Source organism: Cibotium barometz, chromosome 25, assembly GCF_041138505.1.
Source record: "Cibotium barometz isolate CiBa-2024 chromosome 25, ASM4113850v1, whole genome shotgun sequence".
Classification (NCBI taxonomy): domain Eukaryota; kingdom Viridiplantae; phylum Streptophyta; class Polypodiopsida; order Cyatheales; family Cibotiaceae; genus Cibotium; species Cibotium barometz.
The window spans coordinates 5,068,969-5,213,147 of NC_141070.1; the positions used below are offsets into that span (position 1 = coordinate 5,068,969).

A 144,179-nucleotide genomic window follows, 5' to 3' on the forward strand; every position below is an offset into this window, starting at 1 on the left:
CACAGTCTTGAACTTTTCCTAGGTCCTAGGAGCTGTGAGTTTCGACTTGAGATCTTACCACCAAGAGAAGGCTTATAGACATTTCTATTGCTTATTTTATGCTCCCTTAGGCAACGAAATGTGTCTCCCAATGACTCACCCAAGCTTTGACAAAGTTTGGATGATGTCTTTCTTCTCCCCAGAAAACATGGAGTAAAAGGAGGAGACGTCCCAAAAATATCAAATGGCCTAGCCTGTGGGGCGGTCCATCATTGTTCTATCACATGTTGTGCCACTAGAGTTTGTAAATCGTGAACTTGCTGTAATAAATTTAGAAGCTCATTTGGATCAATAAGGACCATTAGTGGTTATAGCTTGGGGAGTACCCCTCGCACCCACCATAGCCTAAGAAACTGTTGGGGGAGAGGACCACTAGTGTGTCATGTCCCATTGTATGACTCAATTGGTCATAAGGAAAAGCTTCCATGGTTTTTGCCAAACATTTTCAAAAGTTTAACTTTGGTTTATGTGTAAATCATCTTCCTTTAACCCAGAAAACCAAACAAAGCTTTAGTTTTCTTCACTAGTTTTTCAAAATTTTATGCATGAAATTCTTGGGAAATTTTTGACATAACTTTCCTGCATGACCAAACCCATGTGCTTCTCATGGCACAAACATATAAGAATTCAAAATATTGACAACACATTTATGCATATGCAAATGCATAACTTCTTCTCCCATATACTAAGGGTGTTTACAAACTGCCTAAGGGTGTCACAATACTGCCCAACATGTGGGCAGCCAAAAAGTGCCTTGTGCACTCTTGAATGGGCGTACCCCATTACACACCAACTGCCCATGCCTGTGTTTATTAAAAAAGTGAGTGCCCATGCATGGGCGCCCCCTTTAGACACCGCCCTTTACACAACGTGCATGTCCACGTACCCAACAACCCCAACAGCCTATTGACCTACGTATACATGCATCTCCACCAGCCCTAGCAGCCTGTTAACCTGCGTATACATGCATCTCCACCAGCCTATTAACCTACGTATACATGCAACATGTAAAGAGCCTGAGTCAGTGCATGCCTAGTCCCAATTTGGTGCTCAACACATACGATACGAGTCCTTGCATGATAAATGATTGTAAATACAAGTGCAAGTGCAAGTGCTCCTAGTGTCTTACTATACTATGGAAAAATGAATTGGTAATCAATGATCACTTTACCGAAAATGATAATATCCGAAACCATGCTTGACCCCCCATCTGAATTCACCCACATACTTACATGCTTCACCCCGTAACTTACAAGATGCTCCCAAACTTCATCAATACCTTGTAAAAGCAATTTCCATCCATACAAATAGAGAGTTGGGGACTTGAACCCCATCACCGCAGTTATTGTGGCTACACCCTGCTCTCTTCGAGAGGAGGGGAGTGGATGAACTAGATTTATCTTACCCCCTCCCCTCCTCCCATCTCTACAAAAAAGAATGAGAATATGTAGGCATATGAGATTTAAAAACCAAGTAAACATCCTAATAAAATAATCCACATAATGTTTGGGAGATATTTTATAAAGCCTACAAAATATGATGTCTTAGAGATAAACAAAATACCAACATTGTGTCCAAAGTCATAACATCCAAGCACTATTTTATCTCCTACACTCACTATTGTCACTCTCATGAGCCGAGTCATGATCACCAAATACAATTCTCACATTTGTCCTCTCTCTCCCTCTCTCTTTAAACATAACTCTAGCAAGATTGTCTCTCCTTTGTGTGCCCCCAACTTGGGATGAATCAAGCGGTGCTATTTCTAATGATTGTGCCCTTTGCACAGCTGGTGAGGTCTCGGTCTACACCAAAGCTGTAACCTCAGCAAGACCCACTTGCAGCCCATTCTGAATGATTGGATCCAAAGCCAATGCATCATTGTTTGCTCTCTCCACCTCCGCTTGTGCCTCTCGAACCCAACCCTCATCAAATGAATCTCCATGCACAATGCACATGTTATGAAGGACCAAACAAGTGCTAACCATCTTCGGCACATTCTTCACATCTCTTCAATAAAATATGAAAGCAGGCTTTTAGCATTCCAAAAGCCCACTCCACAGGCATTCGTGAACTAGATTGAATGTAGTTCCAAAAGTACCACTCAGGGGATAATCCATCTTTACTTCCTTTAAGTGGAGGGAGCATCCAAAACCTTGCAGGGTAAGCACAATCACCAAGTAAACAATAATTGCCTAAGCTCTTTGATTCACACCTCTATCCTAGATCACTTCTTTGGAATACATTCCAATCATGCATAGAACCTACCCAACCAATGTCATAATACCAAACCAAGCAGTTAGAAGCAATGATCATCTGTAAAATTATAAAATGAAACCCCTTCCGATTAAAGTAGACCTCATGGTGCACATGAGGGGCAATAATTGGAACATGGCTACCATCCACTACACCAATGACAAATGGAATGCCATGTATTGCCTGAAATCCTTCAGCCATGATACGCATCCTATTTGAAGAAGGCCATTTAATGTTATAGTTCATGAAGACCTGATGTGGAGATTGCATCACAGAACTCCAGAATGATCTTTTGGCATGAAGATGTGGAAACCCCATACAAATCTGCTATTACTTGTAAGTTTGATCCGGTAGCTAGACGGTGCAAAGCCACACATCCACGCTTCTCCACACTAATTGCCTTTCGATAGTTAGTGTTAGACCGTTTGCAAGCGAGGAGCAAGCCGTATAGTCAAGAAGTGAAATGTTTCCTTGCTTCGGCGGAGCCTACTCTTGAACATTCTGTTTGAGTAGTTTGAAGCAAACCACGCTCCATAAAAGTTTGGGGTCTAGGATAAGCCCAAGATGACCGCCGCTTATGTCTCCTTCTAGCAATCTGAGCTTGCCATGCAAGCCAACAAACTTGAGCCATGCATTTACTAAATATGGATACATGTTGTATGCATAAATCGTCCTCATCATAATATGAATCCATCATCTCAATCATTGCAATCAAAGAAACGATGATTGCAATGAGGCAAAGTACAAGAATTAACTCATCTTCCATCCCCTGTAATACATGGAAGAAGGGCTAAATTCCTACGATTACATAACATTAGTGTATTTACATGTAAAAACTTGAAATTAGCTAAAAAATTGAAGTGTTTCATTACATGATGATTGATTTCAATTACAGTAAACTTGTTAAAACACCATAATTTACAGAGATAACAAAGTGAAATCACTCCTTTTTAAAACTTTTCACTACATCCAAAAGGCCTAGTCACAGCTAAAGTAAGCTGGCCAAGCATTTGCAACTTTTGGGCTTCTTCTGCCTTGCGATCCACAAGAGAGTCCTTGTGTTGATTTGCCATGACTTTGGCCGTGCTGGCCATGTTAACAAGGGAATCCTCAAGCTTTTGATCTTTTCGTGGTCGTAGATTGGGGACATTGCTCTCTCGCGCTTCTGTTTTGATAGAGGATTGTGTACCCTTTGATGATTAACAATAATCAAAGAAGATGCGTACAGATTAAAACACCTGGTATCTACTAGATGCTAATCAAAGAAGATGGTAATCAAAGAAGATGCGTACAGATTAAAACTCACATAATGGAAATGCAAACACAAAAGATAGACAACATGCCACACCCTTATCATTCAACCATAACACTGTAGCGCAGCCAACTCTCAACCATCCCAAGACGCTTATTAGTAGATTTTAACAAGTCATCTACAACTTTGTTGTTGTGATGGTACCGTGGTAGCAAGGAATACTTCACATGCATAAAATACAGAACATGCAGATGATAAACGCCTCCTGGTTGAGGGTGCTCCTTAGCCAGCATCTATATCCTACACATGTCTACAAGAAAATGTATACCGGAGATGGCCTGCTTGTCACTACCTATGCATGGGGCCAGGCACCAAGAGCATAGCATCTCTCAAGAGCTACTCTTCCCATTTGAAGCAATCCCACCCAGTCTAGGGTGTCACTAGGGAGACATAGCAAGAGGGCATGACTAAGCAAGGAGAGACTCCAATCCTTAATAATTAATTTATGCACCACACCCTATGGTCATTTTTTGATTATAAATTATCAGGGTATGCTTTAAGTTGAGAAGCACTAAAGACTCTTACGTGAAACTTGGAAAAGTTTACAAGCTGTCTTCAAGATTTTGAGGTCCATACCAAATCACAAAGAAGAATAACGATGATGCTAAAAAATTGCGATCACCTGGTGAAGTTTGTTTATGTTTGGTCTTTTATGTCGATAGATGTGAAATGTACTTCGGGATTATAAAATAACCTTGTATCTAAGGAGAAAATTGAGTTCAAAATCTTTCCTCTCAGTTGCCTGTAGAACCTGAGGCGACAGTCAACAGTAGCCAACCTAGACTATGGAATACTATCATTTGCAGATGATAAATGCTAATACAGAAGATGCAGAAGATACATAATACTTCACATGCAGAAAATTTAGAACATGCAGATGATAAACACTAATAGAGAAGATGCAAAAGATACGGAATACTTCACATGTAGAAAATACAGAACATGCAGATGATAAAAGCTAATACAGAAGATGCAGGAGATACGGAATACTGAACATGTAGAAAATACAAAACATGCAAATGATAAATGCTAATAGAGAAGATGTAGAAGATACGGAATATAGAACATGCAAAAAATATAAAACATACGGAGAGAGAGGAGCAAGACCAAAGAAAAACAACAACGCTAGGCTTACCTAGAGATCGGTCTGCAAATCGGAAGGTGCTGGAAATTGGTCTACAGCCCCCAAGCAACAACACCGATCTTATCATTGCGTTATGGCGGGAAGGAATGCAGCACGGTCCACCAAAAACAACGATGAGAGATTGGTTGGAGATCGGTACGCCCAAGATTGGGCAGCCAAGCTCGATTGCCCACAAAGAGGCGAAACAGGGGCAGGAGGTGGGAGGCCAATGTGGAAATTGAGGAAGGTTGCATGTAGGCGGTGTGTAAAGCGGCCATCATTGAGGAAGGTTGCATGTAGGCGGTGTGTAAAGCGGCCATCATGGGCGATGTATGCGATTGGCCCAGTGCGACACTTTTGGTAGGGCGCGAGGCGGTGTGTAAAGGGCCTAAAATAAAAATATTAAATAAAAATATAAGTAAATCACTTGCCTCTATTACACAATTCATCGAGAGAAATATGTAACCAAAAATACACATTTTCACCCTTGTAGGAAAAGAATGAAATATGCATTTTCATATGTTGAAAATTTATGAATAATGTGGTTTATTATTGGATTTCAAAGTAAAAATTTAGAAATTTTAAGAGAAAGCAAAATAATTAAAAAAACTTCTCTTACTTGAAATTCGAAAGCTTCGTCTTCAGGTTTAAAGGAAGACAAGAGGTTGTTATAGTTTCACACACAGAAGAGTGAGAATTCAATCAGTTTGTTTTTTAAAATTCGAGAGAAAAGGAGTTTTATACAATCGAAGAGGAAAAACTCTGTTAGTTGCTTTTTGCCGACTGAAAAGATGGAGAAAAAGTTAAATATAAAACAAAATTTTCAAAGGCGACCAAAATAAAGGGATACATGTCTGTCTTAATATTTAACACGTGTATAGAGTGGTTATGCAAGGGTTGATTTCTGGCAGCATTAGTAAGCTAACACGTGGCTAGAAAAACTTGCTTATTAGGAAGCAAGCTAGCACCCCGACGGCAACGAATAACACCCTATAGCTTTAATAATATAAACCCATGGATGCTTATTTTAACCAACCAAAGGAAAAAACTCCGGTTGCCACTAAAAAACTTTAAGTCTCTTTGAATCATCAAAACTAATCTAGACCGATAAATCCTCTCTATCCCCAAAATCGGTCCCATAATTATGCTGCTCGTCTTCTTCCCCTTCGATTCTTTCTTTTATGGCTTTATTGAGACATAGGGCTTGCTTTACCGAGGTATATATATATGTGATAATGTGGAACATGGCATCCACAACCAAAGGTGCTATCCCAAACTCTACCAAGAAACTCTCATGTGGTACTATCCTTATCATGCATTGGAGCATCATGACTCGCATTCTTTCCTAGAGTCCTCTATCCCCAAAATTAGTCCTCCCCCAAAATGCAGAACCAGCCATACATCTTAGTAGGTTGTACTGAAGTGTCAAAGAGAATGTTTGGCATCGGGCTCCTGAAAGTGAGCCTAGAAGCAATGCCTCTCCAAGTGCGGGCTAGGGATGCGGAAGGTAGGTATGGTATGGGTAACTGAATGTATGGTGTAAAAATTAGGCGAGTGAAGGTAACCCTAACATATACATATGATCTGATAGGCCTAACCTCATTCCCTTTGAATGTGAAGGATTGTCTATTTGTGACATGATAGGAGGTATTGACGAGCATGATCAAGATTATTTGTGAGGTCCCTCTCATCACAAAGGCCTATAAAGCATTCAGATGTCTTTGTAATCCCGTGTTGAATCTAAGATGAGGACTATGCCATTAACATATAAGGCAATAGGTACCATTTCTCTATGCCAATTGTTGAGCCTATGACTCCAAATATATAAATGAATTTGAGATCTTATCAATGTACAACCCAAATAATAAGGGAGAGAGTGGGCAACCCTATTTGACCTCGATGATACTACTAAGCTCTAAGCTCACCTAAAAGGCCATCACACCCCACATCATCTTTGTTGGAAAATAAAGATCATGTAAGCGGTCTAAGAGTTGTGATCTCAAGATTGAATTGAAGGCCTTTCGGAAGTCCACAACGTAGTAATACACCATTGTTTGCATGCCCCTTGTCTCCTCACCAATGGCCTTGAGAGGGAAGATGTAGTCCAGTGTCAAATAGTTTCCCTCTTGACATGTGACTCTTTGCCTCTCTCTCTTTGCCAAGGTGGCCAATCTCAACATCTAGTACTGCTCCATAAAGATTGACCACAATCATGATGGTCAGATAGTATCCTAGGGTCCATAGAGTCTCCTTGAGTATGGATCAGGACAACGGTGTTACTAGTCCAAGAGGGGGGAAACCTTCACACAGCCCTATGCATGGATGGGGTGGGGTGTGGTGTGGTGTGGTGTCCATTTGCGAAATGCTCCAAGTGTCGGATGATAGGTTGTAAGACAATCTACGTGCCATTGGAGCAGAACACAAAATTGGCTTCTAATACAAGTCATCTTTTGAAGTACCTTACTATGTACATGCACATTGTTGGGAGTTTGTTTTACATGACTATCATTAAACCATATTTGGCTATGTATGTTGTTGATGTTGTTGGATTGGTGAGTGAGTTTATTTATGCAAGCCTTAGGATCCTTTGGCGTTGCTTATAGCTGATGGTTGCACGTCTTATAGAGGGTGTGCAGCGTAAGATTCCCGTGTGCACTGTGGGTGGCTTTTCTCCTCAAGGAGCCGCCAGGCCCCTAAACTGTCGGCACTAAAAATAAGATGTTTGCATTTCGCATGCCCTACTGTAGAGGAGGTGCAATAAGCTGTGAAGTGATGGCAGTGAGAGATGATCAGAGAGTATATTTTTTAGTACGCTATGTGCAACAGCAACCCGCGTTTGCGGGGTAATGCAAGACTATCTGTAGCAGTAGCGAGCTGGTGACATGGCGTGCACATCGATCGCCTTCTCCGGGATCAGGGTTGGGGAGTTCGTGCAGAGCCAGCTCAAGACTGGCCATGGCAGCGTGCAGAAATTAAAGACTGGTCATGCGAGCAGGGGCAATTTCTTGAAGATGGCCGCCATCTCCAACAACAACGACATCGCCCGTGATGAGCCACCCGTGAGGGTGATGTTCGCAGCCGGGGGCACAGGCGGCCACGTCTTCCCGGCCATCGCCATTGCGGACTCCCTCACAGCATCCCAGCGTTCCGTTACTGTCCAATTCGTCGGCACCAAGCACCGCATAGAATCGTCTGCTGTCCCGCGCGCAGGTTACCCTTTCCGGTACATTCCAGCAGCGGCCCTGCGTCGCCCCATATTCCTCTCCATTCAAAATGTGCTGCTTCCATTCCATTTGATTGTATCAGTATACATAGCCCTACGCTTGCTTCTGGATTTCCGTCCCCACATTGTTGTCGGAACTGGGGGTTATGTCTCAGCGCCTATCTGCATAGCTGCTGCGCTTTGCGGCCTCCCCTTTGTCATCCAAGAGCAAAATGCATATCCTGGTATGGCTAACAAGATACTTGCAAGATTTGCCACCACTGTGTTTGTTGCATTTGCAGCTGCCCTAGCCTATTTCCCGCCGCAGAAATGCGTAGTTTGCGGTAATCCCGTCCGGTCCACCTTACAAAAGCTTGTTCCTAAGACAGCAGCATTGTGCCACTTCTTCCCAAACTGGAGATCGATTTTCGCAGATAATGAAAGTGCAAAAAATGACCCACAATGCGAGGTGATTTTGATTCAAGGAGGATCTCTGGGTGCAAAAAGCATTAATCAATCCGTGAGTGGGTTTATAACACAGATGCTAAATAAGTGCCCTCAGAGATTTGTCATATGGCAGACTGGCTCAAAGCACTTCAAGGAGGTGGTGGAAAAGGTTGGCTATCATGAGCGTCTGTTTATCTCAGAGTAAGCCTTTAACCACACTTTGAAAAAGAATAGCCTAATTAGAGCTCAATGGGAAAGATTAACCTCTCAAGTCAAGGCATAACTTACTAAGAGCAGGTTTCCATTGTTAGGATCATATTTTAGTTGCAGTTGTTATTGATTCTGATGTTCCCTTTTTCATGCTTTCCAAACCCCTCCCCCAAACAATAACAAACCACCCCCCCTCCTCCCCCGGACTGAAAATTCCTTGGCCTGTGGTGTTAGAAAGAACATGGAGAAGACCAGTCCATCTCTCTAATTGTTTGTTTGGCCGATGTCTTAGTTCTCTATTTATGGATTCTCTGTATCATTTAGTCCACAAGATTCTAGCTTTCTTTTCACATGCATGAGTATGCGTGCAGAAGCGTGGTTGAAAAGCTGGAGTTTGGACCTTACTTACCGTATATTGCCAAAACATGAATATATTCATTGGTGGACTTTGATCTAGACTGAGATGTAATGCTAGTGCTAAGCTACATGTATGAACAAAAGGTTATTGCCATCCCAAAACTTGTGCATGGCTGACAGATGCATATTGGAGTTGCTTCTGTTGACCCAATACTTGCCTCTTGTTGCTCTTGGCTTGGACTTTGGCATTTCAGATGTCTTCCTGTGTCCCTTGGCGGGCTGGTTGGCTGATGTACAGTTGGTTATCTTGCTGGTTGGCCCGCATACAGTCCCATAAAGGTCTGTTCATACTTGGGATGTACAGATAGCTCTTGGGCCTTTTAATTGTTGCCTATCCTAATTTGCCCTTAAGCTGGCAAACCATGTCCACGTAGCGTCCCTCTAAGTGATGCACATGACTTCCCCTCCTTCTGAACTTGGAGCATAGGTGAACATGATTCACCTTTGCTCCACTTTCAGTCTGGTCCATTTTTAGGCTAAACTTGCTCTCTTCTGGCTCTTCTTCCACTGCCCATTCAACTGGAATTGATGCCTTGAGGATCCCTGCAGAACTTTCCTTAATCCCTACTAAAGTGAACTTTGAGAATGAATTCCGATGAAAGTGGACTATTGGTGTTGCCACTAACTATGGGGTTTGTTGAATCTTGGAATTTGGTTCCTGAACTTGCATTTTCTGTGCCAAAAAACTGATGACAGCACATGTTCTTGGTCTTCCACCGCCTAAAGCTCGCCAACTTGTAAGAAAACCCCTTCTTGGACAATCCCAAGTCTGAGCGCTAGGGAAACTTTCTCCTGGAGTGTTTCAATCACTAGTGTACTTACCATTGCTGTGCTTTGTGAACTATGCTTGCTTTTGTGTTGCCGTGATTTGGTCTCTGAAGAGCTGCTAGCAAGTTCTCCCATTCATTCAAGCATCTACCTCTACGTTCTCGGTCTTACCGTGTATCTTCATGTTCTTCAAATTTCTGAAGGCGTTTCTCCCATGCAGCCTCGCTTGCTTCCCGTGCTTGATGGTCTTTTGCTTCTTGGGCTTGTGCTTCTTGGTCTCATCCCTAATATTCTACTAGGGACTTTACGAAGAGCGAACACTGATTGGCATACCTAAACCTAGAATCTAACTACATGCAACGCTCCTACATTCAAGACCTAACACATGAATCTGCTGCAAACTCTTATGCTAATGCAAACTTATGCAGATAACTCTACTGCATGCAACAACTCTTAACACAAACACAACCTAGGCTGCTTACAAACTTATGCATATCTGGCCATGGGCCGCCACCCTAGGCAACCTAGCGCTCTGATAACAATGGAAGCGTGCTTGATTAATGCTCATTAGAATGCAGTTTAAGAGCTAATTATTGCTAATCACTCTATGCTGCAAATACAAGAAGTCCAGAGAAGCCTTACTTTGGTACGATGTTAGGTATTTTTAAAATATAGTCAAAATATATGCATAAATAGCAGTAACTATACTGAAAACCGAGAGAAATCGTACCCACAACAGACATGGCCAGCCAAACTAAATCCCCCCTCCCCCCCTTCCCCTGGTCTCTATGGTAGTGATTGTCATGGCTGGCTCAAACCTATCCAAAGTGGCTGCCAGCTGGTCCACATTGTTACCCTGCTTGGTTTGCCCATTGTCAGCTGTCCAAAAATTGTTCCTTTAGTTTCCGGCCTGTGATTTTGGATTTGAAAACCATGAAAGGCATGCACCTAATTCCACCATGTGCTTCCATAAACCTCACTGACCCTCAAGGCCATGAATTAGTGCTCACTATGGTGAACACTCCACGAAATCCTTGTGAGATTTTGTGAGATTTATAGTAGTGACCATCAGACCATGTGAAGTAGAGACACCGGGGCACTTTTATCTTCACATTGAAGGGTTTTTTCCCGTGCGTGAACACACTCTTTCAGAGTGTGTAAAGTGACGTATTAAGTCACTCATTTTTGTACTTGCACTCTTATCTCATTATTGTGTGCATTGTGTTGTTTCACTCTCTCCTTCTGCAAATTGACTGGCCTTTGAAGTTTGTGTGCTTCATTGCTAACCCTAAACCGAACACTGGTTGCCACCCTTGGGCACTTGCCTTTGCCCACCATTCTGCCATTTTAGGGTTTTTGCACATATTCAGCATATTAGGGTTTTGATACAGGAGGAAACTAGGACAGTTTTGAGAGCTCTTCTGGGGATGATTTTGTCAAAATACGCAGCGGAAATGATAACCAAACTTGAGACCACAAGAGCAAGTAGAGTGCAGAAAATAGACAGCACAAGAGAAGGAGAGAGATAGGCATATAACTCTTCTCTATACACAAGATCCCGAGGAAAACTGAATGAATACAATGTGGGGGCAATGGGGCCTATTTATATGGCCCCATGAGTGCAGTCGGCCAGTAGATGGACAACTGACTGGACCTGAAATACCCACGACCTGAAAATACAGCAGTCGGCCAGCATATCAAAGTCGGCCATCACTCGTGTGCAGTCGGCCAGCAGCAGCAGGGAGCAACTGGGACTGCCTGTGACCAGTCGGTTAACATCTGGTACAGCCGACAGGTCCTACACTGCCTCCCACACCCTGGAAAAATAGGGAAAAATGGGGAAAAAATACGGGGAGCGAGGAAAAATGATAAAACACCTATACAGGGCGGGCACACCCACAACAGAGGCCCTGGTGTCTCATAAAGACAGGAGATGACTTCTAACACCCCCTCTCAGCTCCTGGCTGTGAAATCAACCCAAGGGAGCTGGAGTGCCGCCTGAGCGTAGCATGAGGTAGAGACTTCGTGAAGAGTTCGCCGCATTGTCCTCCGTCGAACAATAAAGTAGGAAGATGTCACCAGCCAAGATCTTCTCACGTACAAAGTGATACTGTATCTCTATGTGCTTGGTCCGGGCATGGAAGACCGGGTTCCGAGCAATAGCTATACAACTCTGGTTATCGCACTGGATGACTGTGGGCTCCTTCTGTGGAAACCCAATCTCGCCTGGCAGCCTCCGCAACCACAACCTCGCAAGCAGCACCACAAACAGCATGGTACTCTGCCTCTGTCGAAGATAGGGCAATAGTTGGCTGCCTCTTACTGCTCCAAGAAACTGCTCCTGAGCCGAGGGTAAAACTGTAACCTGAAGTAGATCTCCTCGTGTCTGGATCTCCTCCCCAATCTGAGTCACTCCAACCTTGGAGTCTGACTCCATCCCCTCCTGTGTAAAAGAGTCCTAGATCCTTTGTACTTTGCAGATACCGCAAGATCCGCAATCCTGCGTCCCAATGAGACTTCAATGGCGTCTGCATAAAAGAGCTCAACAGCCCCACGGAGAAGCTCAAGTCCAATCTGGTGTTCAGCAACCAGATTAATGAACCAACCAACTTCCGATACTGCGAGGCATCAACTGGCTCACAAGGATCATTAACGGTTAACTTTGTGTTTGGGTCCATTGGCGAAGTAATAGGCTTGCAGTTCTCAATCCCAAAGGCCTCAAGCAACTCATGAACATACCGCTGCTGAGAGACAAAAAAACCCCCTCTGGGTTTGCCAGATCTTCAATCCCAAAAAGAAGTGGAGTAAGCCTAAGTCGGTCATCTCAAACTCCTTTGACAAGGCAGCCTTCGTCACGTTAATGTGCTCCACATGATCGCCGGTGAGAATGAGATCATCCACATAAAGGATGATAATCGTAACCATGCCACGTTCCCGAAAGAGATACAGGTTAGGATCTGCAACTGATCTCTGAAATCCAGTCCGAACAAAGAAGGAATCAATCTTCTGATTCCAAGCCCTGGGAGCCTGCTTAAGACCATACAAGGCCTTACGTAACCTGTAAACCATCCCTTCTGATCCTGGAACAACAAAGCCAGGAGGCTGCTCAACATACACCTCCTCCTGCAGGTCACCATTAAGGAACACATATTTTACATCCATTTGATACACGGGCCACCTTTGAGAAGAAGCAAGGGCAAGAACGGTCCGAATCGTGGACATCTGTGCTGTCGGTGCAAAGGTATCCTCGTAGTCGATGCCTGGCGCATAACCTTTAGCCACAAGTCTAGCTTTGTGTGTTGTCCAGTGACCCATCTGACGCATATTTGGTCTTAAAGACCCATTTGACACCAATGACTGACCGTTTCGACGGCCTTGGTACCAACTCCCATGTGTTGTTCTTCTCGATGGCATCAAGTTCCACCTGCATGGCTTTCCTCCAAGTATCCTGTGAGAGGGCTTCCGTGACGGAAGTGGGCTCCTTGTCCCGCATAATACGAGACATCAGAGCATAGTTTACCTGAAGAAGCTCCGCTGTATTGCTTTTGTCTCGGACTCTGTGTGATCTTCGAGGGCCGTCCTCCGTGGTCCACTCGGAGGGTAACTCCGTGACACCTAACTCCCGAAGGGTGTCCAGACTCCAACAACCACCTAGGTACTCGAACAGATCGTGGAGCCTCCTGCTGTTGCGGGGGCTCTACTCCACTTGCGGGTTCAACCTCCTGTGTTGACTGAGGGTGATCAACTGGAGCAATGGTCTGGGAATCCTCATCAGACTCTTCTGGATCTCCAAGAAGTGGCGGCTCCTCGACAGTGGATACTGGAACATGCTCATCAAAGACCACATCCCGGCTGACAACAATCTCATTCCTGTCTGGATCATACAATCTGTATCCCTTGGAAAGAGAATTATACCCCACGAATATAAGCTTGCGGGACTTGGAGTCAAGCTTCCCCCTCTGCTTCTTCGGAATATGTACATACGCATTGATTCCAAAAACACGGAAGTGCGAGACATCAGGTTTCCTGCGAAAGTATGCCTCAAACGGAGTCATGTTAGGTACTGAAGTCGTTGGAGACCGGTTGAGGGTATGGACAGCCGTTGCCACAGCCTGTCCCCAAAGTGGACGAGGAAGATCACGATGCTCTAGCATGGTCCTCGCAACCTCCACCACAGTCCTCTTTTTGCGTTCTACAACTCCATTCTCTGAAGGCGATCTGGTATTGGCCAGTTCCCTCTTGATGCCATGGTTTGCAAAAAATCAACAAGCAGCATAAAATAGAGAGATCCTCCCAATGATGGTGTCTGCTGAGGTCCACACAAGTCAGTGTGAATCAACTCCAACGGTTTCGAAGCCTGCCTGGAAGCCTGCTTCGGAAAGGATTCCCTGTGCTGCTTACCACGTATGCAAGAACTGCAACGTCCTTGCCTACTGCCAACATCTGGCAAGCCAACCACCATCTGGTCTCGGAAAGCTCGCTGCAATGCGTCCACATTTAAGTGGCCAAAACGAAAGTGCCACAGATCTCCGACCTGAGAACCTGTCAACGAGCAGAGTGCAGAGAACTTGTAGATACCATTCTCCACACCGCCTTCCCAAACAACCTGGCCAGTCTCACGGTCTCGTAGAGCAACTGAATGCTTCTCAAATTCCACCCGAAAGCCAGTCTTGCATACTTCATGCACTGACAGAATATGAAAACACAGAGCAGGGAGGTAAAGAACACTGGAAGCATGCTTGCCTCCCTTGCCGTCGGGAATAATCTCCATCCGGCCCTCACTGTATATCGGAATAGTGGAGTTGTCGCCATTAAAAATGCGACCTGACTGCCGTTTCAGATCCAAAAAGAAGTCACGGGACGGAGTCATGTGCCTAGAAGCACCACTGTCAAGAGTCCATTCCCGGGTATCCTTCGCGGGCGGTGAAGCCAACTGCCTCCTCGCTCGAAGACGATGAAGCATCGGAGTCCATCATCTCTAAGTGCACAAATGCAGGAGTCTTTGCAGCTGAGGTTGAAGAATCAGCACTCTTCCCAGTCCGCTTAGGACACTTCCTCCAATAGTGGCCTTTCTGGCCACAATCATTGCAGGATCATTCGGCCTTCAGCTTCTCTCGTTCTGTGTCGGGCTTCTTCTTAGAAGACTTCTCTGGTGAAGCAATCCTTTTGCCCTTGTTGTTATTCCGGCCTTTCGACCGTTGGCCAGTTAAGGCCTCCGAACCTCCGCTATGAGGAGGGTTCGTGAAACGTTCCTCCTGGTCCAAGACCATGGGCACAAGCTCCTCCCAAGTAATGGTGCTGAGCCTGCCACTCGTAATCAAAGAAGAGTAGAAAGCAGAATACATAGCAGAAAGCTCCTCCCAAGTAATGGTGCTGAGCCTGCCACTCGTAATCAAAGAGGAGTAGAAAGCGGAATACTCGTAATCAAAGAGGAGTAGAAAGGGGAATACTGAGCAGGCAAGTGGGACAACAAAGTAATGGCCATGTCTTCAGATGATATCTCCTTCCCAGCCTGGAGGACTTCCTGCCGAAGAGCCTGCAGCTTGTTAATGTGCTCCCGCATCGTCGATGACTTTGCAGGGTTTATAACCCGCATCTGCACTTCCAAGGAGATCCTCTTCATGGGTGATACCCTGCTATAAGGAGAAGCCAAGTGCTGCCATGCGCCTCTGGCCAGCGTCATGTGCTTTACGTGATTGATTACTTGTGGTGTGCAATTGAGGAAAATAAATGACCGGACCCTGGCCACATCTGTGCCTGTGCCTCTCAGTCCTTCTTCATCGACAGTAACTCCCCTTTCTCTGCTTCCGGCCTTGGAACCCCGATAACGATGAAATCAACAAGGTCATACGACTCCAGCACAGACTCCATCATCACCTTCCAGATGCCGTAATTGTTCCCGTGCAACTGACGGTCTACTGGGAACGTGGGGAGAGTCGGGATCTTCACATGCTTCTCAGCCATCTCTAACAAATCTGCCATCGCGGGGATGTAACTGAAGGGTGGGTGGGTGGGAAAAAAAAACTCTAAACCTGCAAGTGGCTGTCCAGCACTTTAGCCCGCCTTCCTCTTGCAACTTCTCTTCCCGAACAGTCCAAACAGTCCACCAATAAGCAACGTAACTATCCCCCTCTTGCTCAGAGAACTCCCAAGATCTATCAAGAGCCTAGGGCTCTGATACCATGTCAAAATACGTAGCGGAAATGATAACCAAACTTGAGACCACAAGAGCAAGTAGAGTGCAGAAAATAGACAGCACAAGAGAAGGAGAGAGATAGGTGTATAACTCTTCTCTATACACAAGATCCCGAGGAAAACTGAATGAATACAATGTGGGGGCAATGGGGCCTATTTATATGGCCCCATGAGTGCAGTCGGCCAGTAGATGGACAGCCGATTGGACCTGAAATGCCCACGACCTGAAAATACAGCAGTCGGCCAGCATATCAAAGTCGGCCATCACTCGTGTGCAGTCGGCCAGCAGTAGGGAGCAACTGGGATTGCCTGTGACCAGTCGGCCAGCATCTGGTACAGCCGACAGGTCCTACACTGCCTCCCACACCCTGGAAAAATAGGGAAAAATGGGGAAAAAATATGGGGAGTGAGGAAAAATGATAAAACACCTATACAGGGCAGGCACACCCACAACAGAGGCCTTGGTGTTTGATAAAGACAGGAGACGACTTCTAACAGATTTGAGGCTCCGTTTTGGGGCTGTTTTGGCACGGAGTTTGGGGCTGTTTTTGGCTCCGTACCGGGTTGTTTTATGGACTGTTTATGAGCTGATTCATGGGATTGTCTTTAAGATAGTTTTCGGATGGCTTTTGGTGCTGTGTTTTATCTTGGCACTGGATAGATATCTGGGCAAGAGATTTGTTGGTGCTTTGTGGAAAATCTGATGCTGACGAAGTTCCTAGGGGGGGCTGGGTGTTCTGGCTCAGTGTGCTATTATTATATTGTTTATGGTTCTTCCATTGTGTTTTCATGCTCTATTTAGTATTTAAAGTGTTGGTCTATCGCTCCGGGTTCCCGATTTCGATGACAATATCACCGTGAGAACTTTGCTCAGAAGCTAGCCTTGGAGAATCAACTCTCCAATGTGAAGATTGCCAATACTGCCAACATCATGGATTCTGTTACGGAGTTCATAACCATTCACTCGAGACTTTCTCTGCTTTTTGTGATACTATATCACTTCTTACTTCTACTCCTGATCTACATACCATTGTTGGCATGCTTCAGGATAGGGCCATGAGAAAGAAGACCTACCAGGGTACTTCCGAGACCCTTCTTCAAGCTAAGGGAAAAAGCAAATGGCAGTCCAAGGTTTCCACGAGCAACAAAGGTGACCGCAAATCTGCCAACAATCCCTCTCATAAAGAGCTTACTTGTCATTATTGTGGTCTCAAAGGTCACATTCAGCTTGATTGTCGCAAGAAGAAGAGAGAAGGTGGTTCTGCTAAGAAAACCCCCAATCAAACCTCTTCATCCACCAACTAAACTAAAAAATCCTCTTCCACCAAGGAGACTGTCTTCGTCTGTATTGAGGAGCTTCCCCTAACTCTCTTGTTCCTTCCACCTCACATCTTATGGATTAGGTGGTTGATAGTGGGTGTACTACTCACATGACTCTTGACCGGACCATTCTTCATGACATTCGTCCCAGCTCTTCGACGGTGTCCATTGGTGATGCTTCCAACTTGGAGGCTGCTTTGGTTGGTAATGTGCGACTTAACTCTTCCCCAGGCGAGCCTTCTACCATTCGGGATGTGCTTCATGTTCCCAAGCTCTCCAGCAATCTCCTCTTAGCTTTTCGGATTGCGGAGAAAGGGTATGGTGTCTACTTCGACAATTCCATCCTTGGGATCATCGACACTAGCACCTGGCAGATTATTGCCATAGGTATCTGTCACATGCACTTTGCACTGTAGTGCATAGTGACAAGTTGGCTCATCATCATCATCTGTGCAACATTATACAATATTAGTACCTTTTAGGATGATATTTGTTGTACGTCGTGACCCCATTGTAATCCTCAGTCTAGGATAAGTCAGGCACGAGCTACATAGGTCATTCTCAGCCTTGGACAGTCAGTCAGTCAGTCCAAGTCCCTTAACCCGCTTGAAGAGACGCATTCATGCATGTAGAGTCAGTAGAAACCTTGAGGGTTTGCATTAGAAAGCACTCTGCATATTGCATATCATTCATCCATTGCATATAGTTCATTGCAGAAGCCTTGAAATAGCATCTGGCAGCCTTAGAATATTTATTAGGATTTATCTGGCATTTTTCCCATAATTTCCAGCATGTAGTATCATTTATTTAGCATGCATCAGTCGTGGAGAATAAAATAGCTACAGTCAGCCAGCCCTTCAGCCAACCGACTAGCACCTAGCACTCATATAAATAGGATTGCCTTTGCACCATTCATTCATATCATATCATATCAGAATTCAGCAATCAAGTCTCAAGCGTTGGAACCTTCAGCCTAAGGAGCATCAACGATTGAAGATTCAGCATCTAAAGCACTTCAGCCCTCAGCGTTTTCAGCCAGCATTTCATCCTTCAGCCACTAGGAGTATCAACGCATGTGCTTTCAGCATCCATCATCAAAACGCAACAGTTTTCAGCATTCAGCCATCAGTAAACCTTGCGTTTTCTGCATACATACAGTTTTCAACTCGTTGCTCGGGAGCACCAACGAGAGCTCGATCAAGAACGTATGTTACTTGAGCACCAACGGGAAAAGGAGGCCATGCATGTTAGATACCAGCACCTCTCTTCAGCTTCCCTAGCCTCAGGTGCCACCAGCCAGCAATCCGCAGCATCAACTATTGTCATTCGAAGTCAACCAAATTTTAGTAAGTATGATGGTAAGTGTGATCATTTAGCAGCTAATCAGTTTATTCATCAATTTACTGCTCATTTTCCATTAGGTAGGATCATAGATCCTTAGGATAGAGTCCATGTAGTGGCTCCCCACCTTACAGGTGAGGCAATCACTTGGTGGCAGCATTGGTCTAGTCTTCATACAGACCAGACCACAGGTGTCACAGCTTTTAGTTGGGATACATTTGTTCATGACCTAAAGACCATATTTCTCCCGCTCCAGTATATGACCAGTCTGGCAGATGAGTTCCTCAGACAGAACGGGTCTCCAGTGCTTCAGTTTTTCGAAAAGGTTATTACTTTAGTACAACAGTTAGGGCTATCTGTGCAGGCTAAGATGGAGCTCATTCGTGGATTGGATCCCAACATCCGGTTCACAGTTCACAACTTTGAACCCAGTACATATGACCGGGCTTTGACTCTCACTCAAAATGAGGAAATGAAGATGAACGGAGGCAAGCCCAAGCAGTCATCCTAGTCCAGTACCAAACCCCAGCAGCAGTAATCTGCTGCACAGTCAGGGAAAGATAATGCATCTTCTAAAGATGCTAAGAAGGACGGTAGTAATAGCTCTAGTTCAGGGGGTAAGAAGGATAAAGAATCTAAGCCTAAGAAAACCCCCGATGAAAAGGCTAAGGCAGGCATTAGTGGAGGTTATCTTCCTCCAGAGGAGCAAAAGAAATGCTAGTTAGAAAACAGATGTTTTTTCTGTCATATCATAGGGCATGGTAAGAGGGATTGCCACAAATGGCAAGCGGAACAAGCTACCAAAGCACCTTCTGCCACAGTTGCCACAGCATCTCGAGCTCCTTCAGTCCGGCCTACTACCACTAATGCGGTTCAGCTTTTACCTTCTATGCATCCTATGCCATCCGTGGTATTTGATGCTAGGCAAGAGGGTGAGAGCGATGCTGCACAGGAAAGCCTCATCCGAGCTTATGGCTCTACCAAGGGCCGACAGTTTGTAGTCCTATTCGACATGGGCAGTTTTGAAGACGCCATCTCTCCCCAGTTGGCTAACAAGATGAACTGCACATTAGTACCATATCATTTGGATGTGAACGGATTCACACTTGGTCTCCGCACCCACGGATCTCAGAAGGCACAACAGTTTGCCTTTGAAGTTCAGAAGGCCTCATTCCAATGAGATTTCATTGTCTCGCCTCTTTTGGGGTGTGACATGATCTTAGGAATCCAGTGGTTTCGCCAATATGAGCCTATTCTCGATTGGGGGCAGGACACTTTTACTATCTGTAAAGGTTTTCTTGAGTCCGTCATGATTCATGGGGATAGAAGTATTCTCGGCATCCCATTGATTTCGCACCTCCAGGCCTGACGAGCTATCCAATGAGGGAGCGGAAGGAGCACTCCTTTATGTTCGTACTCAGACAGCCTCTACCTCATCGGTAGCATCTATCTCATCTTCAGTCCCACAGTTAGCAGACCTCCTGTCTAGACATCAAAACATTATGCTTAGGGACGATCTTCCGCCGAGTCTCCCTCCATCCCGTCCTGAGGACCATCATATTGATTTGGTCCTTGGATCAGAACCTCCTAGCAGGTTTCCCTATCGTCTTTCCAAGACTTTAGAGGGCGAGCTAGAAAGACAGTTATCTGAGCTCCTCCGAGCCGGATTCGTTCGGCCTTCTTCCTCACCATTTGCTGCACCCATCCTATTTGTCCAAAAGAAGGACAAGTTTGCACGCCTTTGTGTAGACTACAGGGCATTGAATAAACTCACCATTAAGAATAAGTTTCCTATGCTAAGGATTGAGTACATTTTGGAGTGTTTAGATGGTGCAAAAATTTTCACTAAGATCAACCTCAAGAGTGGTTACCATCAGGTCCGCATTTTTGAAGCCGACATTCCAAAAACAGCTTTCTGGATAGAGCGTGGTAACTACGAGTTCGTAGTCATGCCTTTTGGGCTTACAAATGCACCCGCAACCTTCAATAAAATGATGTCCAGGATTTTCGCAGTTCTCACTGGTAAGCGTGTCTTCATCTTTCTTGATGACATACTTGTATTCTCAACCATTGTGGAGCAGCATGAGAAAGATGTGGAGAAAGTCTTGCAACTTTTGCGAGATAATGGGCTCTACATAAACGCCAAAAAGTCTATCTTCGCGTTAAGAAAGTTCAATACTTGGGCTATATCATCGGTTCCGATGGGATTAGACTGGACTCCTCTAAGGTTCAGGAAATCTTAGATTGGGACATCCCCTAGACCGCCCAAGTGATCCGTTCTTTTGTAGGTCTTTGTCAAGCCTACAGCACCCATGTTCATCATTTTTCCAACCTTGCAGCACCTCTCACTGACTTGCTCAAGGGGGTGAAGACTCGTAAATAAAAAGTCTCAATCACAGGCAAGGCGCTTGATGCATTCCGTGCACTCCAGAAAGTTGCCTAAGAAGCGCCTGTTTTGAAGTTAGCATCTTGGGATGAACCTTTTGAGGCCATTACCGATGCCAGCAATGTAGCCATAGGTGCAGTTCTCCAGCAGGACAATAGACCCGTGGCCTACTACAGTAGAAAGTTGGATGTCGCCGAAAAGAATTATTCGATTTATGACAAAGAGCTTTTGGCTGTGATCACAGCGCTCAAACATTGGAAGCCTTTTCTTTATGGATAGGTTTTCACAGTCAAAACAGACCACCAAGCACTTAAGTGGCTTCAAACCATGCCAAGTGCCTAGTGGAGTGATCGGCAAGCTAGGTGGTGTCAACTCTTCCAACAATTTGGAGGAATGATTGAGTACATCCTTGGTAAGCATAACCCAATAGCAGATGCTCTTAGTCGAAAGGGCAGCATCTAGGCAGTCCAGGAGTCTAGCATTCTCGAAATCACGAGGAAGGACTTAGATAGCATGAAAGACCAATATGTCGACTCCCTTGACTTTGGTACTCAGTATAATTTGGCCCTCACTTCTGAGCCTGGCCATTATTTAGTGCAGAATGGTTGGTTATTCTTCAAGAACCGTCTCTGTGTCATTTGAGAAAAGCAATCAGCTCTTCTCCATGACTCCTTAGTTGGAGGACATAGAGGTATCAACAGTACCCTTGAGAAATTAGAACGGTGCTTTTATTGGCCAAAAATGATGCGTGATGTATATTCACATGTTCAAGCATGTAAGATTTCTCAAAAAGTTAAGGTTCCACATACAAAGAAGGCTGGGTTACTTCAACCTTTGCCTATCCCCGACGGACCTTTCATCGACATATCTATGGAATTTGTAGGGCCTCTACTAGCATCCACCAGATCCCGTAACACTCAGTGTTTCACCATTGTGGACCGCTTTAGTAAATTCTGCATGCTCATCGCGTGCAAGCATACGGCCACAGCTGAGGACGTAGCCCGTCTTTTTCTCAAACTTTGGTACCCAATTTGTGGTTTGCCTAGCACCATCACATCAGACAGAGATTCCAAGTTTACCTCACATTTCTAGAGAGCATTATTCGAAAACTTTGGAACTAGTTGCATCCACTCAGCATCTTAGGGGCTCTCGCATTCGTATTTTGATCAGATTGATCCAGCTATTCCGCATGAGTGGCTTTCTGGGACCTTTCACGGAGACTATTATCCGAGTTGGCTGGGAGTTTTTTCGAGGATAGGCATACCTCTGCAGGTCATTGCTCTGCCAGGCCTGGAGGATACAGATTTCCTCATTTATTCTATCATGCCTGGTGGGAGATTGAGATGTAGTATGGAGGAGATCATACCAAACACTAGGCTTAGTCCAGTGAGGATTGTTGGTCGCTCGGGGAAGCACTGGTTCATTGACCCTTCTCCTCAGATACTGACTCATGGCTCTTGGTGTATGTGGCTATATGGTGGCAGTCCTATCAGATATCTTCAGTGGGATCCAGGAGAGTGGGAGTGGATTGATGCCTTCGATCCTTTGAAAAGCCTTCCTTTTTTCAGTTTCACTGTTCGGAATGCCAGGCTTCTTCTCACTCGAGAGATGCATAGGATCCCTACTCTCAGGCCTCATTGGGAGAGCTATGATATTTCTCCAGTGATATAGCGCAGATATTGGCAGACTTTGGCACTCATACAGAAGGAGCCAGATCTCTCGTTTCTTTTGGTTATTCTTACATGGTGGTCTCCCCACCAATCAGTGGAGATCAGTTTTCGGTGTAGCACCTTCCTGTCCTAGATGTGCGGCAGATTCTGAGTCCGTACAACATTGTCTATGGGAGTGCAACATTGCACAGCAGATTTGGGGTCCTGTAGCCCAACTTATGGGCAAATTGAGTGGCCGAGCCATGCATGTGACTTGGGGGGCAGTTGCTTGGCTCTCCCAGTCCGGTCCGCAACTTTTTTATGAGGGCAGTGGTACAGATTCTGTTTTTTTCATTTGTAGAGGTATTGCCCAGCATGGTTTATTGCGGGATGTTCCTCACTCTGATTATACACCCCCTAGACAGAGGATTGACACCAGTTGGGAGATTATTGCCAGTATTACAGCATGGCAGATCTGGAGAGCTAGATGCACGGAGGCTATTGAGGGTGTCCAAAATTTTGGGTCTTAGTGCATTAGTACTATATGGGGTGATATCATCCACACTCTTATGGCTACTTGGGCTCGCATTCAGGGGCCCTCTCGTTCTGTACAGGCGAAGCGTGTGATATTTATGCGGGAATGGGACCATGGCATCTTCTTTTCCTCTAGTACCACAGGTCTTACATGGCATCATGATGCTCCTCAGTGGTTGAAATCACCTTACATATTGGGGTGATTCTATTCTCTTTTGGCTTATAGCTGTGATTGTTGTATGTTTTTCTCATACTTAATAGAAGTCTCTTTTTGAAAAAAAAAAAACTTTGGAACTAAGTTATAGTTGTCTAGTGCATTTTATCCACAAACAGACGGCCAGACAGAAATTTATAACCGGTTTGCCTTTGATGTTCTCAAGTCATATTGTCATGACCAACAATCCAAATGGGAACATTATCTTCCATTGGTCCAAGACATCTTGAACGATACTCATTCGGACGGACTCCATATGAAGCAGCCTTTGGTTGCCATTTCTCTTCTCTTTTGACGAGATTGGTGTCTCCATCTCTAGAGGCTAATAAAACCACGGAAGCATTTTCCGAAATCATTGAGTCAGTCAAGGACGACTTGACCAAAGCACAGGAAGCCTATAGCAGACAGGCAAATAAGTCAAGACGAGATGTCCACTTCAAGGAAGGGGATTGGGTCTATCTGTGCATCATGAAACAAAGATTGAAACAAGTAGGCAAACGTTGTCCCAAGCTTTCATTCCGTAGTTTTGGACCTTTCTCAATAGTTAAAAAGATAAGATGTCTCCATGAAGTTAAAGTTGCCTAACAGTTGGACGATGCATGATGTTTTCCATGTTTCTTTGCTAAAACCATATGTTGGACCATAAATTTTTGATGTTTCAGATGTGAACAGTAGCCAGACGTGGTAGACGAAGCTGAAGTCATCGAGCCTGAGCAGATCCTTCTTCATCGTTGGAAGCATGGTTCCGGTCGACGGATACGTCAGTTCTATATGAAGTTTCGCGATCGAGGTACCCACGAAGCCGTTTGGCTCGACGAGGAGTTCTTTCAAGAGTACCCCCAGTTGTTGGCGGACTACTTGGAGGCCATGAACCTACCGCCAAGCTAAGTAGGAGGAATGTCACATGCACTCTGCACTGTAGTGCATGGTGACAAGCTGGCTTATCATCATCAGTGCAACATTGTACAGTATTAGTACCTTTTAGCATGATATTTGTCGTACGTTGTGACCCCATTGTAATCCTCAGTCCAGGATAAGTCAGGCACGAGCTACGTAGGTCTTTCTCAGCCTTGGACAGTCAGTCAGTCAGTCCAAGTCGCTTAACCCACTTGAAGAGACGCATTCATGCATGTAGAGTCGGTAGAAACCTTAGGGTTTGCATTAGAAAGCACTCTGCGTATTGCATATCATTCATCCATTGCATATAGTTCATTGCAGAAGCCTTGAAATAGCATCTGGCAGCCTTAGAATATTTAGGATTTATCTGGCATTTTTTCCACAATTTCCAACATGTAATATCATTTATTTAGCATGCAGCAATGGTGGAGAATAAAATAGCTACAGACAGCCAGCCCTTCAGCCAACCGACTAGCACCTAGCACTCATATAAATAGGATTGCCTTTGCACCATTCATTCATATCATATCATATCAGAATTCAGCAATCAAGTCTCAAGCGTTGGAGCCTTCAGCCTAAGGAGCATCAACGATTGAAGATTCAGCATCTAGAGCACTTCAGCCCTCAGCGTTTTCAGCCAGCGTTTCATCCTTCAGCCACTAGGAGCATCAATGCATGTGCTTTCAGCATCCATCATCAAAACGCAGTAGTTTTCAGCATTCAGCCATCAATAAACCTTGCGTTTTTTGCATACATACAATTTTCAACATTCATCTCTTCATCGTTTTGCTACAGCCAATTGGTGAAGGTAAAACTCAGCATTCATATTCATTTACAGCATTCATACATAGCCTAGAACAATGCCAAACAGCCCCTATCTCAGCCACAGATTTGCAGCCTTCCCTCATTCCATTGGGAAGAGTGCATAGGCTTGAGATTGGACATCATTGGGGCTTCTATAGCCATGTACAGTTTAGCCTGACTCTTGGTCCTCAGAGATCTTGCGTTTGGCTTATCATCAGTCCATCGTCAGTCTATCGTCAGTCTCTTCAAAGTAATAAAGCAAATACTATTCCGGTAACGGGATAGGGGGCCCTTTAGTGGGTAATTCAAGACCCCATACGGTGTACAGTTTCCATCTCTCTCTCTCAGATCTCTTAAAGTTTGAAGTCTTAAAGTGGATTGCTAAACTAGCGAAACTTAGGATACAAAAGACGGTGTGAGCATTTGTGTGACAGGATCCTCAATTACGAATACTTTCGCTGCATGTTACAGTATCCAAGAAGGTGGTCTTTATTGGTTGAAGGACTTTGGAGGCTCTTTGACAATTCCGTCCTTGAGATCATCGACACCAGCACCTTGCAGATTATTGCCATAGGTATCCAAGAAGGCGGTTTTAATCGGTTGAAGGACTGAGTCCCAATCTCATCTGTTGCAACTTCTTCACAACTATCATGCCTTGGTAGCTCATGTGGATACGGATTTGTGGCATGCTCACTACGGGCATGTGAATTATACTTCTCTGCAGTTGCTGTCTTCTCAACAGATGGTCGAGGGTCTTCCACCACTGAAACCCTCCCACTCCACTTGTGTGGCTTGTCTTCATGGCAAGCAACACCGAGATGCCTTTTCTCATGGGGCCACTCATATTTTGCAACTCATTCATATGGACTTGTGCGGCCCCATGCGGACTACTAGCCAAGGAGGAGCTAGGTACTTTATACTTATTATTGATGATTACTCACGCAAAGTTTGGCTTTATCTCTTGGCAGAAAAATCTCAAGCGTTCTCCCGCTTCCAAGAGCGGGTGACTTTGGTCGAGATTGCGACCACGCAAAAGGTTCGACAAGTCCGCTCTGACAATGGAGGAGAATTCATCTCCAAAGCCTTTCATAATTTTTGCTCACAGAAAGATATAAGCCGTCAATTTTCCACACCTCAGACGTGACACTTCTCAGCAAAGTGGTGTGGTTGAATGCAAGAATAGGACTGTTTAGGAGATGGCACGTACCATGCTTTCTTCTTCTGATTTTCCTCCTCCTTTTTGGGAAGAAGCTGTGAGCAGTGCTGTTTACATCATTAACTGTTCTCCTACAAAGGCAGTTTCTCATATGACTTTAGAGGAGGCTTTTACTGGACACAAACCTTTCATCTCTCATTTTAGGATTTTTGGTTGTGATTCCTATGTTCATATCCTTGATTCTGAAAGATCCAAATTTAATCCCAAGTCTAGGAAGTGCAAATTCCTTGGATACATCTCTCATTCCAAAGCTTACAGATTATGGGATTCGGAGTGATGATCCTTGGTGATTTCTCATGATGTTCACTCTGTTGAACCCTCATCATATGATTCTCGCTCTCATCCCGAGCTTACCATTGAGGTCCCTCCTCCTTCCTCGGCCATCCCAACTCCACTCCAGCTTCTCCACCATAAAATTGAATTTATGCATAGAAAGATGCATAAAGGAATTTATTTTTATTTCAAAAGAGTTATTCTCATTAATTTTGATTTCATCAACTTCTTTACCCCTTGCCTCTCCACCCCTTCCTTCCTCGGCTTCTCCTCCTCCTCCCACTCTTGTGCAAGGGAGGCTTGCCCCCAAGATTCCAAGATGGCTGGAAATCACTATTCATGATTCTCATCTCTATGATATGGAACTTCATCACCTTGCTGATTCTTTAGCACAATCTTTGACACGGGCACGGAGATTACAACAGTTTCGTCATTCTTGTAACCTCGCCATGATGAGTACAATGATACAGTCATATGAGTCTACTACAGCTAAAGAGGCTCTTGCTCTTCCTGAGTGGTGGGCAGCCATGGAGACCGGGATCGATTCCATTTAGAGAAATCGTACATGGGAGCTTGTGGACTGGCTTCAGCATCGAGAGGTTATTGGGGTCAAGTGGGTCTCTAAGACCACGTTTCATGCCGATGGATCTCTGGACAAACACAAAGCCGGATTGGTTGCCAAGTGTCGTCCAATTTCTTGTTCGATGGATTCTAACTGCAAGCTCTCCCATGATGATCCCTGTCCACTCTTCGAGGACAATACATAGTACTGGAGGCTTGTTGGTTCTCTTATTTATTTGACTTACACCAGGTCCAACATTTCTTACAATGTCAGTGTTCTCAGTCAGCTTTCTTCCGCTCCTCGACATTCTCATTGGCGGGTCGCTTTGAGGGTTCTCCGATACTTATCCGGTACCTTGGACTATGTTCTCTCTTTTAGAGGAGGCACTGAGCTTGTTGGATACTCTGATGCTGATTGGGCAGGTGATTAGGATACTCGACGATCCACTTCTGGTTATTACTTCACTCTTGGTTCCGGTCTTATTTCATGGAGATCCAAGAAGCAAAATACAGTTTCATTATCTTCTATTGAGGCTGAGTACTTTGCTTATCTGGATACCTACTGTGAATTGTTATGGTTGGTCTAGATGTTGAGCAATCTTGATGTACTCCCAGATTATCCTATCCGTATTCTTACAGACAGCCAGCATGCCTTTGCGTTGGCTCGAACTTTATCCTTCCATGGCAGGACCAAACATATTGAGGTCCACTTTCACTTTGTTTGTGAGCTGGTCGCCGACGGCATCATTACACTGGAGTAGTGTCCTTCTCAGGACAACGTTGCTGATCTCTTCACCAAACCTCCTCCTCGACATACTATTGATCAGCTCCTTACCCGTATGGGAGTCAAACCCTCGTGCTGGAGCTAAGAGGAGGTGTTGGACATGTCATCTCCAGCTCTCTTTTACTCCATTTTATCCAGATATTTATCTTGTATTTTTAGGGATTTTTCCTATATTTTTTAGGCTATTTAGGCATTTTTATTTGTTGTGGACATTTGTCCTCTAGTGCTACTGGCTGACTGCTCTACATGAGATGTATATAAGCATGGCCATTGTGTGCCTTCATATTTCATTCAATACATTCGATATTTTTAGTCTCTAGCTCAAGTGTTGAATCTCTCTTGGCTGTCTACTCTCTCTTCAAAGTGTCACGTGCACACCCATTAGGTGTACCAGTGACAGGGCATTCTTAGCATCCATAAACATTAATCAGATAGCATTCAGGATCATCAAGCATAAGCATGGCATTAATCCAGCATTTACAGCATATATCTCATCATGTGGAACATGTGTATGGGACTGTTACAGCCCCAACAGCAGCACATAAAGCATTGAAGGCAACTAGAGCATTTATTACCTCAGGTCGTGACTCATGAGCATTAATGGCAGCTGACAGCAGTATTCAGCAGCCGACAGCAGTATTTTGAGCATTTTATGCAGTCGTGAGCATTAATGGCTGGCTGACAGCAGTAGGTACAGCCCGACCAGCATCAGTATAGCATATATAAGCAAAGGGCATCATTCATTCAGATATATCTTGCATTGTCCTCAGCGTTTTCCTTCCTAGGGAGCCAAGGGAGTCAGTAGATCATCAGCAGCCTGCAGTACGGCGGGGCAGTTCATCATCCACAAAGCATTCAGCATTCAGCATATTCAGAATTCAGTCATCTCCTGCCTCCTGCATATAGGAAAGCCAACATTCCAAGGGTGGACCTCAGCATTGGAGACGGGAACAATCATTCATCATCAGCATTTAGCTTATCTCTCTTCCCGAGATAGATACTCATCTAGGGACAACATAGATCTATTTATAGATATTCATTGTAACTCATCCATTTAATATAGTTGCATTGCATTGCATTGCATTGACACCATTGTCTATCTCCTAAGTATCATTAAGTGAAGCTTTGTTTAGCCTAAGGTTGTTTTACTATGATCAATCCCTCGCATGTCACATTGGTATCAGAGCTTTACAGAGTAAGCGGCCTTAGTTCATGTTCATTCTCCAAGTCATTCAGTAAACCAACATGTTAGTTGCTTCCACTCAGTTAAATCCAGTTCTCAAGATCTTGCAGGCCATCCTTAGGGTTTTCCCCTTAGGCATGCATCAATAACCTATCCATCTGCATTCTTGCACAGCATATAGAGTTGCACAGGGCTTGCATTAGCATAGTAGTGATCCTAGCAGTCAGTCTAGCATCTTGCATCCACAAGGCATATAGGTTTTACCCATGAGTTTTCTGGGGAAGAATGACCTCCATCATCAAAGGAGTAAATGGAGTTTTGGGCTTCAACTGGCAGTAGGGGGTTCTCTTCCACATAAGAAGGCGGAAGTTTGCTCCAACATCGCCTCAGGAGGTTCAGAGGTTTAGGAATGACGGAGATGGTGTGTGAAAGGATTCCACAGGCAGGTTAGTGGTGACTCAGGTATTTCCAAGCAGATTTAGCAGCATTTGCCATTCAGTTCCCGCAGTGAAGAAGTCTTTGGCTCAAAGGATCCAACTCGTGCAGTCGACCTTAGTCCCGGCAAAAGAAGTCAGAAAGGGGTAGTGGTTTCAGTGGAGGATGATCAACAAAGGAGTCGAAAGGTTGTTGGTGTACCACCCAGCAACAGTTTAGCAAAGGGGAATGTCACGTGCACACCCATTAGGTGTACCGGTAACATGGCATTCTTAGCATCTATAAACATTAATCAGATAGCATTCAGGATCATCAAGCATTAAGCATGGCATTAATCGAGCATTTACAACATATATCTCATCATGTGGAACATGTGTATGGGACTGTTACAGCCCCAACAGCAGCACATAAAGCATTGAAGGCAACCAGAGCATTTATTACCTCTGGTCGTGAGCATTAATGGCAGCCGACAGCAGTATTCAGGAGCTGACAGCAGTATTTTGAGCATTTTATGCAGTCGTGAGCATTAATGGCTGGCTGACAGCAGTAGGTACAGCCCGACCAGCATCAGTATAGCATATATAAGCAAAGCGCATCATTCATTCAGATATATCTTGCATTCGCCTCAGCGTTTTCCTTCCAAGGGAGTCAGTAGATCATCACAGTACGGTGGGGCAGTTCATCATCCACAAAGCATTCAGCATTCAGCATATTCAGAATTCAGTCATCTCCTACCTCCTGCATGGAGGAAAGCAAGCATTCCAAGGGTGGACCCCAACATTGGAGACGGGAACAGTCATTCATCATCAGCATTCAGCTTCTCTCTCTCGTCCCGAGATAGATACTCATCTAGGGACAGCATAGATCTATTTATAGATATTCATTATAACTCATCCATTTAATATAGTTGCATTGCATTGCATTGACACCATTGTCTATCTCCTAAGTATCATTAAGTGAAGCTTTGCTTAGCCTAAGGTTGTTTTACTATGATCAATCCTCGCATGTCACTGAAAGAGTGCATAGAGTGGAAGCAAGATGAGCACTAGTGTGCTGATATGAGAAGTGCTTGCTCGCCAGAGGGGAAGGCAGCGAACAGGTGAAGGCAGCAAACATGCAGCGAACAGGCAGAGAGAGAGAGAGAGAGAGAGAAGGGAATAGGACGGCAATCACTACACTCCTGGGCGAAGAGGGGAAGGCAGCGAACAGGTGAAGACAGTTGCAGGCAGCGCACAGTTTGTGTAGCGAATAGGTGAAGGCAGTGTTGTTTGAAGGCGGATAGCATTCGTGCACAGGCAGTCGTGGGCAGCCGTGTGCAGATGGTTGAAAGGTTCAGCTGCGCTCAGCAGAGCAGAGTTCGTGAGAAGCATTGCACAGTAGGTTGTTTGGCCCTGGCAGCGCAGGTGTATTCTGTACAAGTGACAAATCAGGGTTTCTGTAAAGCAGGTTTGCAGGTGCTGAATTAGGGTTTTCAGGTGCTGATTTAGGATTTGAGAGAACTGGTTTTCTTTGCTTTTGTACATGGATTTGGATGACCCGACTGCTGCTGTTGGTGGCATGGCTGCCGATAGCCTTAACATGGATCTTATTGAGGAGATGATAGAGAAGGATGTGGGTTATGCTTCAGATGCCTCGGAGCAACAAAAACGTCAAAGGCTTGATGTTGATGCAAGCTACACTCCGGTGAATGTTGGAGAGAATGTAGAGGAAAGTTCTCAGGAACCTTCTCCGGAGTTTGCACGTTTGCTACAGATCACTGGTGAGCTTCTGCAAGAATATGTGAAGGCAAATAGCGTGCAAATGGCTGCAGTAGATAATGGTGGTGTGGCTGATGTATGCATGGAGACTCCTTTGTTGCTACAACAGCTAGCAGATTTTCATGATCGTGCTGCTATCTTCTTCTTTACTGGGCGTATTCCGTTGTTGCCTCGTCTTAGAGCATGGTTGGGCCGCTTGGTGTCGCCTGAGGCACTTGAGGAGAATTATGATGGTCCGAGAGGCTTTTATGAAATACTTTTTCGCACTTCGGAAGCCCGTAGGGCAGTTTTGGAGCAGGTGCCACTTTTTTTGGATGGGCAGTTGGTTCGTGTGGTTCCGTGGAAGCCTATGGTAGAGTACCAAGATATGTTGCGCCAGGCTTGCCCAGTTTGGGTTGAAGTGAAACAATTCCCACCAATGTTTTGGCGTGTTTTACCAGGTCTCATGCGAGGTATCGGTGATGTCTTGGTGGTGCCTCGAATGACATCTAGAAACCGAAATCGTCTATGCATGTTGTGGGATACTGGGAGACCTAGGCCGACACATTTGCGTGTCAATATGGCTGGGCTGCAACCTTTAATGTATGAATTGAGGTGGGATACATTTGCTGGCCACTATTTCAAATGTGGTGAGATGGGCCACTTTGTCTCCGAATGTCCTAAGAAAGAACAAGTTGTTGCTACCAAGGATATCGTTGATGGGCAGTTGCCCGTGGAAGATGAGCATGATGCTCCTTTACATGATGCCCAGCACATGGATGTACATGTGGATGTGCAAAATGAGGTTGAGCAGCCATGGGTGGAAGTACGTGGTAAAAAGACACGATTTGTTGCCCCGCGGGGGGATTTCTCAGATGCTGTTTGGCGGGGGCCTTGGCGTACTCATCAGGGGCCCTTACATACATATGCTCGTCGCCCTTTGGGTTCAGGTGCCCAGCAACAGACTAGGATTGAGAGGCCGGGAGGCCAACTTTCTCAGGGTACAGGGGCTCTTGGGGTGGATAGAGTGGAACGCTATCCTATTAGAAGTCGCCTAACAAAAGAAGCACAACAACAATTGCCTCTTGTGTTTGGTTCGAAGGGTGAGGTCATCTCGCCATGGGATGGTCATTACCCTGTGGCACGTGCTCGGGAACTCCAAGGGGAGTCTGAGATCACAAATACCATGTCTAAAAATGCAATGCTTCAAAAGGTTCGTGATTTGGCAGATTGTCCTGGGCCTAGTACACGGCCTTGTTGATTCCTTTTCTGGGAAGGCTTATGAAAATTGTACAATGGAATGTAAAGGGTATTTCTTCGCGCCAAAAGCAGTTCAGGCTTTGATGTACAACTTTTTGTCATGGTTGGGATGTTTTGTGTGCAGTTGAACATAAGCAGCATAAGTTGGCTGGCAAAGCCTATGTATATAAGGGGTTTCATGTTTTCTATAACGGACATCCTGCTTTGCAGTTAGGTGTTATGTTTGCTGTTCGTTCGCAGTTTCAGCCTTCTCTTGTGATTCAAGATGTTCATGGAAGATTTCTAGTGATACAGATTGTTTGGGTTGATACGCCTTTATGGTTGTTAGGGGTGTATGCTCCAAATAATGCTCGTGCACGCCATTTGCTGTGGAATGACTTATGTGCTCTCTCAATCTCTCATCCTGGCTTTGTGATGGGAGACTTTAATATGTGTGTCTCCAGGGAGCAAGCCACGTCGCCTCATTCTGTAATGGATGGCCCGGAGAGAATGGCGTGGGAAGCTTTTGCAGCAAGGTCGCTAAAACAAGACATGTGGTCTTGGTTGCATCCAGATGAAAGGGGTTACACTTATGCCTCACAATAGTTTCGGGGCACTTATGCTAGATTGGATAGGATGTATATTTTACATCAAGATCTCTTTTTGTCAGAGGTTCTTACTATGATGGTTGATCAGCAACAACAGGTTTTCTCGGATCATTGGCCGCTTGTGTTTGGAATGGTCTATCATCCTGTGGATGCATATAAAGGCTTGTTGGGACGCTTGCCTTTGCGCTTAAATCACACTTTTTTGGAGCATGAAGTTTTTGATGTTTATATGCGTCAGTTGATACGACATTTCTCCACAAGAGTGTCCATGGCTGATTATCATGCTTGGCCAGTGTTCCTTACCAACACTCATAAATTAGCGCGGCATTATGGTCTTGCTAATGCCTCTATACAAAAACAGCATGTGGCTCTTTTTGAGTCGCTTTTAAATGGCTTGCAGGCGTTCATGTTTAGTGACTCTATGCATGCTGAAGTTGTGGATGCCATAGAATGGCTGAAAAAGGAGCTATCTAGGGTGCAGGAAGCACAATATGTTCTACTTGCACGTTTTGATGCTTTGCGGGATGCTAACTGTCAATCTCATCGCTTCTATGATAAGTTGCATCAACTACATATGCGTGAGAATATTGTTAGGCTGATGGGTGCCCAAGGCAACCTTGTTACTCAACCTTCTGAGGTTATTCAGTATTGCATCAGGTTTTATGAAGATTTGCTTGCCCCTCGAGAGGATGTCTCGCCGGCTGCAAGAGAGTCATTGTTTGCTGAAGTACGATATCAAGTTGACCCTGATGTGGCCATTCAGCTTGATGCTCCTGTTACTCAAGGGGAAGTGGAAGCTGTTCTCTCCAAACTTCCCATGGGAAAGAGCCCTGGTTGGGATGGTTTGACAAATGAGTTTTTTCGAAAATATGCTGATCAGCTTGCAGAGCCTTTGATGCTTATTTGTCAAAGGGTTTGGGATGAGGGATATATGCCTACCGATTGGAAGTTGGGTATACTTCGTTTGTTGCCCAAAGTCCCTTCGCCTACTTCTTTGGCTCAATGGCGCCCGATCTCACTTATGGGTATTATGTATAAAATCTTTACAAAGATTTTTGCCAATCGCTTGCAGAAGGTGCTTCCTACTCTTATTCATCCATATCAATATGGATTTGTGCATGGCAGGAATATTTTGCATAATATTCTTAATGTTCAAATTGGAGTGGATTATGCCAAGGCAAAGAAGCAAGAGATTGTGATGGTGCAGGTGGATCTTGATAAAGCTTTTGATCATGTCAGCTGGTCTTTCCTTTCTCAGTTAATGACAACCATGGGCTTTGGTCCCAAAATGGCTAATTTGGTGCATTTACTTGGCTTTGGCTCTATCACGCGGATTATGCTCAATGGAGGACTTTCGGATGGTATTTCTCTCACCCGTTCTCTCCGGCAGGGCTGTCCTCTTAGCCCTCTTTTCTTTGCCATTGCCACTCATCCTATGCTATCTCGCCTAGATGCTATGGCATCGCATGGTGAAGTGGTTGGTTTGCATCTCCCTCATGGCAAGCAATTGGTTGCTCAAGCCCTTGCGGATGACACTTTTATGTTTCTCAGGGCCGAAAAAGCCAATATAGATCGAGCAATGGAAGCTTGGAATAATTTTGCATTGGCTTTTGTGCTGAAAATAAATTCAACAAAATCAGACCTCATTGTATGCACGGAATTTGATCTTGAGGCATTAGGGTGGCAAGGCCGTGTGGTGCATACAAGAGACATTGTTCGTCATCTTGGGTATCCGTTGGGTGTGGATGTGGACCCCCAAGCGCTTCTTGCTTGGATTTCTGCTCGGATCTCGGATAAATTTGTGTATTGGAAAGCTCAAGGGTGGCATATGCACGTGAGGGTTAAGGTAGCTCAGGTTATTATGCTTAGCATGATTTCCTATTTTTTGCCTTTGCTACCTTGGACGCACAAATCTCTTCTCCGTTTGGTTGCTTCCATTCGGTTTATGCTGTGGAAGAGGCAAGGAAATATTATGGCTCAAACATGGATAGCTTGGAATCACATTACGACGCCCAAAAGAATGGGTGGGGCTGCTTTACTGGATGTCCGCTTGCATATGGTGGCGCAGGTGGGCGCTTTTTCAGGATATGTGTTTGCAGCAGCAGCCTTGGGTATTTATGGCTCGTGACTTGATTGAGTTGGAGGGATTGTCACATGGACGGACACGTGTGCAGGCTTCATGGTGGGACATTGTGAATGCGGCTCATCCTGTCCGTATTCACTCATCTCACATTTTATCACATAATCTCCTTTCTTGGCATGAAGTTCTACTATTGGCTCGGTGGGATCCTGGTCATGAAAGACTACTTTTGAACTCTTTGCAGTTCGAAACATTTGTGGAGTCACGTGTCATTGTTTGGCCAGACAGAGATGCTTCACGCATACGACTCAACCGCATGGTCAGGTTAGGCTTGGTTAGAATCCGAGATGCTGTGATACCTGGTCGTGACAGTCCATATTCGTTTCGTCGTATTCGACAGCACTTTAGGGTTCCTCGGATATTTCAGCCACTACGGGTTGACATCATGCATGCAGTTGAGCCTTTTACTCCATTGCCTCGGCCATTTGCAGATCAGCCTTGGCTTGATTGGGCACTATGTAAATCTGGTGACTTGATATCACTTTCAGCTAACCAGGTCTATCATAAGCTCGTATCAGAGAAAGATTGGGTTTCAGCCAAGGCCAATAAGGTGTGGGGATTGCACAAGTCTAAATCATGGTGGCAGAAAACTCTTATGCGTGGTTGGCAGTCTAAACTCCCTTACCAAGGTAAGGTTTTCATTTGGAGGATGTTGGTGGGAGGGTTACCTACATGGGATCAGCTCAGCCGTCGTAAAATTACATTGGCCTCTTGCTTCTTCTGCACGACATGCACTGAAACAGTTATGCATCTGTTCATGAGTTGTCCAGTGGCCCGTCAGATTTGGTCTTTTCTCTCGCGCGTTTGGGAGGCAGTAGAGAGGTCTACCGTTTCGGCTCGTCAGTTGATATTTGGGATTTGTCCTCAAGTTATTACTTCGGACAGTCACCTTCTGATATTCCATTTCCTTAGATGGACAAGACTTTGGCATATTTGGACTACACGGAATGGGTTCATCTTTGATTCCTTGTCTGGAATACATGGGCACATTCTACGTATCCGCGGTTTACTGCTTTGGCAGTTTTCTTCTCTTCTCTCAGCTCAGCTACTGGATGCAGATGTTATTTCGTTATGGTCTACGGCGGCTCGGCTGGCTCATCTTTGATGCTTTTATCTGGGATGCTTATTTGGCTAGGAGGCTTTCTTATTAGTGTACAGGGTTGCATGGTCATGATCCTTTAGAGGATCTTTTGTGGGGTTTTTTTTTTTTGGGGCCATAGGTTCTGTGTGAGCCATGTGGCTGATGTACATTTTTACATATAATTAAAAAAGAAAAGAAAAGAGAGAGAGAGAGAGAGAGAGAGAGAGAGAGAGAGAGAGATGAAACTAGAAAGCAATCCCGAGCAAGAGACAGAATAGTCTCATAAGTGAAGGATACAAAAGGTGAGAGTGTGTCAACACATGAACGACAACTCAAGCAATGAATGAATAGGGGAGAGGCCAGCCCACCTATATATAGGTCATATGGGGCTGGCCGATTGGAGCAAGACAACCTTGCCGATTGGACAAGAAGAGCTGGCCGACTGGAAATGCATACCCGACTTGGGAAAAATACTAGGAAAATGGGAAAAATAAGGAGAAAATAAGGGTGGCCAGCCCACAACCAAGGGCCATAAAAGGGATCAAATATGGGCACAATACATGGGCAGAATATTGGGATGAATATGCTAACACTCCCTCTCAGCACTAGATGCTAAACAAAATTCAAGAAGGCGAAGAAGTCGTCCTCTGTCAAAGACAAAAGAATGTAGCAACAGGTACCAGGAAAGCTCCACAAGCAATCTCCTCAAGAACATAGCTACAAAAGCAAAAGAACAAGCTGCCAGGTACACCGCTCCTCTGGAAGAAAACAACCATGTAGGTTGCGTTGTGTTGCTCCAAATAATGGTGCCAAACCCAAATGTAAAGATAGTGCCACAGTCAAAGAAATCCCTAGAAGCTTGCAGCTCCAAGAAGAAAATACCCTCAAAAGAAATAGAGTCTATCTACTCCAACTTTGTACCAAGAGTAGCCCAATGCTGTACAATAGCACCCTCCTCGTAGGTTGGCATCGCCAGATGTAAGAACTCAACTGCCCCCTCTAAAAACCGATGTCGGGACTCCACAAGCCCAACGAAATCCAAATCCCAATCCTTCAAGCCTTGGAAGCACCACTGTGCCCTAGGCACGGTCACGGACACACGTGACCACAATCCAAAATCCCACCAACTTACCAAGTTTGTAAGCACCATCTCCTAACCAATCTAGCATCCTGCAACTTCGAAGAAGCAAATCTATGGAGCCGAGTGGTCTCATCAATAGCATCGCTCAGAGCTAAAGTAGACTCCTCACGTAGAGAAAGGGAAACATGTACATTCATTGTAGTGGTAACTGTAGTAGTAGCCTCCTCAATAGCATCACACAGCATAGAAGCAGGCTCTTCCATAGAAGGCAAAGGGTCCAACAACACATCTTGGTTACTGGTTGTCGAAGAAAAAATCGGAGGCGAAGCAACAGGAGATAAATCCCCCTCAGAAGCTGTGGGCAAAGCTAGCCCATTGTCCTCCACTGCAGGAACAACTCCAAAAGAAGTGTCCACAATATCACTGGTTGCAGAGCACCCAGAAGCAGAAACCATCTGTTGATCACTGGCATCACCATATAGGTCACAAAGCAACTGCCACACATAGAAAGCAGAAGCATCATTATGAGCACACATGAAGTGTCGAAGAACCGAATCCTAACAATTCAGGAGGAGAAAGCCATAGATCTGTCTGTCAATCTTCCTCCAGCGACACACATCCTCCATGGAGGCAAGGTCCGATAAGCACCGATTCTTGTACAAGAGAAACTTCATCAAACCATACTCCCTGAGAATAGAAGTAACGTGCAACTTCCATGATTGAAAGTTACCACCATTCAACTTGTCTTCCTCATCTAGGTAATAACAAGAAAGTGGTACGGGAGCCAAACAAGGTGGAAAAGTACGGTAAGGTACGCATTCAGGTACGGGTTGAGATTTTGAGGTACGTTAAATACGTAAGGTCCGTAAAAACATAAAAAATATGCTATATAGTTTACATATATATACAAAAAAATGAATGAAGAAACAATTCATTTTTGAACATTCAACTATGGGCGGTGAAAAATCGATAACTACTGGAGGATCTTGGGCCAAAGGTTAGTGGGGGGGGGGGGGGGGGGGGGGAACTTGCCACGTACAGATCCATACATTACGGTACTGTACACTAAAAAGTACCTTATAATAAGGTACGTCGTACTTATGCAACCTTGGTCAGCCAAATATAAAACTGTCATCGTTGATCCAACCAATAGGACCAACCCAACAAGCTCAAAATTGCCCAAATCAGAAAACGTTGATGTAGGTCCGTCCCTCCCATCAAAACACAGCCCTAAGAGGTTGGACAGCACCCGAAAATTCTCCTGCAGCAAAAACCATAGAAGTTTCTGTCGACTGTACCTGCAACCTTGAGGCCACGAGAAGAGGGAAGCAAAAAATGATGGTTTGATATAGAGAGAAAAAGCAGCCACACAAGGCCTGGGAATATGCTGTAAGAAGGTGCAAGAGGGAAAGGCATCAACAAGGACAGCCCTCACTATAACTTGGGCTCTCCTCAAGAAAAACGCACAATCTCAGAAGAAGAAAAGTGTACACCACAGGTACCAAGGTTGCCACCAAAGCCATAATCACCACAAGACCCCCTCTGAAATAGATAGTGTTCTCTGGAGAAGAAAACGCAGTCAAACAGGGTGATGCAGACACGCAGTCAAACAGGGTGATGCAAACCTGAAAATATAGGCCGACCAGTTCCACACTTTTGTAGGGAAATACGCTGATGAGAATATACCTGTAGGCTGTAAGTGATGAAGCCTAGAAGAAGGTAGAGCAACCAGCAGTAATCATTGAGAAAACATAGCAATCTAGAGGGCTATGATTCTGAAAAAATGCAGAGGTGAAGGGGATGTAGATAGGGCAAAAAACTGGGCCAGTAGAGAACTCTGAACCTAGAGTGATGATACCATGAAAGAGTGCACAGAGCGGAAGCAAGATGAGCACTAGAGTGTGCTGATCTGAGAAGTGCAAGAGAGAGAGGTATGAAGCTAATAAGCTGAATATATTGCAATGAAAGCAATCCCGAGCAAGAGACAAAATAGTCTCATAAGTGAAGGATACAAAAGGTGAGAGTGTGTCAACACATGAACCACAACTCAAGCAATGAATGAGTAGGGGAGAGGCGTGCCCACCTATATATAGGTCATATGGGGTTGGCGGATTGGAGTAAGACAAGCTGGCTGACTGGACATGAAGAGTTGGCGGACTGGAATTCATACCCGACCTTGGAAAAATACCAAGAAAATGGAGAAAAATAAGGGTGGCCAGCCCACAACCAAGGGCCATAAAAGGGATCAAATATGGGGCACAATATACGTGGGTAGAATATGGGGATGAATATGCTAACATCTCTTGTGTGATCTCTGTTTGTTTCCGCTTCATATTCTTACACCTTCCTTGAGTTTGCTCCTCAAGGAGGCATGGTCACATGTGCAAATAACTCCTCATATCTAGTGAAAGGAGTTGGAGAGGTTGTGCTCATTGCTACAAATGGTGTTTGGCATCAAAAAGAACTTTGTTTGGCATCAAATGGTGTTTCTGCCATTACTAGAGCAAGTCTAGTGGTCATATTTGTTGATTGACAGGTGTACAGTTCATGACTGGAGTGATGGAGACATCACTGTAGTACTCGGTACTCTAAGCTATGGGCTTCACAAGTTGGATAAGTACGAGAGATTGGCACATAATGCATGTTCAGTTTGTGCCACACGTGCTATGAGTGACGTGTAGCTATGGCATGCTCGCTTTGGTCACTTGAATTTTGGCAGTTTGTTGCACCTTAAAAGGCAAGAGATGGTATCTGAGTTTCCACAACTTGAGGTCCTTGTCAAACATGTATGGGAGGTGTGCATTTTGGGCAAGGTGCAACGGGCATCATTCCCGAAAGATGGATTAGTAAGGGCTGTCTAGAAATTATAGCTTATACATTGTGATATATGTGGTCCTATGAGAACACCATCGATTGGGGGATATCTCTACTGTGACTTTTGTCGATGACTACTCTAGGTACACTTGGGTTTATTAGTTCAAGGCAAAGCCATATTTTTATACATGCTTCACACACTTTGTTTCTATGGCTGAAAATGTGTGTGCATGTAAAGTTCGCAACCTTCGTACAGATCGAGAGGGGGGGGGGGAGGGGTATATGTCAAAGGAGTTTCATGCATATATGGCTGAAAGAGGTATAAAACATCAATGCACGGTGCCTTACACACCTCAGCAAAATGCTATGGCTGAGAGAAAGAGCAGATCTCGCTTGGAGATGGCACGTTGCATGGTTAAAGGCTAGGATTTGCCTCGTATTTTTTGGTTAGAGGCAGCCATGTGTGCCACTTATGTGCTTAAAAGATGCCCCACCAAGGCCTTGCAGATCATTATCCCTTATGGTAGGAAGCCCTTTGTGGCTCATTTGTGTGTTTTTAGTTGTCTTGCTTATGCTCTTATGCGTGAGCAACAATGCAATAAGCTGGATGATAAGATGGTAAAATGCATTTTTGTGGGATACATCTTAAACAAAGGGTATAGGCTCTACTATTCGGCCACAAGGAGGATTTTGGTGAGTAGATATGTTGCCTTTGTTGAGAACTTAGTTCAGTCCATGCTTTTATGTAAAAAACAGCAAAATGTGCTCACAGGACATCTTTGATACACTCCTATCTTTGTACAATGTCGGACAACTATATGTGGAGCAAATGAATGCTCAACAAGGTGTTGTAAATTAGCTCATACGGGCTGAAAATTAGCTTGAATTTTAGCCCAAAGATCAGCATTTTGATGAGGTAATTGTGGATGATGCAGCAGATGAGGAAAGGGCAGCTATATAGGAATCCACGCATATGTGAAAATGGCTTGTGCAGACATTGTGGGATAGCAAATTAGCTACTCCTTTGCCTTGTAGGACACGTGCATGTTCTCATTATGCATCTTTTTCTTTTGTGGATCATGCTCTCAGTGCTAGTATATGTAATGAAGAGGAATCTGTTCCTTTGAGGAAGCACAAGAAAATGATCATCGGATGTAAGCCATGCAGGATGAGTACCCTAAAAAATGACACTTTGTATTTGGTAGATTTACCTTATGGTAAAAAGGCCATTGGTACAAAGTGGGTTTATAAGCTTAAGCGTAAAGTTGATGGTCGTGTAGACCGCTACAAGAGAAGGCTTCTTGTAAAGGGTTATGCTGAGGAGAAGAGCATAGAGTACATCTTGTATGACTACAATTTGGTGTATTATTGCATTGGTAGCGCATAGTGGATGGAATGTATATCAGTTGGATATCAAGGCTATCTTCTTGAATGGTGATTTGCATGAGGAGGTTTATGTATCTCAGCCTTGCGGTTTTGTATAGAATGGGCAAGAGTCTAAAGTATGCAAGTTAAGAAAAAGCTTTATATGGCCTTAATGAGATAATAGATTTGGATTCGTTGCATTATTACTTGGGCATACAATTTATGCAATGATGGTATTGTGATGTTGTAGTAAAGTGTGTGAGGACAAAAGGACTGAAGGACCATATGTGCGAGAGATCAGAGCAAATCAACACATGTATAATGGTGAATGTAATCCAGTATAGGAGGCCCTTTAATGTGAGGTGACTTTGAGTAGTAGATCGGCGAAGAAGCAAAGACGAAGTTGAAGCAAGAGGCTTGGTCGAATGACGAAGGCTCGCGTTGGGGACATCGATGGCACTAGTGAAGTAGAGGTAGAAGGCTGCTAACGCAGGGCTGCAGTAGACGCAAGTGTGCTGCTGAAATGCTGCAAAGGTGTCCTGTTGAATATTGAGGGAGCAGAAATGCTGCAAAGGTGTCCTGTTGAATATTGAGGGAGCAGAAGCGTTGCAGAGGTGTCCTGTCGAATACTGAGGGAGCAGAAGCGTTGCAGAGGTGTGCTGTTGAATACTGAGGGAGCAGGAACGTTGCAGAGGTGTGTTGCACAGGGTGGTAGAGCGCCGATTGATGACGATGATGATCGATGTTGCTGCTGGATGATGATGCAGGTTGCCTTGTTGGATTATATCATCTCTAGATGGTCTACATCACCGTTTTCATGCTTGTATTGGCCATTTACGAGGGCATGCATTGGGATATCTTAGCAGATATTATTCAGCATTTTTCTACCATTTTAAGGTATTTTTCAGCATTTATATAGCATTTTATGCTATTGTGCTGTTGTCGGCCTGCTACAGTTGGCCAACTAGCATTCTGGGGGAGTATGTAAGGGCTGACCCCCTTTCCCTAGTTCATCTCATTTTTTAGCATTCACTTGAGGTCATTAGCAGTTGCTATTGCTTCTTACCATTGAACAGCACCTACGGGCTTCCCGCGTGCTCAATTTTCAGCAATAAACATGAGTTTCCAGCATTTACATGTCTTGTACCTGGGCCTACATCTGTGTTTTCTATTTGCTTCACTTTCTTCCATGGTATAAGAGCAAAACACTGACCTGTGAGGAGAAGAGAGCTGCGTTTTCTGTTTTGGAGCAGAGGCTTCTACAGTTTGCTGCGTTTTCTGCAGATTTCAGTGTAGAAGGTGTTGTGTTTTCTTCCGAGAGCAGATGCTTCCTCAAGGTTGTTACGTTTTCTTCATCTGACACTTCGGAGTGTTGTATTTCTGAATTTTCAGCAAAGATTGTTGATTTTTATGTTGATTGGATTGCTGAAGCCCTCTTCTAGGTGCTGAGGTCAGGGATCTACATCTTGGAGAGATCTTCCTTCTTTCTCTTCTCTCAGTTTCCCACCCTCGCGAGTCCCTCCCTTTCTTCTTGCTGTGCACAGCCTGAGAGGAGGACTTGTTGATTTTTTTTCAGCCCCTTTCTTCAGAGAAGGTTTCTTGTCAAAGGACATGGCTTCATGAGGTTTCTCTACTACTGCTCCTTCTCCTGTTGATTCTCCAGCACCATCACAGCCTTGATCCCTACTCCCGCCCACAGGTGGTTCCTATTCCCAATCTTTCCTCTCTAAATTCCTCTCATCCAGGTCTTGCTCCCACCCCTACCCACATACCATCCTACAATCCTCCCCAAGTCAGTGACTCCATGAAGCTTACAGCAACCAACTATCATACTTGGTCTTTCTACACTCAGTTGTTGCTGGAAGGAGCCGGTGTGTGGATGGCTATCTCCACATCTCACTTGGTGGACCCTGCTTTGAGAAGCATTTTGGATGCTCGGACTCGTCTTATCATCATCCATTGCATGATTCCATCTATACAGACACAGTTTGTCTCTACCACCCGAAGTAATGCTCATCAGACGTGGACAGAGATCTAGAGGAGGTATGGGAGAGTTTCATTAGTGAAGATTGCCTAATTGGAGTCGGATCTGGAGAAGCTTACAATCAATGAGTCAGATAACTTGATTGAGAATATTGGAGAGTTCACCTGTATCAAGCTGCAGCTTGAGGAGTACGGGAGCACCATCAACAATCCCATCCATAAACTTCTTGGTAAGTTACCTGCTTCCTTTGACTCTTTCTGGGATAATATTTATTTTCGTGATCCTCTCCTCCCTTTTGAGGAAGTTGCGAGTTGTCTCCACGACAAGTGTATGCTTTGCGGAAAAGGCAAGTCGGAGTCTGCCTTTGTTGCCTTGACAAGGGAAAAGGAAACTCCAAGAACAAGAAGAAGAACAACAACAACCAAAACAAAGGCAAAGGCAAGGGTAAACAGGATTCTAAGGAATCTAAGGACAAAAGCAATGAATGTGATTACTGTGGCAGGTCATGTCATACTGAGGGTCGTTGCTTTGCTCGTCGTGATGATTCTCGAGTAGCCAAAGCCAAGTATAAAGGCCAGGATGCTTCTAAAGCATCTGACAAGGACAACACCAAAGATAAAGGCAAAGTTTTAGAGGAGGGATGTGCCAAAGTTGCATACATGGCAGTTGCAGATTCATCCACTTCTTCATAGGATTCATTGCTCGTGATCAGAGATATGACTGCTCCTCAAGAGTTTAGTGACACACCTAAAGCGGCGGAATGGGTTGGTGATAGTGGTGCTTCTGCCCACATGACGAATCAGGCCCATATCTTGGAGGACTACCAGACTCTCTCTTCTTCAGTTCGTATCGGCGACAACTCTTCGCTTCCTGTCACCGGTGTTGGTAATGTTTCTTTGGATTCTTCTTCCACCTTACATGATGTTCTACATGTACCACAGATTTCCAAAAATCTGTTTTCAGTATACAAAGCTTCTCAGAAGGGACTTGGTATGTACTTTGATGATGGGGTCATCGAAGTAATTGACAGGAAGACTCTCTCAGTTGTTGCGAATGGAGTCCATGATGGGGTCTCTACAAGATCACCAATTTTTCTTCTCAGATCTCACACTGATTCCCATATTCATTAGCTTTTCTCCCCCTTGATGGCTTTGGTTTCTGAGGCAGATACTTCTCTGTGGCATTCTCGCTTCGGTCATGTACCCATTGCTGCCTTACAAAAGTTCCATTCTAAGCAGGTTGTCAACGGACTACCTCAGCTCTGGTCTCTCTCACACATCTGCTCAGCCTGCATGGGCAAGCATCATCGAGATGCATTTCCAGAGGAGGCCACTCATCGAGCAACCTGAAGACTGGAGCTTATACATGCAAATCTTGTAGTACCTATGGAGGTTGAGTCTCTTGGCGGGGCTCGATATTTTCTTCTTCTTGTGGATGATTTCACTCGCAAAGTCTGGGTATGTTTTCTGGCTCGCAAGTCAGATGCTTTTGCCAGTTTTAGGACTTGGATCGCGATGGTGGAAAATCAGTCTGGGGGTAGAGTTTCATTCCTCCGGACTGATAATGGTGGCGAGTTTGTACCATTTGATGACTTCCTTGCTTCGAAGGGCATTCACCGACAGACTACAGTTGCTTACACTCCTCAGCAGAATGGAGTTGTGGAACGGAACAACTGGACCGTCAAAGAGATGGCTCGTGCATTTTTGCATCATGCAGGTTTCCCTCTTGCTTTCTGGGGTGAAGCTGTGGCTACCTCAGTTTATCTCATTAACCGCTCTCTCACAAAAGCGGTTGAGGGGATGACTTCGGAGCAGGCTTTTATAGGCCACAAGCCTTTTGTTTCTCATCTTCGTGTTTTTGGTTGTGTTGCGTATGTGCATGTCCCAGATAAGAAAAGGACCACAGTTGCACCGAAGTCAAAGAGGACAGTCTGAGATCCAAAGGGTACCGTTTTTGGGATCTGGAGGTTGATGACATCATCATTTCCCGTGATGCTCGGTTTGATGAGAGCTTGTTTGGCATTGATTCCTGTCCACCTGATGCATCTTCTGACATTTTGGATGATCCATTCCCGACAGATGCTAGTGATCTTTTACCTCTTCCACGTCCAGCTCCTCCTCCTCCCCCTACTGCAGCCCCGGTGCCAGCTGCTCCTTCACAGTCACCCGATCCCATTGCATCAGCTTTTGCAACTCCCAGTCCCTCTACGAGTCCTGCTTTGACTTCGGGATTACCCTCACCAGTGCTTACCTCATTACCACTTCCAGCAGCATCGGATGAGTCCTGTACTGCAGCTGGATCTTCTTCTTTACACTTTGAGAGGAAGGCTGTCCTACCTCGGTGGGTTGAGAAACTCTTTAGAGATTTTGGTCTCACTGATGCACAACTCCATAACCAGATCTCTACCATCACCCTTAGACCTCGTCGTTCATCTCAGGCTTCCACATCTCATTACATAGTGAATTATGCTCTCATGAGTTCTCTCCAGGAGATCGGTGAGCGTGAGAGTCTAGAGGAGGCTCTTTCACAGCCGCAGTGGCGGCAAGCCATGGAAGCAGAGATGGCCTCTATTGAGAGGAATAACACTTGGTCTTTGGTGCCACGGCCTTTACATCGTTGTGTTATTAGTGTGAAATGGATTCTCAAAGTCAAGTTTCATGCAGATGGTACTTTGGACAAGTACAAAGCCCGCCTTGTTGCTGGAGGATATGCTCAGAAGGCAGGTGAAGACTTTGATGAGACATTTGCTCCTACAGCTAGGTATACCACCATCAGGATTGTTTTGCCTCTGGCTGCACGCTTCAGATGGCCCATGTTCTAGATGGATGTCAAATCCGCTTTTCTGAATGGAGATTTAGAGGAGGAAGTTTATGTTGAGTAGCCTCCTGGTTTGTGATTCAGGGACAGGACACCCATGTGTATCTTTTGTAGAAGGCTCTTTATGGTCTCAAACAGGCACCCTGTGCTTGGTATCAGAAGATTGATGCCTTCTTGTTATCTCTTAGAGGGCATATGTGACAGTAATCTCTATGTGGTTCTTTCTGATGGAGATATTTGTGTCATTGTTTTGTATCTTCATGACCTCATTCTTTGTGGCTCAGATACTGGGTTGGTTACACAGGTTCAATCCAAGCTTTCAAAGACATTTGAGATGACTGATCTTGGCCTTCTACATTATTTTCTTGGACTGGAGGTTTGGCAGAAAGATGACTGTATCTTCATTTCTCACCAGAAGTATGTGAAGAAGCTGCTCTCACTTTATGGGTTGTCAGATTGGACACCTCTCTCTTGTCCCATGGATCCCAATGCCAAGTTATCCAAGGAGGATGATACACCCTTGGTGGATTCTAGAGAGTACCGACAGATTGTTGGCTCGTTGCTTTACCTTGCCAACACCGTCTAGACATCTCCTATGCTATGAGTGTCCTAAGCCAGTTCTCATCAGCCGCTCGAAGGTCTCATTGGCAGGTAGCTTTGAGAGTTCTTCGTTATCTTTGAGGTACTTCAGATTATGGCATCACCTACTCTTGTGCTGCTGATTTGGTTGGCTTCACAGATTCTGATTGGGCAGGCTGTATTGATACTCGGAGGTCTACGTATTGATACTCGGAGGTCTACATCTGGATATTGCTTCATGCTTGGTGCTGGATTGGTTTCTTGGAAGTCTCAGAAGAAGAGGACTGTTTCTGCTTCTTCCACTGAGGCTAAGTATAAATGTTACCTTCTCTCCTCTACTGAGGCACTTTGGATTCATTAGATTCTGGAGCATTTGTGTTGTGTTGACACTTCCTCGGTTACTATTTTCTCGGATTCTTAAAGTGCTATTGCTCTAGCACAAAATCTTGTGATACGAGGACGATCCAAGCATATTGAAGTGCATTATCATTTTGTACGCGACTGGATCGAGTTGGGACTTCTTCGACTGGCCTACTGTTCTACCAAGGACAATGTGGCTGATCTCTTCACCAAACCACTTCCGAGAGCTACTATGGAGGTGTTACTTCAGCGTGTTGGTATTGGACCGCCCCTCTGGCGTTGAAGAGGCGGTGTTGGATCATATCATCTCCAGATGGTCTACATCACCATTTTCATGCTTGTATTTGCCAATTATGAGGCCGTGCATTGGCATATCTTAGCAGATAGCATTTTTCTACCATTTTTAAGGTATTTTTCAGCATTTCATAGCATTTTATGCTACTGTGCTGTTGTCGGCCTGCTACAGCTAGCTGACCAGCATTCTTGGGGAGTATATAAGGGCTGACCCCCTTTCCCCCAGTTCATCTCATTTTTTAGCATTCACTTGAGGTCATCAGTAGCTGCTACTGCTTCTTACCATTGTACAGCACCTACGGGCTTCCCTCGTGCTCAGATTTCAGCAATAAACATCAATTTCCAGCATTTACAGGTCTTGTACTTCGGCCTACACCTGTGTTTTCTATTTGCTTCACTTTCTTTCATGCCTTGCGTTGATAGCCTGGCTGCTTCAATAGTATGCTGAGCTGACGGCTGCCTGATGATGTTGGTTGGTGTAGATTGTGATGATCAACCGGGCTGCTGCAGAGATGTGCTGTGCAAGGAGTAGAGCCGGCTGTTGATATGCGAATGGTTGCTGGGCTGTTGCTGTTGTGCAGGGGGAGGAGGGCCGGCTTGATTGAGTGTGGATGGTTATGTTGGAGAGGAGGGGCACCGGCTTATATAGTGCTGCCCCCCACTAATACCAGGTCGGCTGGCCCTGGTCCGCCAGCCAACCCAACTTGATAAAAAGGCCTTTTGAAGGCCTTTGTAAGGCTTTTAATTGAGGCCTTTGGGATCCCTTTTTGGGCCAATTCTGGGCTGGTTGTCAAACCCCCCCTCTGAGGCCAAAAGGGGACCATGAGAGAAGATGAAGAAGATGGTAATTGGGTGAAGAGGAACATGATGAAGTATTTGGCTTTGAGTAGGGTTGGTTGTTGCAGGTGTAGATCATGTGTCTTCGTCTTTTGTAGAGTCTTTTGAGTTTGGGTTGTACTGGATCAATGCCACAAATTAGAGGTAGAAGGCTGCAAATGCAGGACTGCAGTAGATGTAGGTGTGCTACTGAATACTGAGGGAGCAGAAACACTGCAGAGGTGTGCTGCACAGGGTGGTAGAGCGCCGATTGATGATGATTCAATGATGAAGCAAGAGGTGAGAACGCTGCTGGTGGATGATGATGCAGGTTGCCTTGCGGTGATAGCATGGCTGCTGCAATAGTATGCTGAGCCGAAGTCTAGTTGATGACGTCAGTTGATGTGATTAGTTGGGCTGGTGCAGAGATGTGGTGCGTAGGGACGAGAGCTGACTGCTGATATGCGAATGGTTGTCGGGCTGCTGCTGTTGTGCAGGGGGAGGAGCGCTGGCTTGATCAAGTGTGGATGGTTATGTTGGAGAGGAGCGGCACAAGCTTATATAGTGCTGGCCCCCACTAATACCAGGTCACCTGGCCCTGGTCAGCCAGCCAACCCGACCTGGTTAAAAGGCCTTTTTTAGGCCTTTGGAAGGCTTTTAATTGAGGCCTTTGGGCGCCCTTTTTGGGCCAATTTTGGACTGGTTGTCACACATACATACAGAGACTACATATACGGTTTGGTCTTAAAGAATGTAAGCTTGCTGCTACACCAGTAGAGATAGGTGCTAGGCTTAGTCTCTAGGATGCACGTGAACCATTTGATGTATCACTTTATGAGTAGGTTGTTGGGTGCCTCGTCTATCTATGCAATACGAGGCCAAACATTCGGTTTGGGGTCTCCTAGGTAAGCAAGTTTATGCACAGTTCCGGATGTAAGCATTGGCAAGCTGCGCCAAGCGAGTATTTCGATACTTATAGGGCACTTAGTTCCATGGGCTATTCTATGCTAAGGGGGTTGATATTCATCTGCATGCTTTCATTGACTTTGGTTGGGCTGGATGTTATAACACGTTAGTGTCAACTAGTAGCTTTTGCTTTCATCTTGGTGATTCATGTATATCATGGCTCAACAAGAAGCAACCAACGATGGCCACTTCGAGCTGTGAAGTTGAGTACAAGATAGCTTTTATAGCGACTATGGAGTGTGTATGGCTAAGACGCCTTTTGACAGATCTTGGTGTTGGACAGCGGCCCCCCACCTCCATCTTCATTGACAGCTAGCGTGCATTGGCAATTGTGAGGAACCAAGTGTCTCATGCTTACATAAAGCACATTGAGGTTCATTATCATTATGTTAGGGAGATGCTCAGTGCGAGATTAGCTTGGCTTATATCTCTACACACGACAAAGTGGTAGATATTCACGAAGGCTTTCTCACAAGAGAAGTTAGCTTGCAAAGCTTTGGACTTATTGCCATATGTTGATTAGCCACATGATCCTCGTGCATGTTCACATCATCACTACAGAGGGGATTTGTAGCCATTTATATGGCAATGATGTGTGGATGTAGGCTAATAATGGGCCGGGGTACTTTTTTCCTCCGTAGGAGTTTTTCCCCTCGAGCATGTGTACACTCTTATGAGTGAGTGTGTAAGTGAGCTTATCATGGCACTTCACTCGAACTTCTTATTCTCATTAATCTACTTTGAGTTTTGTGTTCCTTTGAATCTCTGCTTGCTTGCTGCATGTGTGTGTGTTGCTACCTTTGTCTCCACTCCAATAGATGGCATTGTTATGTTGCAGTCCAAGCCCATAAAAGGGCTCTTGAAGAGGTTTAAACTTAAGGACTGTAAGCCCGTTTCCACTTTGATGAAACCAAATGCTAGGCTGAGCCTTCATGATGCTAGTAAATCATTTGATACCATGATTTACAGCCAGGCTGTTGGATGCTTGATTTACTTGTGCAATATGAGACCGTACATTCAGTATGGTGTGTCCGAGCTAAGTAGATTCATGCCTAGCCCAAGATCTAAGCATTGACAGGCTATGAAGAGTGTCTTCAGGTACTTATAGGGCACCTAGTCTCTTGGATTGTTCTATGCCAGGGGGGGTGATATTTGTCAAAGTCATGCAGCAGCACCACGCACACCACCCCAAGGCACTGAGCAACATCAGTGAGGCTGGGCTCCCATCTCCCAACCGTTGCTTCCCCCAAAAACTCGACCGGAGGAGATATCTATGCCAAGGTGCCAACACACCCTATATATGGCTCTTTAACTTCCCATGGTCTTGCATATGGGATAATCCACCACTTCCAGTCATGCGACAACCCAAGAGTAGCTACACAAATTGCCACCTCCAACACCCTCCTTCAATTTGAGCACCTCGATCAAACAGAGGTTAGGACTGCCTGGGACCACACATGCCAAGCTCTGATACCACGTCAAAGTCATGTAGCAACAACACGCACACCACCCCAAGGCACTGAGCAACGTCGGTGGTTGGGCTCCCATCTCCCAGTCATTGCTCCCCCCCAAAACCCGGCCGGAGGAGATATCTATGACAAGGTGCCACCACACCCTATATATGTCTCTTCGACTTCCCATGCTCTTGCATATGGGATAATCCACCTCTTCCGGTCATGCGACAACCCAAGGGTAGCTACACAAATTGCCACCTCCAACAATATTTACCTGCATGCTTTTAGCGATTTAGATTGGGTTGATTGTTTTGACACCCGAGTGTCCATTAGTGGTAACTGCTTTCTTTTCATGCATATCTTGGTCGAGCAAGAAGCAACCAACAATGGCCACTTCATCTTGTGAAGTTGAGTACAGAGGCAACATTTATAGCCAACAGTTGAGTGTGTATGGCTTAGAAGACTATTGGCATATTTTCTTGTGGGATCAGAATCAGCTACACCCATTCTCACTCATCGTCAGAGTGCTACCGCTGTGGCATGGAATTTAGTTTTCCATGCTCGTACTAAGCACATTGAGGTGCACTACCATAATGTTAGAGAGAGGCGATGCATGCAGGAGAGATCAGCCTTTTTTATGTCTCTACACATGACAACATTGTAGATCTGTTCACCAAGGCACTGCCAAAGGAGAAGTTTGAAGCTTTCTGAAAAGCTTTAGGCTTACTATCTTTTAGAGATTGATTTGCTAGATTTGTGTACACGTTCACATAAACACCATGGGGAGGATTTGTGAGATTTACAGTAGTGACCATGTGAACTAGGGACACCGGTGCACCTTTTACCTTCACACTGAAGGGTTTTTTTTCCCGCGTGTGAACACACTCTTTTAGAGTGTATGAAGTGACTTATTACGTCACTCACTTTTCAATCATAACATGGTTAGTTAGTACGAAAGGTACGATACGGTACGGTACGATAAAATACGGTACTAATTGGTACCTTAAAATTTTTTGAGGTACGGTACGATATTAGTACGTTTAAAAAAAAAATACTTCCTAAACTTAAAAATTGTAGACAAGAAGTTACAAAATAGTAGAACCATGAACATAATGTCATCATGCCATTAGAGTACAAAATTGCTACAAATGGATAGGCCAAAAACTCATGGCATGGGCGACTGCCAACATGCGTACATACATGATACTACATACTACAATACATCATCGATGGGCTAGAAGGAGATAGATGCCCAATGCCTAGAGAGCTGTAACATATCAAAAGTCTACATCATCACCAACATCTGCATGATCATCAACATGATCACTACTAGAGTGTCCATCAAGAGAGTTCTCTGAAAAGGACTCTTCGAAGGTGGACGAGACACTCTGGGGATCATTCTCGCTAAGTAGGTTGCCATCATCATCAAACCAGGGCTCTCTAGGCAGTGGGGTATCATCATGAGGGGGAAATGGAATATCATCATGAAGGCGGGGATTGGAGCTCGAGGATCCCCGCCTCACATATGTGCGAAGGCCACCCTTTGCCGATGTCAAAGGCGGAGGCCTATGAACTCCAACTACTCGGCCCCGTCCATGCTGACTCCTGGTGCTGCGGCACAAGCTCACTATAGAGCTCCATGAAGATTGCCTCCTCCTCATCAGGCAATATGATCGCTTGCCTAATATGGCAACGGCAAGTGCACACGCTCCTGACAAACAGCTCCCTATAGGCTGCAAAGGGCGATGAATGGCTCTCTAGAAGACTGAAATTGCTCCACGCCAAAAAAAAAACATTTCGCACGGTATCGTACGAATCCGTACGGTACCGTACCGTACGGCAAGTACGTACGGTTTCAGCCGTACGACGTACGAAATCAACTATGAATCATAATCTCATCTTACAAAGCTTTTCAATGGCAGGTTTCATTCGTCTTTCAAAAAAATAATAATTCTGGTTCATTCTGTAGTTCTGTGTTTTACCTTGGTGAAATTTCAAACGTAAAGTATTTTTGCTTCTACCCAAATTTGTTAACATTTATGAAAAACTATTTGTGATGCTAGGTTTCTAAATGATATGAAGCTGGCATACTCAGCTACAGACCTTGTGGTGACTAGCTCCGGAGCAATTACATGCAGTGAGTTGCTTATTTCGGGGAAGCCGTCGATACTGGTGTGTTCAAAGTTTTTTATTTTACTAAGCATGATTAAAGAGTTAAAGCTGAAAATAAGGAGTTATGACTGGAAGTCGAGTTGTGTTGCATGGATGCTCAAAGCCTCTATTAAATAGAGGGCGAAAGTTTTCAATTGAATAGTAATGCCTCTTGTGATTCATGAATGAATAGTTCTCTTTTCAGGTGACCCATTGCTTGGGTCATGACCTCTCAGAAAGTGTCCTTTCTTGAAATAAAATAATAATAATAAAAGAGCTCAAGTCACAATTATGACATTCCCTCCCAATTGCTTTTGCAAGTATGATTTTGTTGTCTTCTTGCGTGAAATGTTGAACCCATGTGGTAGCATATTTTCTCTTCAAGGGTGTGAAAATCCAGTCTTTTGTTGAACTTGGTATTGGATAGTTGCAAATATGTCTTTTGCTCGAGATTCTTCACAACTAGGCATGAAGCTAGCCTTTGGAATGTTATGTACTCACCCTGAAGATTCCACCTTAGGTCTGTTGGGATTCGGAGTCTCATGTGTGTGAACCCTTGTTTATGTGTGTGTGTGTGAACAGCCCCTAAAAGGGTTAAAGTGCTAGATGGTGTGAACACACTTTATAAGTGGATAAGATAAGTGTTCCATGTGGCATACACTTATTAGAGTTTGATATTTGTGTGGGTCAAAAGATAAGGCTGCAAGCCTACATAAGCATTGTCCTTGGTGAGTGAAAATCACTTCTATCAATCTAATCATATCATTAAGTCGTGCAATACTCTCACTCTTTGAGCATTGTCTCCCTCCCTCCCTCTCTCTCTTTTTTTTTTCCATAATGGTGTTGGGTGTTGGACTCACACACTCACACACACAAACCTGCACATTAGGGTTAGGTGCAGGGTAGAGAAGCTCACACACAGAAATGAGAGAGAGAGAGAGAGAGAGCCAAAAGTGTGGTATCCACAAAATGCAAGTCAACTCTTGCATGTGTGCCACATCCATATAATATAGAAGTACAAAATATTATATGTTAGAGTGTCCTTTCACACTTGATGTCCAAGGGGAAAAACCACATGGAAAAAGTGCCCTTGATTAAGCCCTGTTCACACATAGCACTACCATAAGTGAGCATATGCCTACAAATCCCCCTTGTAGTGGAAGTGTGAACCTGTACAAGGTAGCAGATCACTCTCTGTATGAGAGTAAGCCCAAAGCTTTGCGGAAAGCTTCAAACTTTTCTCGAGGTAAAGCCGTTGTGAATAGATCTGCAACATTATCCTGTGTAGGGCAATAAGATAAACTGATCTCCCCTGCATGTAGCCTCTCTCTGACATAGTGATAATGAATCTCTATGTGCTTGGTACGTGCATGAAATACTGGATTTCGTGCCACGGCCATAGCACTCTGGCTATCAGTGAGAATGGTGGTGGGTGTCTGCTGATACTCACGAAGATCAGCCAATAGTCTCCTCAACCATACACAATCTACTGTAGCTGTAAAGACTGCCCTGTACTCAGCCTCACAAGTAGATGTAGCAACAGTGGGTTGCTTTTTACTCAACCAAGATATGCATAAACTGCTAAGAAAAAAACAATTCCCGCTGGTGGATTGCCTAGTATCATAATCACCAGGCTAATCTGAATCACTGTATGCATAAAGCTGCAAGCTGCCCCCCCTGGGATAGAACAAACCAAGATCCAGGGTACCCTTAAGATAGCGAAAAATGCGTTTGACTGCTTGCCAATGCTCTGTGCCTGGGCTGTGCATGAATTTGCTCAACAAAGACATCCCAAAAGATATGTCTGGCCTCATGTTACACAAGTAAATGAGGCATCCCACTGCTTGGCTGTAAATGCCGGCCTCAAAAGGCTCTCCAATATCATGCATAGTAAGCCGTACACTCGGTTCTACCGGAGTAGAAATGGGCTTACATTCATCCATGTGAAACCTTTTTAGCAAACTTTTTATGTATTTAGTGTGCTGCATAATAATGCCATCATCTGTATGCATAAACTGTATGCCGAGATAGTAGTGTAAAGGCCCCAAATCTGACATATCAAATTCAGCTTTCAAATCAGCTTTGAAATCTGAAATTTGTGCTTTGCTTGTACCTGTAATGAGCATGTCATCTACATACAAGATGACTATGAGAATATCGGCATCGGTTTTCTTCACATACAATGTGCTTTCAGCTGGACTATTCTCATAACCTTGGCTGGTTAGATGAGCATGTATCTTATCATACCAAGCTCTTGGAGCTTGCTTTAACCCATACAATGCTTTGTGCAACCTGCATACTTTATGTTCCTCACCAGGAACTACAAAACCAATGGGCTGATTTACATATACTTCCTCTTGTAAATCCCCATTTAAGAATGCGGTTTTGATATCCAATTGATGCACTTTCCATCCTTTATGGGCAGCCAATGCAATCACTGATCTTATTGTGGTCATTCTCGAAGTAGGAGCAAAAGTCTCTTCATAATCTATTCCCTTTTTCTGGGAGTAGCCTTTAGCCACAAGTCTTGCTTTGTACCTGTCAATAGTACCATCAGACTTTCTTTTGACTTTGTACACCCACTTTGTTCCAATTACATGCTTGCCTTTAGGCAATTCCACAAGATCCCATGTATTGTTCTTCATGATAGAAGAAATTTCAGCTTGCATAGCTTGCAACCAATGCTCATTCTCATGTGCTTCTTCATAAGAAGAAGGCTCTTCTGAATCAAAGAGACCACCCATTGCGAATGCAGACTCCCCACGATGTACATTCAAAGCATGGCTGGAACTAGCCCTTGTTATACCTGTGAGTGGAGCTGCAAGTTTGCTTTCTTGCAAAGTTTTCAGCAACCATCTTGGCACTAACTTGGCTGTGTCTATGGCTGTTTGCTCTTCCCTGACAAGATCTTCCACTTCTTCCATATAAGGGGACTGAATGGCTGGCTGGTCCACATGTTCTACATGTGGATTTTCTTGTGTAGGGGCTGGCTGATCTGAATCCCCCCTAATTGCAATGGGTAAAAGTGCATCAAACATGTCCTGTATGCCTGTATCATTGCTTTTATACAAGCTGACCATGGGCTGTTCTGAATTTTCAGCAAATACCACATCTCTACTGACAAAAATCCTTCATGTAGCTGGATTATAAAGACGGTATCCTTTGCTCTCATTGCTGTAGCCCACAAAAATGCATTTAATTGCTTTGTCATCTAGCTTTGTTCGGAGTTGTTCTGGCACATGTGCATATGCCAAACACCCAAATGTACGCATATAATCCACTGTTGGCTTTCAGCTATACCAAGCCTCAAACGGTGTTATGGTTTTCAAAGCTTTTGTTGGACACCTGTTCAACACATGAGTTGCACACATTATAGCTTCCATCCAAAATTTGTGAGGCAATTTTTGTGCTTTCACCATGCATCTTGCCATCTCCATGAGAGATCTATTTTTCCTTTCAGCTACACCATTCTATTGCGGTGTATAAGGCATAGTACATTGGTGTTTGATGCCCTTTTGAAGCATATAATCATTGAATGCATTTGACATGTATTCTCCACCTCTATCTGAGCGGAGTGTTTGGACTTTACATCCACACACATTTTCAGCCATTGCTACAAAGTGTCGAAAGCATGTAAACACATCTACTTTCGCTTTCAAAGGGTAAGCCCAAGCAAACCTGGAGTAGTCATCAATGAATGTGACAAAGTAAAGATGCCCCCCTATGGATGGTGTCTGCATTGGACCACATACATCACTATGTATGAGCTGTAATTTACTTTCAGCTCTAATAGCTCCACCATCTTTGGGGAATGGTTTTCGTTGCATTTTTTCCAAAATACACCCCACATACATGTCTTGGTGGAGACTCAAGAGGCGGCATATTATCAACCATATGATGCTTCTGCAAAAGCATCAAACTCTGAAAATTTACATGCCCAAAACGAGCATGCCATAGCTCTGCATCATGCATAGCAGGAGTGTGGGGAGCCATTGTATTTGCATCATAAGTGCGCTTGTCATAGCTGTCCAGCTTATACAAGCCTTTGTATCGTGTTCCAGAAGTGATTATTTCATAACGCTTTGATGGGTCTTTTACCAAACACTTCCCATCTTCAAATTCAACTTTTAAACCTTGGTCGTTTATGGCTGAGACGGAGAGCAGATTTTTCTTTATCCCTGGAACATACAATACATTTTTCATACATATATTGGCACCATTGGCTGCAATAAGTATGACATGACCAATTCCCTTTACTGGATATGTGGTATGATCTGCACATGATACACTGCGGCCATTTGAAGCATAAACCAAGTGCTGAAATACATCTTTGCATGAAGTGATGTGGGAAGCACCACTATCAAAATACCATGATGCATGCTGTCTGTCAGATGCAATGCAAGACATATCAGTGTCTGAAGCACTTGGTGTGTCACTAGTGCATGTGACCAAAAAAGTGTACTCTTCCTGGATTACATTAGCTGATTGCTGTGCTTTGTCATCAGAAGAGTCTGCTACTGCATTGCCTGCTTCTTTCCTTTTCTCTTTTGCAATCCGCTTCCTACATTCACTGATGTAGTGTCCAGGCTTATGGTAGTATGGACATTTGCCCTTCTTTTTGGGCTTGTTTGCATCCCCTTTGTCAGACTTTTCACCACTAGAAGAGGGCTGTCCATGACCAGCCTTGCTAGACTGTTGTCCCCCATGCCTAAAGCTCTTTGCTTTACCCTTATCCTTGGCTGTAAATGCCTTTTCTCCACCACGGTTGCTCGATAAGTTTGCTCTTGTTTGCTCTTCCTGTAAGAGTAAACCCACGAGCTCTTCAAAAGTGACGGGATCACCACCTCCTCTTATTGAGAGGTTGAGAGAGAGGTGAAAGCCCAAGTAGGAAGGCGGTAAAGAATGAAGAGTGTTGGTGACCATCTGTCTGTCTGGGATAACCTCATCAATGTTGAGCAATTGTTCCTGCAAATCTTTCACTTTGGTGAGATGATCTGCCATGGAGTCACCCTCATCCATAGAAAGAAGATCCAATTGCCTCTTCAAGTAGGCAACTCTTGCCTCATTGCGTACCTGATACATTGCTTCCAATGTGTCCCATGCAAGCTTCGATGTCTTGCATGAACGAATGTGCGGAATAATAGTCCTTTTCACTGAAAGGGCTATCAATGACATGGCCTGTGCATCTCTAGAGTCCCATCTCTTTTGCTCTTGTGTGGGAGCAGGATCTACATCAGGAGCTCTTTGAGCACCTCCCCTTTGAGGCGTGGCTGGCTATATGGTAAGTGGGCGTGTGTCATCACCACACACGATGCCCCAAAGCCCTTTGGCTACCAGCAAATTACGGATCATGAAACTCTAGAGGGAGTAGTTAGATCCATCCAGCTTGTCCTCCTGGGTGAGCACACCAAATACATCTGTAGCATTCTGTGGGACACAGACCAGGCCACTGACAGAGATACACATGGCAGTATGGAACTGTAATGGTTCACTATGGGTGCAGCCTGGACGACTGGAGCATGTTATGGTGGGGAGAGACATCATACTTCTGACAGAGACACATCAGAGCCCAGAGAGAGGGGTACCTCGAGTAGAGGGATTCCAGTGGGAGTCAGCATACAGGAGGACCACACGCCAGGGTACATCGAGAGGGTCGGGGGGAGTAGCAGTCCTATTCAGACGGGAGCTAGAGGGGAGACTGAGAGTGGTAGCACACGATCCAGAGGCCAGATACATGTGGATCAGCTTACAGCTCTCACAGGACAGGGTTATATACATAGCTTTATGTTACTTTTCTCCATCAGGATCCTCCTATGTCATTACAGAGGACATGCCACAGGAGGAGGAGACAGGAGCCTCGCCATACACTTGTCTGTCAGAGGAGATTATGCATTATTCTACACTAGGGGAAGTATTTCTTACGGGCGACTTCAATGCCCACACACAGAGCAGACAGTGTGAGGTGTATGACTATGATGACATGGAGATCCTCCACCCTGTGGATCCAGAGGAGATAGGGGCTAGTCGGGCATCAGAGGACACTAGACCAGACAGAGGACATTATGGGGACCACTTACTAGAGTTGGGAGCCAGGCATCGTCTCGTTATTTATAACGGGATGCTACAGTGGCCGCGATCAGGAGGGCTGACATGCTTCCCACATGGGGGTCATACACGGACCGGAGGCACGGTGGTAGACTACATTATGGGGTCTTTGGAGGCATCACAGCTTGTCACCTCATTCTCCATTCCACCTCGTCCTATTGGGGCAGATCATACATACTTGGCATTTTCACTAGCCGGATCACCAGTATCACCAGTCCCCCACATACCGACGCCACACACTACCATCTACTTCACACATGACATGGCAGACATATACACTAGCAGAGTAGAGGATGGGCTCCTACTCATGGATCCCCTGGCACCTATGGATACCATTACAGCCCAGCTGGCATCACTCCTACACACGGCTGCATTACAGAGCTTCCCACATCGTGTACACTCAGGAGAGCCTGTGAGACTTGGGACTATGCCCCAGAACAGATGGTATGATGACGAGACTTACTCGCCGCAAAAGGCGGGCCTTCGCAGAGATACAGGAGCTAGAGATCTTTCATTTCTTCGTGAGTAGAGATAGCCCTGTCTCATGGCGGCACTTCAGAGAGCCCCGGACCCTGACACCTATTGCAGACCCACAGACATGGCACACATATGCAGAGGGCCTATACCATGTCCCACAGCAGCCACCTATACCTCAGCCACATGAGCCTCGACTCAGCTAGCTTCTTTACCCACTCGATGGTACAGGAAGCTATCCGCCGCCTACAGCATGGACGGGCCGCTGACCATATGGGCCTACAGGGTGAGCATCTCATATATGCAGTAGATTCTTTAGCTCCTTTTCTTGCACACCTGTTTAACAGGGCACTAGCAGAGGGTTTGCCTGCGGAGTGGACGATGCACACCATTGTGCCGATTCACAAAACAGGGGATATGCTCAATCCGAGCAACTACAGGACGGTTATGGTTGGCCACGTGCTAGCCAAACTCTATGGTGCAGTGCTGGAGCAAGAGCTTAGCTTATATGCTGAGCGAGCAGGTTTACGCTCATCAGGGCAGGCAGGCTTCAGGAGAGCTTTCTCTACCACTGACCATGTATTCACTTTGAGATGTATGATTGATCAGGCCAGAGTGAGGAAGAGAAAGCTCTATTGCTGCTTTGTGGATTTCCGCAAGGCATTTGACACAGTACCACGAGAGAGGCTCTTTCAGCGCCTGCAGTGTCTTGGCATACCAGCAGATATGACATGGGGCATCTATGCATTGTATGAGCAGGTTTTTGGGCGAGTCAGATGTCCAGGAGGTATGTCCGAGACTATTGCTAGCACCATTGGTGTGAAACAAGGATGCCCACTTTCCCCCACGCTATTTGGGTTATACATTGATGAGGTGGTTGACTTCATTACACGGGGAGGCGGAGATGGAGTTGATTTAGCAGGTACCTCAGTTCATATTATGCTCTATGCTGATGATATTGTATTAGTGTCTGAGTCTCCAGGTGGTCTGTAGCATCTACATGCACTCGATGATTTCTGCACACAGAGGGGTCTTACTGTGAACCTTGGGAAAACCAAGGTTATGGTCTTTCATACATCGAGATAGGGCAGGAGTCAGCTGACATTCACTCTCGCAGGATGCCAGGTGGAGGTGGTGACATCATACGTGTACCTAGGGGTTACCTTCTCTGCAGCAGCCACACGCTTCACCATGGGTTCAGCAGCCAGAGCTAGATTGACACGGGGATATGCAGCATTGGCTATGCTAGAGAGACAGTGCCACCAGGCGCATTTTCAGGAGCCCCGGACGAAGGGGTGGCTATTTGACACATTAGTCACACCGGCATTGGTGTATGGAGCAGTGGTATGGGCGCCAAGCCTTGCTACCCATTGGTGGACACAGATAGAGAGACCACAGGCCCTCATGATGGCACGCATGATACGCAGCAAACCGTCAGTACCTCATGACATTATCCGAGCAGAGTTTGTTGCGTCTCCTATGATGGTAGAGGCCATATTTCAGACTATATGCCTGCTAGATAGATTCAGAGAGATGCCACAGGACAGATTGTCATACAGAGCTTTTGAGGCATCTAGACAGCTGGCTGAGGTAGGAGACAGAGGATCATGGTATGCACAGGTCACACATTGGTTCTCACAGCATGGCCTAGACATGGATCATCTACCACCATTCCAGTATGACAGGGATGCACCACATATCCGTCTCTCTCATAGTGAGAGGAACAGAGTACTGATTCAGGATCTATGGCAGCTCTATACACGAGAGACATGGATATCGCCTACACAGCCTCTTCCACCGAAGATGCTATACTACAGAGATCACTTCATGAGTATCACTGATGATGGATTTATAGAGAGGCCTAGATACATGGAGGGCTTTTTACCACACGGCTCCCGAGTGGCTATTGGTCAGCTCAGAGTTTCATCACACCGATTGGAGATTGAGACTGGCAGAGCAGCACGGATCCCCCGAGAGGAGAGGGTATGTAGATTGTGCAGAGAGGAGGTGGAGAGTGAGGAGCATTATGTATGCAGATGCAGAGCATATACAGCCATCAAAGAGAGATATCCCATTTTATTCAGAGAGCCACATTCCCTACGCCAGATCTTTGAGGCAGCAGACCAGCGCATACTGGGGAGATTCATTCTAGACATACAGCGCCACAGAGAGACATTATTACATGCTCAGACAGCTCCAGAGGGGGGGCGACAGACACAGATTACTACATTTTTTCAGAGATCCATCCCCCTCCCAGCCCCTATACGGCAGGGAATTACTCTCCAGAGAGCAGAGACACTTAGAGCCCGCAGGAGACAGAGGACACCTGGCTTTCGGACACCACGCCTATACCAGAGAGAGATGACAGAGATCAGAGCTCAGTTTCACAGAGAGGGTGTGGAGCGACTGGCTCGCTTCAGAGCACACCCAGGCGTGTTCTTCAGGGAGCTGTGGACACCCCCTTCACTGATGTATACCATTTTATATCCCCAGTATGGTACAGGATGGAGCTAGCTAGGTTGCATATCATGATTGTATACTCCATGCATATAGCTTTGCATTCTCCTAGTAGTAGAGCTCCATCCCCTGCACACCCAGATTCAGCTTTTTTTTTTGTTCAGTACTTTTTCATTTTGTTGGGATGACAGAGGATACCCCATACAGGTACTCCGATTTGTCTCATAGGCCGAGTTCGGTCTTTTGGAAGACGTTAATAAAATCTATCTTTCTTTCTGTGCCATGTCAACAAAATATATTTGCAAGCAAACCAAGCACCAATGTGCACTGCCAGGCAACCAAATGTCCTGTGCAAATGTATGCCTGCAAATCAAAGCAAGTGTAAACGTGCACCAAATTGTCCAATTACACACAATGTGTATACATACGCGACAAATCGCAGCTGTAATGCCCAATTGCACGCTCCAATCTGAAAATCCCCAATTTTTATGCACTCCAATCGCTTCAATGTGCATCTAATTGGCCAATCTTCACAAAAGCCCCAAATTTCTGCAAGTGAAAGAGGTTCAATTTGCTGATTTTGACCTCAATTTCGAAAACCCCCAAATTGCAGGCAAAGCAAAATGCCCAATTTTTTTCAATTTGTCCTGAAATTGATAAATCCCTCAAATTGGACCTGCAATTTTTCTTTCAATCTGACTTGCACAGAAGTGCCTGCAAAATCTGCATATGACCTGCAGTGGAATGGTTGCAGAATCTGTATTTGTATTTGACCAAAAATTTGTACACTGAAATACCTTCAGGCAAGAGCAGCAGGCTTGGAGCAGACAATCGAATAGATTTGACGGTGGGAGCCGGTGGAGCTGTGCAGAGCTGCAGGTGTCGAGGAGGGCAGAGCTGCAGACGATTGCATGCACAGCAAGGCGGAGACGTGCAGAGGACGGATGCGGGCTCTGGGTGGTGGTGGACCAGTTGGTATGGGCCTGACCGCCCCAAGTTCCTGGGACCGTTCAGTGGCGAGACCCCGTCCTACCTCACGGGCGAGTATCCGGGCGACTACGGGTGGGACACAGCAGGCCTCTCTGCAGACCCAGAGACCTTCGCACGCAACCGAGAGCTGGAGGTGATCCACGCGCGCTGGGCGTTGCTGGGCACGCTGGTGTCGGGCGAGCCAGAGGCGGGCGCTGGAGTCGGAGTCGCTGGTGTCGGACCAGCCAGAGGCTAGCACTGGGCGCTGGAGCCGGAAGCTGCAGGCAAGTCGGAACTTGGGCACGAGGCGCAGCGGGAGCGAACGGACGGCCAGAACGGAACTTCGCAGGTGGGTGCAACAGAGCGGAGAGGCGACGCCAGACGTGGTCGGTCGGAACGGCGAGCGAGCGAGCCGGCGTCGGGCGACGATGGCTGTGACGGAGCAGGGGCGACGACGGAACTGACCGCTGTCGGACGTTGGAGTAGCGCCGCCGCGGCGACAGAGGCGGACCCGTCGTGAGGCTGGGCGGAGGTGGTTGGCTCCCCACGAGCGCCGCCCATCTTTGGCGGCCAGACGGTGGAGCAGCGACGGAACCCGATGGACGAACGACAACGGAAAAATAGAGCGTCGACGGAAAAACGTAGGCGACGGACGGAACGTCAGTTTTCGACGGAATTTCGCAGGATTTCTTCCAGCTGCAGATTTCCAGGGCCAGCTCCCAGCTCCCAGCTCTGATACCAAATGTTGGGTGTTGGACTCACACACACACACACACAAACCTGCACATTAGGGTTAGGTGCAGGGTAGAGAAGCTCACACACAGAAATGAGAGAGAGAGAGAGAGCCAAAAGTGTGGTATCCACAAAATGCAAGTCAACTCTTGCATGTGTGCCACATCCATGTAATATAGAAGTACAAAATATTATATGTTACAGAGTGTCGTTTCACACTTGATGTCCAAGGGGAAAAACCACATGGAAAAAAGTGCCCTTGGTTAAGCCCTGTTCACACATAGCACTACCATAAGTGAGCATATGCCTACAAATGGTTGGTTGATTAGATTACGAAAATGTAATACAAAGCAAAGGTCTGCTTCTCCTCTGTTGGAGACCTCCAGATTCTCGTCGAGATGAGAACTCCTTGCCTGCAGAGGTGTTGGTCACCTCTCGTGTGATTACTTGGCCAGAGAAGAATAATTGTAGACGGCAATTCAATCGTATGGCGAGATTGGGTGTTGTGAGGATGTCTGATACTTTGTTGCTTGGGTGGGTGCAAATGTTATCATTCTGCCGTGCTCGTCATAGAAATCGTGTGCCTCGAGGCTATAGGTGTATTTGGTTGCAGTTTCAGCAACAAGTGCAGTCTCTGGGACGCCTTCCTAGGATGGATTCTTCTCATGCATGGGATGATTGGGTGTTGGGTCGCAACACTAGGTTGTTGAAGGCTTTCGCTAATGTTGTATATCATCTTTTGGTACAAGAGAAGAGATGGCTTGTAGAAAAAGCTAAAAAAGTATGGAATGTTAAGAAAACGGCCTCTTGGTGGAAGTGCATCCTATTCTGTGGTTGGCATTCCAAGCTTCTTTTGCAGGGCAAAGTGTTTATTTGGCGAGTCATGGTTGGGGGCTTGTCTTTGGCCACTGCCCTTCGGCGTCGGAGACTTTCGAATGGCAATTGTTTTTTTTGCCAGACTTGTCCAGAATCTAGTTGGCATAGGTTTATTTCTTGCCCGGTGGCTTGCCGGATATGGGAGTTCATCTCTTCTGTGTGGCAAACGGTGACTGGACACACTTTGTCACCCAGGCAGTGGGTATTTGGACATGATCAGCGAGGGGGGAACAATCAGCAACATGAGGTCTTTTTTGTTTTCTTTGGATGGTTGGGTCTTTGGCATAACTGGCTCATGCGAAATGCTTTCATCTTTGATTCACAATTAGGGGTGAAAGGTCATGTCCAGCGTGTTCGTGGTCTATTGCTTTGGCAAGTTTCTTCTTTGATCAATGCACATGTTATCACCAGGGTGCAAGCTGACCCCTGGTTACATGGTCTTCGTACGGTGGGCATGCCTCATGTGGCCTTTTAGTGTGTGCTTTCTCTCTCTTTCTCTCTCTCTGTGCACACACTCACACCATGGATCTCTTTGATCCTCCATAGCTCAGGTTTGTACCTGTGCAAATTCTAACCCTAATCTACAATTGGTATCATAGATTTTTAGGGATTTTCTGATTTTTAGGGTTTTCACCTGTCTCAGCCTGGCCTGCTCCGCCCGGCCAGAAGAGGTGGCATTACTGGCCGGGTCGCCATCTCAGCTGTTCGTATGATGCCCTTTGCCTCGCCGCTCATATCTGCCCGCCCTCCTACGCTGGCCCATCTCTGCTCTTTGCGGCCTGTAGCTTCCGACTGTAACAAAGCCTGCAGGCAGCTGAGGTAGCTACTGCTCATCGTCATCTCCCATCACCTGCTGGCTGATCTGCTGATTGTCGTCTTCAGCCCACCGCTGGACTTAGCTGCCCTCTATGCAGTATCTGCAGCCCGCCATCAACCTGCTGTAGTAGCCATGCCACCTGTGCATCGCCTCTGCAGTGCCATACTACTACTGTTGCTGCTGCTACAACCGCAGCCAACATTACTATAGTCTCCATCATCTGTCTTCCATATGCCGCTCTACAACTGCCACCTCCATTTGCAGTAGATTCAGACCTACTGTCCATGAGAGTCGCCGTCTGTTTATGGTCTTGTGAAGATGTTTAATAGAGCATATAGTGTCATTAGAGAGAGAGACACCACCATCTTCAGTGGACATCCCTCATTGTGCTAGATCATGGAGTCCGCAGACCAGTGCAGATTTGGCCAGTTCTTGCTAGAGACACAGCGCCACAGAGAGACACTGCTACGGACTCATACCACAGGGAGAGGTGGGCGACAGCTCCAGCTCATTGATTTCTTCCAGAGATCTATCCCAGTGCCTACCTTGACACGGGAGGGGGTTACACTTCAGCGTGTTGCGGACCTCCGAGCCAGACGGAGACTGAGAGCACCAGGCTACTAGACTCCCAGACTACATCAGAGGGAGATCACAGAAATACGGGCTCGACATCAGCACCATATCCAGGAGCGGCTCGCTCACTTACACTCACACCCGGAGATCATGCTCCGAGGGATTTTTGCCTCGCCATCGTCTATGTATCACATATTGCACCCCATTATGGTACTGGTTGGAGCTAGACAGATCTGCATTGATTCTTGTATACCCTACGCATATAGGTTGCATACTGAGCCTCTAGCAGTAGTGCTCCATCCATCACACCCTCCCACTAGCTCAGTACTTTCATAGTTTATTTCATGTTCATTTTGTCCTTTTTTTCTGGACATCTAGAGGACATTGACAGTTGTACATTGATTTGTCTCATAGGTTGAGCTCGGCCTCTAGTAGACGTTAATACAGCTTTCTTTCTTTCTTTCTTTCTCTCTCTCTCTCTCTCTCTCTCTCATATGGAGGTGCACTGTATATTATATGGAGGTGCACCGTATATTATGAGATTCGAGGGAGGTTCCAATGTCTCCTCAGAGAAGGGTTTGGACCCTTATCCAAGATCATGGATTACCCAGATCAGCGGTGCATGAGCCTCTTCCTACCATAGCTTCATCACCATAGAGACTCACCGATTAGGGAGTCCAAACCCCATGGGAGACATCCACCCGGCCCCAAGCAACCATCACTCAGTTCTTTTGACCTCGAGAGGACGCCCAACCAATCAAGGTTGACATATCCACAGCCTCATGGAGCCACACATTCTCAAGTGCCCAACCCCCCACCACACCCTACTCTGGTGTGACTCTAGACCGGGCCACGACACTACGACGACTCGATGTCCCAGGCTCCTTGGACCTTGCCAGCAACAAGACATCAGCCTCAGCTTGAGGAGGTCTTGGAGAGGCACAGAGCCACCTTCCCACCTCCGACGGATTTGCAGAGCCTTCTATAGGCCACCTCCATGCTTGATATCCTTGATGGCCCCCTTCCCCATACAGGGGCTTAGCTCCATAGGTTGTATGATGATGATGGTCCCACTTTGTATCATATGGCTCAGATTTGACATTCCCAACTCACAGCTCCATAGTTGCATTCCATACCCGTACTCATCCGATATGTACCTTCAATACTTTCCGTACCACTCCATACGTACCATACCTCGTATGGATAAGGTCTTCGTGCCAAATATGAGGTTCAATGAACAACACTTATTTGGCTCGTTTTTTAATTATTTTAGTCAGTGGTCATTGCTCAATAGTTAATAGATTTGTTTTCATTTCAGTATTACCATTGTCTTTCATGCTATTTTTGTATGGATGCAGATATTTCTTATTTTACATACATACATACATACATACATACATACATACATACATATATATGTATGTATGTGTGTATGTATGTATGTATGTTATACATACATACATACATACATACATACATATGTATGTATGTATGTATGTATGTATGTACATACTTTTTTTTTTTTTTGTAAAGCTTCATGTCATTAATTACAAGTGGGAAACCTCAAAACGAGGAAAACCCACCAAAAAGACCATATACAAGGGAGACTACTAGAGTGTTCACTATGTTCAGTGTGAACATAGTTAAACATCTAAAAACAATCTGTAAAAAGAGCAAACAGAGATGAGTCAATCTCATGAAGAGAGAGACAGTCATATAAAGATTGCTGAAGAGAGGAACGGAAGAATGAGTAAGTATCCAAATGAGGCCCAGCAAAAACTATCCTGTTGAGAGACTGCCAGGTAGTCCATAAAGCCCAATAGCGAACCCAATCAAAGAAGACTTTATGGGATCTAAGGGGTGAAGGGAGAAGACCGAAGATCCAAAAGTATTTCCCAAAGGGTGCCTGTCGGAAGCGGGCTCTCAAACGTGCAGCAATCCGATCCAATAAAGTCCTGGTGAGAGGACAACTCCACAAAAGATGAAAGACTGTCTCTTGAGAAGCACCACAACTATGACAAGTTGAAGGTGCCAAAAGTCGCCTAGCCAAGAAAAGGCCGACTGGCAAGACTCCAATCAAGCATCTCCATAAAAAAAGTCTACTTTTCAAAGGAAGACTGCATTTCCAAAGAGAATGAAGCCGTTGTTTCCACCAAGCCTGACTTTTATGAAGATGCCAAATCTGATTTGCATGTTCTTGAACCCAAGAGGCAGGCAACAAGAGATGATATATCGAATGAACCGAAAGTTTAGCCATTGATAAAGGGCCTCGTGCAGGTTGTTCTCTTTTAAGGCTCCAATCAACCAAATGATTAGAACGATCCAAATCTGCAATTGGTTCAAAAGGAGCAAGAAGCTCTCGAATAAGCTGCCAGATTGATCTATAATGCATCCCCAGACCAAATTTCCTGGCGGCAACCACAAAAGAAAGCACATGGCCACCAACATCCAAAACATCATCAATAAGATAAACTCCTTTCTTTGAAAGGAAATATGCCTTCCTAGGCTCACGTAGAGCCAAGGGTACATCAAAAGCCTTTGACCAATGAATACTCTCAAGGCGAAGCGAAGAAGATTGCGCATTAAGCCTGGGATTCCAAAAAAGATATTGCGTAACTTGTTTCCAGGCAAAAATTAACTTAGATGAAAGAGGGCAGACGACAATCTTTCCATCGAAATGGCTGAAAATTGCATTCCAATACGTAACAGTCCACTTTCCAAAAGCAGGTGAAGACATAGACATACACATATGACCCAACATAATAGCCCATGGTTGGCGCTGTTGTACAAATTCCGACAGCAAAGTGGATTTACGAGCAAGCACATGAAAATGAATATTCAATATGTTCAAGCCACCATGTATCTTTGGAGAACACATCTTTGGCATTGACAAAAGACGAAGACCCTTTTTACGATGTTGCGTTTTCCACACAATTGCCATTGCCAGAGACATAAACCGATCTATATTAGCTTTCCTCCACATAATCAATGGAAGAAAGAACTGTATGTAAGCCATTACAATAGCCTGCACTATCCTGAGACGTACATGAAGAGGCCAAGTGGAAAGCTGCCAATAATCAATTTTGCGATTCAATTTTAGCATAACCCATTGAATCATTTGTGAAGATGACAGCTGCCAACCCAAAGGGTAACCCAAATGACGAACGATATGTCCACCAGGAGGTATTCCACCGGGCCACAATACATGATGCCATTGCTGTACATTAAGCGCAAGCAAGGTAGACTTACGGAAGTTTACTTTCAAACCAGCAGCCAGACCAAAAAGTTCCAAAGCCTCCATTAATCTCTGAAGATCTTGTTGCGTATTCTTGGGCATAAAAAAAGAATCATCAGCATAAGCCTGAGCCAGGAAAGTATGCCCAGCAGGAAGCTGTAAGCCATGCAATTCATCAGTAGCTTGCAAAAAATCCAAGTAGCAAAGAAAAGGATGTGTGGCAATAGCAAACAACAAGGAACTAAGCGGACAACCCTGGCGAACTGAACGTCCCAATTTCCAAGAATCTGATAGAGAAGAGCTCAAAATCAAAGAAGCATCACTGTCATTATAGAGCCAATACACAATATTTTGCCACTTTGCACCGAAACCAAGATAACTCATAGTCATAGCTATATAGTCCCAATGCACAGAATCAAAAGCTTTCTCAATATCAACCTGCAAAATGAGTACAGCCTGCTTTGTGTATTTGGCGTATTCAATGGCAATATAAGCATTAGCCAAATTATCATTGATTTGCCTGCGAGGCACAAAACCATATTGCGCAGGATGCAAACCATCATGTAAAAATCCTTTAATACGATTTGCCAACATCTTAGTCAGAAGCTTATAGATGACAGGCATAAGAGTAACGGGCCTCCAATCAGAAAAAGCTTCACAAAGATCCCGTTTAGGGAAAAGCTTAACCAATCCTTCTTTCCAAGAAGATTGTAGTGCATCATTTGCCCAAGCTTCATTGATCATATACAGCAATGGTTGTTCCAGCTGAGGCCAAAACGCATGGAAAAATTCCACTGTCAATCCATCCCATCCGGGAGATTTCCATCGACCCATTGAACGTAAAGCATCCTTAAGTTCAATATCAGTGAACAGAGATTCTAATTCCAAAGCATCCTGTGGAGAAATAATGGGCCGAACATGACGCAATAAAGCATAACGAGCATTAAGTATGTCAGGTGAAGTAGTTGGCGGTTTAGCAAAAAGAGCTGTAAAATGCTGACTAGCAATATACGAGAGCTCCAACAAAGAATGAGTCCATTGACCATCAGATTTTTTCACCCTTCTGATGCATTCCTTTTGTCTTGAAGCATGTAGATTTTTGAAAAAATCTTTGGAAGAGCAACCCTTATCTATGATAGCTCGATGTCGCGAACGTGTCAACCATTTTTGCAATTTTCTCTGATCATTTAGCATGAGGAAGTGCTTAGATTGCATTAAAGATTCTTGTTCATTGGTATTTAAAACCCGAAACTGAGCAAGATCAGCCATAGATTGACATGTTTCTTTAGCGTGCAAGATCCGATTCCGCAAGTCGGCCATGTAATAACGACCATAATCACAGATCACAGCCTGCATGCGCTGAACAAAGCAATTTCAATATCCTCATGCATTTGAAGGGGCAAAGGCTCAATGGCTTGCAAAACCATTTCCTTGAAATCAGCATGCACAAGATAAGTGTTGTTTAAAAGCAACAGCCTATGTTTCTGAAGAATAGAAACATCCTGTGGCATATCAAAATAAAGGCCTAACCATAAAGGAGAATGATCAGAGAGTAACATGGAGCGATCAATCCATAGCTTGCAAACAAAATCATCGTATTGGTCTGCATGTAACAAGTATCAGCGATCCAGACGTGTCCAGATATGTGGAAAAGCATTGTGATTAAAGGTAAACCCTTGCAGACGAGGGAATACATGCTGCCATAGATCCAAAATATTGCAGGAAGAATGTAAATCATTCCATGTTCTGCGTTCAGCTCCAAGCATACGAGTTCTTCCAGTGGAATTAAATTCAAGAGATGGAGCATTATTAAAATCTCCACAAAGGAATGCATTATGGAGCCAGGGATAAGCCAACATTTGCGTCCATATATTTGTCCTGTCAGCTGAGCTTTGTGGCGCATAAACTGTTGCAAATTCATAAATTTGTCCATACAATGAACATTGAATGACCATCCATCTGCCAGCAGAATCATTGTAGGCCAACATTGGTTGCAGATCATGCTTAACGAGCATAAAAACTCCCGAGTAATGCTGAGTGCCCGCATAAAATATATCATAACCAGCAAAGTGACCTGATTGACCCACTAAGGTATGCTGATTGTGTTCTTGCACACACACCAGATGAGGTTGCATTTTATGTACATAGTGCCAAAACAGCCTAAATTTACCGGGATCACAAAGTCCTCTAATATTGTACGAAAGACATTTTATTGGAGCATCAAACATCAAATCTGTACAAAGGTATATACAGTGAACAGCCAGCAAAAATCAATGCTGCATAACAACAACTGAATCAGGGAGAGAGCCCTCGCCCTGAATCAAGAGAGACTCATGCATATTTGTATCAACACACATATCCAAAGCATTTACATCGGCATCCATACTCGAGGAAGCACCTCGAACTACATCCGACCATATTCTAGAAAGCATAGTCGAAGAAGTAGAAGACTGTGCAATAGTGGCACATGCAGTCCAATTACGTGAAGGAATAGGAGCACGACGAACCATAGTAGCTTTTTTCGGAGTTTTCCATTCAGCCGAAGATATTTTATCTTTTCCTTTATCCTTGGATTGATTAGGCACGGCCAAAGAAGAAACAACTTGTGGAATAACTTAAGCTTTTCCTTTCTCTTTCTCCTTTTGAGTATTTCGAGTGGCTTGATTTGTTGGTATCTCCTTAACTTGAGTAGGCTGCACATTCGCTGAAATGGGAGGTACAGCAGATAACGGCGGAGGATGCAGCAGAGAAGGACATTCAGAAGCCATATGCCCAAACTTATGACAAGTGAAACAAGCACCTGCAAAGACTCCCCAATTTAATTTGAAATAACGTGCACCCATGCCACGCACATTTTCTACTTCAACAGCAATTGCAGGTGGTTGCTCATGGTCCGTATCCCACAAGATGCAAAATCTGTTTTTGTTTCCTGTAGGATGAGGTGCACAAACCACTTTGCCCAGAGTGGCTGCTATACCTGGCAAATGTTCCCTCAAATATTCCGGAAAATCCACGACCTCGACCCAAACAGGACAACGATGCCTAATCAAGGACTGATAGTCCTTGGTCGGGGACCAAGGTAACACATGTACCAACTGTATACCAAACATAAGGGGAGAAGTTTCAAGCATCTGCTGCTTATATTGACCATCAGACAGTAAAACATCATAAAAACCCCTTGCTGCAAAGTGAACTCCATCTACAAAGGGTCCACCTAGAATGGACTGAATCCATTGAGCTACTTCTTGCGCAGAAGGCATTTTACCCGGAAAGAAGAGGATAATCCCTTTCTCTGAGTATCTACGCAGAGGAGACACAATCGTCGGCAATTTAATCTTATAACTGAAAGAAGGAGGCGGGTCCTTCCATTTGACACGACTGTCTACAAAGTCCTCACATAAAGCCTTATATACAAACTGTGCATCCGACGAATCTTGCTTAATCATGGTGACAGATTCAATTGCAGTATGTTGCCTCTTGTTACTGTCTGCAGCATTATCCCGGCGAGCATAGGTCACAACAGTCTCAGACATAATTGCAAGAGTAAAGTCTGTACAACCTCTCTCACACACACACACACACACACACACACACACACACAAACTTACAAAGGGTGACTGTCACTTACACCTCGCTGGTGCTCTTACAATAGCTTCTTCTGTTAGGTTCCGCCTGTATTCTGCTGATTTCTGTCTTAAATCATCCCTCCCTTCGTGAGCGCTCACAAATGGTCTCATAAACCCTAAATCTCTAACTGATCCATGTTACATACATACATACATACATACATACATACATACATATATATATATATATATATATATATATATATATATATATATATATATATATATATATATAATACACACACACACACACACACACACATATATATATGTGTATATAATATACACATATATATATACTGTGTGTGTGTGTGTGTGTGTGTGTGTGTGTGCATACTCACAACATGGATCTCTTTGATCCTCCATAGCTTAGGCTTGTACCTGTGTAAGCCCTAACCCTGACCCTAGCCTACAAGGTCTTGTAAAGTCTTTGATGAAGATTCAAGGTGCATGCAAGTCATTCTCATTAAGTGTTTGTTTATTGACAACTTTGCCCACCCGTTTGTATGGCAGCATTGGTTCTAAGCACTGTACACAGTAATGCTTGTGTGGTAATTTGATCAGCAACGTTTCCTTTTCACATTTCTGTAAAGAATGTAAGGACTTCTTGATTTCTTCCATTAGCTCCTCCAAATCCACTGTGGAATATTCGCCGTTCTTATCTTCTAGGTCAATAGTTTGAAACATGTGAACTTTAGATTCTAGAGTGTAATTGTGACTCCAGCAGTTGAAACACGTAACAATGATCTTCATCAGCAATTAGAATGGTTGAAGCCCTTGTCACTGAATGAATCAGGGAGGTTAACTTCAGGGATGTCTAGAGAATCAAAACACAATGATATTTTAGCAAGAAGCCACTGATTAATTGTATGACAATTGCGTAGCTTTCGGGGATTTGATGTCTAATTTCTTAGCATTGATTACTTATACAAGATAACCTGAAACAATGGATCTACCCGACCCACGGCCCACCTCAACCGCTTGGAGTCACGGTGGACTGTGCTCACCAGCTAGAGTGCACTCGACGTCCATGGCCACCTCAACCTCGTGGAGGACGAGTGCCACACCGTTACCAACCCATGGCCACATCGACCTCTTGGAGTCACCTTGGACCGTGCTTACCAACTACAGTGCACTCAACATCCCCTCGCCAATACACTACAACTCTCTGTATGGCAGCCCAAATCCGAGCTCCTCTAGGGGCATAGGGACACTCTCCCACTAGTGGTGGACATGGCGTGTCTCTCGACTATCATCGACTCCCCCAATGCTAGATATTTCGGATAGATGAGGATGATCTTATACCCACATGACCTCTCTTTTATACTGTGGTTGACCTGGAGATGTACTTTCACACTTTCACCATGTATCCACTCATCATTGTGATGAGGATGATGATAATGATGATGAGGTGGACCTATGCCTAGTCTATCCTTTTGTATCAAAACTTTAAATATTTTTTAGTCTTTCCCATGGTTTAGTACCGCATGAAACTCTTGTAGTACTTTTGGTTTGATAGACCATTGGGGCTTTTGAAGACTGCAATATACGAGGGCATAGAGGAGGAGCAAAGGATTTGCAAAAGATGTGCCTTTTATGTATATTGTCATTCAGGAGGATGACACTGTTGGGAATATTCACATTTACGGTAGTGAAAATGTGTAATGGCCTAGTAAATAAAAAGGTGCTAGGTGGTTGTGTAAACTAGCACTTGTTTGTGTGTTAACTAGGGCTTAAATAAAGCAGTTTCATTGTGTGTGAACAACTGCCAATGTGTAGATTCATTTATATGTGGGAACAACCCCTTAGAAGGATCTTATGTAAGCAATGATGTGGAAAGGTGGCACCCCGTAGGGACACACTTGCAACATGCCTTCGAAGAAATGCATAGTGGAAGATGGGAAAGTGGAAACACAGGAGAGAGAGTGAGAGAGAGAGTGAGAGATGGAGAGGAACACAGGTATATACTTGCTCTCAATATCACCAAACAAGAAACACATGCTGGTACAAGTCCCGAGCAAGAGGGAAAGATGACCTCGTATGTGAGGGACTGCAGCAATCCAATATGTAGAGGCACTAAGGCATGCAAGAGGCACAAAGCAATGAATGTGAGGGAGGGAAGGCCCGACTATATATATGCCCAAATAGGGGCAGCCGACCTGTAACTATTTGGCCTTCCTAGCTCTATTTCACATAATGAAATCCATGCTTGGACATCAGACAGGTGGAAGAAGACATGGGGACATGGTCCATAAGGATTGATTAAGAAAAAGCACCATTCTTGGTCAAAAAGCAAGAAAAAGCAAAAAGTCAAACATGGTTGACCATGAGCCAAGGGCACCATTGGAAAGAGGAGACTAAGGCGGACCAAAAACCTAAAAGCCGCTTTCTCAAAAAGCAGCTCTAGCACCAAAAAGCAAGGCTCTCAAGTTGTAAAAGCACAAATCAAGAACTTTGGCTATTATTAATAATATTTAATAAAAAGCAAAAGCATCACATTTTGGCAAAAAGCAAGGCTTCCCCAAGTAAGCGTGGAGATTATCTTTTATCATCATCTATGAATCAAATCATGGAGTTTTTCATCGCTGCTTGTTGATTTCAGAGCGCCGATAAAATTCCAAAAACCCTAAAATAGCTCAAAAAAACCTAAAAACTACTTTTTGGACGTTTTTATCGCCGAAAACCATTAAAACAGGTTTTATATTAGTTTTCTTGCTAGAAAGAGCTTCTCTCTAGGGTTTTCATCATCGACAAGGCTCTAGGAATTGTGGAGATTATTCATGGGATGAGCGAGTGGATTTAGAGCTTGGACATGGAACTTGGGCATAGAGCTTGGACATGGAAGCTTGAACTTGAGCATAGACATGAAGAACTTGGACATAGAGCTTGGGCATGAAGCTTGGATATGAACATGGAACACCGAGCTTAAACATGGAGCTTGGATTCTGGACTGGGATTTGGACTTGGGATCCATTGGATTTGGATATTGGATCTGGTACTAGCCCGGTGAGAGATACTTGTGGGTCATCTCCGTGGTGTGCTCGACATCAGAGATCTTGTGCGTCGACATCAACATGGACTTGGATATCCTACATCGGCATATTTGTTTGTTTTGTATTCATTGATTGTATTGATCCTGGCCAGCGCTCGTGGATTGTTCCTGTATAAATTCCCGAAAGGGGGCGGGGCCTGTTCCCCGCTCAATGTGGTGTATTATGCAAGATCCCCATTCCCTTTTCTCTCTCCCCTCTCTCTCTTTATATTTTTATCTATTGGACAGGTGGTTGAGTCTGTCACTGCACGCCCCGCTGAGTACAGTGGTATCAGAGCAGGATTTCTCTTGAAGAAACTTTCTCGGGGTGACAGAGCCATGTTAATAGCAGAGGGAGACCATGGGTCTCATGAGGTTGTTACAGAAATTCTTGATGGGAACCGCGGCTATGACATCAGAAGAGTACCATGACTCTTAGCAGTTCAGACGACCTCTTAGAGACGAAGAATTTATTTCTTGGAGAACCAAAAGAGAACAGGAGCGAAGAAGGGCTCAAATGTTTGCAGATTTCATAAAGGATTGAGCCATTGAAGCCGAAGGAGTTGAAGCTGCTAAACAAGGAAGCTACTCCTAGGCCTACTCTTTCAGATGCAGTTTCCTCAGGACAGGTAAAGGAAGGGAAGGCAAAGAAGCCGAGAGATCAGAAGATCATCAAATTGACATCATGCCAAGAAGTTCAACAAATGGTTTGCAGTGGTGCTTAGCCCATTGCATGTTTCAACAAATAAAACCATGGGATCTTTGTGGACCAAAGCTGAAACAGAATCCTTTTGAAGCATTGAGACTTTCTGCTAGCAAAGAACCGGTGTTGGATATTCTAGACCTTTTTTTTGTGGTTGAACATGATGAGATTGCATTGGAGCAGTCTTGAACCAAGCAGGCCATGTTGCGGCCGATGAATGTCAAAGCCAACAAGGAAGCAGATGCATTATCTCGGAGACCCTTGAGCCATGCGGTTTCTATGGGTTACCATATGGATTTCACTTTGATGAAGAATCCTTATGCTACCAAAGAGGATTTCAAAGATGTTTTGGAACAGAGTGCAGAATAGAAATTTGGTGACTTTTTATGTCATCAAGAAGGGTTTTCTTATGATACAAACCCAAGTCATGTGTAACACAAGGAATTAAGGCCAAAGTAATGGAAGAGTGCCCTGCTTCTCCATACATGGGGCATAGAGACACCTTGACTACACTCCAAGCTTTGGAGAGCTATTTTTTTTTTCTTCGAGAAAAGATCCTTTCATTAGTTATATAAAAAACGCCCGTAGGGCTACAAAAGATCTCGCCTGCTCATAAGAGAGACAGAGCAGTGAATACAGCATGGCAGCCCGGGAGACTCTCCCTAGGTGCTGCAAAATACAAGCATCAGTACAAAGAACTGAGAGGCTAAATCATACAATAGGAGGGGGAAAGAGCCAAACAGGTGGCCTGTAGTGCCAACGGGGGGATCCCGTGTGTAAGGTGTAGAAAGGGCCACAGCGCCAAGTGGTGTGAAAGGCCTGGCGCCGTAAGATCGCCTCATCCAAGTCTCCCCGGATTGCGGGTGTACTGTCCTCGCAGGGTGTGGATCAACTCCTGCCAAATCCCCCGTACAGTCTCTGCTGGTGGCTCCAATCTCCCCTCAAAGGCCGTAAAGCATCGGGCCCTCCAGGTGAACCAGTTGGTGAGACTGCTGAGGAGCTCCCATCGTAAATCCCTCTCCTGTGTCCAGCTGGCGGACGAGAAATCCGGTGCCGGAACCAGGCGAGGCTGGCCCCTAATAAATCTGATGGCCTGACTGCCCTGCTCCATCTCATAGCCCATAGCAGGCCCTGACAAAGTCGACCAAGCAGCGGCACCCCACGTAAACATACCCTCTGGAGAGAGGGGGGCCAGAATACGCAGCATCCACAACCAAATTTGCTGCGCCTGAGGGCAATCCCAAAGGCAATGTCTCTGTGTCTCCATAGGGTGGCCACATCGGACGCAGGCCGCCGGAAGACCGCTGTAAACAAGCCAAGTACCAACTGCTGAGCCCCTTTGGGCGACCAGCCACTGAAAAGTCGAGATCCTGCGGGCCTGTCGACTAGCCCAGAGCCGAGCCCAAAAATCCTCCAGGAACTCCTGTGAGAGTCCCTGTAATGCCCCGCTGCCGCTGGAGAGACTGTCCTCCTCGCCGTCAAAATATGTCGCCCCAGCCGAACAGTATACTGGAAAAAGGTGATCTCTGTGGCCTCAAGGGATGCATAAGGATCATGCCACTCGTACTCCCCGGGGTCCCACTGTAGCCGGGCCAAGGGGCGCGCTGCATATGCCCATATGCGCCAATCCGGGAGCACATCAGCAGGGTCGGGATCAATATGCCACTTCCGAGAAGCGGCGGCCACTACCCGAATCCTCTGCAAGGTGCACTCTGCAACCAAAGGCGACTCCACCTCCACTCTCTGGAGTCTGCCCTCATCCTGAATCTCATAGTAGAGGCAACTGCCATCCTCAGTGCTAGCTCTGACAGCAATCAGGATCTCCAACTGTGTAAAGGCTCCCATCCACCGTGGGGCCACTGGCTCGAGAGGCGTGAACCACTCCTGTGTGAGTGCCTCCTGAATATCATCCCTCATAATCAACCCCCCTCTGAAGTGACTCAGCCTCTCCACCTGGATCTCCTCTGGTAGACTGCAGAAGGCCTGCCAGTCTCAAAAACTACGAGCTGGGCCTGCCGCTAAAGGCCCCTAGGCTAGCCGAGGCCGAGAACCCAGCATATGACCCTGCTCTGTGCGAACCGCTGGGCTCCAGATGAGCGGCTGCCTGGCCCGCTCCTCAACACAAGAAGGAGGCCGCTGAGAGAGCCCCGGTCTCAGCAGCTCCCAAGCTCTCAGGATACTCAAAGCAAATCTGTCCTCCCATCCTCTACTGAGGCCTGTCCTCCTCATCTCTATGAAGATCCAGCGAATCTCTGGTGCCCAAGTACCCCCTGCAGGGGGCGCCCGAGCCTGCAGTCGCTGCAAGAGGAGCTCTTTCCAAGGCTCAGCGCCTGGAAGCAACCCCCGAACAATAAGCTTCCCCAATAAGGCTCTACTCTGATCGACTGGATCTATAATGCCCAAACCGCCCTGAGCCAGCGGAAGTGAAATAACTGCCCATGCAACCTTTGCCCGAGCTGGCTGACCGTCCCGCCCAGACCACAGAAAGTTCCTGATCAGCCTCTGTACCTGGCTGATGCAAGAGCTCGAGAAGATCCAGCAAGACGTAATGTACCACATGGTCGCTAACAGCACCTGATTTGCCACCACCACCCTCCCAGCCAAGGATAGTCGAGCTGTACTCCAATACAATAGCTTCTTCCGAATGCTCAGAAGAAGCGGGGCAATCTGCTGCTCAGGTGACAAATCTAGGCCAATCTGGCATCCCAAATACCGCACTGCTGTGCCTGGAGGAATCCATCTAAAACCGGGGTCCGGGCTCCATGCCGGAGTGGGAGCACTACTGATCCAAAAGGCCACTGTCTTGCGCCAATTGATCAATGCTCCCGAAGCTGCACTAAAAACCTGGAGCGACTGCTCTGCCCGAAGAAGATTGGCCTCTTGGCCATGCAAAAATAAGCCCGTGTCGTCTGCAAACTCAGCATCAAGCAGGTCCTCCCCCCGGACTGGGAGCTGAAGTCCTCTCAAACCGACCTCCTCTGCTGTCAAATACATGCTCATAGCCTCCGCAAAGAAGAGAAAAAGAAAAGGGGCGAGGGGACACCCCTGACGGACTGATCTGGTCAGTTCAAAACTCGGCCCCCGTCCTCCTGCAATCAACACCTGGCTGCGAGCTATGGAATACAGAGCCGCCACCCCTCTGATCCATCCTGGCTCAAAGCCCAGGCGAAGCACCTGGCTCAAAGCCCAGGCGAAGCATAGTGCCCTCTAAGAAACCCCAATCAACTCTATCGTATGCCTTCTCAAAATCGAGAAGCATCACGACCAAGTCCTCGCCAAGAAATCTAGCTCGGGCCGTCGCCTCCCAGAAAGTAAAGATGTTGTCAAGGATACTGCGCTCCTTGACAAATCCTGTCTGAGTAGCGTGAATCAACTCCCCCAGGAACGGCTGGATCCTCAAACTCAAGGCGTTTGCTAAGACCTTGTAGACAGTATTGAGGATCGTAATAGGCCTCCAATGCCTAATATCATCTAATACTCCCTCCCCCTTGGGGATAAGATAGATCAAGCCCTCTGAAAAGCTCTGCGGCATCACCCCAGTGTCCAAAACATGCTGAAAGCCCCTGCGGAGGCCTGGCCCCAAAAGGTCCCAATAGCGCATAAAAAAGGCCGGCGTCAGTCCGTCCTCCCCTGGGCAACTATGTTGCGGCAGGACCCTCAAGGCCTCGGCAAGCTCAATCTCTGACAGAGGCGCACCTAGAACTGTACGCATACGGTCTGTGACCCTCCTCTGCACATGGGCCCACACAGTCTGTCTGCAAACATCTCGATCCTCAGTGGCAGGTTCCGCTGAAAGTAGGTCTCTATAGAATGCAGTGGCAATGGCTCTGATCTCCGCGAGCTCAGTAGCTACCGATCCATCCGGTCTACTAAGCTGGCGGACTCCTGCTCGCGCATGACGGGGCCCAGTGATCTCAAAAAACTCTCCAGTCACTCTATCGCCAAGCTGCGTCCACTGAGAGGCCTGACGACGATAGTAAAACTCATGTCTCTGCTCCTCTATCTCTCGAACCTCTTGGCGTGCCTGGCTCAGCTGGGACGCCACCCACTCACATGCAAGCTGCTGCTCCTGAAGGCACTGTAGCGAAGCAAGGCTGCATCTCAGCCGATGCTCCTGCTCGCGAATTTCTCCCAACCGTGTCAAAGTTGCAGCATGCAAAAAAGAGCTAAGATCGATGAGTCCCTGGGCACACTGGCCCGCTGCGTCCTGGTCAGAGCACTGACTATCATGCCAGATCCTCTCAATGTCCTCAGCGAGACTGGGATCTGTATGTACCCTCTCTGGGATCCTCAACTGCAAGCTGGGCTCCCGTGTCCTCTCCTCCAATGTCAAGATAACTGGCGCATGATCTGAAAATGAGGTGCCAGCGAGAATCCCGACGGAGCCCCCTCGCTCCCCTAACCAGTCGCCCACATAAAAGCGATCAATCCGTGATAGATTAGTCCCTCCCTGCCGGCGATCCGACCGGGAGAAACTAAGACTGTCCTGAGACCGGGAGAAAGCCCCATGCTGCCATGCATCAGTGATCCTCAGTGACATGCACAACCGGTCCCAAGCTGCAAGCTTCGTGCCGTGCACTGTAACATGACTGCCTCCCACCCTATCTGCCGGGTCCTCAAGCATGTTGAAGTCTCCCCCGACACACCAATGTGCGGCCTCTGGCAATGCATCCGTAACCTGGGTCCAGAACTCTGCTCTGGCACTAGCATGATTGGGCGCATAGACGTTGAGCACGCCCAATAGCTCATCATGCATCCTCAGAATGACATACTGTGCTCTACCAGGCAAAATGATCCCTCGATCCACAATGGCCTGCCGCCATACATCTGCAATGACCATGCATACTCCTCCCTGTCCACCCAAAGGACCAAACCCTGCAGACCAAAAAGTGTCCCATCTACCAGGCATCACCGAACCATATCTCCGGATCCTGCTCTCACCCAAGTGGTGCTCCTGCATCATCAAAATATCAATGCTGCCACCAACCAGGCATCTCTGAAGCTCCTGTCTCAAGCAACCACGATAGCGTATAAAATGTGCTCCGCCAAGGCCCTGTACATTCCATGAGATGATCCTCATGGATGCCTTGCTGAGGTGGATGCTGTCTCAGCCGTACGGCGGGCCTTCGCAAGCGGCTTGGATGGAGAGTAGTCCCCATCTGAGCGGCTGCGAATCTGCCCACCCGGGGTGCTGCAAGAATCCCGGATCAGGCGCCAGTGGCTGTGGCCCATGGCGACTGCCTCCCGCTCTGACAAAGCAACCTCGTGTATGTTAGCACTTTCATCCCCAGTTTCTGCTCTTTATGGTGTCCTTTTGGTCCCATTTGCATGGCCCTTGATTGTGGGCTGGCCACCCCTATTTTACATATTTTTCTGGGATTTTTCCCAGCCCTTTTGGTATTTTACCAGTCGGCCAGCTCATATGCTCCAGTCGGCCAGCATATTCAGCTCCAGTCGGCCAGCCCTCTCACCTATAAATAGGTGGGGCTGGCCTCTCTTGTTTCATAGAGTCTTGTAGTTATTTGCTCCCTCACTTATGAGACTATCACTGTCTCTTGCTTGGGACTGTTTTGGTTCAGTATATTCAGCATAGTTTGCTCCATATCTCTCTCTCTCTTGCACTCTCTGTTCAGCACATTCTAGTGCCACTCTGCTTCCGCTCTGTGCACTCTTTCATGGTATCATCGCTCTAGGTTTAGCAACCTTTCTGCTGCCCCAGATTCAGCCCTGTTTTCAGCACTTCTCCTCTGCGTTTTCTTCCAGATCCATAGCTTTTTGCTGCTGCGTTTTCTGGACAGCACTCTGCTGGTCGGTTCCTCTTCAGATTGGCTTCACCGATTCAGCCATCTGGCTCTTGGAGATCAGCGTTTCATTGCCCACTTGGAGATTGGACTGCAGGCGGCCTGTTTTCTACAGGACAGCACTTGTTCATTGCTGCGTTTTCCTCTCCAGTGGTCCTTTCCCTTTGCAGAGGGGGCTTGTGGTGTTGCAGGCTTTGGTGGCACTCTTGGTACCTGTGGAGGACACCTTTTCTTCAGAGATTGTGCGTTTTTTTTCTTGAGGAGAGTCCAAGCTACTGTCTTTGTTGTTGCCTTTCCCTCTTGCACCCTCTTACAGCATATTCCCTGGCCCTGTGTGGCTACTTTTTCTCTCTATATCAAATCCGCATTTTTTCTGCTTCCCTCTTCTAGTGACCTCAAGGTTGGAGGTACAGTCGACAGAAGCTTCTGCGTTTTTTGCTACAGGAGGATTCTCGGGTGCTGTCCAGCCTCTTAGGGCTGCGTTTTGGTGGAAGGAAAGACCCTATATCAGCGTTTTCTGATTTGGACAGTTTTATCTTATGAGGGTTGGTCCTATTGATTGGATCAATGATGACAACTTCAGATTTGGCTCCCGTACCACTCTCTTGTTATTTCCTTGATGAGGCAGACAAATTGGATGGTGGTAATTTTCAGTCATGGAAGTTGCAGGTTACTTCTATTCTCAGGGAGTATGGTTTGATAGAGTTTCTCTCGTACAAGAATCGGTGCTTGCCGGACCTTGCCTCTGCGGAGGATGTGTGTCGGTGGAGGAAGACTGACGGACAGATCTATGGCTTTCTCCTCCTGAATTGTCAGGATTCGGTTCTTCGACACTTCATCTATGCTCCTGATGATGCTTCTACCTTCTATGTGTGGCAGTTGCTTTGTGACCTGTATGGTGATGCCAGTGATCGGCAGATGCTTTCTGCTTCTGGGTGTTGTGCAGCCAGTGATTTTGTGGATACTTCTTTTGGAGATGTTCCTGCAGCGAAGGATATTGGGCCAGTTTTGCTTATTGCATCTGAGGAGTTTGTTTCTCCTGTTGCCCTGCCTTCAGTTTCCGTGCATACTTCTCCTTGCCAGGATGATATCTCTGGTAATGTTTTTGAGGAAGACAGTGGGCTATCTTTGCTCACAACTTCTCAGGGGGATTTTTCTCCTATTGCTTCGCCTCCGATTCTTTCTTCGACAACCAGTGACCACGATGTGTTGCTGGTCCCTTTGCCTTCTATGGAGGAGCCTGCTTCTACGCTCTGTGATGCTATTGAGGAGGCTACTACTACTTCAGTTACCGCTACAGTGAATGTTCCTATTTCCCTTACTCTATGTGAGGATTTTGGATCGTGGTCAGGTATGTCCGTGACCGTGCCTGGGGCACAGTGGTACTTCCAGGGATTGAAGGATTGGGATTTGGATTTGGTTGGGCCTGTGGAGTCCCGACATCAGTTTTCAGAGGGGGCAGTTGAGTTCTTACATCTGGCGATGCCGACCTTCGAGAAGGGTGCTATTATACAGCATTTGGCTACTCTTGGTACAGAGTTGGAGCAGATGGACTCTATTTCTTTTGAGGGTATTATCTTCTTGGAGCTACAGGCTTCTAGGGATTCCTGTGACACTGTGTTTATATTTGGCTTTGGCACCGATATTTGGAGCAGCACGATGCAACCTTCATGGTTGATTTCTTCTAGCAGAATAGTGTACCTGGCAGCTTGTACTGTTACTCTTGTAGCTGTGTTGCTGTGGAGATTGCTTGTGGAGCTTTCCTGGTACCTGTTGGTGCTGCTTTCTTTTGTCTTTGACAGAGGACGACTCCTCATCTTCGGATTCTCGGAGTTTGTTCAGCATCTGGTGCTGAGAGGGGGTGTTAGCACTTTCATCCCCAGTTTCTGCTCTTTATGGTGTCCTTTTGGTCCCATTTGCATGGCCCTTGATTGTGGGCTGGCCACCCCTATTTTACATATTTTTCTGGGATTTTTCCCAGCCCTTTTGGTATTTTACCAGTCGGCCAGCTCATATGCTCCAGTCGGCCAGCATATTCAGCTCCAGTCGGCCAGCCCTCCTCACCTATAAATAGGTGGGGCTGGCCTCTCTTGTTTCATAGAGTCTTGTAGTTATTTGCTCCCTCACTTATGAGACTATCACTGTCTCTTGCTTGGGACTGTTTTGGTTCAGTATATTCAGCATAGTTTGCTCCATATCTCTCTCTCTCTTGCACTCTCTGTTCAGCACATTCTAGTGCCACTCTGCTTCCGCTCTGTGCACTCTTTCAGTGTATACACACATATCCAGGGTCGCGTGCTAAGTCTGCCACTATGCGAACGACCAAATGCCGAATCCCTGAGGTATCCACACTCCCGGGATCCAAGAAAAAATGAGCCAACTCCCAAAGTCGGCCTATCACATCTGTCACCTCCAGATCGCTCATGTGATGAGAAAACTCAACTGCCTGAGTCTTCAAAGTGCTGAGAGCGAGCTCTAGAGTCCACTCCCGGTCGCAAGGGCCACATAGAGGGAACGAGAAGGCCACCGCTGAGTCTAGCGCCTCCTCCCCGCAGGCCGGAGGTATCACTACATGAACTCCGATGGGTGCTGGCTCATGGGGGCCCTCTGCTCCAAAAAGCCGTGTGAAGGTATAATCAAAAGCCTCCGAGCGCTGTGTAATGCCAAGGCGACTCAGCCGACTGCGGATAGATGAAATCCGTGAAGCCCTAATCGGCATAGGTCTCCTCTGTGATGCTCGAGCGAGGTCAGTGCTCAACGCTCTTCGGACTGCAGGTGAACGCCAGGGAACTGCCAGGGCCTCCCGGGAAGGTGAGGCGGGCGGAGGGGGAGGAGGGGGAGGCGAGGGGGGTGGAGAGGGAGCCGCTGCCGAAACCGGAGCGGAGGCGGGAGGAGGCGATGGTGGAAGCGAGGCGGTGGGGGGGGGACGGGGGTGGGGGGGGTGAAGGAGGGGGTGCTGGCATCTCCTGGTCCTCAGTCGTCGCCGCGGGGGTCTCCTCCTAGAGGGGAGAAAAGCTATTCCTCACGGGAACCCAGTGAGGTTGAGACTGTGGCTGCTGCTGCAGCGGTCTCTGGACGTGCTGCTGTGGCTATCTCCCTCGGCGGCGCCCCTGTCCAGGCTGCCACTCCGAGGCCTCTGTGGCCTGGCAGGTGTCCCGGAGGCAGCCTGCCGAGCCGAATCTGTGGGCGGGCCATCAGTAGGCTGCTGTGGTGAGGGTCGGGGTCTCCTGCGAGGGCAGGCCTTGGCCAGATGGCCGATCTGTCTGCAAATGAAGCACTGATTCGGGTGCCCCGAGAACTCCACTCTCTGATCTATCCATCCCCCCCCTATCCTAGGTAGCTGAATGACCTTAGGAAGGGAGGAGATGTCAGACACCAACACTCTGACCGAAGGTAGCCCAGCTGCTCTGGCCACCACTGAAGCAACTGAGGGGCCAGTCTCTAGTACCGAGCCCACCAATGCTCCGAGCCTGGGGAGGAGCGGAAGATACTCCCGGCGGAGTCCAGGGAAGCAAACTGTAACATGAAAAAGGCGCTCTCCCTGTTCCGCCGCTGCTGGGTCAAATCCATGCTGCCAAGGTTTGAAGAAAGCCCGAGCACCCCTGATGTCAAGGGGACTCATGGCAAGGACCTTGGCAACACTCTGGGCGGCCTTGAACTCGATCTGGTAATGTCCACGGCCCAATAGCTGTACATCCAGGATCTTGCCCACATCTGCAAGAAGGCGGGCCTGAAGAAGATCCCGGTTCTCCCCTCTGCTGGGGCGAGTGCCGACTATACGGCAGATGGTGGAATGTGCCTGGAGGCGTTCCACCTCTGCGGCGAGGCTCGCTTCCTCTTCTGGCGAAAGAGAAAGCCTGATGGGGGTATCCTCAGGGGCGGTCGAGGGGGCTGCAGAAGAGTCCCTCTGAGGTGGGGTGGGAGGAGCCTCCATCAGAGTCTGAAGCTGTGGCGAAGGCGGAGCGAATGCGATACCTGCAAGAACCGAGCTGCACGCGAAGGGCGGAGAGGGAAGGCGGGAGGATTTTTTTAAAAAAAAAAGAAAAAAAAGAAGAAAAAAAAAGAAAAAAGAAAAAAGAAGAGCGGGGGGGGATAAGGCGACGAAGAAACAGGGGCGGGAGCAACGCGAAAGGAGAGGCGGTGGGGGGGAGAGAGGGCTGGCGGAGGGGGGGGGGACGGGGCGCTGACGAGGGGAGGGGGCGTGAAGGCGAACTGAAGGGGGGGGAGCGTAGGCGCAATGAAGTGGGGGGGAGCGAAGGTGAACTGAAGGGGGGGGAGCGTAGGCGCAATGAAGTGGGGGGGGGGGGGAGCGAAGGCGAACTGAAGGGGGGGGGGGGAGGGGGAGCGTAGGCAAAAAGAAGTGGGGGGGGGAGCACAGGCGAAATGAAGTGGGGGAGCGAAGGCGAACAGAAGGGGGGGGAGCGAAGGCGAACTGAAGGGGGGGGGAGGGGGGCGCTTCAGCGCGAGAGAGGGAGAGAAAGCGAGGAGAAGGGGGGGGCGCGATGGCGAGAAGAGGGGGGGGGGGGGCGCAAATGCGCTGGTAGGCGGGGGACAGGGCACGAGTATGGGGAGGCGAGGGGCGAGCAGCGCGAGCAGGGGGGTGACGACGGGAGCTTCAGCGAGCCGATCGCGTGCTAGGTTTTTTTTCGGTCATAGTCCTTGGAGAGCTATTTTTATTGGCCTAGTATGAGAAAGACATTGAGCTTTATGATTCGAGAATGTTTGTTTTGTCAGAAGGTCAAGTTTGATCGACAAACACCAGTAGGATTATTGCATCCATTGAATGATCTATGGGAGAATATTGCTATGGATTTTATCTTTGGATTGCCAAAGTCAGGGGATGATGATATATGGACCTTTCCAGGATACCAAGAAGATCAGCCATGTACATCATCGGTTGGACCTTTCAGATCATTGGAAGATATGTAATGTTTTCCGTGACAGTTTATTGAAACCATGTACAGGTTATCCCTAGAGTAACTTGTTTTGAAGAATATTTTTCTTCTCTTATGCTTTAAACAAGAGTGTATCAACACACCTCTCTTTAGTGCATGCTTGCAGAAAAGCAGATTAATACACGTGCAATTGACATCGGAAGGAAACCTTTTTGTCAACGGTATATATATATGCATGGGCGATATGGACGCCTGTACGGAGCTATACGGACATCTATGGATAGAAATTTCAAAAACCCTAAAAATTCCAAAAACCCTAAAACTGCTCCAAAAACCCTAAAAATTTGCTTTTTGGATGTTTTTATCGCCCAAAAACCATTAACACAGATTTTCTATCAGTTTTCTTGCCATAAAGAGCTTTTCCATGGTTTTCTTCATCGACAAGGTTATAAGAGTTGTGGAGATTACTCATAGGAACTTGGACTACTTGAACTTGGATATGAACTTGGACATAGAGCTTGGATATGGAACATAGAGGGTGGACATGGAGCATACATAGACATGGAGAACTTGGACATAGAGCTTGGGCATGGAACTTGGACATGAACATGGAACTTAGACATATAGCTTGGACATGGATCTGGACTTGGACTTGATCTGGACTTGGTTTTGGATTTGATTTGGACTTGGATTCATTGGATTTGGATTTGGATATTAGATTTGGTACTAGCCCAGTGAGAGATACTTGTGGGTCATCCTCGTGGTGTGCTCGGCATCAGAGATCTCGTGCCTCGACATCGATAGTGACTTGGATATCCTACATCGGCATATCTGTTTGTTTTGTATTCATTGATTGTATTGACCCTGGCTAGCGAGCACGTGGGGCCTATTCCCCGCTCAATGTGGTGTACTGTGCAAGATCCCTATTCCCTTCTCTCTCTTCCCTGGGCTCTCTCTATATATTTATCTCTTGGACACGTAACCACGTATACGAGAGATAGAGAGAGAGAAGGGGAGAGCAAGATGGGAATAGGGGATTTACACGGTACACCACACTGAGCGGGGAATAGGCCCCGCTCCCTCTTTAGGAATTTATTTCAGGAACAATCCACGGGCTTTCCCAAGCCAGGACCAATTCAAAAGATGATTACAATATCAAACAAAGGTGTCGATGACGAGATTGGACTGTTGTCGATGACGAGGCACAAGATATCTGATGCCGAGCTCACCTCGAGGATGACCCACAAGAAACTTACACCGGGCTAGTACCAAAATCCAAAGAATCTGGCTGATGTCCTCAAGTATCCACAAAAAGCTCTTTCTTTCCAATCCAATCCTTTCACTAATAGAGGTGGCAGTTCTTCAAACGGAGGTTACCAACTGGTGACAGAAAGTTCAGCAAACAGGAGGCAAAAACTCCGGCTTTGGAGCGGCAGAGATGCCGGCGACAGGTGGCAAAAGTTGGCTCTGGGGCGGTGGCGACGCCGGCAGTAGCGGCGTTGGCGAAAATGGCCCTGGGCGGAGGTGGCTCTTCACAGGGGGAAGAAGTGATGGTTGGTGCTGCCTAGAAGCTGTAGAAGTACACAAGAAGCTTGCTTAAGGAGTTCTCCACGCGCTTCCTCTATGAGTCTTCAAGATTTCTTCAATGCTCCACCAAGAGGGTGCTTGGTTCTTTAAATACTTGAGGGGAGGCCTACTTTTACCATGCTTTGCTTTTGTTTTTATCACTTGGCTTTTGTTTTTATTTGAATAATAAGCAAAGTTCTTGATTTTAACTTCAAGGCCTTGCTTTTTGGCCTTGGAGTTGCTTTTTGAAAAAGCGGCTTATAGCTTTTTGACTCAGTTCAACGAGCTCTTTCCAACGGTGTCCTCAGCTTTTTGGTCAACAAAGTTTGACTTTTGCCTTTTCTTGCTTTTTGACCCAGACAAGTGCTTTTTTCCATTCCAACTTTAGGAACCCTGTTTCCATGTGTTCATCATCTTGTCCATGTGTCCAGGCATGAGTTTTTCTCAGTGGCCAAGTACACTGGCCAAGTACACTGTCCTGGTCCATTGTTCGTCAAGTCTTCAATGCCCAATCTTCTGGGATTTTAGGGTCCCAAGGCTCAAGTAAACCATCAGTCGCACGAAGTCCCAATGGTCCACCTTCTCTGGTCATGCAATGTCGAAGCTTGATCCAAGAGATATCTGAGGGTAGAAATCAATAGCAACTAAAGAACAAAAAGAAAAAGAAAATATATGTATTTACTTAGGTAAATACAAGGAAAGCAGCTGCAAAAGTTCACCACCTGGTGACATACCCCCCTCTTGAAAGAAGCAAGCGACCTCGATTGCATACCACACATGCTAACGGATGACATAGGACGATAACAAGATTCCCCATGTTATTAATGCCATTGCATGTATCACTTGCTAACGGATGACACAGGGCGATGATAGGAATTCCCCACTACCATTAGTGCCATCGCAAGTCGAGCCTTTCAATATACATGTTTCCGGATGCAACACAGGGCGATAGCACGTGTCCCCGCACTATTAGTGTCACAACACGTAGAATCATTCATTGAAGTGTAACAGATACAACTTCAAAGCACTAAAGGTCCATTCATTCATTTATTGACAACAAATGTTAAAACTGTACATTGCCAAACATATGATGCAAGTGTACAAGTCATTCAAAATTCAGGTTCAAAAAGCAGAAATAACTGGGACAGACTCTCCTTTCAGCTTCACATCCAGAACATGAGTCTTGTCCCTATGTACAATTGTGATTTTCCTGTTGAAAGCATCCAACACTGCATGTTTCCTATGACACCATGGAATTCCCAATAGGACATCACATCCTTCCAAGGACATGATAAGAAACTCCTCTGTGTCGACATAACTCTGTATATGCATGCGAAGTTTGCCAAGTATAGGAGTGACAGGAACTGAATGCCCAGGGCATGCCAAATCAGCCTGTCCAACTGGTCCCATCTCTTCAGCACGAATTCCCAACTTGGCTGCCAATGCCGGTGAAATAAAGTTGGCTCGAGCACCAGGGTCAAAGAAAATCAGCATTGTAGCATCTTTGATTTTATCCCATGCTCTGCACAATTCTGTCGCATCATCACATGGCTGGTCACCAACCATGTTTGGTATCAATCCTGCACTCGGTATTGTCTTCTTCTTGGGTGGCCCTTCTTTATCCTCCGCATCTTTTGCTGGCTGTTGTGGACATTTTGCAGCCATATGCCCTTTCTGTTCACAGATGAAACATTTCCGAGCTTGCATCAATGCCTTTCTCTCTTCAAATGACTTGCCATATAGTGGCCTCTTCTGTCCTTTGCCTTGAGGTTCCTTCTTCACTGTGCTCTTGAAACCACCTGAACCTCCCTGAAGCAGTGCATTAGCCATGTTTGCATTCTCAATTAGTTGAGTCATGTTGGAAACATTGGTCTTAATACAGTAATCCTTGATCTCTTTGGGCAAACCACAGCAGTACTTCTCTATTTGCTCTGACAATGGCACTGCCATGTAAGAAGTTACTGGCAAGAGTGCATCCCAAAACTTCTTATTGTACTCTTCCAGATTTGCACAATTAGCTGCATCCAGTTTGTGCCATGCTCTCATCACATCCACTTCAAAAGTGTTTGTCAGCCATGCAAAAGAGTCCGCTCAGATGCTGACACCCTGGCACCTGTCATCTCTCTACGGTGTCGGTGGGTAGAAGAGGAACTCTCTTCTGCCGAGAGCTTTCCTTTTTCCTTATCTGCCATGCTGTCTACTGAGCCCTCAAAGGAATCCTGTATCCAAAGAAAGATCTCGTAATCTTTCTCACCTGTAATCAGGTGTACCTCTCTGTGTGTGTCTCTTGTTCACCCAATTCAATCCGTGTCCGGGGTCTTGCAGAAAAGAGGACCCTATCCCGGCAATGGAACCATGAAACCGGGCTATGGACACATAACGCAGTAATTCTTTCAATTAAATACCTGGACTTTATGACACACACACAAACAGAATCCTCGCTTCCTCGCTCAACACCAGATTGGCCCCGAAGTCCGGCGTCCCTTTTGGTATTTATTTATCAATTAATTCAAGGGAAATTACAAGGGTATGGTATCTGTAGTTACAAGAGCAATTCACAGCCAAAAAACCCCTGTTCTAAGGAAATTTCGGCAGCATTTCGGTACATAAACCTTCCTTGAACAAAATCCCAAGTCCCTGCCCCTCTTCCTTGGCCTTCTACCACTCAAATAAGCCCAAAACAGTCAATTACAGCGGACTGTAATTTTCTGCACAGCACTGGTTTGGGTCCTGTTCCAGCTCCTGTTCACTTTCTGTACCATCCTCTAACCTTTGGGCACAGTTGCCCTAAATCCTGGCGTCATGTCCCTTGCAAAACAGTCCAAAAACAGCCCCTAAACAGGGCTGAATCGGACACCTGCTTGAAGAGGTTATGACCCTCTTCTGTTCCTGCTTGTGTGTAGCAGTTAGCTACATCTGTCCCTGTTCAATTGAGGCTCTTGCCTCAGCAACCAAGCATCTGACCACATAGGTTGTACATGTCAAATGAAATAGCCTTTCTGCAGGCATAACCATATCATAAAAGAGGGATAAAGAGAGTGATTATGCAAGACAAAGCACCACTCTACATAAAACAGGGGAAAAGCTTGCATTCCTTGGCCAACCTGTGATCCACCATAGCTGAAAAATGAGAGCACAACTCCCTTTTTGCGGAAATTGGGCGCCAGCTTCTCTGTAGAAGGAAATTTTGTCAAAATTTGACACTTGGCGCTCATGCCTTGTTTTCCCGCATCGAACCTTCTCAGCTAAAAATATCTCGGCTCGTTCACAATTTGACATCACTTCTTCAGCACTTATTATTCCTCTCATCAATCTTGACGTAATGACGCGAACAGATTCTAGATCGGGACAACTGGCCAAAAATAGCAGTTTTCCCTAAAATTTAGGAGATATGCCCAAAGCATTCCTTCAGGTCATCTGACCAACATTCTCTTTCGTGACCACATCAGAAAACGTAATGTGGTCATGATACAGTGACTTTTCATTTCATGGACATTCACAAATGTGTATCTACATTTATGGCCAGGCCGGATGATAAGGGTGGGGCGGGGGGATCGTGGCAGGAAAAGTCGGTGAAGAAATGGGAGGAGGAGGGGGGGGAGGCGGTGAGGGAGGGCGAAGGGGTGCTGCTGGGAGAGATCCATCGGAGAGGACGATTGCGGTATTGGGCTCACTAGGGGCTCAGAGAGGCCGGTCGGCCTCTCAGAACACTGGGGGTCGGAGGGGAAATCACGACGAGGGATCGGACGCCATACTGGTGGGGCCGGAGGGGCCCGTTTCGGGATTGGCGAGGGCGCATCGCCAATGGGAAAATCCTGAGATAAAGGCTCATAACGGTTCTCTGACAGAACCGAATTCTCCTGCATGTTGCTAGCTTGGCGCGCACGGTAGCGACGCTTAGCGGGTGACCCGGGCGGGGCCCAACCGTCCGTCACTCTTCGGCTGGAGGGTCATCCATGGTCGGTACGTGATGCTCTGCTGCCTGGGAACCTGGAGAAGAGGAAGGTATTCCTTCTTGAGGCCTGGAAAACAAACTGTCACGGGAAAGCCTGAAACTCCAGTTAATGGGTCGGATGTCGGGTCGAAGCCGTGCTGCCATTGTGCAAAGAAGGCCTGGGCGTACGCAGTGCAACGGGGCTCAGTTGCATGACAAGATCAGATGCCGCTGGCGAGTCGAACTCAACCTGGTAGTAACCACGCCCCAAAGGATGAATATCTGCGATCTTTGCAGGCGCACCTAGGAGGCTAGCTTGAAGAAGATCTCTGAGTTGGCCACGCACGAGGCGGCTACCGACAATCTTGCATACTAGAGTGGATGAGGCCTCTAGGGATGTGACAGTCATAGCGAGAAGTTGCAAGTCTGCTTCAAAAAAAGAAAGGCAGGTAACAGCGGCCTTGGTCGGGGGAGATGGAGCGGCTGCCATGGAGCCCTCCTGGGGGCGAAGACCAGAAGAGGCCGAAACTTGCCAAAATTAGAGAACTCCCCACAACCTGAGGGTGTTGTCGGGGGAACAAGGAAGAGACGAAGAAGGGGAAGTGGAAGGGCTAGAGAGGGAAGGGGAGGGGGAGGTGAGGCTAGAAAAAGAAAAAGAAAAAGAAACTCACAAAGGGAGAAAAGGGGCCGGCGGAAGGGGGGGGGTGGGGTCACAGGCGGTGAAGGGAGGGGGGGCGGGCACAGAAAGGAAAAAAGGGACGTAGAAAGGAAGGGAAGGGGGGGGTTACAGGCTGTTAAGGGAGGGGGGGCGGGTGCAGGAAGAAATGCGAAGAAAGAGGGAGGGGGGGGGCTGCAATCAGCAGGCTAGGGGGGCAAGCACATGCGCAAAACAGGGGGGAAGAGGGTGCAAGTGCAAGGGGGGGGGAGGGTGTTGGCAGCAATGCAATGCAGGAGAGGGGGGGGGTGGGCTTGCAGCTTGCTCGAAGAATCATTGCTAGTGCGTATCAACTGTTACCATTTGCAAGCTAAGGAGATGCCAAGCCTTTTAGATGCAAGGTCATACACCACTCTCATATGATATGATATGATCATAGAAAAATACAAAAATTCTCATTTACTAAAAAATTAGAACCAGAATGCCTTTAGCCAAGCATGCATATTTGCGGAACGGGAACGACACAGGTTATGGAATGTGTTCCCTTGTTCCCAAGGCTATGGAACGGTGTTCCATGTTACTATGGTCTGACTGCATCAGCAAAGGGTGAGCGGATTGTTGCAGGGTTGCTGGGTGCCTTGAGTTGGATGTTTTAAGTGATTTGGATGCTGTAGAGGCCAGATTCTTTTTGCTCTTCCCATCGTCATCTATGCCATGCCACTTCTTTTTTTCCAAAACGTTTTTTTTCATTCCAAAACTCTTTTTTTTGGGCGCGTGTGTTGCATTTTTGCATATTAGCAACCTGTATTTTTATGCTTTGGTGACATCCCCCTAACTTATTAAATAGCTTTCTTGAACTGTTAGGTCTTGCTTTTCTGTGCTTTTCTCTGTGCACCTCTAGAGTCGCCCTCAAGCAGGAGTTTCCCAGCATGATTCTCTTCCTGTCAACATCAACACGCACTCATTATATGTCAGAAGACACAACACGTGCACACGTGCTCGTCCTTAGGTTTAATTGGGCATTCCCGACCCTTGGCGCACATACACAAATATGCTCACAAGTATAAATCAAATAAACAAATGAATGCACAAACAGTTCCTTGGTTTTGACACCAATTTCTTGGTTTTTACACGAGTTTCTACTGTAGTCCAACTTACCCATGTTAGTGTTCGACTATGGTAGATTAATAGTATTCGTATCCATGTACTCAATTCTGATTTCCTTCATTGATAAACAGTGCCTCCATGAGATGGCTAGTCCCATGACTCTTGTACAAAAGATTTAGTGTTGGTCAATCTCAAAGTTGCTCCTTTTGGATACAACTTGGACAACAACCCTCGAGTTCTAGAATACTCAATTCCTTGCAGTGGAATATAAACCTTGAGCATTCTTCTTTGTTCCTGGTTCCTTGGATGTCAAAATACAAAGGCTGGTGACAGCTGCTTAGTCCACTTCTGCAGTAGCATACGTTTCCTAGCTAGGTGGCCTCGTCATCTTGTTGGGGGTCTTCCAAGGCAGCCATAAGGTCAAAGAGGACCGCTTTCACATGGAGCCATCTAGGATGGTTTACCAAAAGTCTAGGTCAACATCTTGTTCACATAGTGGTAAACACATTTTTTTGGCCTTTTTGCGTATACGAGTTTCCTGGGAAAATCGTAGGCGAATCTTGTGTGAATTTTGGGGATTCTTGTTTACAGTGGGAAATCAGTGAAGTGGGAGCATCCCAGGCACTCTTTTTTTAGTGCAATCTTGGTGCTCTATAGCACACTTCCCGGTTCTAGTAAAGCACACATTTCGGATCAGCTAGGTGCTCATCTTCCAGAGTAGTGATTAAGTGTACATCTAGACCTTAGTGCATTTTGGTGGCGACAATTTAAATCCAATATATTCTCGATGTAGTTAGCACATTCCGGGTGTACCTTACACATTCTCGTTGTTGTTCCAGGTCTTGTGGAGTCTACTTCCGTTTTTTCTTTATCCACATTAAAGGTGTTTTGAAGCTCTCATCACAGGGGGGGCTCTTCTTGTACGCACTAAGAAGTTGCAATAAGGAAATCCAAAATGCATGACAATATAGCATTTAGGACACATGGTGTCCATAAGAACCAATTCCTATCACGTACCATTGGCCACCTGCAAAGCATACCTTCTGGTATCTTTTGGGTATAGGTTCTTGTGGGCAAGAGAGCAGCACATGCTTGCAATGGTGTAGGTTTAGAAGGGAACTTCAGAAGAGAGATCCTTGTGAAGTTGAGTACAAAGCAGTTGCCAGAATCAAGCATGTAGATGAAGCTGGTGCTTGGACATCCGTCCTTTGTGGATGACTCGTCACAGAGTGTGCCCAAGCTTCCAAGGGCAAAGAAGTAGCGCCCATTCAAGGCTTTCCGGCAAGTCTTGGACTTCCTGTCGTATGGATTTAACTTTGTACGTACATGCATTACCACATTACCTCTATAGGGGGATTGTTGGGTATATTCACATTCACGGGAGTGAAAATGTGTAATGGGTTAGTAAATAAAAAGGTGCTAGGTGGTTGTGTAACCTAGCACTTGTTTTTGTGTTTACTAGGGCTTAAATAAGCGGTTCTAGTGTGTGTGAACAAATGCTATTGTGTAGGTTCATTTATGTGTGGGAATAGCTTATTAGAAGGATCTTATGTAGGCAATGATGTGTAAAGGTGACACCTCTTAGGGAACTTGGCATCATGCCTTGACATGTGGCATGTGTTGGTGGCAACATATGCACACACCTTGTAAAGGGGGCCTCTCCTATAGAAAGAAAAGCAAATTACATTATACAAAGATGCTTCCACTGACTCTCTTGAGTGCTCCCCTTAAACCCCAATCAACTCTTGTATTAATCATGCTGATAATCTTGTGGTGGTCATCTTGTCTCTCCCTCTCTCTCAAGTCGTGTCTCACCTTCCACTAGGGACCAAGAGACCCTGAATGAGCACCGTCGGCGCTCTATGGACCTCACCATTCATTGTGTACTTGTATGTGGGTCCATTTTTCTTTTGACGCTTTTCTCTCCATGTTTATGATCTTCACTTTACACATGGAACATATGTAACACTTTCTGTCTCATAGAACCATTGGGTCTTTGGTAGGCACCTCCTAGCTGACCTTTACTAGCTTCTTCAGGCATAGGATGGCAGTAACTGATTGATACCAGAAGCCAAACAAACAAAGGCATTAGATGCAAGAAAACGGATAATAAGAACTGCTAGATATTCTCTACTGTTGTAATCCCAAAAGACTTTGGCTAAATCAGCCTATCCCCTCATTGACCCAGATATATGGCAAGCCTAAAGAGACACTTGTCAATGCAACCAATCAACCCTGATAGATATGATAGCAGGAAGGAGCTCGTGATGTTCCCAAGGCAAATGTGGAAGCATAGTATGTCTTCAGGAGGTGAATCAGTATAGGGCAAGAAGCATTCCAATTGACTTGGCATATGGATGTAACCTGTCTTACAATGCTTCAATTAGGAACAGAATTTATGGAAGGAAAACATGATTAGAAAGGTTGAGGAATTTTGAGAGAATTAAGGGGCTGTTCTTGACAACAAAATTACAACAGTGGGTGAGTAAATATGGGAAGGCGGACAGGGTGAAAGTTTCAATAAATGAATTTCCTGTATGGTTTGTTTTAGAGAGAGACGCAATGGACATTTAGTAAGACAAAAGTATGTTGTGTTTTTGGGACAGATTCCACTCAAGTATGTCGTTGATGACCATCAAAGCAAAATGCTGTCGCATTGCAAAATGCTGGTGCTTCCAAAGTACTTCATGACAGTGGTTTTGACCCCAGGAAAACTTGAGGCTGCTATTGATGAGTTGTTGGGTATGGTGTTTTCTTATAGTTTCATATCTTTATGCATGAACGTCCTGTTAATTAACGCGTTATTTCCAAATTCCAATCAGAACACTCAAGACTCAAACAAATTCCAATCTAAAACTCTCAAGACTCAAACACTTATACGAAATATGCTTAACATTGTTGGTTTTGTGATCCTTTTGGGTATATTATGTGTGTGTGTGTGGAGTGTGTGTGTGAGAGCATATCTGACACAGAGTTCTACACCCACTAATTGTGCACTGATGACGTTAGTGGGGATGTCGTAGTATTAGTCCATACTATGCATAATGGAGTTGATAGTTATATAGTCTTGTGGGTTGACTACCATGAGTATATAACATGCACGTTCCGAAAAGGTGAATTTGGGCATGCTCCGAAAAGGGGAATTCATCTATATATATATAATATATATATATATATATATATATATATATATATATAATGTTTGTATCACTTGGATAGTAGGCACATTTGTTAATCCTTACTTTTAGTGTTAAAGGACTGCTCTTGCACCATTTATCATTTGTCCCCCCCCCCCCCCCCCCCCCCCCCCCAAAAAAAAAAAAAGAAAAAAGAAAAAAGAAAAAAGGTTGAGATCCTGCTAATCAGTCATGATTGCTGCCTCTCCAATCTTAGGGTTAGGAGAGTGGAAAGTCTTATGCCTGCCTATAGGGGAAATACGATCCTCACGTGAGGTGGTGCCCATCGGCTGTAGCAACGTTTGCATCATCTGTTTGCCATGGGGTTTAGGTTGTAGGAAATATGATGAGGTTTAATGCAGTGCGATGTGCAAACAGATTCATGCTCCTTACACTACAAAAGAGATTTGCATACAAGACAACATTTGCTGCTGAATTTGGGCACTACAAACTGGTGTAACTTACATTGGACATTAGGAATGGTCATGTATCACACCCTTAATGCCCGAACAATTGCACATGATGGAGATGGAAGCATATAGAAAGCTCTAGTGCCCAAAAGCATGAAGAAACCCTAGCATGGCACGGAGAAGATGAATCACATGCATACCAAAGTAAACTGTACCCTACTCACATGCCCCCTGTGTTTACCTGTCCCCCCGTGCTGCACACCATCGAGTCCTTGGGCATCACAGCCACCACTCAAGAAGCTTGTCATCATGGACAAGTGTACACACTAGTTCATGTTTTCAGGCGCCTTATTTATTTGGGATGTACCGCCATGCAGTTGTGATTGCTACATTGCAACCGTACTTGTTGCCTCAGCACTACTTCCCTGTTCTCAGGTACCACCTCAACCATGGTGCTTAGGATGCAAAGCATGGTCTTTTATCTAGAAGAGTGCAGCTGTTGAATGTTTCTTGGGAATCGAAGATTTACAATCAAATGCCTATGAAAAACAACATTATGCCATCAACACATGCCTTCAAATCACGTGCCCAAACCAAGTCACAAACTTGGCAAGGTTTCTATTCCAACTAAAGTTAATGCCCTGATCTTGAGTTGAGCACCTGCAGGTTTGCTCTCCACATTGAGGCTTATTTGAGAGCTTTGCCTATTTGTTGTCCATGGAGCGTAATTGAGTTTGTACAAGTTTGTCTAGTCTACACACTTTGCCAAGAAGTAGGGATCAAGAAAGTCCAGTGATTGGAACAAAACTTGAAGTTTTTGTGAAGAAAAAGAAGACTTAGTGTCCATGTAGTACATACCCCTCTATAAGTGAGCTGTTGTCACAAACCCCTGCCTTCTCGGGACATGTGGAGCATGTTAGATCTGGACATGCATATGAATCATATGGGAGGTGTGCATATGGAGTCTGTCACCAGCCTAGACATTTCCCAGAATGAAAGGGGTCTGGTGGACTCCAAGACGTCTAAATATTTGGAAAATACAAGCTTTGGGAATGGGGGATCACACTCCTAAAATTTAGGAGAGTTGCTATTTTGGCCAACTCCGATGGAAATCTGTTCGCGTAATTACGTCTGGAATTGAGAAAATACCAAGAGTTGCCAAAGCACCTATGACAAATGGGAAATTTTTAGAGAGAAAGTTTATGGAAGAACCCATCTCCTGGATTGGGACACGTCACAAGAAAGTGGATCAAAGTTTTCAGTTTCTGTGTCACTCTCCACTTGTCATCATAGCTTTCTCTTTCCATTTTCACTCATGGGAGCCCCAAATCTATAAATTGGAGTCCTCTCTCTTCATTTAGGGAGGCTCTCTTGTTGCACACTAGCCTCTACCATGTTGGTTGCCCGCATTCTCATCAACTACTACTTGTGGAGAGTTCCTACTATAACCACAAGCCCAGTGGACAAGGTCTTCGACACACTTTTGCATGGCTATCAATTTGTACTCAAGCATTTAAATAGTGGCCACAGTCATTGAACATAATCACACATGCTGAAAAATAATATCATATGCACAAAGACACCACACTGGAACTGGAACGGCTGCCCCCCTTCGACGGAATTCTCTATTATTTGTACAACAAAGAGATGTGGGTGCTCGGCATCGGAATTTTCCAAGTACACATGATTTCCAATCAAAGAGAGAAATTGAACTTGCGAGAACATTGTCCCACAAACTCGTAAAATTCTGCACTTGTAACTCAAGGCCAACGTCTTCAAGATTTCTCAAAAAACAAGCAGCTTTTCACGATGAAACTCTCCAAAATCACTCCTAGAGGTACTGTCTATTCTCGGGTCAGCATGAAAACACCTCTGGTTCCCAAGAGCAAACATAAAAGCCTAATTTGTCTTGAAGAAACAAGCTAAATTCTGTTTTCAGCCCCTAAATACTTCACAGAAAATAAAGACTCCACATCAAATCCTGACCTCCATAGGTGTCCTCTTCCATGTGAAATGTCCATCTCTCATAAATATGAGCCTGTACTTGTCACACCATACCATGTATGTGTGAAATCACAATTCATAGAGTTTACGTTGGAAAAATTCCCTGTTCACATCCTTTGTAAAATAAGTCCGGGCTAACCAAACATTGTCCAAATCATAAGGGTGGACCAAATGGTGACATTCCCGCCTTTTCATAAGCAGTTGCCTGCAACTAGAATATAACAATAATATAGAGAAAAATTTTATCCATTCAAATCCAAGTTCTTGTCAAGCACAAGCATAAGAGCGAATTGTGCTGCTCCATATAATAAAAGATCAGACTAAAAATCAAAGCCAACCGCAGGGTGAGAAATCCATAAATCCATTAATTGCGATGATGAGCAATCATTCAACAATTGTTCATCGGGGCACCACCTTGTTCATGAGTCTTTCAACTCTTTTGCCATGCCATTGAACTCCATCTGAGCACCGCCCATATGATCCATACACATGCACAGACCATTTTGCTATGTTCTTGGACTCCATATGGGCACCACCCATATGTGATCCATATATATTCGCAGACTATCATAAATCTCTTCGTCATCGGTATTCATAAAGATAGATGTCAAGGAAGTCCAGAATGTAGGCATATGCAGTGCTACATGTGAAGAGGGCTTAACCAAGGGCATTTTTTTCCATGTGGTTTTTCCCCTTGGATATCAAGTGTGAAAGGACACTGTAGAGATCCATGTAACTTTTGTACTTCTATATTATATGGATGTGACTCACATTCAAGAGTTGACTTGCATTTGTGATCACCACACACTTTGGGTCTTGCTCTCTCTCCCCCTCTCTTTGTGTGTGAGCTTCCTGTTTCTGCAGCTAACCCTAATTTGCAGGAAACCCTTCTGTGTGTGAGTGTGTGATTTCCAAGATTTGGTATCAAAGCTGGGTCGCACTTGCGGCTTAGGTGGCAACCGACAGAATTGTGAGTTTTTTCGTTGTCTTCTTCCCGTTGCCGTCTGACAACGTTACCGTCCGTCCGGCAGGCTCTTCTCGCCGTCACCGTCTTCGCGCACTTCATCGCCGTTGCTGGCCCCGTCACTTGTGCCTTAAGATCCCATGGCCTGTGCCTGGCCCGTTGCTGTCGCTGCCTTCTGTACTCACGCCGTCAGAGCTCCACTCTCGCCGTCTACTGGAGGTGTAATCCCGTTGCCTATAGCTACCGGTCTTGTACAGTCAACGCCGTCGGCTCCAACTTGCACGTAAGCCATTGAGGCGTAACAGATAGCCATTTGATGTGCCTTCTGTACCTAGTCGCCCTTCAGCCCGTCACCACCTGCAGCTTCCCCTCTGCTCCTGGCAATTTGCACTTGGAGGTTAAAAAAAATCTTTGATTTTACACATCAAATTCAGATACTTGCAGGTGCAAGCATTTGGGGATTTCTGTCAGTTGCCCTATGGAATTTAGGGGATTCCTCAATTTGATGCAAAATTGGCAAAATTGAACGTATTGTCTTGCTTGGAATTTGGGGGTTTTTTCAAATTGAGGCCAAAATCAGTCAATTGAGCCTCTTTCGGTTGTAGAAATTTGGGGCTTTTGTGAAAATTGGGCAATTGACTGCACATTGAAGCAATTGTAGTGCATAAAAATTAGGGCTTTTCAGTTTGGAGCATGTAATAAGGGATTACAACAGTGATTTGTCACATATCTATACACATTGAGTGTACTTGGACAATTTGGTGCAGGTTTATACTTGCTTAAACTTGCAGGCAAAAATTTACACAAGACATTTGGCTGCCTGGTAGTGCACATTGGTGCTTCGTTGGCTTGCAGGTGTATTTTGTCTATATGGCTCAAAATGCTACAGATGTATTTGGTGTGCTCACCCAGGAGGACAATTTGGATGGATCAAACTACTCCCTCTGGAGTTTCATGATCTGTAATTTGCTGGTAGCCAAAGGGCTTTGGGGCATCATGTGTGGTGATGACACACGTCCACTTACCATACAGCCAGCAACGCCTCAAAGGGGAGGTGCTCAAAGAGCTCCTGAAGTAGAACCTGCTCCTACATGAGCAGAAGAGATGGGACTTTAGGGATGCACAGGCCATGTCCTTGATAGCCCTTTTAGTGAAAAGGTCTATTATTCCACACATTCGGTCTTGCAAGACATCGAAGCTTGCATGGGACACATTGGAAGCAATGTATCAGGTACGCAACGAGGCAAGAGTTGCCTACTTGAAGAGGCAATTGGATCTTCTTTCTATGGATGAGGGTGACTCCATGTTAGATCGTCTCACCAAAGTGAAAGATTTGTAGGAACAATTGCTCAACATTGATGAGGTTATCCCAGACAGATAGCTGGTCACCAACACTCTTCATTCTTTACCACCTTCCTATTTGGGCTTTCACACCTCTCTCAACCTCTCTATGAGAGGAGGTGCTGATCTCGTCAATTTTGAAGAACTGGTGGGTTCACTCTTGCAGGAAGAGCTAACCTATCTAGCAACCATGGTGGAGACAAGGCATTTACAACGAAGGATAAGAGTAAAGAAAAAAGCTTTAAGCATGGGGGACACTAGTCTAGTAAGGTTGGTCATGGATAGCCCTCTCCTGGTGGTGAAAAGTCTGACAAAGGGGATGCAAACAAGCCTAAAAAGAAGGGAAAATGTCACTACAGCCATAAGCTTGGCCACTACATCAATGAATGTAGAAAGTGGATTGCAAAAGAGAAAAAGAAAGATGCAAGCAATGTAGTAGCAGACTCTTATGATAACAAAGCAATGCAATCGGCTAATGTAATTCAGGAAGAGTACACTTTTTTGGTCACATGCACTAGTGACACACCAAGTGCTTTAGACAATGATATGTCTTGCATTGCATCTGACAGACAGTACGTATAATGGTTTTTGATAGTGGTGCTTCGAGCCACATCACTTCATGCAAAGATGTATTTCAGCACTTGGTTTATGCTTCAAATGGCCGCACTGTATCATGTGCAGATCATACCACTTATCCAGTAAAGGGAATTGGCAATGTCATACTTGTCACCGTAGCCAATCGTGCCAATATATGTATGACGAAAGTGTTGTATGTTCCAGGGATAAAGAAAAATCTGCTCTCCATCTCAACCATAAACGACCAAGGTTTAAAGGTTGAATTTGAAGATGGGAAGTGTTTGGTGAAAGACCCATCAAAGGGTTATGAAATAGTCACTTCCGGAACATGGTACAAAGGCTTGTATAAGCTGGACAGTTATGACAAGCATACTTATGATGTACATACAGTGGCTTCCCACACTCCTGCTGTGCATGATGGAGAGCTTTGACATGCTCGTTTTGGGCACGTAAATTTTCGGAGTTTGATGCTTTTGCAGAAGCATCATATGGTTGATAATATGCCGCCTCTTGAGTCTCCAACAAGACATGTATGTGAGGGGTGTATTTTGGGAAAGATGCATCGAAAACCATTCCCCAGGGATGGAGCTGTTAGAACTGAAAGTAAATTACAGCTCATACACAGTGATGTATATGGTCCAATGCAGTCACCCTCCATAGGGGGGCATCTTTATTTCGTCACATTCCTTGATGACTACTCCAGGTTTGCTTGGGTTTACCCCTTGAAAGCGAAAGCAAAGGTGTTTACATGCTTTCGACACTTTGTAGCAATGGCTGAAAATATGTGTGGATGTAAAGTCCAAACACTCTGCTCAGATAGAGGTGGAGAATACATGTCAAATGCATTCAAGGATTATATGCTTCAAAAGGGCATCAAACACCAATGTATTGTGCCTTATACACCACAACAGAATGGTGTAGCTAAGAGGAAAAACAGATCTCTCATGGAGATGGCAAGATGCATGGTGAAAGCACAAAACTTGCCTCACAACTTTTGGATGGAAGCTATAATGTGTGCAACTCATGTGTTGAACAGGTGTCCAACAAAAGCTTTGAAAACCATAACACCATTTGAGGCTTGGTATAGCGGAAAGCCAAAAGTGGATTATATGCGTACATTTGGGTGTTTGGCATATGCACATGTGCCAGAACAACTCAGGACAAAGCTAGATGATAAAGCAATAAAATGCATTTTTGTGGGCTACAGCAATGAGAGCAAAGGATACCGTCTTTATAATCCAGCAACATGTCAGATTTTTGTCAGTAGAGATGTGGTATTTGCTGAAAATTCAGTTCAGCCCATGTACAACTTGTATAAAAGTCATGATATAGGCATACAGGACATGTTTGATGGGCTATTTTTTTTTTCTTGGGAAAAAGATCCTTCAATTAGTTAAAGAGAAAACAGCCACAAAGGGCTAAGTACAACCACGAAGGGCTAAATACAAACTCGCCTCATATAAGGGCGGGAAACAAGTGATCATAAGGGGGAGAGATGCTTCTCCTCCGGCTGGCCGCTCTATGAGGAGAAGGCTATCTCATACAGGGGGGAAACAACCACACAGGTGGTCTGTAGTGCCAAATGGGGTTACCGCCTCTATCTGTGAGGAAAGGGCCAGGCCTCCAAAGTCTCAAGAAGGCTTCCCGCCGCTTTTGCATGTGGTTAGAGCCTCCTTGCATCTTCCCCCACTGACCGTAGAGGGTGTGAATGATGTTGAGTCATATTCTCCTGATGGTCTCAGCCGGCGGAGTGTGGGTACCCTCGATGGCCTCGCTACATCTAGCAAGCCAGATGTGCCAGGCTGTTATGCTACTGCGAATCTCCCAGTGTTGGCATGAGCTTGGTCGCTAGACACCTACAGGTGGGATTGTGACTGGTACTGCTTTAATACGATGGTGGGAGACCTTAAGGGCATGGCCTCCCCCATCCTCCTCGTAAGTCCTGACCACTCTAGCCTCGGTGGCCCAAGCGACAGTACCCCAAGTGATAATCCGGGTCGATGCCCTGTCTATAGCCAAGATGTAGAGAATCCGCTGCCAAATCTGCTCATGCACATGCACGAAAACCAATCACCCTCACCCTGCAAGGTGCAGCCTGTGAAATCCTCCAAGGGGTGCTCTGATCTCTCTAATCTGCCATGTAATCCAATAGAAAAAGTGAGTAGACCACTTTCCTCATCTGCTCCATAGACCGCCACGAGGATATCGTGTCTGGTGAACACGCCTAGCCAAATTGGGGGGGTTGGGTCTGGAATAGGAGTCAGCCACTCCGGAGGAATAGCTTAGTCAGTGTCGATGCTGAGCTTGTCTCTACCCCGGATCCTTGTCAGGTCTCTCTCCTGCTCCTCCCGAGGTAACTGCCTGTGTGCAACCCAATCTCCAAGAAACCTGGCTGGTCCCATGCTGAAGGCGCCCCAGGATATGTGCGGCTGGGCCCCTAGCTGCTAGCATGTGGCCACTGGGTAAACAGATCAGGGGGGTTCCATATCAAAGGCTGCCGAAGCTGCCCCTCAAAGGCCACTGGAACAATCTTTCTGAGGGCTGGCCTGAGATGATCCCAAGCACGAAGTAGATTGGCTGCGAATCTGTCCTCAAAGGCAGGACTAAAACCACGGGCTCGCATCTCTGGGAAGATCCATCTAGTACTCTACGGCCATGGGCCTCCAAGGCTTGGAGTGTGGACTGAAATCCAGGCCAAAAGGAAATCCTTCCAAGGCTCACCACCAGGTAGGAGTCCTCTGACAATCAGCTTGCCTAGTAGGGCACGGCTCTGTATAGCTGGATCAATGAGGCCTAGCCCCCCTCTGCTACGTGGCTGAATGATCACTCTCCATGCCACCCTGGCCCTGGCTGGCCTCCCATCACTTTCGGCCCACAAGAAGTTCCGGATCAAACGCTGTACCTGGCCAATACAAGCCCGAGAAAAGGCCTAGCATGAGATGATGTACCTCATGGTGGCAAGCAGTACATGGTTCGCCACCACCACTCTGCTTGCTAGGAATAGGCTCGCCGAGCTCCAATATAGAAGCTTCTTCCAAATATTCAGAAGAAGCGGAGCGAGCTACTGCTCGGGAGAGATATCAATGCCAACCTGGCAGCCGAGGTATCAGACTGGAGTGCCCCTCGAGATCCACTCGAAAGCCTCAACTGGTCGCCAAGTCGGGGTGGGTGTTGAGCCTACCCAAAAACCACACGACTTGTGCCAGTTGATCTGTGCTCGTGATGCACGACAGAAAATCTCTTATCGCCTCCGCGAATCTCTGGAGATTCCCAATATCTCCAGTAAGGTAGGCTGTTGTGTCGTCTGCAAACTTTGAGTCCAGCAGCTCCTCTTGCGCGTGGAGGGGAATGCGCAATCCCTGAAGTCCGGTCTTCTGGGCAGAGAGAAAACTACTCATGGCCTTGGCGACAAATAGGAAGAGGTACGGTGCTAGAGGATAGCCCTGTCGAACCTAGTGGGAAAGGGGGAATCTGTCGCCTCGGGTTCCCTGAATGAGAACCTGGCTGTGAGATGCTGAATAAAGTCCTGAGACTCCACGAATCCACTCCATGGGGAATCCCATCCAGCTCATAGTGCCCTCTAGAAAGCTCCAATCCACCCTATCATAAGCTTTCTCAAAGTCAAGGAGTATCACAATGAGGTCCTGCTGTCGTATCCTGGCCGAAGTTGTCACCTCCCAAAAGGTAAAGATGTTGTCCAGAATACTCTGATATTGAACAAAATCAGTATGAGTGTCATGGATCAAGTCTGGGAGGGAAGGCTAAAGTTGCCTGCGATGGCGTGATGGGCTATTACCCGTTGCAATTAGGGGGCATTTAGATCAGCCAGCCCCTACACAAGAAATCCTCATGTAGAACATGTGGAATAGCCAGCAATTCAGCCCCCTTATATGGAAGAAGTTGAAGATCTTGTCAAGGAAGAGCAAACAACCATAGACACAACCAAGTCGGTGCCAAGATGGTTGCTGAAAACTTTGCAAGATAACAAACTTGCAGCTCCACTGACAGGTAGAACAAGGGCTAGTTCCAGCCATGCATTGAATATGCATCGTGAGGAGTCTGCATTAGCCTTGGGTGGTCTCTTTGATTCAGAAGAGCCTTCTTCTTATGAAGAAGTAGAGGAGAATGAGCACTAGGTGCAAGCCATGCAGGATGAAATCTCTTCTATCATGAAGAACAATACTTGGGATTTTGTGGACTCGCCGAAAGGCAAGAATGTCATTGGAACAAAGTGGTTGTACGAAGTCAAAAGGAAGTCTGATGTCGTTGAGACGTACAAAGCAAGACTTGTGGCTAAAGGATATTCTCAAAAAAAGGGAATAGATTATGAGGAGACTTTTGCTCCTACTTCAAGAATGACTACAATCCGATCAGTGATTGCATTTCTACTCTAGTAGAATCAGGTGTACGGCTTACTATGCATGATATTGGTGAGCCTTTTGAGACCGGCATTTACAGCCAGGCAGTGGGATGCCTCATTTACTTGTGTAACACGAGGCCGGACATATCTTTTGGGGTGTGTTTGTTGAGCAAATTTATGCACAGCCCAGGCACAAAGCATTGGCAAGCAATCAAACGCATTTTCCGTTATCTTCAGGATACCTTGGATCCTGGTTTGTTCTATCCGCGGGGGGGGGGGGGGGGGGGGTGTTGCAGCTTGCAGCTTTATGCATACAATGATTTAGATTGGACTGGTGATTATGATACCAGGCAATCCACCTGTGGGAATTGTTTTTTCCTTGGCAGTTCATGCATATCTTGGTTGAACAAAAAGCAATCCCCTGTTGCCACATCTACTTGCGAGGCTGTGTACAGAGCAGTCTTCACAGCTACAATAGATTGTGTATGGTTGAGGAGATTATTGGCTGATCTTCTTGAGTGTCAACAGACACCCACCACCATTCTCACTGATAGCCAGAGTGCTATGGCCGTGGCACAAAATCCCATATTTCATGCACGTACCAAGCTCATTGAGATTCATTATCACTATGTCAGAGAGAGGCTACATGCAAGGGAGATCAGTTTATCTTAGTGCCCTACACAAGATAATGTTGAAGATTTGTTCACAAAGGCTTTACCTTGAGAGAAGTTTGAAGCTTTCCGCAAAGCTTTGGGCTTACTCTCATACAGAGAGTGATCTGCTACCTTGTACAGGTTCGCACTTCCAGTAAGGGGGGATTTGTAGGCATATGCTCACTTATAGTAGTGCTACGTGTGAATAGGGCTTAACCAAGGGCATTTTTTTCCATGTGATTTTTTTCCCTTAGATATCAAGTGTGAAAGAACACTCTACCCATATAACTTTTGTACTTCTATATTATATGGATGTGACTCACAATGCAAGAGTTGACTTGCATTTGTGATCACCACACATTTTGGGTCTTGCTCTCTCTCCCTCTCTCTCTCTCTCTGTGTGTGTGAGCTTCCTGTTTCTGTAGCTAACCCTAATTTGCAGGAAATCCTTCTGTGTGTGAGTGTGTGAGTTCCAACAGAGAAGACAAAGTTGAGAAAAATCCAATATAACTGAAAGAATTCATGTCCCAAATAAATGGGCGAGACAAAATAGTCCCATAAGTCCAGATATCATAATCATGTCTCTGTGTCCATACTCCAAGTTGAATCCATATCCAAGGAGAAGTTACGCGTTTCCCAATCCCCAGTGTCACGTCAAACGCATGCCACTCTCCATTGGCTTCTATGCTTACACATGCGAACACCAGGCCGAGAAATAGAAGACCGATTGACTGTGAACGTGGATGTAAAATGTCCATTGGATCTAAGTGCAGACATCAAGTCCCCAACATACCAGATTCCAATTTACCGACACTTGGTGTAGACACAGTTCCGTGCCAACAAGATGTTAGTCCACATGATCCTTGGCGTAGACATAAGTACCCTGCCAACAAGATGTCAGTCCACATGACCCTTGGCGTAGACGTAAGTCCCCTGCCAAGAAGGCATCATGTCCACTCTACCACATGCATTCCGTTTTGGTACTCGGACCACACACCTTGGAGGAGAGGTGGGCTCAAGTGTGTAATAGAAGATAAGAATCACTCACAGGCATAGATATCTTGGTGCTCCATAAACATTTTTTGCAACACATAGTTTATAGGCATTTCGGCCGCCAATAGAAATCCATAGAAAAATCATCGATCCATGAGATATCCATGACTTCCATAAGTCCAATACATCCCAAATAAAGAGAGCCATAGAATAGAATAGAATAGAGTAGAATAGAATAGAATATATATATATATATATATATATATATGAAACCATTGAAGCATAGAGCCCAAGAATCACTTAGACAATAATAACTATATAGATGCACCAAACCATCATATATGTATAAATCCTCGAGCAAAGGAAGGCTAAAGTGGTGAAACTCAAGTCATAGAACTTAGTACATCCGCAGGTCTATGAGTGATAGTTTTAAGGGGGAGTGTTGGAAAGAGCAAATAATCATCCATCAATATATATATATATATATATGAAACCATTGAAGCATAGAGCCCAAGAATCACTTAGACAATGATAACTATATAGATGCACCAAACCATCATATATGTATAAATCCTCGAGCAAAGGAAGGCTAAAGTGGTGAAACTCAAGTCATAGAACTTAGTACATCCGCAGGTCTATGAGTGATAGTTTTAAGGGGGAGTGTTGGAAAGAGCAAATAATCATCCATCAATATTAAGAGTAAGCAAAGGTTCAAGGGTTTTAAGGTTATTAGTGAAATCCACACATCTATGAGTAATGAATAATCATCTGAGGGGGAGTATTGAAAGGAGCAAATAATCATCCATCAATATTAAGAGTGAGAAAAGGTTCAAGGGTGTTAACGTTATTAGTGCAAAAAACAAAGAATATGCTAGTTACATTCACCATGAAGTAAAGCGAAGGGTAGTCACTTTTTGCCTAGAATATAGGAGATAGTTTACAAAGAAAATTTGGGGTATTTAAATTGATTCTCAAGCCTCTTAAAGAGCTCATGGATTCCTCCTTCCAATAACCATGTACTTGAGCCTATTTAGGGCCTTTGATTAATGGAGAAACCATCTCACTTATGCTCATTAGTGCTTGGACATATCCGTATGAAAACCATATAAACAAGGTTTTTCAACCATAAACAATGTTTACCTGAAACAATTCAAGGCAAACAACACACAATTCTCCTTGTATAGGCATACAAGGGTTAAGTGTCCAAAAACACTTACAATAAATTGCAAAAAAGCACCAACTTTGCATAACTCAAAGTATACTTAGCTTTTTTTTGCCACCAGGTTCATCATGAAACCAAAAGAAATATCTCCTCACCATATCCATAAAGATATCCTGAGATATATCTTCATACAACTTGCTTGTAAGCTTGATAATATAATCCACAATATACCTTTGCATAGCGGTAGTGACTCTCTCTTACAGCATAAACTCTGAAGATGATTGGCCATACTTAATAGCAATGATGGTCAGCATGGTCCCCACTTGAGATCTTTTCTCTTCCTCATTGATGAAAGAAAGCCTATGCTTTGATGCCACTGTAACCAAATCTAGGCCAAGCCCGGGGGACTAAGGTCTTTGACACACTTTTGCATGACCATCAATTTGTACTTAAGCATTTAAACACTGGCCATAGCCATTAAACATAACCACACACGCCGAAAAATAATATCATATGGATAGGAGACCACACTAGGACCGGAACGGCTGGCCCCCCTTCAATGGAATTCTCTATTCCTCACGATGAATGTGCGAGAACATTGTCCCGCAAACTCATAAAATTCTGCACTTGTAACTCAAGGCCAAATTCTTTGAGATTACTCAAAAAACAAGGAGCTTTTCGTGATGAAACTCTCCAGAATCGCTCCCAGAGTTATTGTCTATGCTCGGGTCACCATGAAAACACCTCCGGCACCCAAGAGCAAACGTAAAACACTAATTTGTTGTGAAGAAACAAGCTGTCCATTTGTGAAATTCTGTTTTCAGCCCGTAAACACTTCACAGAAAAGCTTGTGCCTGAATGATATGAGTCGGAGAAGCTCTACATATGCACATGATGGAGAGAGAGTACTCTAGGACCTATTATGAACTTACGAGGCTGTTCAGAACAGAAAACAGCAAACCACCACTTGTATGTTAGCGCAAGAGAGAAGGAGAGCTTCAAAAGCACACGCCCAAGCTAGCTATATCCACACATGCAAGTTGGCCAAGTGAAAATAACCCTCTCAACCTTGTTTTGCAAGTCAGCCAGCTCAAAATAACTCTCCCAACCTTTGTTTGCAAGTTGGCCAGCTGAAAATAACTCTCCCAACTCTTTTTAGCAACTCGTGGAGCTACTTGTAGCTTCCAGGCACCCAATCTTGTGTTTTGTCTCACACCATACCACGTATGTGTGAAATCACAATTCATAGAGTTCCAGATTGTATGGCAACCCATAATACCTTGGAAAAATTCTCCATTCACATCCTTTGTAAAATAAGTCTAGGCTAACCAAACACTGTCCAAATCATAAGGGTGGACCAAATGGTGACACCTACACTCCTCCAATCCCCTCAACATAAGGTTTCTTATTTCTTTGACCTCTTGATGGCTGCACCGTTCCTGTACCGGTTGATTTATGTACTGTACCGGCTGAATGGAGGGTTGTACCGATTGATTTGAGGGTTGTACCTACTGTACCAGCCCATGCACTTGCTGTACCGGCTGAATGGAGAGTTGTATGTGCTGTACCAGCCCATGTACTTTCTGTACCGGCTGAATGGAGGGCCAAACCTGCTGTTTCAAATTCTGTAGCTATGGTACTAGCCCACGTTATTGCTGTATTGGCTAAATGGAGAGCTGTACCTTGTGTACTAGCTCTATTGCATGAAGACCCGTGGTTTTTAAGGAAGAATCAGTACCAACACGGAGGTTTATGGATTCTATTGTGGGCTTGGTATTCCTACAGCCCGTGTACCGGCTGAATTTTATGGTTGCCTCGTGTTGGATTGTGTTATGGCATTTTGTAGATCCGGCATCTCGCATGCTCAAAGCTTGTACATATGTGGATTAAGTGGCATATGTTTAAGGTTGTGGCCAATTTCAATGTTTAATTGCATTAATGGTCAAGTGTTTTGCGAAACCCCCGGGCTCTCTGGAAGTTACAGAGTCAAAGAGCATGGCCTGATATTTTGGATTTTGGGCAGAACCCTTATGGATATTGGATCTTGTGAAGGCTAGGCGATATCCATGGTGCCTTTGTGGATTTTGGCCATGTACACATGGTGTATTGAAATTGCAGGTGGAGTCTTGGATGTACAAGAAAGGAGATGGGTGATTCTCCAAGTTCACAAGTGCATTATGGATACTCATCTTTAGCGTAGACATCTGAGAAAAAAATAGGGGTATAAGCTTGGTCACTCAGGCGGCCAGTTGGCACGAGCACAGAGACTAGATTTGAACAGAAGCTAGCCCTAGTAGACACGGTTGCACAAAGCACCACTATAGGACTACCATCATCTTCAAGCATGCAGTAGGACTGAGCACTGGCTACAGGGCAGGTCGACTGCACATAGACTCCTCACAGGGCTGGTCGACTACATAACAGGTCTGCAAATTCTTATGCGATTTGGGTTAGAAACAGGTGTCTGGTGATTGATTTGACGTGGCCGTACAGTTCCAGGGAGTTTTATAGGGTATTGGGCATCCACACGTGTGGGAATCTAGCGTTGAAAACATGGACTGGTCGAGCTACTTACAGGCTGGACAGCAGTGCTGTGTGAAATCCAGGGGGTGTTTCAAGTGACCTCTGGGCAGTAGGGGTTGCACAAAAGCTTCGGGAGAAGGCAGCCAGGTGTGGATGCACTTTGTGCATGGCATAGTAGTCAAAACGGGCTGTTTGCAGGGTCCCAACACCATTATCCTGTTTTGCTGGAGAGGCTTCCTTCATCAAGAGTGTTGAAACACTGAAATCCCAACTTCTCAAAACATGGCGAAAACTGGCATTTAGGGGCGGGCAAAATGGGCCCTTTTTTTTACATCACCTCTTGCAAGAAGCCATGCAAGGATTGTAGTGTACATAAGGTGCCTTGATGATCAGTTTTGGGTTGACATGAACCACATTATCACTGTCATTGAGTCCATAGTGTTTATGGTGCAGTTGGTGGATGGTGATGAGCCTTGTTACGAGAAGGTATATGAGGGGTGTAACAAGATGGTCGAGAAGGGCCAATGAGGGGATGGCTGAAGTGGTAAATGTTTGTCTAGGACCGGGGGGTCTTGGGTTCAAAACCCCACACGGCATCTCCTACGGGCAGATAAGAAAGCACCTACAGGCGGTGAAAAACGATAACTACCCAGGAACATTGCAACTAGAAAAAGGAATCATCTTAGTTTTGAGAAGGTGGAAGGTCTTGTTAAGGTTAATGCACACCTTCGCTTGCAGGAGAGTGCACTTGGTGGTTTCAAGGCAGAACCATATCTTGGATGGGAACAGACAAGAGAAGAGGAGAGTTCTAGTTACTCTGTATCTAGTCTTTCTAGGGATTAGATTGCTTACCATCGATTGTGTACTAATTCTCATGGTTTTGTATCATGTATTGATTTCTAATGGACAAGTACCTTGAGGTTTTTGAATTTCATATTTTCATATTGCTCTTCAACCCTATGACGTAGCATTGGGATCTGTTTGCGTGATTATTTGCTGTTATTAAAACGTTTTTGGGTCTCTGTTTCATTCCGTTGGTATGTTTTGATAACTATTGTGCACGGGCTGTAAACAGGGTGGATGTACGTGTAAAGACTCTTGATTGACAAGAGTGTCTCAAATAGGGCGGAATACCTGTAAAGACTTTTGGTTGTTAGGAGTATCTTTTGGCCTTGGTGACTTGTGGTCACATGACTTACGGTAATTCAATTCCAAAATGCGCACATCCCCATTGCAATTGCCAATGCTGGAATTGCATCGATCATGGTCATCCTCAGTGTTGGAAGAATGTCACTTGAAAGTCAAATCCCTTCTTCAATTGGGCAAAAGCCCTTGGTGGCAGGCCACACACCAAGTTTGTCTAAGTTTATGTAACATATATTATTTCTTTGTTTGTCAATGGCCCTATGGCTTGGACATCCAAAAGGCTATTTACAGTTACGTTACAAGAGAAGAGAGTTGCACAATGTGGGGTAAGCACAACAATTACCTAACCTACTGATATCTATTGCTGAACTAACTGAGAATAAACAGAAATACAAACAAATTCTGGTGTCGTGGTCACATTCTACCTCGCTCTTCAGATGCACAGCCTCTTGACAGGCACACAACAAAGAAAACTACAAATTCAAGTCCTCTCTGACCCAGTGCAGTGGACACCATAAGACTTCAAATGTTTGCTTCAAAAGCTTACACTTTGAGCTTAGGCGTGAGCTTAAACTCAGTTTTATTGTGGTCAATGCAGGAACCTGCAAAGGTACCCCTGACGAAGCACCTACTCGAGCATTTTCTGATGAAGCACATGCAATTGCTGAGAATCTCTTTTGCAAGCAAATTTATTGCCGATATGTCTCCTCTTAGACTGCACAGAGCAAAGTGCACTTCACTCTAATGGATTTCTAAGACTTAACTGGAAAACTGAAAGTAACTCTTTCTGTTGATGCTCCTTAGAACCTGTGAACAAAGGATTTGTGAGGCTGGGACTTGGTCCGCACCTAGATCCTGGACATGACATTTTGGAGGCCTAGGTAGTCTATACCTGAAATGGTTGTTGGATACAAGCTACGTGAATGGGAGATTGTCCATTGCAAGATGTGCATTGCATCACATGTTTGTGTGCTTGGCAAATGTTTTCGCATGAACTATTTGGTTTGCTTGCTTGGCCTGCGTGTTCAGTTCATGGATCAGGGATGAACGCTCGTGAACTGTGCACGTGAACTTGTCTTTAATTAGCTTGTGGGTATGTGAACAGGTGGTAAGTATGACTTTTACACTTGTTATATTTTTAAAAGCTTTGTTATGTTATAACATGCCTTGTAGGTTCACATTCATTAACAAAAGGGCGGTAGAGCAAGGAAGGGCATCCCACATTATTGTTTGGGCACCTCCTTATGGGCACCGAACACACCTTTAGCAATTGTGTCACAAGTGTGGGGGGTGGGCCCAACACTTGGCACCCAGTTGGTGCATGGCCAACCACTCTTTCACCCTGGGTTGAATAAGAGTGGAGCCATGAGACTAAATGACACATTATGAATCAGGAGGGATCTAAGGTTGAAAAGAGGCGTCGCGATCTTGCCTAATCTAGACCGTTGGATTCCCGTCGAGCAAGTGAACCAGGGGTGAACTAGGGGTGAACTCAAGGTATACCATGGGGATTTTTGGGACTTAGAAAATTTTGGAGGGGTTGACCTCAATGCAAAAGAGGATTCAAACTTGGAACCATCCGCTCAAGCTTTCAACATCTAACCACTATGCTATACTTTCCAGCAGGTTGTGGAGTGTTTTAAAATTTAAATCTTGATATTTTGGTCCCTAGTTCACTTTCTTACCGGAAAATGTTTCCCTAGTTTACTTTCTTGCCGAAAAAGGTCTCCCTAGTTCTCACCTCTCGAGTTCACCCCTAGTTCACTCCTAGTTTACCCCCGAGTTTACCCGCAGTTCACTCGTAGTTCACTTGGGAATCCAATGGTGTTGATGAAATCCCGATCACGACACCTCTTTCCAACCATAGATCCTTCCTGATTCATGATGTGTCACTTAGTCATGAGGAGACGGGCAAAAAAACTACAATACACACAGAGCCACATGCAGATTTTGTGTGTGTGTGTGTGTGTATGTGCTGCTACTACAGCTACTATCATCGTGTTGACTAGTACACATGAATAAGGGTGGGGCAAAAAAATAAAGCCACATGCAGATTTTGTGTGTGTATGTGCTGCTACTACTGCTACCATCATCGTATTGACCAGTACACATTTATTTTCGTTGATTGCCAATGATGCAGTGGATTAGACATACTTCCATTTGGCAGGTGATAAGCTGACGATGTCAAGCATGCGTGAGAATGCCTTGAAGGCAGCTGCTCCAGATGCGGCTGACTTGATTGCAAAAGAAGTGCTCTTGCTTGCACAAAAGCATGCCTTGAGAAAGGTGCCTAGAGGTCTTTTTCACCTATTAAAGTTCATCTAACATGGAAACTGCCTTTATCTCGACGTGTAGCAGTGCACTTGGGCTTGGAACTTGAGAGTGAGCCATGTGGCAATAGATCTAAGGAGGAATCTTCATTGGCATCATCCAGTTAAGTGCAGATACTCAACCCAATCATGTGTTGCACCAGAGTGCAGAAGCACATGTCCAGCCCCATTCCACATATCACAATATATGTTGACTATAGGTTGGCATTCAAGGTAAACTTTTGATTGTTTGCTGTATATTTTTACGTGAGTACATCAAATTTTGGAGCAGTTTTTACTCTTGATAAATCAATCTGATTTGTCAGGCAAAGCAGAATTAGTGGGTCAGTATTTTAAGGCTGTTGTTGTTGATTGACTTCTCTTTTAGAATACTCACTCACATTACTCATCCAATATCAATGAGCATATCGTAATGAGATATATGTTTGGGATATATATATATATATATATATTATGTCGAGCCTTGATCCTCCCTATCTTGACATAAATGTATTTTGAAACAAGTATTTTTATCATATTGCAGATCAGTAGTGTTCCAAGTCTTTTACATAACAATGAAGAGTACAAAAGAACGCGCAATAGACACCCCCCACCAATGGGCAAGGACACTTACAATGGATTGAAGTGACCCATTATCCTTTAAAAATATAGGAATTCAAATTGTATTGACTATTGAACGAGTGGTTGCTTTTCTTTTTGTAATCTGCTCTTAAAATTGTTTATTGCTTTACACTATTATAATAGAACTGAATACTTTTCAATGTAAAAGTGTTGTATGTGATTGTTAATCTCTCTATTCAGAAGGGGGAAATCCTTTTCAATGTAAAAGTGTTGTATGTGATTGTTAATATCTCTATTCAGAAGGGGAAATGTTATTTTCTCATCCAATGTAGTGCATATAACAAGAAAAAGATTTGTCAACGCAAATGATCGACGCATGAAGTAAAGTTATATTGTGGGTGTTTGGCAAAGTTGATTCTTCTATAAATTGGTGTTGCTGAGTTTGTCACAGCAACTTCCCACGTCCCAGTTAATGGGCCAAGAACATGTCAGATAACTTGGTCAATCCAAAACTTAACTGTGTGAAAAGTGGCCTAGTTCCGGTTTTCTTCATAAACTTGGGGTTCGCATGTGACTACTTTTGGGTATCTAGTTAGAAGTCAACTTTACCTTGCTTGCCAACGCAATCACCAGGTGCGTGGAAACTATCCCTTGGGAAAACAGCAGTGGTTAGTTTGCAGGTAGGTTTCACAAAGGCAAAAGCACTAGATGTGTTTTCCCACGGCCTAAACTTGGGCCGGCACTGGCAAGAAAAGCGGGTTGGGCATTTGGACAGTTGGCTTCTTGCCATTGAAGCCCAACGACCCATCAAATGTGTGAAAACAATTGTTTATAGGGGATTGAGAGCTAGGGGAGCAACACAATACCAAATGTGTACATGGCCCGTCACAAATACCCATTCGTAAAAGGGTGTCTGGAATATGTTTTTCTACAAACAACTTCTAAATAAATGATAACCAAGAGCATATAAAACCATAGTTTGATTTTTTAAACAATATATATATATATATACACATAGATGCTTTGACTCCCTACACTATTGACTATCTAGATACTTTGATTGCCAAAGCTCATGATAAACCGAGTGTTGGTTGAAAATGGTTGCCACTTAAGAGACTTGTATGTACACTTGGAAGCTCCTAGGATACTCCAAAGTATCTTTTTGCTAATGCAATGACTTTGCTAGCAAACGTGGAGTGAAGATGATTGGATCATCGGCTTATATGGTGAATGTTTTGGCGTAGAATAAACCATATTGATTTTTGAATGCTTTATTAGCAATATGCTGAACTCCTTCAATTTAGAGGTGAGTTCTTTTGTCATTCACTAAACTTTATCTACCAAGGCAACGCGATTATCTATTACATATTAACCATGGAAAACCGAGGCACAAGGAGAGGAGAGAAAAGAGAAATCTTGGATTTCTAAAAAATAAGAGGAAAAAATCCCTTCATTGATCCTTTGTATTCCAGCTTCCATTCTTGCGTTTCGTTTCTTAATGTCTTTTCCATACCACAGCAACACGTGGGTTGAGTACTAGTTATCTCAATATAAACAATTGTGTGACACCCACCTAGTGAAGTGAGACCTTGTTTTTGTGCTATTTCCACGTGTACATGGGAGGTGCCTTCTAGTTTGTACTATCTCTGGTTGCTACTATTTTTGTCCCTTTTTTTGAAACGATTCTTCTTGAACTTTCAGCACAATTAGTGTCCCTTTGCAACCATTATTTTTACATCCAAGGCTTAGGTTAAGGGTTGCACTATTAAGTAAATCACTTGTTAAAGTCAAATATTATTAGCCAAGGAGAGCACCATGAGAACCCGTGCTATGTGGTTCTCATATTTATCCATGTAAAAGCCAATGTAAATGGTCATAGAATCTACCTAATGCCCATGAGGTTCTCTTGAGGATTTGTAGGAGGTATTTAGCTTTGAATTGAGGAGATAAAAGTGGGATAGATGGAGATAATCAAGGGAGATGATGAGGGACATATTAGTGGCACCTCCTACCTTTGCACTTGCCTATAAAAGAGGCCTCAAAACTTGGATTAATATGATGTTTTCCATTCATTAAACTCGTGTGCTATTTGAGTGCTTAAGTCTCTAATCATCATTATTAGCTTTAATCAATTCTCATAATGATGCTTATACATACCTATGATCTACCCTAATCATGTTTTTCAATATGATTGCTCTCAAGCACTCACACGGTTTCAATACGATTGCTCTTAAGTGCTCGTAGTTAATCCAATAATTGGTATCAGAGCTTTGGCACTATCCTAGGCTTATATCAGGATCATTTGGATTCATATTAAGAATGTCATTTGGTAGTTAATCACTAATATTAGTGATTATGGGCTAGCTCACAAAACCTACTTGGTGTGAATTAACTCATTGGAGCTTGTTCAAGCTATCCTAGCAAGCTACATATAGCCCTTGCTAAGCCTCTTCCCCTAGCTCATATCAAAGGGCATCAATCAATTTGTGAAATTGCGCATTGAATTCATCGCTACACACGATGAATTGTAATTACATATCCTACTAAGGGAGAGAAGATAATTCTTAGAAATCATTAATTGGACTCAAGAGAGGCCTACACATCAAATCTTGCAGCATTACATCCATTGGTTGGTGAGCACTAAGCTTTATTTCAATTTTTTGCTAACTATGATCAATAGAGAGATTAGTGTATTTTCTGCTAACATTTTATTCGTGTTAAGGCCTTCCCTTGCATCATCACATCCACTTCAAACCTTAATATAGATAATTTTGATGGTCACAACTTCCATAGGTGGCAAGTTAAGGTCAAGTTCTTATGCATTAGAGAAGGGTTATGGGGTTTTGTTAATGGGGATGTAGAGAGGCCTAACGCTAGTGAAAGAGATGCATTATGGAGTGCAAAGGGGATGAGAAGGCATTTTCCATCATAGCACTAGGGCTTAATGACAATTGGTTGTAAGTGCACAAATGTCTCGATGCATTATGGAGTGCAAAGGGGATGAGAAGGCATTTTCCATCATAGCACTAGGGCTTAATGACAATTGGTTATAAGTGCACAAATGTCTCTTGATGCATGGAATGATTTAAATAAACTCTTTGGAGCTCAAGGCAAGAACTCTATTGATGCATGCAATGATTTAGATAAACTCTTTGGAGCTCAAGGCAAGAACTCTATTCATGCATGCAATGATTTAGATAAACTCTTTGGAGCTCAAGGCAAGAACTCTAAGATCAATCTTAAAGTACAATTCTATGAATTAAATTTTAAGGTTGATAAGTCCTTTGCATCACATCTCAACAACATGAAGATCCTAATTTCTCAAGCTATTGAAGCACCATTAAGGGAAGATGTTGCTATTGCCATGCTCCTAAACACCATGCTTGAAGACTTGAATATATGATAATAAAATATAAATTACAAAAGTAATATCCCGTTCAATTAAATAGATTGAAATATGCTCTTTGTAAAGACAAGGACGAAGGTCATGAGGTGGTTTAAGATGACATGTGCTAGAGCTCTTTTATTAAGAACTTCTCGTTTAGCTAACTCCACTCTTAATGGCAAAAAAAATCAATAGGGTCCTACTTAGATGTAGAATCAAGGATGGGAAAGGTAATTTTGAGATAATAAATGTTACAACTCCACAATATCCACCATAATGTGGAGAACAAAACATTACTTGTAGGTTATAGAACATTCACATCTATTCCTAACCTTTCTACTGTCTAGCTTGAAATAGAAGTCTGGAAGAGGATCATTTACCATTAGAGAAATCTCTTACCTAAGCAAGACAAAAGGCCAATCCCTCTCTATATTAATTGTTATTGTGCCATGACCTTTCAAAAGAACAACCACATCCATCATAGTGGAATGTGTGGAATCCCACATGTTTTGATGTGGGCTAAGCAAATCACCACATAAGTACCATCTTTTATACCTATCCATTTAAACAAATAGCATCATAATAACCAAGTTTTTGGTCAAAGGAAAGCACAATCATCAAATTTATACATCACATTGAGACATGTGAAAAGACATTTGCGCATCATTTTTCTCGAGCATATGATGCACATTATCCATGATCACAATGTACAAATGCCTATTCAAGATTAGAAGAAACTCATCATAAAGCTTAGTGAGGACATATCACCTTGCAATGTCAAGCAAATTATTATTCTTCCCAATGATATGCTACACTAATAATATAAATGCGTAATAGACTTGTGAGATTGAAATTGTGAACATTGCATTAACTTAGTTGTTCCAAGTAGGTTTACACCACTTGGGGTGTGTAAGTTTTCACCATCACTCGGACATGTTTCATCTAAAATACCAAGTTATGGCCACCTCAAAGAACACTCCAGAGCCAACCTTGGAAGGTGTGGAAAGCTATCAACTTGAAGAGGACAAGAAGATCAAAGCCGCTTTTCAATGGAGTTCCAAAGTTACTTCACCACCAGAGGTCAAGGAGCTTCCTACAACAAGGGTTAAAGAAAATTACCATCATCCAAAGAAAAATCCAAAATGAAGTGCGACTTCTGTGGAAGGACCAATCACGTTAACAAAGATCAAGAAGAAAGCAGAGGTTAACCTTGTAGAAACAGAAGAGGATGAAATCTCAAGTAATGAGGCTAACCTAGTTACTGATTAGGCATTCTAAAAAGTCATCAACACCTCTACCCTTGTATACCACACAAGCTAAGATGGTGAGTTATAGTATAAGGAAAAATAGATAAAACCATTTAAGCCAAGAAGAGTGTAGGACCAAGCAAGTAAGGGAGATTGTTGAGTAAATCACTTGTTACAATCCAATGTAATTAGCTAAGGGGAGTACCATAGTGTCAGGACTATGGTCCTACGGAAGTCGAACCCTAGCATAAGTTAATAGCTTTCGGAGTCTCGAGAGTATTATTAGTGCTAGCGGGGTTCAGGGGTTAATGGGCGTTAGGGTTTGGTCGATGTGTGTACACATCTAAGTTAGCACGGCTCTTAAGTAAGATGGGCGGCCGGGCTAGGAGGTGTGGACACAGGCCAGGGTTTTGGTATAAAACCCAACGAGAAACCCTAACTCGTCATTATATGGTTTGGGAGGTGAACCGACTTCCACCCTCTCTTCTTCTCCACGCCTAGGCTATGGCGGCTTGAGGAAGACGCAGCCGTAGCAGAGGCGTTACACTGGTATCAGAGCTAGCGGCGACCGGCGTGACCTGCATGAGAAAAAGAGCTCAACGCTGCAGCAAAAGAAACGAGCGCCGCCGCCCGTACGGTGACCTGCACGAGCGCAGCCTACACGCGTCCGCGTGAACAGCCCACACCCACCCGCCATCCGTACGGCCTGAGCAGACGGCCACCACAGCGGACGCCTAAGGCGGCGACCAAGGCAGACCGGTAGTCCTCGAAGGCGATCGGTGAGCGATCGTTGGCGCGCCGTTGGCGAGCGCGCGAGAATTCTCCCTTACTTGAGTGGCACAAGGGGGAGGCTTCACCATCCAAGGAGTGGGGTTTTGAACCCACAACCTCAAGCTCCAAGGCAAGTGTGCTAGCCACTTCACCTTTTCACTTGTGTTGTTCTTCTCTTCAAAAGAGCTCTACTTATTCTTTCAAGGGAGGACACAAACTACAAGGAAAGTGACACAAACTACAAGGAAAGTGACCTTTTCACCTTCAACTTTCCTTCTTTCAATTTGTGAGAGGAGTTTTCTATGCTCCAAGTTTGGAAGTTTTTGGTGGACGGATCTTCAACGACATGCTACATGCAACACACTTTTTTGCATGCATGTGTTGATTGACGACTCAAGTGGTGATTTCTTCTCGATTTCCGTGCATGCAAGAGGACTTCTTCTACGACGCTTCAATTGGAGTTCACTTTTGAAGGTAATCCGTTCTCTATTTGTAAGCACGTGCATACCATGGCCTCAGCGGAACCGTCTCATGTTCACTTCGATTTTGAGAATGATATGCATGATGTTAGTGAGGCACACCCTTTGGGTGGTGGTGTGGGTGATTCGCGACAGGCCGTTGCGCCTGATCGGGATGACAACATGACCGATGCCGAAGGGGGTGCGAGTCCAATAGATGATTATGGTTTGGTAGACACGGTAGAGTTTGGGCGTCTCACTTCAAGGGTAGTTGCACTTGAGCGCACTATAACAAATGTCAATACCAATCTCACAAACATGAGCACGCTTTTTACTGAATTTATGGCACGTTTTGCAAGTGGATCGGCGACAAGTGGAGGGCCTATTCCGATAGTTATGCCTCCTCTTGTTCCAAATCCTATAGTAGAATCTATTGCACCATCTGCAACGCAAGAAGGGGCTATGTTGAAAAACGTGAAGCCGCCTGTGTTTAAGGGAGAGGAGCGCGATCGTAACAAGGATGCGGTCCATACATTTTTACACAAGTGGACGGACTTGCATCGCTTACGCCGCACTCCCGCTGCTGTTATGGTCACTGAGACGAGTCTCACACTTGAAGGTAAAGCCTACAAGTGGTGGATGAGTCTACCTATTGAAACTCGCCCTAAGACTTGGGAGGAGTTTGTGACAGCATTTAAAAAGGAGTTCTTACCACAAAACGAGAAAGATCGGAGTTGGACAGCCTGGGACAAGTGCAAGATGGAAGGTCTTACACTTAATCAGTATGTGTCCAAATACCGTGAAGTCATTCTCAAGCTAGATGGTTTGGACGACTTTCAAAAGGTTCGTGGGTTTGTTAGAGGCCTTGATAAAGAATATCAGGCAAAGGTTAAAACCCAATATCCTAAAACTTTGGAAGCGGCTATCCAAAGTGCCCTTATCTTTGATGACACCATGGATAAGAAGGGCATGGATAGACCGGCCAAATTCAATGGCTCGCAATTTAATGCTAATAAGCGTAAACTTGCCAGCAATTCTACTGAACACACAAAGAAGTCTAAAGGGTCAAGTGGTCCGTTGTCTTCACAAGACTTTGAACGGGCCAAGAAGGAGAAACTATGTTATCATTGCTTAGGTAGTGATCATGAGAAGAAAAATTGTCCACAGTTGCCTCGCAAGAATAAGGATAAGGAGAAGGTCAAGGAGAAGGCTGTACACATGGTGCAAACACTTCCCTTGGATGCTGATCCTAAGTATTCTGCGGTAGAGGTTTCGCACACTGCCGAGATGCATGAGTGTAATCTCACTGCATCTATGTGGCAAGAGACAGTTGGACCACATGATTTGGTCCGTATGCATGGCTCCATTTATGGTCATCGAGTACGTATTCTCATTGATGATGGTGCTACGCACAATTTTTTGAACTATGCATTAGTTAAGAAATTAAAGTTGCCGGAGACAAAGAGTTCTCATCGTTATGTGGTGTCCACCATTCAGGGGGATGATCACGATGTGTGGGATACTCTAGTACAGCAAGTGCCTGTGTTTGTGCAAGAACACACTATGGTTCTTGACTTCCAAGTGCTGAATATGTCTCGTGCGGATGTCATCTTAGGACGGGAGTGGTTATATGGGTTAGGGTCATCACTCAAAAGGAGTTATGAACATAATACGTTTACGTTTGAGGCCAATGGTAAGCATGTTTTACTTATTGGGGAACGTGATGTACCCCCAACACCACTCATATGTAATGCCGAACTCTCTTTTTTGGAGCATAGTAATCAAATAGAAGAAGTCTATTTTTGTTATTCTGTGTCTCAAACTAGTGGGTTTGATGTGCATGATGTTTCTTCTTCAAATGAATCTTCCTCAGCGATGCCTTCTTCCTCTTTACCTTCTTCTAAAATCTCTTTAAATAATCTTAAGCAACCAGTTAATGCTTTGTCTTTGCAACAACTGTTACAAGAATTTAAAGATATTTTTCCTAATGAATTACCAGAGGGTTTGTCACCCGAACGAGCTTTGCCTCATCGCATTGATGTCGTTCCGGGCACCAAACCAATTAGTAAGCCGTCGTACAGGCTTAGTGCGACTGAAGCAGCTGAGGTGGAACGTCAGCTTGCTGACTACCTTAGTAAGGGCTTCATTCGCCATAGTGCTTCACCATGGGCATCGCCCATTCTTTTGGTGAAGAAAAAGGATGGATCCATGCGTATGTGTGTGGATTATCGCTCCTTGAATGCGGTAACCATTAAGAACAAATACCCGCTACCTAAGATAGATGAGTTGTTTGATCAACTCAACGGTGCGAAGTATTTTTCTAAAATTGATTTACGTTCAGGATATCATCAAGTGCGTATTAACGCTGATGATATAACCAAGACTGCGTTCCGAACTCGCTTTGGACACTATGAGTTTTTGGTTATGCCGTTTGGGCTTACTAATGCCCCGGCAACGTTTATGACGCTTATGGATAGCGTACTAAGGCCGTACTTAGGCAAATTTGTCATTGTCTTTCTTGATGACATTTTGGTCTATAGTTCGACTTTAGAAGAGCATTTGGAACACTTACGAAAAGTTTTTCAGTTACTACGCGAGAATGCACTTTACGCGAAAGAAAGTAAGTGTGAATTTCTCAAGGATAGCATACAATACCTAGGTCATGTAATTTCTGCAGACGGAATTGCTATGGATGCTAGTAAGGTTGATGCTATTATGCGATGGCCAACACCTCGAAGTAAGGAAGAACTTCAAATCTTCTTGGGAATGGCAGGATTTTATCGCAAATATGTGAACGGTTATGCAAAGATTGCCGCTCCCATGACTGATCAATTGAAAGGCGCGGCAATTACCTTTCAATGGCGTGAGGAGCAACAACGTAGCTTTGATAAGCTTAAAGTTGCTTTGGCTACAGCTCCCATCTTGGCAATTGTGGATCCTCAAAAACCATTTGTGATTGAAACGGATGCCAGTGCTAAGGCAGTGGGTGCGGTTCTCATTCAAGATGGTCATCCTGTTGCCTATGAGAGCAAGAAGCTCAATCGTGCTCAACAAAACTACTCAGCTTACGAGCGTGAGCTCTTTGCCATCATATATGCCTTACGAAAATGGCGACATTACTTATATGGTGCACAATTCGAGCTTGTTTTTGATCACGAAAGCATAAAGTGGTTTATGAACCAAACAGATTTGCAGGGTCGAAAGGCCAGATGGGCTGAGATCCTTCAGGAGTATGATTGCAAACTACGCTATCGCAAAGGACGTTACAATATTGTAGCTGATGCCTTGAGTCGTATGCCGGAGATTAATTCGCTGCTATTCACAGAGTTGAAAAGCGAATTGTTAGAATCTTTACGAGGCAAATGCAAGCAGGATTCAACATACTCAAAGGTGTGGAATCATGTTCAAATGAGGGGTCCCTCTCACTCAAACGGTAGTGTTTCCAGTTCTTCCACACATGGTTCTTCTTTATCACAAGATGAACTACAGCGATGGAAAAACTTTTCCATCGATGATGGATACTTACTCCACAAGGGGAGAGTTTGTGTTCCATTGGACTTAGACACTAGGCGCCAAATTCTTTTTGAGTGTCATGATAGTCCAAGTGCAGGTCATGCGGGCATTCGCAAAACGTATGCTCTCGTAAGAAAGCATTTCTATTGGCCTGGACTTCACAAGGATGTTACTGACTATGTTCTGCAGTGTCAGAAGTGTCAAGTGAACAAAGCAGAACGTCTTAAAGCTGGCGGGTTACTGCATCCATTAGAGATTCCTGACGGCAAGTGGGAAAGTATATCTATGGATTTTATAACGGGCTTGCCCACAACGAATCGTGGACATGATGCCATTTGGGTAATCGTGGATCGATTAACCAAGCTTTGTCGGTTTGTGCCTACTAAGAAAACAGTTACAACTCCAGAATTGGGACGCCTTTTCGTGGAGAATGTTTACCGACTTTATGGCTTACCATCCAATATTGTCAGTGATCGCGATCGCAAGTTTAACAGCCATTTTTGGCGAGCAGTATTCAGTAAGTTGGGTACTATGTTGAACCTTAGTACAGCTGATCATCCGCAGACAGATGGTCAGACTGAACGGGTTAATCAAGTGCTGGAAGATATGCTTCGGGCATATGTCAGCAAAAAACAATCTGATTGGGAGTCTTATTTGCCTATTCTTGAGTTTGCTTACAATAGTGCAAAGCATGTCTCGACAGGCTTTAGCCCTTTCATGTTGATGTATGGTTTTCAGCCACGTTCACCAGTGTCAGTGGGACTGGCGAATGAGAAAATCAGTCAGGTTAAGGATTTTATCCAAGACCATATGGATATGTTGCGCCTTGCACGATTAAATGTTCGTCAAGCACAAGATCGTTACAAGAAGTTTGCGGACCAGAAACGTAGGCCACTTCACTTTCAAGAAGGTGATTGGGTGTTTCTGAAGGTACCAGAAAACTCCACCAGTTTAAAAACGGGTCCCGTACCAAAATTGTCGCCCCGATTTTGTGGACCATTTAAGATACTCAAGAAGGTGGGCCCAGTAGCCTATAAACTTGAGTTACCAGCACATTCCAAGGTTCATCCCATCTTTCACATAAGCCGTTTGAGGAAACGCCTTATGGGTCATGAAAGCCCAGTGGATGATTCTTTCTTGGTAGAATATGTGGAACCCCCAATACTGCCTCATGAACCAGAAAGAGTATTGGATTATCACATGTTACGTACTCGCCACCAAGTTCGGAAACAAGCTCTTATCAAGTGGAAGGACCGTCCAGAGGAAGGCTCCACTTGGGAAAACATTAGTGTGATGAGGAAACGTTTCCCCACTTTTGTTTTCGAGGACGAAAACTCTTTTCGAAGGGGGGAGTAATGTCAGGACTATGGTCCTACGGAAGTCGAACCCTAGCATAAGTTAATAGCTTTCGGAGTCTCGAGAGTATTATTAGTGCTAGCGGGGTTCAGGGGTTAATGGGCGTTAGGGTTTGGTCGATGTGTGTACACATCTAAGTTAGCACGGCTCTTAAGTAAGATGGGCGGCCGGGCTAGGAGGTGTGGACACAGGCCAGGGTTTTGGTATAAAACCCAACGAGAAACCCTAACTCGTCATTATATGGTTGGGAGGTGAACCGACTTCCACCCTCTCTTCTTCTCCACGCCTAGGCTATGGCGGCTTGAGGAAGACGCAGCCGTAGCGGAGGCGTTACACATAGAAACCCATGCTTTGTTAATATCTTATTTATCTATGTAAAAGACAATGTAAGTGGTCATTTTCTTTTAGAATCTACCTAAAACCCACAAGTTTCTCTTGAAGATTTGTAGGAGTTAATTGAGGAGACAAATTCCATAACAAGGTCATCTACTAAAGCATTGTAAAGAGACTTGAGTAGCACATCCATGCGAAACCCTCATACTAGAAGAATGTTTGCTATCTAATCAATTCACATTTGGCACAAAATCCCTCTTATCAACATTTGCTTTCTAATAGGTTCACATTTGGCACAAAACCCCTCTCATCAATGTTTAGAGGAATTAGTTCCCTTGATGGGTACCCCTCACATCCATCATGTAAGCTATAGATGTAATTTCTTCTCTCTCTGCATGATTATATATCCACCAAGCACGTGATTCCTCAAGGTAAAAATGAGCCAAGGTCCTGGAGGGTGCATTTCAACATGTTTTCCAGAGACAGTCTTCTTTCTAGTCCTTTTTTTGGAGATAGTCTTCTTCTCGGAAGAAAACCTCTCGATCTCATTTCTAGTGGATTCCATGATTGTCTCAACTTCTTCCCTTGATTTTTCTTTCAAATTATGTATCTTTTATGTCTCCTTTTCTTTTAATTGTAGCATTCTTTCCCCCTCTTTTTTTTCAATGATTGCACAAATGCGAAATTCCAATTCAATATGAACTGTGAAAAACCAAGTTTTTTTCACATCATGAGAATCTTAAGAGATCAAGGTAGCAAGAGCAAGTATATATTCCTGCATGAAGGTCCCAACTATATATCTTCTATAAGAAGATGTCACTCATTGTGTATAAAGGCTACCTAGTCCCAATTATATATCTTCTAAAGGATTAGTCATCGATATAATCATCGAATTAATCATCAGTCGATTGCTATTAATTATAAGCGCAACCCACATTATGTAATTAGTATTACAGCTTAATTCAAAGTCACTGAACTTAATTGCAATAGGGACTGGGCTTTTTGTTAACCTCTGAATCGGCCCATTTATTGAGGCAGAATGGAACTTTGGGTAATTATGTGCGAGCGAGAGAGAGAGAGAGAGAGAGAGAGAGAGAGAGAGAGAGAGAGAGAACCTGCAGGCAGTCAGCACGTTGAAGACAAGGCGGCGAACGTCTGTCAATACAAGCAGGAAGAGGAAGATCGCGCCTCTATTGTGGGCAAGCAGTTGCAACCGTTGGAAAAAAAAATGCAGTAATCAAAAAATTAAAAAATTTAATTACGTAAGGTTTAATCCTAAGGTCTTAATAAATTATATAATTAAGTTCCCTCAATTAATTAATTGAATATCTTTTTTCACTCGTTGTATGCCCCTATTGTGCATGAAGGCCACCTAGTCCCAACTAGCACGCTAGATACCATGGGCCATTGGACTGGTTTAAATTACCATCAGGCTAGTGTCATGTTGGCTCAAATATAATATTGATTATGATCAACATAGATCTCTTCATGGACCTTCAATTTCTATGATGGTCGCTAAAGAACATCCCAATTAATTACCGTCACTTTCCATGATGGTATTGTTTCTAACTTTTACCATTTTCAGTTATGGTGATTCGTTGCATGATGTTCACTATTATCGTTTCTAGTTATGGCGATTCACTCTGCATGATGTTCACTATTATCGTTTCTAGTTATGGTGGTTCACTTTACATGATGGTAACTATTATCATTTCTAGCTATGGTGATTCACTCTGCATGATGGTAACTATTATTGTTTCTAGTTATGGGCGATTCATTGTGGTCACTTTGCATGATGGTAACTATTATTGTTTCTAGTTATGATGATTCATTGGAAAAAAAGACTTGGAAGAGGATTGTCTTTGGAAAGAGGGCAGGGAGAAAAGAGGATAATTTACCAATAATGGTGAAAGTTCCAAGAAGGGGTCATGATTTGATTGGTCGTGTAGCTAAGAAATCGGGTTAGTGTGATATTATATACTAAGAAAATAAAGTCCTTGGCTACATTTCAACAGTTTGGGTATGGTGTGAAAAAGCAGTGTGATTCCTTGAGCATGAAAAAATTCAAGTTTTTCATGTCAAGATTTTGGGCTTAAATTGGTCAATAGGCACCGGGGGCCTTCATACTTGTCCGGGCGCGACTTTATGAAAACCCATAGCAAATGTTGGACCTCCAAGCTCTCATGCAAACTCCAGACCTACAGTAAGATTTTGGGCTTAAATTGGGGCCTTCATACTTGTCCGGGCGCGACTTTATGAAAACCCAGAGCAAAATGTTGAACCTCCAAGCTCTCATGCGAACTCCAGACCTACAGTAAAATAAGAGGTTTTTCTGTTGAGGGTGCTCTCCTATAGAGAGAGCTCTGCACTTTGAATTTTTTTTTGGGATTTTTATGGCGGAGAGGCAGGTCTCTGCACTGATCCGGCTCACGGTGCTTGCGGGGCAGGCGAAGGCGGCGGCGCCGGTGGGTCCGGCGCTGGGGCAGCACCGCCTCAACATCATGGCCTTCTGCAAGGACTTCAACGCGCGCACGCAGCACATCAAGCCGGACGTTCCCATGTCCGTCATTGTCACCGCCTACAAAGACAACAGCTTCGAGTTCACTGTCAAGTCCCCCAGCGTTTCATACTTCCTCAAGAAGGCCGCAGGCCTCCAGCTCGCCAGCCGCAAGCCCGGACACCAACTGGTCGGCCAGGTCACCATGAAGCATGTGTATGAGATCGCCAAGATGAAGCAAACCGACCCCCTTAGCCAGTACCTGTCTCTAGAAGCCATCTGCAAGTCCATCATGGGCACCGCCCGCTCCATGGGCATCGAAGTCGTCAAAGACCTCGAAAAATAAAGGTGAGCCTTTTGCCTCTACAGCGAAGGGGGATTTTTCTGCTCCCTGCATTTTCTCAACATGGATTTTGGACTGTAGATGCTTTTTCTACTTACTCTGTCACGCCATTGCCTCACGTCAATACATTAGAAATGAAAAAGTTTTGGGATATCTTTGGAATAAAAGAAACCCTTTTCACATGCTCTTTCTTATAGCTAGGTCACTTGTAAGGGCTTCTTTTTATGAAAATTCTAAAAATGATGTTTTTTTTACTAGCATTTAAAGCAGCATCCCTGTGGAGAATAACCCAAGGGTGTACTCAGTAATATTACTGTTAATGATCAATGCTGTGATTGGCAAGAAATTACTGGAAGATGGATACATCTGCCTCACAAGCATGTTGTATGGGTTGAGAGTAGAGAATGATTCCTATAGCAAGGGCTTCAGGAAGGTAATATGCACTTTTGTTAGCATTGTCATTTGGATTATGATGAGCTTATGTTTCCAGCAGCAACGATTTATTGGGCATGGGTGTGGCAAGTCCATGAAGTGCAGCCATCCGGGCAGACTTGCTTGCCCAGCCAGCCGTCATTCTTTTAGATCCTTACATGGTGTGAAGTTTTGTACCTTTTTGGCAAACCACGCCGGCCACCTGCACATACACAGCATGATAGGTTGGATTTTAACCTTAGGTGAACTTACTACATGAGTGCAAACAAAGTCATAAGTCTACAGATTGTTTCTGCCTTCTTAGTAAGCCCATTGGCTGCATGTCATGTGCATCATCTCTTCTCGCAACGCAATAGTCAGTTGTGAGCTAGAGCTAATGGTGGCAAGCTGCAGATGGGGATGTACCACTGTGAGGCAAAGTGCCAAGCAAAATTATGTGAATTAAGTAGACGCGTGCATGCATGCACACACGTGTGCTCACACTCACGTGTAGAGAGAGAGAGAGAGAGAGAGAGAGAGAGAGGGGCTTGTGAGACCAAAGTGACACAATAATGTTTATGGCATATCTCATCATGGAATAGAAAATAAAATAGAAACAACACAAAACTCTCACTGTAGTGATACAAAACTGTCCATGGAAATTTCATAATGTAGTGATACAAAACTGGGTATGGAAATCTCATCATGGAATATCAGGAACACAAAACATAGATGGTATACCAATATCAAGCAAATGAGTATGGTCGAGAGGTCTCCCTCAGCTACTACTGTAGGATAACGGTTACGTGCATGTCCTTGGTGAGGGGATGATGGCCCAACATCCGAGGGCCGGGGGCGTTGAGCACGTTGGGATGCACAGGCTTGGTTTGAGGTAACTCCTCTCAAGTGGGGGGGGTTTGGAGCAACCCAAGGTGGGTCCATTGGATCCACCACTGTATGGGTGTCCTCCTGGGTCCGGAAGAAGCTAGTGATGGTTGGTTGGTGAGGGGAGGGGGCGGGGGGGGGGGGGGGGGGGGGGGTCCGGGTGGTTGGGCTCAAAGCTCTCTCAAGAAAATGTCCTTGTGTTTGCAGAGCTTGAGCAGGAAGAGCCCAACGCAATGTTGGTCTAGGAAGTCAATGATCTTGGAGAGTGGGCCGAACCCCTCGTGGAATTGACAGTGACACCTCTTGCGGATCTCATATTATATGGGGCAATGACATATGTAATGCTCCTTTGTCTCAACCTCAGTGTGGCATAATGAGTAGATCCTCTCCTCCTTGGGTCTCCGTATGAGCACTTTGGCTTTGAAGATGCGCTAGCTCTTCTTGTCTCCACTTTGAGGTAAGGGGACGAAACCCGTATCTAGCTAGTTGCAATCCGCATGGCATGGGACATGTGAACACTAAGGTAGCCAATTGTTGGATGAATCTATCCTCAATGACTATGAGGAAGTGTTACGAACCTAGTACTAATCCTCGAGATTAGTGGCCTAATTGGGCAAGGTTAGGGGCGTGCCCATTGCTTCTATAAATAACTAAATTGTTATAAATAGCAAGTACACATGGATTTATTAATAATAAACTTAGTCGCTTGCATTAGCTAGCTTCCTTCTAATCCCAAGGCTCCCTTCACCTTGCCGGATTAGGCCACTAATCTTGAGGATTAGTACTAGGTACGTAACATATTTCCCCTCGTGAGATGTAGATGTCTCCACTCTTGGAAACAAAAATCTAAGAAAGAAAACTGGGAAGCCTATGTTATAAACTAGCAACTGTCTCCCAAGTCAAAGACATTCCCACTCATAAACAAGGGAAACTCAAACTGTTCCGCTCCAAAGATGGAAATCTACTCGGATCAAGTCACTCCCCGTAAACTATGACAGTGAAGGATTAACGCCTTGCACGATGAGGTAAGGGTTTGGTGGGGTTGGAAAAGACAAAATATCCAACAAAAGCAAAACCAAGCTTCTCCATTGGCCTTTTCTATAAAACATAATGTTTGCCAATGCCTGCTTGTCCTCTATGTCTATTCCTTCTCACCCACACATGCGTGAGGTGTGAAAGTGCCACAGGAAACAAATGCTCCTGTAGTGGCCACAACTACCAAGCCCAAGTGCCTATTTCACTCTCAAAAGGCTATCTGATGGTCATGCTACTCCTTGGCCATTCTGACCATGAATAGGGAGAAAAGGATTTCTTGTGCCCCTACAAGGGCATAATAAAATACATGCTGATTCCGATTCTTCTAATTTTGAGATCATTGGAAGAACCACTTACCTAGTTTGCCGTTTACAAAAAGCGAAGTGTGAATTTTGCTCCCCATAGTTTTGTCCCACCCGATCATTGGTAAGTGTCTCAAGGCGTGATGGTTTTAAGAGGGATCATGTGCTTTATTAATAAGGTGACCATGCAAGGTGTTAAAAATAATAATAATGCTTTTCCCTTCAAAATCTGGGCGCTCTCCAAGTATCCTATTTTAGAAGGTTGCCTTAAAAAAACAGCATGCTTCTTGTTTTAAATTATTTTAGGCAAAACCTCCAAAAATATTAAGTGCCGCTTTTCCTCTTCATGGCAGCCTACTTTCTGCTGGTGCCTATAGCATCTGGCGCCGTGATGTTTTGTCAGTGCACAGCGTTGCTGGCATCAACTTGCTGCCCCTGCCCTGCTTCACTTCTGTTGGCTGCCCTGTTGTTGGCAACAAACCTGTATGCTGCATCAGCAGACTGCTTGCTCTGTTGTGCCATGTGCTGCTGCCACACTAGCTGCTGGTGCAACCTACTCACCAATGGCCATGCATCTACACCTCCAGCTGGCTGCTATGCAATGCTTATGGATCATGGGCTGCTACTCCTGGTGCCTACCATGTGGCAGCACAACTAGCCATGTCCCATCGTGTGCCTAGCCCATGCGCAGGCTGAGCACAGCCCCAAACATTAAAATGCAGCCATAAGAGAGTCAACCAAGGTAACAAGAGTTCCCAAAAAAACTGCACACATGAATCTCGTATATTCATGCTCTCTCAAAATCCATGTAACCTAACATGTGAGCAGAACCCTAAAAAGCATAACCTTTTTCTTGCGTTCAAAACTTAGGCATGGCGTAAAGAATTATCTTCAATGAGTATGCGTCAATTCAACCTTAGCACAAAAGTATAGAGAATACTTGGATTTTGTGAATCCATGAAAAAGCTTATTGAGATCTCCTCCCATACATTGTGATTACCATCCCTCTTTGAGAACCACAGAACTATCAGATATTTCAACATCGTTGTCATAAATGACCTCTGAAAGTGTTTCTAACTTTCTATCAAGACGGTGTGCAAGCTAGAACACCTAGAACTACCAAATATCTAAGCCACTTTGAGAACCATAGAACTATCAGATATCTAAGCAAACTATTATCATAAATGTCCTCCTATCAAGACCGTGTTCAAACTGTGCATTGGGAGAGGATATGGGACACAGTAGGAGGGTTATATCATGGGTGTTCTAGCTTGGACACCGTCTTGATAGGAACACTTTCAAAGGTCATTTATGATGACAGTGCTTAGATATTTGATAGTTTTGTCTTTCTCAAAGAGGGGAGGTATTTTTATCTTTTAGGTACGAGGAATTACCCAATCCTAATAGGATAGGTAATTTCATTAGCTATGGTTTCCATGGCCTCTCGGGCACAGGTAGAGGCATAAGGAGTCTTGGAGTCTTTTGACGATTATACTTGACCTTTTGACAAGTCAAGCACTTGGATACATACTTGTCAATATCCTTTCTCTCGCTAGGCCAATAGAAGTGCATCCTTCCAATGCTTGCATAGTAGAAGAAATACCTCTATGTCTTGTAGAAGATGGTGTTAGAAGTCATCTCTTGTCTATGTTGTGGGTGTGCCTACCCTTATGAGGTGTTTTCTCATTTTTCCCCACTCTTCGTATTTTTCCCTCATTTTTTCCTATTTTTCTGTGGATTGGGTGGTTGCCCTGTGGTGGCAGGAGGACCTTGTTGTTGGCCGACTGCATTAGTGTACATACTCGAGCTGGCCGACTGATTCGCATGAGTCGTGGACTTCACAGATGTTGGCCGACACCCCTGCTGCTGGCCCACTGTACACATCAGCAAGTCGTGGAGCTTTTTGTCCTGTCGACTGCCTTTCTACAGGCTGACTGCATCATTGGGGCCATATGAAATGGCCCCACAGCCCCTTGCCAGTTTTATATCATTCCCGGGATCTTCTTGTGTATATAGAGCAGAGTTACATGCCTCTATCTCTCTCTCTTGTGCTGTGATTTTTTGCATTGCGTTTTGCTCTCGTGTTCCCAGATCTGGTCATCATCTCTGTTGCGTATTCTGACATGGTATCAGAGCCCTAGGCTCGTGATAGATCTGGGGAGTTTTCTGAGCAAGAGGGGGATAGTTAGGTTGCTGATTGGTGGACTGTTTTGGACTGTTCGGGAAGAGAAGTTGCAAGAGGAAGGCGGGCTAAGGTGCTGGACAGCCACTTGCAGGTTTTAGAGTTTTTTTTTTCCCACCCACCCACCGACCCTTTTCAGAGTACATCCCTGCAATGGCAGATCTGTTTGAGATGCCCGAGAGGCATGTGAAGATCACGTTCCCGATGGACCGTCAGTTGGACGGGTCTTCAGTCTTGGAAAACACAATGAAGTCATCAAAGAAAGTGCTTGCATACTTTTGATGTGGTCTAAAGATCCGGTCCATCATGCGGTTGAAGGTAGCCGGAGCATTTGTGAGTCCAAAAGGCATCACCAAATACTCATACGATCCAAGAGTGGTACGGAAGGCAGTCTTGTTCATATCCTGTGGCTCGATCTAAGTGTGATCTCAATCTAATGATAGTCACTCTTGAAGAACTAGGCCGTATCAACCCCTTTGATAGCAAGTCTTGTACTTGTGTCATAATCTTTTCTTGTTATACTGCACTCACACGATAAAGAGGTCAATTCAGGGGTGAATTTCTCGGTATCAACTTTATCACATGATCCTCTGGTCGCTCAAGAGGCAACTCCCTTGGAACAACATCTGTGAAGCAATCCTTGTATCCTTCTATGAGCTATAGTCTCTCCCTCTCAAGAGAGTTCAAATCTTTCACCAAGTCTTCACTCTTATCCTTTACAAAGATTATATATGCAAAGATGGAAGACTTTATTGCCTTGGAAATAGATACAATAGTGATATCCTTATTCTTAAGTTGAAAAGAAATGGTCCTCTTGCGAATCTGGATAATAGTACTCTTCCTATGGAACCATGGCATTCCTTAGATGACATTTGAGGGCCTCAAAGGTGAAATATAGAAATCTTCATAGTCCACATAATGAATCCTCAACTTACCAATGACATAGTCCACATAACCCTGACATGATAGGCATTACTGCCACTACATCACCATGAAACACTTTCTTTGCATGCAAGGTTGGTCCCATCTCCTTGGGTTTGATAACCAACTATTCTGCAAGCTATATGGAAATAAAATTATATGCGGCTCCCTCTAGAGCATTCTTGTCCCGCACTTTGTCCCAAGAGAGGCATATCTCTCAAGTCTTAGGTTCCGAAGTGTTTCGCAATACATCAGGAATCCCACCAACCATTGGCTTAGACTTTTCCTTGGACTTCTCTTGCTCTCTATGTCCCTTAGGATGATCCAAACATGTACCCCTCTTTGCTACATCTAAAGCATTTTCCTTTCTTGTGGTAGATTGCTATTTGCTCATTGGTCAAGTTGTGCTTTCCTTTGTAGGACTTTGGAATACCCCTTGGCTTCATAGGTTGAAACCTATTCTTGGAGTTCTCTCATGCTTCTCAAGTACCGAAGACTTTTGATCTCCAATACGTGTCTTTTTCTTTGGTTCGTCTACCATGTAGACCTTGGCAGCAATTGAAGTTGAATGCATCAAATCTTGGATGGTATCATTCGAACATACATTCACAAAATCTTGAATGTCGTCAGTGTAAACCGGCTCGAAACTCTCTTAGCTTAGATTTTTGAGAAATCTCCTTAAAAGGAGTAATCTTGAGATATGCATCCCAAAATTTCTTGTTGTAGTGATCAAATGTCTCACTTGTTTCCATCTTTAATCTTTCCCATGCAAGGCGCACATCATCTTCAAATTTCTTAGGTAAAAATTGATCTTCTTGAAGTAATTCCATTTCTTGGGAGATGTTCCCTCAACCGTGAGTGCACCCCAACATGCATTGTTTGTCTCCATAAGATGTAAACTAACCATGCGAATCTTGGTTGTCTTTGTAAGATGTAAACTAACCATGTGAATCTTGGTTGTCTCCGTAAGACATAAATTGTGAGTGCACCCCAGCATGCATTGGTTGTCTTTTTAAGATGTAAACTAGCCATGCGAATCCAATTTCTTTGACCGTGTGGGTTCTTGATTCTTCTTGGGTTTACTTTCCACTTTTGGTGGCTTGGTCCTCTTCTTAGTGGTGAATACTTTCCATTGCTTGAAGAAAAAGCAAAAAGCAATGCGTGTAAAGATTGTTCTCTCTCGTAGGAGAGAGATATAACCTTGCTTGGATACTAGTGAAACATGCCTTCATAAGGGTTGTGGCATGGGTACCTAGCTTATCTTCAAGAAAACAACAAACTCACGTGTATAAAACCTTGAGAAAATCTAAAAAATAAATAAAAGAGAGAGAGTAGAGAGAGAAGACACCACACTAGGGGTTGGAATAGCCTTGGGTTTTGACCGCCCCTCTTTGGGTTATATTAAATAAAACCCCTTGGAGGATTCTTGAGTACAAGTTCTTAGAGCTAGAGAGCTCTCTTATCTTTTTACATGTCTCAACAATGAGAGAATAGCTGAATTTTTAGTTCTTGCCTAAAAGTACTTGGAAAAAGGACTTTAAAACTTACTTATAGCCCAAAAAGCATCTTTTTAATAATAAAGGCTCTTCTCTTTTTAGTATTTAGAAAGCTTTTAATCTTTTGCTATCCAATTTTTGGTCGCACTCTTTTTGGTATTTAAAAAGCTTTTAATCTTTTGCTTCCCAAAATTTGGTTGCATCATTCCAAGCCTATAAGGTTGCTCTGCGCTATTATCTTTCCATGTGGCAGTGCCACATTATCAATGCCACGCTATATATATATATATATATATATATATATATATATATATATACATACATACATATATATATTTTTGCGTTGTGTTTTTGTATGTTAGCAACTTGTATTTTGATGCTTTGGTGAGATTGTCAAACAAAGCTTTCTAAAAGAGGCTCATTGTCTTGGGATCTCTATCTCCCACGATGGAATTAGGCATACCATGGTGTTTGAACACTAGTGCCACAAATAGCTTGACCATATGCTCAGACTTACTGATATTTCTAACTCGCAAGAAGTGTGTCTACTTGTTAAACCTATCAACAATGGTCCAAATAGCATCATTGCCTTGCTGAGTACGAGACAAATCCATGATAAAGTCCATTGCAAGCCTTTCCCATGGCTCTGAGAGAATAGGCAACAACTGAAGAGAACATGGAGACTTTTGCCTGTCAAACTTGACCTTTTTGCATGTGATACATGCACGTACATATATCTCAATATCCTTGTGCACACTTGGTATGATATCTCTATGCGTACGAAGGAGCATGGCACTCATCAATGACCTTTTGCCTCATGTTTGATACAACATATAGGCAGTTATCCTTCATGAGATACCCCTCTTTGATCACATAGGAGAGGTAGGTGCATGTTGAGGCACTAAATCAGTCAACATATGCCCAAAATCAACATATGTATGGTACAATTCACGCATGGCAAACAAACCTCCATGTGAGGCAACTAAGTCGCAAATGGTTTTATTGGCAATGTATCTGTCGTCGGCAAGTTCTTCTTTCTTTTTGTGTGCATAATTTGAAAATGAAACATAGACAAGAAGTTTGTCATCCTCATATGCTTCTCCAAAAGTTTTATTTGCATCAAGAAGTACCATAGGCTTTGGTGATCTATCTTGATCATAAAATCAGCTCCAAGAAGGTAGTGTTTCCATATGGTCAAAGCATGAATTACAACCAACAACTTCTTTTCATAAGCTATAGCATGTCCTTCTTGATTTAGGACAGTCCCAATGCAACTTCCATTTGCATCACACTCAACATAGAAAGGTTTCTACAAGTTTGGGATGACTAACATAGGCCCACTCATAATGACATCCTTGAGGCGAAAGAAAGCCCCTTCTTCTCATCAACTGTCTATTTGAAGAGTGCCTTCTTCTTAGTGAGCTCATGGAATGGCGAAGCAACCCATGCAAAGTGCCTTATAAAACGCATGTAATATGAGCATAAACCCAAAAAGCTCTATACTTCGTGTATGAAAGATAGCTTAGGCTAATTCCGAATGGCCTCAATCGTTTCAGGATCCATCTTGATGCCATCCTTTGATACAATGTGTCCCAAATAGTGAATCTCAAAAAGGAAAAATTCACTCTTTTTCTTCTCATTCTTGAAAAATACCAAGATATCATCAAAACTCACCTATAAGTTTTTTATGCTTACAAAAAATGCATCGTGGATGGTTGGGGCATTCGTGAGACCAAATGGCATAACCAAAAAATGCATCGTGGGTGGTTGGGGCATTCGTGAGACCAAATGGCATAACCAAAAACTCATGTAATCCAAATGATGTCTTGAATGCCATTTTGTTGTCTTTTTGAAAAGCAAGCCTTAATACATATAAATATAAGTGAGTGGTACGACGGACCACACTCATCTAGGGGAGATTTAACCCAATCTTGTGCAGTGGTCATCTCTTTGTTACTTTCAAGCTCTTGTTTATTTTATTTTCTTTACGTAAGGTTCATGCTTTTAATTTGTTCCACGTCTATTGTTAATTCTAATTTTTGTATTTGAGAAATAGAATTCTTCTCCAATTGTCATACAGGTTTTGACAATGGTATTAAAGCTTTGGGGACCACTCAAGGAGAAGAATTTTTACAAAAAAATTCAAAATTAAAATTTTACACGAGCTTTTGGAGAAAAGAGAGCCAAGAAATTTATTTTTGGAAACTATTAAGGCTTCAACAAAGCAAAGAATGATTGCACGGGAAGAGGCAAAAGGTTGCAAGGCAGTGTGAAAAGTACTTCTGAAGAGAAAAGATTAATTTACATATTTTTGGAGGCTTTTGGATAATAGCAAAAGCGATTTTGACCATTTGATTAAGCTTCTTCTTCACCATCTCATCAAAACCACCTACCAAGACCACTTACAAGCTTCAAAACTATCTTTCTTCTCCCTCAACCTCTCCAAGATCGGAGGTTATGGATGCGATCCAACAGAGATTGAACATCATTTTTCTTTTATCAGACTAGGAAGAACTTCAAAGTCGGACTTTTGGCAAATCAACGGCTCACGGACGCATCTCTCTCCATCATTTTTAAAAATATATATATACTTCCTCCTTCGCGCGCTACTACCAAGATGGAAAAATCCTCTTTTTTCTTTGTTTGCTATGCTAACAACTAGTTGCCATCACTTTTATCTACAACATAAAGCTTTATTTTGTTTAAGCTTACAAAGCTTTGTTATTTAAAAGCTTTAAAGCCGTAAAGTGCTACAAGCTTAGCTATTCAAAGCTTACATTCCAAAGCTCTTATATTTTATTAAGGTTTTAATCCTTAGATCTAGCCAAACCACATAAATTCATAAGCTTTACTATCTAAAGCTATAAAAGCTTTACCTTCAAAGCCTCAAAAAATAAATAAATTTCAAGGCATTATACTCAAACTTCTTGAAAACCCTTTTCAGGCTTTAGCTTTAAGCCTTAGCTTAGAGTTAAAGCTTATAAATTCATAAGCTTCTTCAACAAAGCTTACAAAAGGGGTATATATCTATAGTGCAAATCTTCAAACAAATTCAGTATCAAGGATTACATGGAAGATGATATTTTCAAAGGATTTATCAAGGGTTCAAGGACAATTTTAGCATCAAGATTCTCCACCATTTGAGTTTCTTCAATATCTCTTTTTCAATGCTTACAAGACCACTTTACGAACTTTTTAACACTTGAAGTTGTTGATTCTTACTCTACAAAAATTGGGACGACATACGACTTCATTAAGAATTTCTTGCCACCTTAGTATAAAGCAAGAGCGCTCAACAATGAGACATGCTTTGATAAGTTAATAAAGAGATTGAGATCAAAGGACTAAAAGTGGAACTTTATTTCTAGATTAAAGTCTGCTCATAGAGTGGAGATCAATATGTTTTAACCTAATTCTCTATCTACGACAATCTCTTTGGCTTTTAATTGTGAGCAAAAGAATGGAGTTTCAAGGGATAACAAACCACCTCAAGATTCTTATATTAAAAATTTTAAAAAGTTATTTTCTTTTTCGTAAATACCAAAGTTGTTATTTCCAACAATAATAATCGTGGTGCTAACAAGAACCAAAAAAAAAAAGGTGATGAAGAAGAAACAAGGTTCCGTATATCTAGAAATGTGACTTGCTACTACTACAATTGTTGACAAAAAGGTTATATCGCATCCAATTGTCCAGAGAAGAAGAAGCAACCAACTATACGAGTTAACATGATTGATGGTCGTGTAGATACAGAGGATGATGACTTCTCTCAAGCAAGAGGGTAATTCCAAACATGAGGATATTTTCGATGATCCAGGTAATGCCTAAATTATTGAGAATAAAGTTTCATCCTAGATTTTATGGACCTTTCAAGATTATTGCCAAGATAAATTTTATCCAATCGACATATTCATTTAAGTTGGAGCTTGGAGCTATCCTCCAATTGGCATATTCATAATTCTTTTCACATTAGTCTTTTGAGACCTTTTAGAGAACCTCTACTTTCTCATCCTATACTAGAAGAACCTCTTGAATTAGTAAATGAAGAAGAATATCTTGTCCCTGAGTCTATCATTAACCATGAGACCAACACTACATGCACATGCAACACTTACGGTAAGTATCTTGCAATTTTCAAGAATCATCCTATTGAAGATGCTAAATGGATACCAAAAAAGTTTTTTGGTTCTTACGAAAATCTCATCCACTCATACCATTCATGCAATTAAGGTCAATTACAACCCAAGCAAGATGGAATGTTGTCATAACTCTTCGAAATATCTTTGCATCTTTAAAAAACGTGGACTAGAATGCCACATAGATGAATACTAAAGAGTGTTTCTCATGTTTTATATGTTCCCAATTGGTTAAGAAACCACTAATCCATTTGGAATTGATATGACTTTAATTGGTCCTTCTCGCCATTCTTTTCATTGTGTCATCGTACAAAGGATCAGTATTCACTAACCTCTATGGAGACGTTCATTATTTTATCAAGGATATTTTATTTTGGATGTGCCTTTTATTTATATCATTTTTTAAGATTAATGTATTTAATTAGCTATGTACATTGGTATGATATAGTCAAGATTAATGTGTTTATAATTAGTTGTGTGCACTAACTAATATTATTTTGGATGTAAGCAATGATTGAGTGGTGGATTATTATGTTAGTCGTGGGTGGAACATTTTTTAGACCACAATGAGATATTTTGGAAGACATGTAAACACCTATTATGGCTATCTATTTTGGTATTACTATTTTTAGAAGGCTCAAAAACTCAAAATTGCCAAGATTTTTCTTTCAAGATTATTGCCAAGATAAATGCTTTGTAAAATCTATTGCTAAAAAACTATTTTGATTATTGCATAAGATTATTTATGGACCTTTCAAGATTATTGCCAAGATAAATGCTTTGTAAAATCTATTGCCAAAAAACTATTTTGAATATTGCCAAGATTTTGAGTCGACCCCTCCCTCAAATTATTGCATAAGATTATTTATGGACCTTTCAAGATTATTGCCAAGATAAATGCTTTGTAAAATCTATTGCCAAAAAACTATTTTGAATATTGCCAAGATTTTGAGTCGACCCCTCCCTCAAATAGTGTGTATTAATCCTAGGAGAATCAAGTATATAGTGTCATGCACATTTCGGACCGAATTTCCATACAATGTCTATGAATACAATATTCCAAACAATATGGTTGTTGTCGATAAAGATATTCTACTCACACTACTCTCTAAAGTGTCCATATTGTCTTTAATTATGACCCAGACTTTATTGCCATATGTGTGAGAAGATTCGCATTAGTGAGAGCATGCTCAAGGTTGAGTGAAGAAGAAAGAGATAAAGTGCCCCAAAACTATGCCATGTGTCACCGTTTTACGATGTGAAGTGCTAGAGTTAGTTCACGTCGTGAACCATTTTGAATTATTTCACAGCATGAAGTAGCCCGGACCCATTCATAGCGTGAAGTAGCTCGGACCCATTCACGGCGTGAAACTACCTCATCCCTAATGCATGTAAATTTTGATACCCTATGGCTTCTTATATGCTCAATCAGTCAAGGTCACATATTATGCATTCAGAGAAGGAGAATAGTGCACGTGAAACAAATGAACGTCTCTCATGGCATGGAATGCATACTCTTTTACCTTGTACCCACTTGCTTGGGGATGGGTACCTTTATGATTCTTCTCCATTTATGGCCACATAAACCAATGGGGTGCTTGGAACCTGTGGGTATTTGTTGTTGCAATTGCTTCAATTCAAAGTGAGAGCTTTGGATTTTTCCCTCCATTCAGTTGAGGAGTCTATCCACTGAATCCTGGTGAACTAGTTCTGTTTCTTGTGCATGTGCACGTCTTCTTTACCTTGGTCCATAATTTTGGTCATCTCTTTCTCTTTGGTGAATGACATTGGTGGTGTCGCACTCCCCTGGCTACCTGATTGGATAAATTTATTTTGCCAGACCAATGTTGGTTCTTATTTATCACTTGATTTAGCAATGGATTGGTTTTATTTGTTCTTGGTCTCTTTCGTTGTCCTAAAGGTGCTCCCAACATAGGGTTTTGGATGGGTCTTTGGTAGCCATATTGTTGCACTTCCTTGATAGTAGCCCTGTGCAAGTAAGTCCTTTACAGACCCACCACTTTTGAATGTTAAGTTGAGTGCGGGCTTGCTTGGAATATTGATGTCTAGCCGTGGGGTGCCTTCATGGTCTTTTGCTTGTA

At 44.6% G+C, this 144,179-nt stretch overlaps 1 protein-coding gene and 1 pseudogene across 2 annotated transcripts; both read left to right on the forward strand.

Annotated features, from left to right (window-relative positions):
• Window positions 1-7,371: 7,371 nt before the first annotated feature.
• LOC147624171 (uncharacterized) lies at window positions 7,372-116,677 on the forward strand (annotated as a pseudogene). The gene is made up of 4 exons (XR_015269061.1): window positions 7,372-8,580; window positions 52,964-53,072; window positions 97,214-97,349; window positions 116,083-116,677. The product of XR_015269061.1 is annotated as an uncharacterized LOC147624171 (transcript).
• A 13,475-nt stretch (window positions 116,678-130,152) lies between these two features.
• On the forward strand, window positions 130,153-131,400 carry LOC147624172 (uncharacterized). The gene is made up of 2 exons (XM_086819895.1): window positions 130,153-130,714; window positions 130,968-131,400. The coding sequence occupies exon 1, from the start codon at window positions 130,263-130,265 to the stop codon at window positions 130,710-130,712; it is 450 nt and encodes a 149-aa protein (XP_086676021.1). The 5' UTR covers window positions 130,153-130,262; the 3' UTR covers window positions 130,713-130,714; window positions 130,968-131,400.
• Window positions 131,401-144,179: the final 12,779 nt, after the last annotated feature.

Excerpts from the sequence above, each read along its gene's own strand:
- LOC147624172 (XM_086819895.1), top strand. The coding sequence starts at position 130,263 with ATGGCGGAGAGGCAGGTCTCTGCACTGATCCGGCTCACGGTGCTTGCG.